Source organism: Sinohyriopsis cumingii, chromosome 3 (genome assembly GCF_028554795.1).
Source record: "Sinohyriopsis cumingii isolate HCF-2022 chromosome 3, ASM2855479v2, whole genome shotgun sequence".
In the NCBI taxonomy this organism is placed as follows: Eukaryota; Metazoa; Mollusca; class Bivalvia; order Unionida; family Unionidae; genus Sinohyriopsis; species Sinohyriopsis cumingii.
Window position 1 is genome coordinate 62,283,468 of NC_142963.1, and position 144,179 is coordinate 62,427,646.

At 37.5% G+C, this 144,179-nt stretch overlaps 1 protein-coding gene and 1 pseudogene across 1 annotated transcript; one reads left to right on the forward strand and one right to left on the reverse strand.

The window, feature by feature from the left end:
- Window positions 1-1,303: 1,303 nt before the first annotated feature.
- On the reverse strand, window positions 1,304-79,147 carry LOC149802970 (ethanolamine-phosphate cytidylyltransferase-like). Its single transcript, XM_089952510.1, has 15 exons — window positions 78,890-79,147; window positions 65,057-65,099; window positions 50,011-50,056; window positions 48,557-48,642; window positions 43,789-43,864; window positions 40,040-40,106; window positions 35,779-35,826; window positions 33,866-33,947; window positions 31,473-31,611; window positions 24,041-24,117; window positions 22,581-22,658; window positions 19,277-19,342; window positions 18,479-18,544; window positions 9,974-10,062; window positions 1,304-7,322 (listed from the first exon to the last, which is right to left on the reverse strand). Exons 1-15 carry the CDS (start codon window positions 78,973-78,975, stop codon window positions 7,220-7,222), a joined length of 1,152 nt encoding a protein of 383 aa, XP_089808636.1. The 5' UTR covers window positions 78,976-79,147; the 3' UTR covers window positions 1,304-7,219.
- On the forward strand, window positions 70,674-71,899 carry LOC149802971 (uncharacterized; annotated as a pseudogene).
- Window positions 79,148-144,179: the final 65,032 nt, after the last annotated feature.

Sequence of the window (144,179 nt, forward strand, 5' to 3'; positions counted from 1 at the left end):
ATATTTGTAGGTGCAGAAATTAATGCTACAAAATATCCATCCATCTATTTAACTCTTCCTATTTATCTCAACAACTTTTAAAATAAAATTCTCAGTTTCAATACACTTGATGTATGTATGAAACAAATCAACATTTCTCAGATTTTTCCAGTTGATTATTCAGTTTCAGTGTACTAAACATAATAAGAATACACACACCACACACAAGGTTTTTCATTGTAGACTCGTTTGCTAACTGGCTAAATTGTACATCAAGAAAATACCTCAGTATACTTTATATAATGGTTTCAGTGTGTGTGTGTATGTTTAGGATTTTTAACATAGCTTTAACAATTTTTCAGTCATATCGCTATGATGTCTGCAGTGGGGCAGTTTTATAGTCATGTCTAGCACGGAGGCATCATGCTGCAGACATGTAGCATGATGTCCCACCCAGTTACATTATCCTGACACCAGACCAACCAGTCCTAATGCTAACCTCTTCATGCTGAGCGCCTAGCAAGGCAGCTGTTAGTACCATTTTTGTAAGTCTTTGGTATGACTCGGCCAGGGGTCGAACCCACAACCTCCTGCTTCCGAGGTGGATGCTCTAACCACTAGGCCACCGGAGTAATATATAATGGATTCAGTGAATAATCTGATGGAAAACATGCATAGATAGTATTCTATCGAACTAGTTTGACATTTGTAACCAGCAAAACAACCATATATCAGAAAACAGAATGAAAGGTGTTGATGTGCAGAAAGTAATCATTTGGTTTACATGAAGAAAAGGGGTCCCGAGTGGTCTAAAGCGCTCACCGTTACGGATCACTGCCATCTCACCTCTGTCTGCGTGGGTTCGAGTCCAAGGCTCGGCTAGCGTGGGTATGTGGGAAAGCCTGCCAGTAGCTTCTCGTGGGTCGGTGGTTCTTCCCTGGGTTTTCCCGGGTTCTTCCTTCTCCATTAATACTGGCCGCCATGTATAGCCTATCGTGTGCTGAAAAATGGCGTTAAACCCTACAACAACAACAACAACCTGAAGAAAAATCTGATACACTGCCAACAACAGCTTAAGTTTTAAATACCAGTGTTTTGTCTAACTCAGCAGAATTGTACGAATCAGAGATCATCACTAGTTACATACTTCTGTACTTTATGTCCATATTTCTATATGAAATACTTGTACATATGAAATACTTTTAAGTTTTTCATTCAAAACTTATATGATTTCTAGTCTGGAATGTATGTAATAAAAATTAATACTAGTCAATATAAAGTGATTCAAGATCATAATTTGAAATAATGAAGACAAAAAGATACATTTAAGATATGGTGGATTTTATTGGTTCCAAAATGATCATTATCAATAATAAAGATTCCTCATAATTTTACCAGAAAAATTCAGATACAGGAGGACAATGATTAAAACAATCAATAAACAGTAAATCCATTGAAATACAATCCAGTGTACAGCTTGCGTGTAAAATTTCAATACCTCAGTCCTTAACTATGCACTGGATTTGACCTGCATTAATCATATAGTCCTTGGTTGTCCAACCTTTTTTGAAAAGGAAGAGGACAAACAAAATGCTTAAGGTCATGGGCCGCATGAGCAAGAACAGTTCCTTATCACTAATTATACACATTTCTGCATTCAGAGCTGTATGATGCAATATGTGAAGGACTGGGCCATATGCAATTGAAACATGCCTGATATAGTCCATCACCAACATGGTTTAGTTACATGCTCAATTTACTCATTTTCATCTCGTGTATGAAATTTACAAGCAACAGCATGTCTACAAAACAGGAGTCACAGTGACTCATTGATTACTGTACCAGGCTTATGAGCAGGCATTGTGTTTACAAATTCTCTATTTGATTGTGTAATCAACTGAAAACTGCCTCACTGTGAAGTTTCTCTAGAGTGCAATATAAGGACAGTACTTTAGTGCTCAGTGCCAAATAACCATCATGTTTCAAAATTTATGTTCATCAGCTGGTTTTTAATCAACACTGAGACATTATAAAAATCTGGACAAGGGTATCAGTTCCAATCCTGTCCAGATCAGGTCCACCTACATGGGGTCTCTGGTCAGGTTACCTCACTTCATAAGTCACTGCATGGTATAACCTTTCATGTGTTGATATGCCACTAAACAATAAACAAACAATCAATTTTCATATACATTCTGGTTTAGTTCTACGTGGAAGCTATGTAACAATATTTACCTATTTTCCTGATATGGCTGACATTAAAACATAAGAGAAATGTTTCAAAGTAACAAATATCCCCACTAAAGAATGACAATATAAACATGACGGTTCAAAAAATGTCTTTGGTCTTATCATAGATTTGCACTTGTTTTCACCAGGATAGTTGCCTTTTATTTCATGACTAGAAGCAGTAGTATGGGAAAACATGTACATTGTTCTATTTTCACGACTTAAGTGGTAAAGATGAAACTTTCAGAAATTAATGGAGTAAAATAATTCATTTTGGCAAGTGCCAAAATTGTGCACATTAAACTCGCAGAATATTCCAAAAGAGCAGCTTGATGAAAATTTATTTGCATAATTGGACCAGCTCCTGCTGGTTTGTGTCTAACTATAAACATCTCCTGTACAAACCAGTGGAATTTCATGTTCTGCTTTAGTACATGTTCTATGTATACAGATAGTTGGGAACACAAATTTTGCATTTAGTGATTGATAACAAATATAAAAATAATAATAATGGATGGTTTGCTGTGTGAAAATGTTTTCTGGAAACTCTTTGGCTCAAACTCCTCCGTCATGCTCCAGCAAATGTCTGCAAATCCCAAAAGTGTATGACCCTACAGAGTAAATTTTTGTATAAAGATTATATAGAAATGATTATGCCACAACTATCTCATGTTTAGCAAGACTGGTTTGCAGCACACAGGTATTACTAATAAGTAACAACTAATGACAGGTGTTAATTAGGTCAATTTATATCGTACATGCAGCCCAACATTTTTATACCAACACAAATACCAAGTAGACAAGATTTGTCTTTCAAAAATTTCATACAATGTAAATCTTAAATACTGATTAAATTTATAGCATGATTTACAAACACTCACAAATGTTATATTCTTCAGATGTACGTGGATTTCACTGCTGATAAAAGATGAATGTTAAAGCATAAATATTGCATACACAATTAAAACAGTATTTATATAATTTGTTGACAAGAAAATGATTACAAGTATTGAGGACTCCGACTAACAATAAATAATAAACATAAGATTTCAACACACAGATACCTATTTACAAGTGAACTGTAAAATTAAAAAGAGTACAGTGATCTGTACTTTCATGCCTCCACAAAGTTTTGAAAAGGTAAATGTAAAACTGAAGTTATTCTGAGAAAATGAAAGAAGGAACATACTGACAGATAATCTATGATCCACCTATTAGTGGGCATGTCAAAAAATAAAAGTGCTGCAGGTCCAATTTTTCACTTTAAAATTTGCTGACATTAAAAAGATTTGGATGTTGCAAGCACGGTTTAATGTTGGGATGTATTAGAGTAACTGTGTACCCTAAAACATTTTGTTCTCGTTTGAATATGGTTCTAAACTATCTCTGGCTTTTAATAAAAGCTGGCATAATTATTCAAAATAAAGGTATTTTAATTCAAGCTCTTTTTATGTATAGCACCAAACTGACAATGAATAACCTATTAAATTTAAATTTAATGGAAGGTGACATTTCAAAATGATAGGTATATAACAGATAAGCTCCTCATGTACAGTAAAACAAGATGGTTTGGGCATACATGTCAAACTCGATGCTGGAACATGTGACCTTGTACCTTGATCAAAAGCTGTAGTGAATGATTTGCATGAGCTTCGTAATAACTCGCTAAAGTATGAACAAAATCCATCAAGGGGTTAAGGACATATATAAGAATAAAAAACTTGAACCAAAACCCAAAAGCTTTTATAACCATGATCCTGACCCCAAGGTCATGGGATCAACTGTGATCATCACCAAATAAAAACCTTGTCTCAGCTTCATACTGATTCACCTAAAGTAGGAAGAAAATCCATCAATATCAGCAAACCTTAGCACAAACTTTCTATGAATGTTACCCTGACCCCAATGTCAATGAGGAAAGTGAGTGCATCTACAATGAATTATCTTGGCTTCATAATTATTAATGCCAAATATGAAGACTCTATCATTGCATTAGGATTTACTAGCAAATGAAAAACTTCAACCAAAACTTTAATGCAAACAGGACTGTAAGAATGTCTCACAGAAGCAAGCGTGTTCACCATTGATTGAATGGTCTTAGCATTATGATTATCCCAAATATGAAGAAAATCTATAAGGGTTTAGGAAATATTATATAAATAAAAAAGCTTTAACCAAAATCTTGATGCATTTTCTCTGACTGGGTTGATGGCAGGAAAGTGGCTAATATGAGCCTGATAACAGAAACAATATTTTCAGCCATATAATTTATATTTGTTCTGCAGGAAGTGATATTTCAATTGTTACTACTGTTAATAGATGCTTCTTTCTGAAAGTGCTGATTGTACTTGACAATAAACAGTGTAGACATAATCCTAGTCCTTGTCGTCTACCAGTTTACAACATGATTCTCAAAAAGTATCGATCCTGAAATTTAAATCTTGCTCATACTGTTCTGCAGGATAGAAGTACATACTGAATTCCAATGTGTGCAACAGGAGACAATTAAGTGGAAATAATGAAGGACAATTAATTTGTTACATTTATGTCATGGAAGGATAAATAAATAAAATGATATGCCAGAATTTACAAAACTTTTGCTGACATCATGAATATAATTCACCAATTATTTCTTAATTCCTAGTTTTACGCTTACGTTCATCCAAAACATAATGGTTTTGTGCCTGGACAAATGTTTGTGATCTTCTTTTACCAATGCAGTGGATTGGTCTGCTCTTCAATGATTTTAAATGGCAGACATTGTACCAATGGATGGAAGATGGCACACAATGTCAGCTGAATGAACATGACTACAGAATTTTATGAGAGGAGAAAATCTGAGAAAACTTGCAGAGAAGATTCAATGTTCACAAGTCTACTGTGAGCCGATCTGAACAACATTTAGTACCAAAAGAAAGCTCATCAATGAAAAGGTAGATTATCTATTCCTGATGCTGAAGGCATCTAATATAAATATAAAGTATTAAATTAAGTGGAACAAGGCAACATCCCATGGTTTAAATATACCGAAATAAAGTAATATCTCAGATTAAACCCAGGTAATTATTGCTGGTGAAAACTATATGTACATAGAAAACCAACCACCTAGGAGTGTAAGGAAATAAGGGAAGGGTACATTCCAAGTTCTGAGGCTGCATTATATATCATGGAATGGATACTACAGTCGAAATTGTTAGGCTTCATCACATATGGAGTAGATACTACAGTCAAAATTGTGAGGCTGCATTACATATCATGGAATGGATACTACAGTCAAAATTGTTAGGCTTCATCACATATGGAGTAGATACTACAGTCGAAATTGTTAGGCTTCATCACATATGGAGTAGATACTACAGTCAAAATTGTGAGGCTGCATTACATATCATGGAGTCAGAATTGTGGTATATATTAAGAGTGACAAGCACAATAATACTTTATGGCCAGTTGTTGCAAAACATCGTACAAATTCACAATACATATTGCAAAATGACAATGCTCTTTGCCGCAATTCGGCAGTCTTATTCCTGGAAACAGTAAAACAATGTTGACAATCTTTAATGGCCATCACAGTCACCTGACCTCAACATAAAGAAAATCAGTGGCATATTCTCAACATCTGACTTGCATGATCTTGGTGTGCAATTCAATCTTGCCAAAATCTAGTGAAGGAGGTGCACGATTTTTGGACATCGTTCACTTCAGATTATGTCAAAGCTTTAAACAGCATCATACTCCTAAAGATTCAAAGATGTTATGAAGTTCAGAGAACATATTACTGAAACCTAAGTTTTCGAGTTATTGTGTTTTAATAATGCAAATTAATTGTTCATGATGTTGATGTCAACTGTGAGTAGTGTCATTTGTGGCACATCAAAGTATATGATTTTAACAATAAAATTAGTGATAAAATATATTTATCAAGGTGCATTTATTCCATGGATAATGTTGACTAAAAAGAACTATTAATTGGGGGAAAATCTGAGCTGGGGTTAATGCAAATTATGTCATTTTCAGATCAATTAAACATCTTGAAACAATTATTACTACCAAATTATATGGTATAAAACATAAAAGGAAACGTGCCACTTGAGACAGAAAAAAAATCACTCATATGGATACATTACAGCACCATAAAGATGGGTGATGAGAACTACTTCATTGGTAACCTTTGGTCTAGTTTGAAGACGATATGAATTATTCCTTAACATACATACCGTACATACTTGCTTAAGAGTCCAACTGCAAAATGCATAGACCCAGATCTGCCATCACATAATGCGCTGGTAGATCGAAATTTATGTAGTTCATTAGGAGCAGTCAGTAGAACAAACAACAAAAACCCTGATCTGCAGGCACATTTTGCGAAGGAAGATCAGTGTCTATGTTGTCTGCAGTTGGCTGAATTTATAATTTGAGTACATACGGTACATATTTTTTTCCATTAAGGAAAGCAAAGATAGAACACAATAAAAAAAAGTGTATCTATCAAGAATTTTGCATAATTAACACTATTGTTTATATATTACTTATAAATACTTAAGTAAACCATAAATAATGCCTGTTTTGGGAAGGTACAACCAAAGTTATTCAATTAGGTAGTACAAGACTCACTGCTTATTTTGGTACACAAATAAAATAACAGTTTGACATGTCTCTCAGTTTACTGCAAACAAAAAAGAATTTTCTATTCCAAAACTTAAAGACTCAATTAAAATCAATGAATTATTTTCCATGCTGTTGCAACCATTTTAAAGTTTATAAAGACTGATGATTATGACAGAAATAATGTCTTTAAATGATTCTTAGCCACATAAAATGTATTAGCATTGCATAATACTGGATTATAAAGTGAATAAAAATTACTTCAAGAATGTTACTTTTAAATGGAAAACAAAATGATGAAAGGCAGTCTTTAAAAAAAAACGTAAAACAGACAAAAGGACAATGAATACTAGAAATAGAATGGTATAATGGCCATAATAATGTGTCAAACATTTATGATACTGTTCTATCCATTCTGTTCTTCTCCACTTTTCTTTTCCTTCTCCATAATTTCAATGATTTTCAGCTCTTTCTCTGTTTTGGCCTTGTTTCTTTTCTCAAATTCAAGTCTGTAAAAGAACAAAATACTGACCTGTAAAATATTTATTGAAAAAAATTCACAGTGATGCAAATAAAGTACAATTTCACTACAGAAATATGACACTTAACTGCAAAAAATAAAAGATCTTACAGATGTATTCAACAAACTGTATAACAGCAAGTGGCACATTTTACAGTATTACTTAATACGTTTCACAAGTGTAGTAAACAAGAGTTGGAAATTCAATGAATCAAGTGACAGCTAAGACAGCATTGCATGACTTAATGCCACATGCTATTGCTAACAAATGTGACATTTGTGATAATCAAGTCGTCATTCCTGACCTTCACCTCTGACCTTTTATTCCGCAAGGTACTTGAGTTATATTTACTCTGATGATCTTATTGGAAAGTCTGGATGACAATTCAATACAGCAACCAGAGACTGCTTCAAAAATGTACATCAGATAGTATGGTCTAACCCTGTGTTATGTATTATATGTATATGAGAAAAAGAAATATATTTTATTTAGAACCAAACATAACAAGAACTGTGTTTGAACTTTTTATGAAATCCCTATGTTGATATCACCATCCATTCTGGAGTGTGACAAGATTTTCAATACGTTCATTGTGGCAGCCATACCAGTTACATTAACACTATTTTCATTCAGGACAATCAAGATATCATAATTAGTCTACTGGTGAAAACCCCATGTCAACATGAAGTTCTATTCAAGATGACTAGCAATAACAAGATTATCAAGATGGCTGCCATAATGGCCATAATGGATGTCAAATTGGTATCCTATTCATTTAGTCCAAACTAGACATAACAGGTCATGAAATCCCAGTGTTGATATAACTTTCTATCTGGAGTAGCAATACTACTTTCAAGATGGCCACTGTTGTGGTCATATCAATATCATATCTGCACCATTTTTATTCAAGACCAACCAAGTCTTTCTGTTAAAAACCCAATGTTAATATGACTCTCCAGTGTTCTCAAAGTAGCAACAAGATTTTCAAGAGGGCGCCATTTCCAACTGGACTTCCCAGGTTGATATGACCATTTAGGGCCAAATGGACTTCCCAGGTTGATATGACCATTTAGGGCCAAATGGACTTCCCATGTTGATATGACCATTTAGGGCCAACTGGATTTCCCATGTTGATATGACCATTTAGGTGGAATAACAAGATTTTCAGGACAATAACTGTGGTTGTCATACTGGCTGTCAGGGCAGAGCCATTTCATTTAAGACCAATTAGACATCATAAGAAAGCTTATGTTTAACACACACATCATTATTACTTTCCATTATGCAGATGTAATAACAAGACTTTTAAGATGGCTGCCATGGTGTCCAAAATGGACATCAGAACAGCACCATTTTCATTTAAAAACAAGTAGACATGCAAAAACAGACTAAAAAATCATATGTTGATATGACCATCCTCTTAGGAGGTACAAGAATGGCAAGATTTTAAACATGACCACTGTGGTGGCCATATAGTATGTCTCAGCAAAGCCATGTACATTTAGGACCAACTAGGCATCATAAAGAGTCTTTAGGTAAAAACCCAATCTCAGTATGACCTTCCAATTGTAATAGCAAGTGATAACATGATTTTCAAGACAGCTGTCTTTGCGACCATACTGAATGTCAGATTAGCATGGTTTTCATTTTTGACCAACTAGCCATGATAAGAAGTGTTTTAGTAATATTGCCAGGCTGATATGTTGATACGACTATCAGAAGGAGTAGTGATAATATTTTCAGAAGGGCTATTTTTGTGGCCATTCTAATTGTCCGAGTAGCATCAATTTTGTTAACAGCCAACTAGACCTTGGGATGAATATGTGTGCAAAGTTTCTTGGCAATCATCCAAACAGTTTAGAAGCAGTTGCAATAACGAACTTGTGCTAACAGACAGAGACCTGGATAACTAACAACAAACCAAAAAGCCAACCCATAAGCTCTTCACTCTTCTGGTCTATTTAAGCACAGTGATTTGTAAACATGGGCATTTTATGATGAAAACCACAACATTTACCAAGTTTCACAGTGATCCACCAAAAACTCCTGGACAAGTGACATTGACAAAATTTTCTCATACAATACAAGGCAAAGAATGCAATATATCTAAAAACAATTAATGTAGAGAACAGTAATCGTGTGCATCTTCAAATGATGACCAAAACAAATGTCATGGTGATTTGGTGTATGGCAATCCATCAAAAACAGTGTAACTAATTGCTCTAATTAGACTGCAGTAGACAGATGAACTAACAGACATGAGGATTCCTATATAGTCTTGCACACCTATAAAGGAAGAGATGTAAAAAAAAGATACTTTTTGTGTGGCTTTTTTCAGCATTAGGAGTGCTAAGACACTGTGCTTACAGAGATGGAAGTCAAATAAGTGTTGTACCCTTTTGGTGTTGACTCCAGTCACCTCCAGTCAAGGGAAAGACCACTCTGCTATGACTTTGAAATAGAACACTGAACACTTTTAATGCTAAAAAACAAGCCAAATGCCATAATATCATTTTTCACATGGGAAGACATATTTCATGATCATGTAATGTAATTGCAGATGAAAACTTAATAATGTTAAAGTACTAGAACTTAAAAATTTTCCACCATATAATGATGCACAACTGTAAGACACTGACCTATTAGTGATGATCCTGTCTATGACCATCTGTGTTGTCAGTTCAGTTTCACTGTCTATTATCTTGAACTTGCCCCGTGACTTGGGTTCCTACAAAAGAAAAAACCAAAGAAAAAACTAACTAATCTGTATGCTAAATATCAACATGTTGCCATTCTGGTGAATTATGTCCCCTGACATAAATTTCATTTTCTGTATCATCAAATAATTTTATTGGGAAAGCAAATTTTGAAAAAGTAATATCTCATAATGTTTGGATCATTGATGTTTAAAAATTACTGTATGGTGCTGACAGCCTTATAAGAGATTATAAGCCAGGCTGTCCAGACAGCTAGTTCTCTTTCCAACCCCCAAATAAAGGGAAGTCTTTATATATCACCATCCATATCTGAACTTTGCATCAATTTGGGAAACAGTTCACTAATAGTAAATGCAACAACACAGTATATCCTCTCTCATACACTGCTTATCTTTTTAAAAAAACTACTTAGAATAAATCTGCACATCCCTAATTTTCATCAGCTGATAAACAGCACCAAATAAGGCTTCAATCCTTTATTAACATGTTTCGACTGGATACCATTACTTACATACAACTTACATAGGAAAACTCGCTGGTAATATATTTTAAAAAATGTTTCGCTCAAACATGTTGACCATTTTTACTGAAGTTAAATCCTCAACCCCCAAAAAATGAAACTTTTTAGTTAAAAAGAATTTCTGCATAAAGCAATCAAATCTAAATATTTTCAATTTTATATGAAGCGTGTGTGTTTTATTTTTATTTTTAACATAGCTTTAACATTTTTTCAGTCCTATCACTATGATGTCTTGCAGAGTGTCAGTTTATAGTTTTACACTGGGGCATCATACCACAGACACATAGCATCATGTCTCACCAAGTTACATTATCCTGACACCAGGTTGACCAGTCCTGACACTAACCTCTTAATGCTGAGCGTTTAGCATGGCAGGTGTTAGTACCATTTTTATATGTCTTTGGTATGACTTGGCTGAGGTCTGAACCTATGACCTCCCACATCCATGGTGGACACTCTAACCACTAGGCCACAGGAGTAGTCTGGATATGAAGTGTTTTAGAAAAGTAGAGAAACCTTAGGTTTAAAAAATAAATTTATGAGTTGTATTCTTTCTTTGCTTCTCAAAGGGATAATAACCATTTATAGATCATGTAAGAACATTGCATACATGAGGAATGTACATCCTATATTTGCTGTTACAGAACAAACAAGAGTCCCTTGAAAGGACTGATGCTCTACTATGCAAAAAGAAATCCAGGAATTCAAGACAAAACCATTTCTTGCTTTTAACTGTGGAGTGTCAAAACCATCTCTGATATTCTTCTGTGATAACAAGATTTTCAAATTAGCTGCTCTACACATATTGAATGTCAGCTTGGCACCAGTTTCATTTGGACAAATTAGACAGCATTAAAAGTCTTTTGGCGAAAAGCCAATGTCGTAATGATCATCTACTCAGTAGAGTAGTGACATCAAGATTTTTAAGACACTCATAAGAACAGCCATAATGACTCCATGACTAGGACCATTTTGATGGAAATACCCCACCATAATGATTATCCATTCAGAAGGAGTACTGCCAACAAGATTTTTAAGAGAGTCATCACAGCAGCCATATTGGTTGTATGACAGGCACCATTTTCCTTTAGGACCAACTAGGTATCACAAAACGTGTATTGGCAAAAACCTCATGTTGATATACTCATCCTTTGGAAAGGAGTTGAGAAAACACTATTTTTTATGATATGCCTTTCCATTCAGGAGTAGCAACAACAAAGATTATTTTCAAGATGGCTGCTGTGGACATAATACTGGATGTCAGATCACTACCATCCTCATTTAAGACAAACTGGACATCATAAAAAGTCTTCCAGTGAAAAGTCCATTTCAATAGGACCTTTTGTTCAAACATAGTTATGATAACAAAATTTTTAAGATGGCTACCATGGCATCATTTTTATTTAGGACCAGCTAGACATAATTTTAAGTATTTTTTTAGTGAAAACCTCGTGTTTTTACAACCACCCATTAAGGAGGAGTACCCATAACAATAATGTCAAGATGGCAGCCATGGAGACCATACCGGAAGTCAAATTGGAACCCTTCCCATTGTGAACAATTACACATCATAAGAAGTCTTTTAGTTTAAAAAAAACAACAACAAAAAACGCTGATTCGACCATCCACTCAGAATGAGTAGCAATAACATGATTTTCAAGATGTCTTTTATGGTTGCCATATTGGACATCAGATTGGTATAACAATCCCTTCTAGTGAAAATCCCATGTTGATATGACCAACCATTCCAGTGGAGTAACAGAAACAAGATTTTTGGAATTTGTTGTTTGTCATCCATTTGTCTGTCTATTAGTTCTAAACTACTTGGAGGATTGTCTTGTTCAGGCATATGCAACCTATGGGCTATGGACCTGAATCAGCCTACAGCCTGGTTTATCTGATTGTATACATCATAGGGTGTGCCTTTAAAAATCGTTTTTTTCTGGCCTGTGCCCTTGAGAAAGTCTAGTTGGTCCTAAATGAAAATATTGCTGCTCACTCATCCAGTATGGCCACCACAGTGGCTATTCCAAAAATCTTGGTTTTTTTTACTTCTCTGGAATGGTTGGTCTTATTTGTAACCAACATTCTTCCTTTATAAAACAAAGATTGTATTAATATAATAAAAACATTGCATTTGTGCTTCCCCCCCACCCCACTGCACGCTGCAATAAAATAGATAAATAAAATGTTGAATTGATAATAAAAAGAAAGAAACTAACCTTGTGTTGTTATCATTTATTCCTTTTTTCAACATGAGCATTTAAGAATAAAATATTTCCACGAAATCCGTAAGCGTAGGATTCCATACTACAGCGTGTATCAATTATGTCCGATACGACACACCACGTTGTTCACATGAACATTGAGAAGCAGTTGTGTGTGGTTGTGCTCCAAAGTTTGAACATGTTATCCGACTGAAAACTGGAGCCAACAAAATCGCATACAAGACGGAAATAGTCAACCGATATTATGAAGATGCCATTCACGCATGACACGGTGTTGGGTGCAAAATAATCAAGACTGAATTATATCCAGGTCTACTGTATGACAGTATGTCGCAAATAAAAATGATTATTTGAAAACACATTCACTTAAGTGTAATTGACAATCTTTTCACCAGCTTGGGTTACAAAATTATCCTTACTATTTACCCGCAGACATCAACGATACTTTGTATTAATTGTAACCACAGATGTCAAACACACAGAACATAGAAGCCCTGGTGGTGAATAAACACGACTGGCAGCAATCAGTTAACTCCTTCTTTGAACCTACCGACAGGACATCAAAGACAAAAGGTGATTTTTATTACAAAGCAAGCCGATCTCAGAAGCCGACTTTGGTTACTTTTTTTTTGGGTAAAGGATATCAATACAAAGGTTATTTTAATGCAAAGCAAGCCGACATCGGAAGCTGACTCGATTTTGTGAAGTGATCCGATTTATATATATATATTTTTTTGTTTAATATACAAAGATGGCCGAGATATGGAAGCAAACTTGGGTTCCTTTTCAATTATATTCACAGGAATTTTGAAAATAAATCGAAACAATGGAACAAATTTTAAAGCAATATAGTGCTTTGTGCACAGATGTCGATGAATTCGCAAATGAGAGGGAAATAATCAGCTGATATATTGAAGACAACTGCCATTCACGCATGGCACGGTGTTAGGTTCAAAATAGCCAAGAATAATTTTTATCCAGGTCTACTGTATGACAGTATCTCGTAAAAAAAATCATTATTTAAAAACACATTCACTTGAGTGCAAGTGAAAATCTTTTCGCCGGCGCTGGTTACAAAAGTATCATTACTATTTATCCGCAGACATCAGTGCACCTTTATAATAATTACTACCGTATATACTTGCATATAAGCCGAAAAATTTAGGAAAGAAATAAGGCCTGGAAGAAGGGGGGTCGACTTATCTGCAGGCCAAAGTCCAAGTCTGAAATTGTTAACGCTTTTTTCCCTCGATTTCCAGCATGTATTGTTTCTGTTGATCGCCTTAGATGAGATCACATGCCTAATGATGCCACATGGCTCATAAGATTTGTGCTGTCGTGAAGTGAAACAAATATTTTTTTTAAAACTTAAGTGGTAGGATAATGAATGAAAAACATGTTTTAAAGTACTTGACGCCTGTCTGACAGCTGTCCATCCACCAGAAAATGCAGCCATACGTGTTATTTGAGCCACGGTGGTATGTGTATTTTCCAAAAGAACCGCCATATTAGTAATCTCCAGTCAAGTATTTAACCCTCAGCTAATCAGTAATCATTAAACTCTACGGTATCGTATGAATGCACACTAGCTTATTTCGGTGTAAATATGAAAAGAATCTACGTAAAAAAATAAAAGAATTATGATACTGAAGGTATATACAACAAACATTTTGATCGAGAGTAGAAATACATGTATGATAGTTTTAAAGGCACAATAGCGAGAGGCTCCATAGGGGTTTGTTGCGCACACGCTTAGGAAGGGTACATAACAGGGCAATATACGAGTCAGCATGAATAATTGTAAAACAATATAATTTGTGGGGTTTCTTTGACAGGTGTTTTAGAAGTAATGGGCAGCCGCAGTTTATATACTACTGTTGTTTAGTTGTTTGTAAAGCAAAGTGGTTTGTTAGCAGGTGAGTGTACAATAGCTACCATATGCTTAATCTGTGGTAAATGCCTCGGGGATAATAGGTTTGTTTTGTTGCACAATGCCAATGACTTCACTAATACATGCCGACTCTCAGATGTATTGTTTAATGAGATATGGTAGTGGACATGGTTTCGTCTCAAAGTTATAAACTGTCACAATACTTGAATAATGTCCACGCTGAAACCAATCATATTTTGATCAATTGAATCACACTACCAGTAGTTTAAAAAAAAAACACAAATAAACAACAATGATAAATAATTATCAAATACAAATTGATAACCAACCACACATGGAAATAATTACAGGATAAGGTATATAAATAGTATACTACCGCTATAAGAAATTATTTCAGTTTAATCTCTCTAGAAGTTTATATTCAATTAAATCAGATAAAATGAACAGTGTTGGAAGTAAACGAAACCGTTCTGCTTATGATGCAGCATTCAAACTTAAAGTTATTGAATATGCAGAAGCAAATAACAACTGAGATGCAGCACGCAAATTTTTTGTGAACGAGAAGCAAGTACGGGAATGGCGGAAAAGCAAAGCAACATTAGAAAAAATGCCAAAATCCAAGAAGGCTCGCCAGACTGGGATTGCCTCTTTCCCTGAATTGGAGAAAGAACTCATTGATTTTGTAAGTGAACATCGACAAAATGGATACATTGTCACATGAACTTCAATTCGTCTACGTGCTATGTAGATGGCGAAAAATGATAAATATCAGTTGGCAGATTCAAAATTTGTTGCATCAGCTGGCTGGTGTTCTCGTTTTATGAACCAGAATGGTTTCTGCCTCAGGCAGCGAACGAAGATAGCACAAAAGCTACCAAAAGACTTGGAAGAAAAAATTGAATCATTTCAGCAGTTCATCATTAAACGCAGAAAGCAGTGCTCATTTGAACTATCACAAATTGGAAATATGGATGAGACGCCTATGACCTTTGACTTACCAAGCAATAAAAGAGTCAATGCTGTTGGTGAGAAAACTATTCTGATAAAAACGACCGGCCATGAAAAAACGCATTTTACGGTTGTATTGGCCTGTTTTGCTGATGGATCAAAGCTGCCTCCTGTCATCATTTTCAAAAGGAAGACGCTGCCGAAAAGCATGAAATTTCCTGCTGGTGTTATCGTTCGTGCACAGCAAAAGGGATGGCTGGACAAAAGTGGAACAATTGAATGGTTGGAGAAAGTATGGAACAAGAGACCAGGTGCAATTCTTCGGAAACCTTCAATGCTTGTATGGGATACGTTTCGTGCACACAAGACCGATGAAGTAAAAAAGGCCGCAAAGAAAACAACACTGGCTGTGATACCAGGAGGTTTAACGTCAGTGTTACAGCCTCTTGATGTCTGCCTTAACAAACCTTTTAAGGACAAGTTACGAAAGATGTGGGCAGAATAGGTTTGTTCAGGGGCTGTGAAGATGACAAAAGGCGGGAATTTAATGAGGCCTGACATCGATTTGGTCGCCAAGTGGGTAAAAGAAGCGTAGGACTCAATTCCATCGGAAATGATTGCAAGATCATTCAGGAAGTGCTGTATCAGCAATGCCATGGATGGAACAGGGGATGATGCTATATTTCAATCCAACAATGATGAGGAGAGCGATAAGGAGAACGACACACTACTGGATGACAATGATGACAAATATGATGAAAGCACGCCCATAACAGAAGCCGAGTTTCGGGAACTGTTTGGCGAGTCTGATACAGAGCCAGATTTTGAAGGATTCTAAAAGTGATAGAACATTTATAATTCATGATTTTAGAATGAGGATTAATTAAATTTCCATTACGACTTAACACTTTCGAACTGTTTTTATTTCAACATAAATTAGCTTTCTTACTTTCATTTTCTTTAATAATATGATTTGCCTAAATAAACGTATTCAGAACTCACTTTGTGCATCATGTGATGTACCAGTAGTCTAGAAGTTATGGGTCGGCTCATACGCGGGTCATGCACTTTATCACAGTTTTACCAATTCAGGTTGGGGGATCAGCTTATACGCGAACAGGCTTATACGCGAGTATATACGGTACAAAAAATGCCAAGCACATAGAAGCCCTGGTGGTAAATAAACACAGCTGGCAGCCAACAGTAAACTTCTTCTTTGAACTTACCGACAGGATATCAAAGACAAAGGTTATTTTTATCACAAAGCAAGACGACGTCAGAAGCCGACTTTGGACTCGGAAGCCGAATTTTTTTTTAAAGGATATCAATACAAAGATTATTTTATTGCAAAGCAAACTGACCTCAGAAGCCGACTTGGATTCTTTTACATGTGCTGATTTTTTATATTTTAGCTTCGAATAAACAAAGACGGCTGAGATATGGAAGCTAACTTGGGTTTCTTTTCACCAGTATTCACGACATTTTTTAAAATAAAGTGAAACAATGGAATAGTTTTTAAAGTTTACAATATAATGCTTCGTGCGCGAACATCGATGACCCAGCATCATCCAGAAGATTTGGAGCAAAATAAAATCACGTGATGAATAGATCATTTCGCCGACAATATGATCATTAACTTGTTTAAAACTCTAGTGTACTTTGATCGTACTCCTGGATGGACTGATTATAAGATGGGCATCAGAAGTGTGAGAATTAGCAAGACTAGTGCAGATTTGAAAACATCTGACTTTTGTCCTTGCAGTTTCTGCTTCAGGTGGTGTCGTCTCTAACATTTTTTCACGGTATGAGAAAGCTAAAAATATATTCATGTACCAAAAGAATAGATCGTACGTGTGCAGGAGAAGGGTTGTGTTGATGAGATGCTGCTGCAGTGTATTGAAGAGTTTTATGTCGAGTATACAGTTTATATTTTTTTAAATAAAATTTCAGTTGGAGTGCAATTTCCGACATGTAATTTTCAAATGATTTAAATGATGTCCCACAATTTACGACTCGAAAAAAACGATGTGTCCTAGAACATACAGTGTACAAAAAAATTACTTTTAAAATTAATTTATGGTGTCCCAACAAATACGGTGTCCCAACATATACGGTAAATATGGTACATGAACAGAAGTGAGAAGGCAGTGATCAGTAAAGGCAAGCACTTTAGACCACTCTGCTACTAGGGTCCATGAACCAGAAGACCTAATCGAAAATTGTCATTATCAACTTAATTGTTGACTATAAAAACACTCTAAGCTTTACAAATTTGTGTACATTCAAAAGTACCTCTAATGATCTTCAAGGGATGCAAGTCCATACACATTAGGTCACATTGTCTATTATATGCAACTTTGCTGACCAAAACACTGCTGTCCATGTTAGGCAGATGTCTGCTATGAACAGGTGTCTGCTGTATGGAAAATCCACTAAATCTGGTTACACTATACATATGGCTGAACCAGACCAAATCAAGCTGCCCCTGCTGCAAACAATGGAGCATACAAATTAAATTAGTAATACTGTTTGGACTATTTGCTCTATAATCTGATCTGCTCCTACTACGTGACACAAGTACTTGGGGCCCCTAAAGGCAGAGTGATCTAAAGTACATGCCTTTACAGACTACACACATCACACCTCTGTCCACATGGGTTCAAGTCTCAACTCAACCAATATTGGTATTTGTCAATGTTTGCCAGAAGCTTCCTGTGGGTTAGTGGATTTTTCTCGAGTCTTCCTGAGTTCACCCTCCGCCAAATATACTGGCCACCATGTATCATGTGCTGATAAATGGTGTTGAACCCCATAAAACCAAACCAAACTCAAGTACTCACAGCATATGGGTCTGAACCATCCACATCTGGCATGACAGGAGTCAGTCCATGGCATACAAGATCCACCTGAAACATACAGTAAAACCGGCATGAAACAGAAAGAGGCCATAAATTGTTCTTTGTACAAGATCACTAGTCCTCTTCTTGATATAATATCCAAGCCAGTCACAATATTTGGTCAAGGTCATGACCTGAAACAAAAGTTCATCCAGACACCAAAAATATATGGATAGATGGACAAGCATCATAGCGTGATACTTTCTGCTTTATATTGGAGGTACACAAATCATTTTGAAAAGAAATTCTGTTAGTACTCATGTCTAAAATGGATTTATTAAAGGTGCATGAGCATATAATTCTGACATTTTTTCAAATAACATATATGTTTGTAATTAAACCCCTTTATTTACTTAACATATGTCCCTACTACCCAAGTGGGTTTCTAACCAGAATCTCTGTGTCAACCCTACCAAGCATTATGACATAACGAAGTTACTGACAGTATCACCAAAATAACAAGTACATGATTTATATTCATCAAGTAAGTCATTTTCACATTTCTGCTCTATTTTAAAAGAAGAATGTTCCTTCAAAACCATAACTTGTAACTCTTAAAACACTGCAAAAAAAAAAAAAAAACATGAAGAAAAAAACTCCAAGCCCTACACTATAGTAAATAGAGTTTTCATAATGTTTAAATGCACACTACAGGCTTATTGCTTTACTTTAATTACAGTTTGTTTTCTATGATAAAAAATGAAGGACTGAATATGCCATTTATTGTCAAGTATTAAATACCTTGAAGTGATCCATAAGCTCCTTTGTTACAGAATAGGGGGCTCCAATCACGACTTCTGATACATACTGCAACAAGAAAATTTCTATTTTTTTTCTCTATCACTTTACTGGGTATCAATTTGAATGGATTCTGTGATTTCTATGGAGCATACATTTAAAATAATTATTTCTTGAACTTAAGAACCTCCTTCACTCACACTTCTACAAACCAAGAAATGTTCCCTTGAAAATTACATTGTTATTAAAACAAAGATGACTGATGCATATGAAAACAGAATACTTCAGAGTACCATTAATACTCGCTTGTAAGTCAGGTCCAACTGCAAACCATGTAGACTAGATCTGCCATCACATAATATGCCAACAGCTCTAGGTCTATGCAGTTTGTTTAGGGGTAATCAGTAGAATAAGCAACACAGACTCTTATCATCAAACACAATATATGACGGTAGATCAGGATCCATACTGTTTGCAGGGGGATCTGACTTGTATGCGATTACAGAGGAGCCTCGTTAATCCGGACACCTTCATTCCCAGTGAATATGTACAGATTAACGAGTTTTCCGGATAACTGAATCATGCACATTTTTATTTAACTATGTCATCATACTATATACATGTACATGCAAGCTGTAAATGTACTATATATTCAATACACCTCTCCCTCGATAACTCGCACACTACGGTGCCCACAAACATAGACCGCACTATAAGCGAGGGTGTGAGTTACCGGTAATGAGGGACTTCCAAAAATTGAAAAAATTCACTTCGACATAGAGAAAACTATGGGGAGGGAGGGTGTCGTTTATTACTGGGTTATTTAATGACTGAATCCTCATTTTGCAATCACATTAATAATAATTTTTAATAACGCGCTTAGTTGTTCGTTATTCTGTTTAAATGACATTTATTTTCAAAATCTCCAAAATGTGAAAGATCATTCCAACTGGTTTCAACAACCGTCACGTGTACGTGAAAATCTGTGTATTACGTCACTGCTTTTTTTTTCTTGATGAGTCTGGTTCCCCGTATTGGGTTTAATAGTAACCTGCCAAATTAAGTCCAAAGAGCAGGGAACTTGACTAACTGTTGATACACCACCAAACAAGATTCCTTTTTTTCAAAAACAAGCGACATTTATTTCATGAGACAACTGTCTGTCGAAACTCAAATTTTCGTATTGTTCAATTAGTACACTATTGATGTCGTGATTTCATCGGAAGTAATAATGAAACTTTTTATCATCCTTGAGGATATCTCTTAAGTTCCAGTTCAAGAATTCTCTGAAACTCACTTGCCCACAATGGTCTGTATCTTATTTTATGAAGTATTCATTTCACTTGGCTGCCTTGCTATCGTTGATCACAGTTATGAAAGAGTCGGTTAATTTAAAGTAGTTTATGTTAGTTACACAATAACATTTATAACAGTGCTCGATTGACCAAATGAATAAAGTTCACCCAACGTACAACCGGGGCCACTAAATTTTAAGTTTGTAGGATTTTTGTGCCTTTTAACTTTTCTTTTATTCCACCTCTTTTATTTGATTCAAAAGACATACTTAACGTGATAATACAAAGGAGGCTAGCTTTTCATTCAGTGCAACAATACAACAAATTCTTCCACAAGTTAGTTATCAAAATGTTTGGCACTTAATTAGGTTCTCAGAGAAATGCTCACGGATATAGCTGTTACGATAGATTGATACATTTTATGTTTAATTGCAAGAGGACACCTTGCATTTACGATGATTACACTTAAAAGGAACTAAAAGATAAAACTAGAATACAAATTTCAATTGATAAAAAATTATTTAATTTGTATCTATTTATTAAAGTACTGCCTCACTGACATTTTCATTGATCGATATTTCCTTACATATCATTAATTGCAGAGTACTAAGAATGTCATTTGGAAAGAAAATGTAAACAATTGTATGACCTACTTTTAAATTTGATATTTAATAATGCTGATTGAAATTTCATGGTCCTATCTACCATTTTCGACGATAAAACGAGTGAGATATCAAAGTTTACATTACCAATTTTGATCGCAATTTTCTTCAAATTCAAGAAATAAGGATCAATTTTTCGGTTATTTTTCTGGCTTTAAAAATGGGATCCACACCTGACCCCATATTATAAGCGGGTTTGTGAGTTATCAGGGCGTGAGTTATCGAGGGAGTGGTGTATATGTTAAAAGTACAAAGAATACAAACTGATATCTCACAGTTAAATGCTTTATGGTAAACTAATAAAATGCAGTCATTTTTATGTCATATTTTACAGCTGTTATAGCTGCTAATGAGCTGATTATTGACATCCCCATTTTATTCTGATATGAAGCCATATACTGTCCACAGCTTAAATCAATCAACTGTATTTGTACAGCCATCAATAAACTTTGATTGTTACATACAATTGGTAAACGACAAAGAGGCTTAAGATTCACTTAATTTATTAACCATATGTTATGTCAAAAAAGCATGGACAATTTGATTCCAGTGTGTTAATTTAATTACTAATACCACCGTTGGTGACTAGCTAAAACAGAATTTGTTTATACAATCGCTGGTTACAATATGGTCATGCTGTTTGGTTTTTCTACACACATGATCACATGACAACTTTAACATACCACTAGCATTTGACCAATCAGAGACTGATACAAAGACACTTCCAGATTTGTGCAGGTGAATCTGTGTTATCTCACTGTATTTTCATATATTATTTTTTACATTTTCTTATTTTTGGACATTATTTCCGGATTATTGAGACAAGATTTATAGTAATTTTACACTTTGGTCCCCATTTTTGATTTCCAGATCCGGAATGCAGATTTCTAGATTAACGGAGTAAATTAATGGTTAGTAATTCCATTCCTGCTGAATTATGTCTGGATAGCGAAGTTTCTGGATATATGGATTCCAGATTACTGAGGCTCCTCTGTATATACAGTAGTTATAATGAGACCTGATTATACAGGAATCTGTGATCAAGTTCATGGCATCTTCAGCAAAGAGTATGGCAATTTCTGTGACAACAATGAAGTTATTTCAAATTACTTATAGTGAACCAATCTGGTCCAATCAAAAACAAATTCTTAATTTTTTTTTCTTAAAAAAGGAATCACCATAAAAGTAGTTGATATTAATGAAATCAGTATATCTAATAAAAAGGTTTATACTGTATAAAACTATATGAACTGATTCTATCTTGTCACTATGTGTAAAGTCAAAATGCAAGAGATAGATTAAATAATCTCTCTTCCCCTCTCTTATCTATAGTGAAAAAAGTTAAATTACCTTGCAAGCCAATACACTGAGAACTCTCTCCTGCAGATTCATTATGGGGAAGTTTGCACCTTTGTATCTATTTACCACCTAGATGAGAAAAAAGCTTATTTATCTTTATCCTAAGCTTGTATTTCATGCTCTCTATTCAAAATTATATTTTAATGAATTATTTCATTAAGCTTTTAAATGAATAAAAAGTATTAATATTTTTCAACATTTCTGATCTAGGGAAAGCAAATCATTTTGATAATACATATATTTAAAATGCATGGCACTCAAGAACAGACACTGACAAGGATAATAATAATTCAGCAAACATCTTGTATGATAAGAACATAATACACATGGGCAGCAAAACAACTGTGAATATGGCAGAATACACACATGAGCATGAGTGCTTGGTCTTCTTCCAAAAACTACATTACCTAATGCAGTTAAGATCCATAAAATTTTCTAATGTTTGAAAATAATTTTAAAAAATATCCACTATGTCTAAGGGCATTGGGACAGAGGTTTCCAATGTCTTAGTAACAAAAATTTGTTGACAAAACCTCTATGTCTCATGCTCTTGTCTATAATAAAAATATTAATCATAAAAAAATCATTAGCAGAAAACATAAACATTTAATATTACAACATCAGGCCTTTTGTTCAGAAAATAAAATAAATGAAACATTTTTATTTCCTGACCCACACTGTAATTTTTTTAAAAAGTTCACACCTTTGATATCGCATTCTGGGTATAATATTGTATATGATCAAGAAATGACAACAGTGATAGGCAGTTGATTTAAATGTATGCAAACTCTAGGTTAAACATTAAATGTACCTTACTTCTTTTGACACACACAGAGGAATCTAAACAATACTGCTCCTGTGCACTCAAGATTCCAATCAATTTAAGTTGCAAATCTCGTCAGTTTTCCCATCTATATACAAAATCTGACACTCTGCACTCCAGTTAAAAGCTCCATCAAGTCTTAAATTATGTTACATTACACATTTCACAGCTTTATTTAACACAATGATGACTGAAAGCAAAAGAATACAAGGAATTAACAATTTTCATGAATTTCATCATCACTGGAAACCTTGAATTTCAAGATCAAATGAACAATAATCCTTTTGAAATAAATATTAATAGGAAAAATCCCTGAATCAACAATTTTAAGTACCAATGAAAATTTTCATATTTTGCAAAACCATAAAACATGATACCATATATATTCACTTATAAGTTGAGTCCAACTGCAAATTCAGACCCAGATCTGCTGTTGCATATTATGCCAGCCAATCTGGGTCTATGCTATTTGTTTCAACTTTTCAGTAAAACAAACAACATGGACCGCTATTTGCTGGCATGTTGTGCAATGGCAGATTATGGTCTATATTGTTTGCAGCTGGACATGATTTATAAGTATACATGGTACACATGAAAATAAAGGACTTCACAGCATTCAATCACTTACTGAGTCTTTGTGGAGTCCAACAATCAGATAGTCTCCCTCCGCAGCTGCCTTCTCTAGGAATGCCAGGTGTCCAACATCTTAAATTTCTGCTAAGAAAACTTTTCTCACATAGCATAAATCCCCATCCAATTAGAGAAATGCTAAAGATGGAGAAGAGAAGACCTCATCACTTACACAATCATAAGCTTTTGTACATCACCATGGAAACCAATTATTTTTAGCAAAATGTTTCTTCAAGAATACTTACCAAATCATAATACCTTAGGAGAACAACTACAGTGCAAATCCAGCCTTCCCAGATAACAATTTTAGCTCAGACTTTTCTAACCACCTAAGCAGCAGTCAGACAGAGTGATCTCCCCTTGGTACAGGGATTCACACCAAATCCTATAAATACTACTGGAATGGAAGGCATGTTCTGTATGTGGATATCACTGTGGCGAAGCTAGGAGTGTGTATGTGTATTATGATTGAGTAACTATTCTCGAAGAAACATATTTAACTAGAAAAAATTGGTTTCTTCTTTAAATACATTACCCAATCATAATACCTTAGGATAATAGGTAAGAGGTGGAAGGAGATATATCCTCTTATCCTCTGATCCCCTAAGGCATATAAACCAGCGTCTAGATAACCCAAATGGAAAGGACTCCATCTGTCAGGAAGCAACTGTGAAAGGGAAACATTTTCCCTCCTGCAAATCAAGCAGAACTCGTGAAGCTGCATCAGTATGACACAGTCAAACAATCTGGAAGATTAATGCCATGGTTAAAGGTTCCTCCAGATTGACTTGAGCCTTTAAGGATGAAATCTCTCTGAGAAAAACCAGAGAAGTGTACTCATATCTGGATCCCACAGCATGAATAATGATAGAGAAAAGTTTAATTTATATGTGATGAATTGTGCTGACTGTCCTAACTTCATGAGCCAATATGATGGGCAAATTACTGATGTGGGTTTAGTCCAATATATAGGACAGATAACCCACTTTATTCAGGAAGAAAATGCCTATGCTAATATATCATCTTTCCACTCTTGAAAGTAAAATGAGGCATGATCTCCTCAATGTAACAACTTGAAACTCCATAAGCACCGCTTCAAAGCATGCACTGGATCCTGTTAATGACCTTGAGATTAAGTATATACAAGAATTATTACCAATATGTAATTCCTCCTTAATGGAAGCCTGTTCTCGATAATGAAAGCAAGGGACTTCATAAGTGATACTGATCTGGCATGGAGGAACTGCAAGCAAGCAGGTAGATCCACCAATAAGAAATATATTGCTTATTTTGCCTGCTTACTGCCAATGTAGTGTGGAAACAGGACTTATAGGTGTACTAAGTAAGCTCCTATGAGCAGTTCAAATGGGGTCTTGTTCTGCCAGGTTAATACATGATAACTTCCACTTGGTCAAGGGTCCAGATCATTGGCTGGGTGGAATCCAAATGAATAGAAGATCAGATAGGTCTTGGTTTGTTAGATATCCTCTCTTCCATGATAATACAGTCTGCCAGTCATCATCAAACAGTAAATTTAATTATGACTGGTACTAACTTCTCATAGGAAGTTAGCTATTGAGATTTGGATCCCTACATTGGTATAAAGTACTCTGCTGAGATTATATTTCAATGCCTTCATATGCCTCTGAAGTGGATAGCCATCTCACTTCAAGATACTCCACTGCTTGTTGTGAAAACTGTTCTTAAATGTCTGTTTCTTCAAATCCCAACATGCAGGTTCAGTAACTCTAGGCTGGGTTGGGTGGAAACACCTGCCACTGTGGTTTTTTAATTCAGATATGGAAAGACCTCAATTATGGTGATTCTGTTGCAATTGATGAGGTTGCTCCAATATTTTCCACTGAGTGTGGTAATCAGGATGAGACACTCAGGTTTGCTGATCCCTGTATCCCCTTCCATATCAGAGGTATTGGAGAAGTACATATATTTGGCCAATACAATCTATAGAAATATAATCGATTATTCAGGCCTTTTGTGTTCAGGACTGGTGAGACAAAGTTGAGGTTCTTGTATTCCACCTTGTCACCCATAGGTCAATCCCATATAGTGTCTACTGAATGAAAACTGAGGAATGAAGAGACCATTCTGTTTATATTATTTCCTTCTTGCAGAACCATGAGTCTGCCAATATATGAACCAGCATAGTAAACATACTTAAAATGGATTGTTGATGAGGACGCCACTTTAGAAAATCTCAAACAAGAATATAAAAGTCAGAGTAGTTGTTCCACATTGCTGTTTGAGATGAGTCACCATGGTGAAGTTATTGGACAGGAAGAGAACTCCATTCCCATATAGATTCTCCAGCCACCAATGAATAATTTTCAAAGCAGTTTCCATCTTGATGATGTTGCTATGTAAAAACTAATCTTGAGGGGGGCCATGCTTCTATAGAAGTCCAAAATGGTAGGATACTTGCTCTCCCAATCCTCTGTGTTCATATCCATAGCGATTGTGATTGACGGAGGTTGTGCTTGCAGAGATATTGATGACTCAAGTCCAAAGTGGTTTCCCTGCCTTCAAGATGCAACCTCATATTGTTGCAGATTATGCAAGTTAGCCCAATGGTCACAGGTTAAGTCTCCACTTGGATTATTGTTACGGGAGCCCAATAAAGTGACCAAGCACTAAGACAGCTGCTACCACATTGAGAATAAGTCGGTGGGCAAAGGAATTCTTAAGCAGATGGATTGCTCCATATACCATATATACCTGCGTATAAGCCAAATAATTTAGGAAACAATAAAGGCCTGGAAGAAGGGGGGTCGGCTTATCCACGGGCTATTGTGTAAACTGGACAGTTTATAGGACTCGTTGTTGCATTCCATCATAAACTTGTGAGCATAACACAGCTGACTGAATACACTTACTGATAAGTGCTGTGGTACTGATAAAGAGCACTGCCCAAAGGCTTTAAAAGGCACTGAACATGATACCTAGTCCCGAGGAAACTTGTTGGGTCCCCATGATGCCATGGTAAATCTTCTCCATGCAGGCAAGAAAGACTGGAACCTTCACCTGCTGGGACCTGCGTTCAGGGTGGGATGGGGGCATGTATGTATGTCACTGAGATAGGGATGGTCTCAAGGAACACTGGTGAAAACAACCTCCCTTGGACTCTGCCACTTAGTTTTAGGATTGTTTCTCAGTGGCATGTGCTTTTGGGACATCCTTGCAACCTTCTTGGTTGCATTACAGATCTCTCTGCTGTAGCTGAGACTGAGAGGGATGGTGGCATGTTGCAAATTTCCATCAACCTAATCATTAAAGAGGAGAATAGATGATGAAGTTGCATGTATATCTTGGGTCAGAATGGTCTGTAAAGAGCACTGCATCTTTTTTCCAACCTGTTGTAAGTTCATAGCTTCTACAGTACGTTGTTTCTCTGTTATGAAGTGGACCATCCTATGAATACACCCCGCTTATTCTGTTGACTGAACACCCTGAATTGATACCGTGACTTATCATGTACATGTTCTGGTTGTGGCCCCTATGATCCTTTATACATGACTTAGTTCAGTTAAAACAGAATGTGGGGAGAATGTCATCCAATTCATTATGTTGGGATGGGCAACAGGGTATTTTATACATATAACCAATCCAGGCATCTCCTGTGCGAGAGGACACTGTTGGTCATTTGCTTAGCTCTTTCCTCTGCTGTTCAGCAATAGATAGAGTCGAACCCTGAGGTGGCAAGGCTTATAGGAATCGCCAATAATAATGACTCCTGTGGTGGTAACCTATAAAAATCCTGACTGTAAAAGAAATTGAAAGTAGAATCTTCTGTAGATAATCCACTTATGTCAGAGCCGTAGACTCGGCAAGTGATGATAATCCATCTATGTCAGAACCATAGACTTGGCAAGTGATGATAATCCACCTATGTCAGAATTGTAGACTCGGCAAGTGATGACAATCCACCTATGTCAGAACCATAGACTTGGCAAGTGATGATAATCCACCTATGTCAGAACTGTAGACTCGGCAAGTGATGATAATCCACCTATGTCAGAACCGTAGACTTGGCAAGTGATGATAATCCACCTATGTCAGAACCGTAGACTCAGCAAGTGATGTAGAGAAAAGAGGATAAGGGGATTGGGCAGGAAACTTCAGTTCAAGCCTGCAAGGCAGAGTTCAGTCATCCAGGTGGGATCTAACAACGAGGGAACTTCAATGCCAGTATCGTTTAAAGACCAAGGTAGTGAAGTAGTAGGAGAACAATGTCAATGATGGTGGCCCACTACACTTGCACCACTGACCCATTACTTCTAATGTATCACTAAGTAGAGTCTCTTGCATGGCAGAGGTTTGAGAACAAGTATAGAAACATTTCTTGAAAACTGAGGCCCCAAGATGGACATCTTATGCCAAAAGTGTTTTGAGGTACTATGCTGGAAAGACTGAGGCATGAAGGTTGTCTATATCAAATGTATGTCTTCCACAGGAAGTGCCTATCAGCACTATGTGGTTAGACCAGAGGTGGGCAAACTTTCCAGTGCAAGTGCCGCATACACAAATTTACACCTTGTCGCGGGCCACATAGTTCATTAAGTAAAATAATTATTATCTGAAATAACAAAAACAAAAGGTTTTTCTAAATAACATCTAATTAATTTTCAGTTGTTAATATGTTGTTAATATTTGAAAACTTAAACTTCAAAAGAAGCACATTGATTTGATAAACAGAGTAACATAAACAGAGTCAGTGCGAATGATGACTTGTTCCTAGGCCACATGAAAACCCTTGGCAGGCTGCATGAAAGCCCTTGGTGGGCCACATGCAGCCCGCGGGCCTTAATTTGCCCACCTCTGGGTTAGACTAATCAAATGTGAGACAAAGAATTGGACAAGTTCATTTTCTGGTGGCTGATACTGTATGATTGATTGTGGTCATGGCCCAATGCAAAAAGAGTTATATGACCAAGTCCAGTCATAAAAGAACATGGTCATCTTGGCTGGCATGATGCTGTCAGGTTGGGACTGTGTATAGGATGTTGACCCGTGTATCTGGTCCATAATTCTGATATGCAAGACTGCAACTGATGCTTGTTGCCGCTCTCTATATCACTATCCAGAAAAGATATGGCTTGAACTCTTGCATGCAAGCTTCATCACCCAAGCAATGATTAACTTCTGTCCATAATATGCAAGTCTGAGATGTATTCAGGGGATGACAACCAGAGAAACAACACATGTCGATTGGTTATCAGACTTGTCTTACTCACTGTCTCAATCTGCAAGACAATACAGAGCAAACCCTATATATATATATTTAGTGTAGTGAGTATCCTGCTTTTGAACTTGTAAGAATCCACACAGGGCTACTAAATATGATAAATATTTGTAGTGGAGTACACTTGACCTGTACAGGTAGAGAACTATTATAGTCTTTACATACTTGCATGGGTAGCCTATCTGACTTAACAATAGTTCTGACTATAGTTTTAATTTATGTGTGTGTACAAGTCTGTAGTGAGCTGTAGAAAACTCTTAACATATGTATAAATTCTGCTACAACCAGATACATAATGGTAAGATGTAGATCAATGCAATCTCAGCATCTGTGCACCAAGCTTCACTGAATTTACCTGTACAGGCCATCAATGAGCCTTCCTACAGGATGTATTGAGAAATGATGCATCATTGCCTCCATTAGGCTATCTGCAAGCAGTAATCCATAGTCATATACATGACACTTTATTGATTTTACCTGTATAGAATGATATTGGGCCTTTTCCCACAGGTAAAATTGTACCATAATGTATATTGTAGCACCTACTTTTTAAATACCAATAATGGTGCTTCAATTTCTTTTTTTATGTGCTGGTTTTGGTATGTAATATAGAAAAATTATTTAAATTACTGTATATCTTTCGCCGTGGTCAGATAATTACAGGTAAGTTTTCTATACATGGTTTACACAGCAGCATCCAGCTCATGCATGTTACTATAAGCGATGTTTGAGTGATATTTATCTGTATCATTGGCCAATCAATAACTGGCCTTCCTATGCGTAAGCTGTTACTAGAAATGATTTATTTGCCTTCATTTAGTACATGTAAGTACTATGAGTGACACTCAAGTTATTCTACCTGCAAAGGCAGTCATAATTCACATGCCAACAGGTTATGTGTGCCTATAATTTATTATTTAGCATCCGCTTTCTGCATATTAATACTGATCCACTGTTACATATATGTGCATCTGGAAAATAATGAATAATGCAACTGGGTGCACTTCCTGGACATGTGTAAATGACGCTTTTGTAGGATCTACTGTGACTATGAAACTATGCAGTGGCATATGAATATGAAACAACACTTCTTTCTAAAATAACATGTCACATCAAAGGTCCTGGTATTGAACATGGTTTTCAATGGTAAACAATGTATATTCAGTAATTGTTTTGTCAGCATCATCAGAAAATCAACCTGGTGTGTAATGTGCAGTACAACAGTTCTTGTCTACATAGCCAATTCCTTGCCATGGCAATTATACGAACTTTAAGAAAAGAATTAGGAAACAAATCCTACTAGAAGTCTAGTTAAGCAGAGAAGTGGAAATATGCAATTTAATTGAAACTGGTAGATTCTGCATGACTGACATTAACATGCATGTTCATTTATATGATTACCCATTTTGTAAATATTTACAGGTCATAAACTAACTAAACCATTTACATGTTAAATGTTGCTGCATTACCCGTCATATCCAAAAGAGTCTCTATCTTGAACGATTTGTAGGAGCTGCTCAACATTCCTCAGTCAAATGCACAACTGGACAGGCTGAATCACAAAATCACCTCTTCTCTGATGGCATAGGAATTGACAGTGTTTGTGTTTGGGAATTTTAACGTAACTTAAAAATTTTTTTAACATCATGTTCCACCCAGTCATGTTATTCCGACACCATGCCAACCAGTCCAAACACTAACCTCTTAATGCTGAGCACCAAATGAGGCAGCTGCAAGTACCATTTTTACAAGTCTTTGACATGACTCTGCTGGGATTCGAACCTGCAACCTCCAGCACCCAAGGCCAACACTATAACCACTTTGGCCACTGGAGTGGTCCTGGAATTGTCAGAAATCTGCACCTAAGAAGCATTACTTCATTGTTCTTACTGATAATATCCAGTCCCTAATACATCCCTTCTCCCTTCTGGACCACACCAAAATTCAAAGTCCATTGTATACATATATAAATGAACCTCAATTTTATTCATAGGCTAAAGTCTCAAACAGACATGCACAAATACACATAGGCGGCAAGTAATCATGACAGGCTGAACAGGGATGGATGTGTGGGCCTTGTCATAACAAGATACACACTGCCTTATAGAAGACATTTAAAGTGTACAGACAAAAATATACCAGCTGATGGTATCCAAATACCATGAAAGGATACGATAAAGATCAAAAGCACCAGCTACATAAATGATTCTGTCCCCTGGCTTGGGTTCTTTCCCTTCAGAAAACTGGATTATTCTCTGGGTGGTGGGCAAAAACTGGGACACCCCTGTCCAAGGACTGTCTTTGTGAGACCCCTATAACAACAAAAAATAGCAGATTCAGAAAACTGGAAATAATACTGATGTCAGTTTGTTGGTTACAGAATGGTTATCTCACTTATAAGAAAAGGTAATTGAAAATTGGCTTCACATACAAGAATTTAAAATGTATCATAAAATTTTGGGAAAAAAGAAATTATTTACAAGAAATCCAAATTAAAGAAACATGTCCATGTGCAGATCTCAGAAGATTCAATTTCTCTCCTATGCCTACATTATAACCACTGTCAATATCCCCAGTTCAAAATCATGTGACATCCTACATATAAAAACAGAAAATAGAGCATCTTCCAAATGTCTGAAAGAATTTGACCCAATAACTTTAAATGATTCATCATATGATCATAACCTCTGACCTTTCATCTTGAATTATGCTCCATATTCATCAGTAAATGCCATGCAATGTCTGACAAGTCATCAATGGAAGAATGAGATAAAGTTGTGTCAAAAAACTACAACCAACTGATCCTTTTAACACTAAGCCATTCAAAAGAAATATCAGATCAAAAAGCTTTAACTTATACTCAAAAAATATTAGAACTTTCACAAATTAGCTCCTGTGATGCTTTCTGTCAAATCTTGTCAAGTTTTGTTTAGCACTATTTAAAGAATAGCTGGTAAAAGGATTTTTTTTTTAAATAGCTGCTATATTGGATGGTGGATATGTATCATTTGCAAAATATAAACTGAAAAGCTTTTAAGCAAGAAACCTATCTAACAGACTTGGCCAAGTTCTGTTATGCATCTTACGAGATGAATTTGTTTCATTTTTCAATAATGGCATGCATATTGAAATGCAGTGTGGAATCAAAAAAGACTTGAGAACTAGAATGTGGTTCTTCTTTTTTTACTTGATATAATAAAAAGATCTTAGCAGTGGTTGTCATGTTAGGTGGTGGATAGATTCTATCTGTAAGCATACTGGACTCTTGACCAGAAGCATGCTGGTTCAAATCAGGGCCCACAATTCTTTTAAAGGATTATACAGAACAACTAAGCTTAAACTCCTTCAAGGTTTCATCAGTGTAAAGCCAAAGTTAAAATCCATCAAGGCTTCAGAAAATTATGCTGCAGAAACCAAAAAAAGGAAAATGGACAGTTAGGGGTCATAACTCCTGGAACACAGAAAGCAAATTCACTCATGCTCTAAAGTCACATGCCAAATTCGACTGATGAAGTTATCTTATAAAAAAACTAATGCAGGAGGATGGGCAATCAGAGTCACGACTCGACTAAACAATACTAAACTTGTATAAGGCCCACTAAGACAATGAGAAAATGTTTGTACTAAGTTACATCAAATATGCTGAATGGATTGTAAGCTATATTACATGCGACATTACATCTGACAAAATTAAATGAATCATCAAATTCCATAACTCTATCCAAAAAGAATTTGTTGAGACAAAACCCATCAAAGGATTATCTAGGAAACAAAACGATGAAAAAACCAATCTAGAGCTGAATCTGTTTAATGGTTCTTGAGCTATTTTGGTTATAAGGACTTGATGTAGCTGAAAATGTAATACTGAAGATGGAGAACAGCTCTGTCAAAACTGGACCTTAAATGAAGAAAACTTGCATACTACATCAAAAAAGACTTACAAATTGATGTACAATGAATCAAGTAATATCTGAAAATGGTACTGAAGTACTTAACTGAAAATGGTACTACTTTAATAATCCAGCATGTCCATTAAAAAAACTGGAACCCAAGTTAAATTTCAAATGTTATAGAGAGATGTTATCATTTATTTCCATGAGCTGATATGGCAATAAAGCTGACATTGCATTTAATTACTGGTTTGGTTTTTGGTCTCTTACAGCACATCAACACAACTAGGCCATTTAGTATCAAGGCAACTGGAGTAAAGTGCCTTGCCCAATGCTACACCATGGTAGTCAACCTTGATTGATCCGTTCATAGGATTCTAACCTGCATTGTTTTTGTTACTAGCCTTGTATGCTAACCACTGAGCCACCAAAGCTCATACCTCAGTAATTGCTATTTTAAGTATATCTGATTCAAGCAGCTGAAGATGCCTACGGTGGGTTGAACAAAGGAAGGTACTTTGTTGTGCATGCAAAGTTGTTTACATTTTGTTCATATATGTCATCTGAGTTTTTCTTAGGTAAACTTTGTCAAGATTAGATTTTAAGAATATGGATTACCAACATGATTATGATATTGGTGACACCTATTTCTGAAAGTAAAGGACAAAATTCTTACCTGTCCAATGGCTCCTACTTGTGTCTTGTCCAATCCATCTTCGTCATCTCTCTTATGGTGAGTCTTAGTTAAAAGCAACATTCTATGTGAAGAAGAAAAGATGAAAGAATAAGTGAATGAAAACAACTGAGACCCTGGATTCCTAATTAGCACTGCATAGGTCTGAGACAGGTTGTGGCCAATGCTCTTGTGCTCCTAAATGCAACTTGACCAAGACAACTCATTCTGACCCAGCCGTAAATGGGTGCGCTATTCATATAAGCATATCACCCACAAGTCCTGCATTTTTACCTGCTGCTAGCCATGGTCACAAAGTCATCTCACTCTTCCATGCTATCAACGCCCAGGAAGGTTTAAAGACCACATCTTTCCTAAATTTCTTTAAGACAAAAACATGAAAACCCAAATCAAGTCTGAACAATGACAATGAAAATAGAGACCAAGAAGGTATGTGCAAGTAATTAATTGAAGCACTTACTTGCACATGAATATCTTTTTGAATGGTGAATAATTTATACCAATTCAAGATATATTCCTATAATAATAATAATAATAATAATAATAATAATAGTTATTATTATTATTATTATCAGTCACTGAATCATCATACTTAAAAAACTATGGTGTTCATTCTGAAAAAAGGACCAAACCACCTTTAACAAAACCTGAACTCACCCACTGCCCTGCATGCTCCATGTTGACACAAGAGTCTGGTGATTATATTCAGATAGTAGAATTTCAACCAAAAGATCATTAACAAATTTCAACACTAACTGGAAAACTTCATATCCTGAAGTGGAAATCACTGGATCCGATGGCAAGTCTTCCATACTGCTAAATTTTGGTTTAGATCTACTTAGTTACCAATGTGTGAGATGGGTGGGTGGAAAATTTCATACAGGACACAATTACAATTTTATTTTTGTTTCATAGTAGTAGTAGCAGTACTCTTATAGTTGTTGCCAGAGTTGTGATAGTTTTGTCGTTCTTGTTATTTTCCAGAACATGAATGAAAAATGCATTTTACCCACAAGCTGTTCTTATATTTACATATTATACTTTGTGTAGTTTTAACAATAAACCTAAACTTAATTTGACACTGCCCCACAACTTTTGCCCATCTATCCAATAAAGAAAATAAGTAATTTTTATCTTCCAATTTTACTAGTTTTGAAAACAATTAAATAAGTGCTATAGCATTCATTCATTTATATATGGAATATTTCTCTAACAACAAACTAGAGTACCCAATGTTCAATTGGAATGTACTTTTAAATTTTAATATGTGTTTTATTTTTATAATGATAATGCACATTTTTTTCAAAACCGCATGTTTGAAAACACACACTACCCTGATGCTATCACAAATTTTCTCCTTTTACAAATTTTCTCCTTTTACATACACTGTGGGAGAAAACAGGCTTCTTTTTTCTTATGATGATGCCATATTCAATGCTTCAGTAATTCTACTATTATTAGCATATAATACAAAGTTCTTATAAAAGAAAATGATATACTGGTTATTTTTAAGTTTCATTTTAATTTAACACTCAAATATTAAACTGTAAAAGATTTGCATTTAATTTTAACCATAAAATACTTTTAAAGCTGAAACAATAACACAAGAATCAGATACCATTTATGCTTCCTTATAAGTCAACCCCAACTGCAAACTGCACAGTACAGGATCTGCAAGCACATGATGCACTGGCAGACCTGGGTCTATGCAGCTTGTTGGAAGAAATCAGCAGAAACAACACAGACTCTGATCTGTTGGTGCATTATATGGCAGGTCAGGGTCTATGTTGGATCCAGTTGGACTCAACTGATAAGTAAGTGTATACGGTACCTGCAACCATAAATATGTCAAAAAAGTCCTGTAAAATTAATTAGCCATGCGTAACTGATTTTACCTTCCTACTAGAGCTGTTGTAGAAACACCCTGGGTCCTTTTGCATTCTCTGCAAAAAAAAAATACCAAGGTAATGTTAGATCCCGACCGCACAAAAATGAGAAGAAATGGTTTTTGTCAAATTCATTCCCAAAATCTTAAGTTACTATTAATGCAATTTTTCTCATACTGTAAAATTGCAGAAAGAAAACCATCCATAGATTAAGGTTACATGAAAGTACAACAAAATCAGCTAGCTATAACAAACCAAATACTAGCATGAATGATATAGTAATGAAGACATTTCTTCAAACATTAATGAACTTTATCATTCTTCCTTCTTAAAATAAAGTAAAAAAATTCCCCAATATAACCAGAAACCTAACATTTTAAAATATTTATTTTCCTGTGATTTACATAAAACAAAACCCAGCTAGTATTTTAATTTTAAATTTTCTTTGTGCATTAATATTTCACAAGTACTTTGATCATAATTTAACTACATACCATGTTTTCTGTAGTGATAAATATAGTTCAATTACAACATTCCTACTTATTTTCAATTGGTCAATAGCACCTGTTTAGCTTAACACTGCCAATGATATCTGCATCTCTATCTCAGTGCATTTGACATGAATGTCTTAAAATGTAGATAAAATTGTTTTGCACAAGAATTATTTTAAAATCATTCACATCAAATTACAATGCAACACCAACCATTATATACATGTTAAAATAGTTTCTGATCACAAATTCTTCAATGCAGCCTGACCTGTTTAAGAGTTGATTATTTCTAAATGAGTTTTCGTATTTTATATTCTGCTACCATCTGTCATAATGCAATTTGCCTCCCTTGTAATTTCTTTGTGTGTGTGTGTGTGTGTGTTTGTGCTTTGGATTTTTAATGTAGCTTTAACAATTTTTCAGTCATATCGCTATGATGTCTGCAGTGTGACAGTTTATAGTGATGTCTAGCAGAGGGTCATCATGCTGCAGACATGTAGCATGATGTCCCACCCAGTCACATTACACTGACACCAGGCTGACCAGTCCTAACACTAACCTCTTAATGTTGGGCGCCAAGCGAGGCAGCTGTTAGTACCTTTTTTGTAAGTCTTTGGTATGACCAGGCTGGGGATGAAACCCGTGACCTCTCGCATCCGAGGCGGACACTCTAACTACACGGCCACCAGAGCGGTCCTAATTTCTTGGTTGTTGCATCCCTATACATGTAACTAAATTAGGTCAGTTGATGTACTTCTCACAGATATGTGCTTTTTTTGTTAAATTAAATTTTTTATTTTATTACTCATCTGACACATCATATCACAAACATGTTTATTTATGATATGGCTAGGTAGAAATTTAAAACAGTTCAAAGAAAACGAGATTATGCATGTGCATGTTTACCTGTGGCACATGGTATCTTCCAAAACCCACTAACCCTGTATTGAAAATGGACTCTTCCAAAATACCAGGACCAGCATGACAGATTACATGTACAAAGATCACTCTTTCAGGATATACTGAACATGTAATGATTCAGCAGGACTGGTTAATACAAATGGCGTTGAACTTTAGTGTGTGAAACAAATTCAGTTATTTTATTTATATTTTGAGATGCTCACATGAAAATTCACCTAACCTAAAGATGTAGCATGGGTAGACACATTCTGATGCCACTGATGTCCCTGGGCAACCAGCTTTGATCAAACTTCAAAGCCCTGGTCAAATTCTGATTGGTGCTTTTTGAGATATTATTTGTTGGGTTTTTTTCTACCTTTGGTAATGGCAACCACATCTGGTGGTGAATCAGCATAATTTGTATAACTGTAAACGACCTTGATGCCACAATACATTTGATCAAATTTGGTAGAATTCTGCAGATTAGAGATTTTTTTGTTTATAATTATGGCAGTTACCTGTTTGCAGATTGGCATCAGCTGTACAAATCCATACAAAGCCCCTTATGCCAATATGCTTTCTGACAAATTTGTTCAAATTCTGTTCAGTGGTTTTTCTGTTTTTGGTAATGGCAGTCATATCTGATGATGGACTGGCATTATTTGCACAAATATGAAAGCCCTCAGTGCCAGGATGCTTTCTTTAAAATTAGGTCAAATTCTTTTGAGTGTTTTTGAGAAGATTTATATGTTTTTGTATTTAATAATAGTAGCCATATTTGAAGGAGGATGTGCAAAAAAACCTTGTTGTCAGGATACATTCAATCAAATTTAGTCATTTTCTGTACAGCTGCTTTTGACTTTTAGCTGTTTTATTCTTGCTATATTTAGTAATGGCCACCATAATTAATGTCAGATTCCCATCATTTGCACAAAAAGCTCTTTATGACAATATGCTTGCTATCTAATTTGGTCAAATTCTGTAGAGTTGTTTTTCAGAAAATGTTTAATGGTGGCCATATTTGATGGCAGATCAGCAATGTTTCCATATATTTGAAAACCTTTAAGGCCTGGAAAACTTCTCTTCAAATTCATCTGAATCCTGTTGAGTGGTTTTTGAGAAGTCACTTAAAATAAATACTACCTTTAGTAACAGCAGACATACTGGATGGTAAATAGGTATCATTTGTATAAATTTGAGAGAGACCAAAACCACAATGCCACTTGTAAATTTTGGTTGAATTCTATTCAGCTATTTTGGAAAAGAAAATTAACTGCTGATAGATAACACACGGATGCACAACTGAGAGAGGATCATACTATCTCACTCTGCCTTAGACCAGGTGAATTAAAAAGCTGACAATTTTAAAATCTGCTTCAGAAGTTATTATCAATGTCCAACAATGGAAGTCAGATTCTGGGTGGAAATCACAGGTTTTTAGTAAACTTGGAGTGACCATTATTATTACAAGTATAGTTCAGATGTCCGTAATTACCTCGAGTAGCCTTTAGAACTGAAGTCTCACATGAAATACACAGTCTAATCTTCAAACACTTATTTATTCACAATACAGTTAACCCATTGAGGGTAACCTATCACAACATACAATGTATGGTCATTATTATGGAAAGCAAGTTTTTTATAGTAAATTATGTTCTCCTAAAATACTTACCTGACCACATTAATGCTGGGAATATTAGCCCTACTACCTACCGAATTCAGTCCCTCCAATGACAAAAATTCATAATAATGCTACCAGGAAAGTTTTTTTAAATGAAATGAGCCTTAGTGAGGTCCTGGCTAAAGGATCAAACTTGTTTGAATTCAGCCAAGTTAGTGGGAAACAAGCTGAGTGACTTGGCCTATGTAAGTCAAAGTTGGACAACAAATTGGAGATGTCTTAGTCATGACCAAGATCTTCCCTGCTATGGGTGACTGAAATAGAATGGTAGCCCATAACTGTAATCGGAGACAACTTTTTCTCTTCAAACAGCCAAAGAAAAAAGTCAGCTACTTAACCCTTTACCTCATGCAAGCGTCTTTGGACGCCTCTACACCATTCGCATGGAGGTGCCTTTTGACGCCTCTACTCAAGTTGCATGCAAGCGCCTTTTGACGTCGGCTGTAAACAGCCATTTTAAGCCAGTTTTCGTAGCGCCACTTTTGGGGAAAAACCTCTATTAGACACTACATTCATTTCTGCGAATGACAATTATGTCAGATCACGTGGTCATTGTTTATGTATTGGTCGATATCTGCTATTTAAAGTAACTGGGTCGTAATCTCCACTCTCCAAAATGGCAGTCGTGGATTTAATTCAGTACTTACAAAGTTTTCACGATTAGAATCACAACTATGAAAGATTCAATAACCTAGGTAAAGGCTCTGATATTTATGTAGGCAGCAATTAGTTTTTATAAATTATCAAATTCAGATGACTTAGTGATGTACATGCAGATGAAAAACTTTTAAATTTTGAGGTTGAGAATTGGCAGCTACGGTTGGTCACGTGGCCTCACTGACATGACGGTGAATGAGCTCTCTCAAGATTTTAAAGCACATAACAAATTCTTCCGTGAAAAATAATTACACAGCTATAACAATCGGACTTTACTCTTAAATTTTTCCACACATAATAGATGTGTACCAAAAATGTAAAATGGTTCAAATTGCTGTTAAATGTAACATACACTACATTGCTTAACAGTTAACAGGCAGGCCTATGTGTATGGAGTCGAATAGGTAACAGGTGTTCTATTTATAGCACGCTGCACTGGGTAACTTTGCTCTATGAGGTAAAGGGTTAACACATTATCATGTAACATGTGGAAGAAAGAAATACTGCTTTTTTTAATACTCCATGCAAGTATATTCATTACCTGTATCGCTTAGCTGTCTTGACAAGATGATAAGTGTCTGTTCCATCAACAGTTGTGGTAATGTCATCTGTACAAAAATATTATATAGATAAGCTTTTTTTAAATAAAAAAATTATAATTTATTATTTATTACTAGTATGTTTATATTAAACACCTGAAAAGAATATCTCCAGAATCAGAATAATTACATACATATCTTCCTGATTATAACACTGTCCATGGTGCCATAGCAACATTATGGTGAGCCTAATATTGAGACCACCTTATAATGAAGTTATTAATACATACAAGTTAAATACCACTTTATAAAATTCTATACCTGTCTATACCTGCCTTAGAACAGGAACTGAAGGGCCTTGTAGTGAGCGAATAATATACCTGAAATCTGATTTTTGTACATGTACTAATTTATTTATGCATCTACAAATAATTTTAAATAAAAAGTTAAATCACAATTTTCAGCTGATTTTTTAAGCACATGTATATGAGAAATTTTACTGTCTCTACTTGCTTACAAGTCGAGTCCAACTGCAAACTGCATAATGCTCCAGCAGAGTTGGGTCTATGCCTTATTTTAGGAGTAATCTGTATAGCAAACTTAATGGGTACAATTACAGATAACACATTACTGGTAACCAATTTCCTCAATGACTCTAGACAATGATCTAAAGAGGATCAAAATAAAAGTATCTTGTTTATTAAGATTTTAATGTTTACATCTTAAAAATTGGACACTTATGAATTCTTTGTTGAATAATTAAGGTGTTATAGATGAACAAAGTAATGGCATCTTATGGAACAAGAATATATAATAATCATATCTAATTTCATTATTGCATGGAATAACAGACAGATACATAGATATATATACAAGGGGTGAAACAAATCATTGATATATCAATGCATCGATACTTCTGCTGTAACGATACACATACTGATGCAAGAGACAGAGAATCAATACAAAACGATACATACCATGTGCAAGTTATTTTAGTCTTCAGCAGTCACGAATAATTATTAGTTTGCCATGTTATTCTGTAACATTATAATTCATATGAAACAACATTTGCAGTCACAGGCACTCATTTGTATTAGCAAAAATGAAAAAGACCACTGAGAATACTCTATCACCATCTACATATTAACAAAAAGTGACATGGTTCATAATCTTCCATCCACATTTCATGCTAATTATCTTAACCCAGAAGTATGTTCAGCATATACTTCCAAATATATACTTGTATAATGAAGTACTTGACGCATCATTTAATAACCACATTTATTTGAAGTTTCTGCAATGAATTGTATCTTGTCTACTTTGGTCAATTTGAAAGCTACACCACTGGTGTGCTTCATGGTGAAATATGTTACACTGAATTTTCATTGGAGGTTATTGCTTTTTCTGGTTCAGGTTAATAAATAACCACCAAAATTAATGTAGCTTATTTCTTCTATGACAAATGTGAAGTATTGGCAAAGCAACAGGGAGACTTTGTGCAAAAGTAATTAAGTGATATGTAAAGTACTTAAAGAGAGATGCAATTGCGTGAATCGTGCAAAATTTGTACCAATTCACACACTTGGAGAACAGTGATGTGCAAGAACTTGTGCAAATTAGTTGAAAATGTGCTCAATGAAGTAGTATAATTTTTATTTAACCATTCTAGATGTGACATCTTTTTTTTCGGGTAGGCAACTGTTTATGTATCCGGGTTCTTCAAGCATTACATGAATGGTTCTAAACTAAGTCTGACTGGCATACTGTGATCTGGAATAAGCATTATGGCATAGTTTGAACCATTCATGAAGGAAGCTTTACATATGCATGTTTAAAATACGGACTACATAAAAAATCAGAATGTCTGATTCACCACATGGTTCATTATGATTTCAATCGGAAAATAATGGCTGATGATAGTGATGATGACAATAATTTTAAAAGTTATGAAGTGTATTGGATTACTGGAGCTGGGAAAGAGTTAATGGAGATACCAGTGAGTGATTTTAAGCCCGAAAATAGTGTTATACACAAGTCAGATATACATGATGGATGAACAAAAATAGACCACATGATGGTCAATCTTGCTTTCAGTGGTATTTCTAAATTAAGTGTAGAAAGGGCAGAATACTGAGCCTAGCTAAAATACAGACGAGTTTAAAATATAATGCAATTTTCTTTTTCTTTTAATCAATCATTTTTGCCGTGCAGATCATATACTACAAAACCATATATCCATATCAGGATTAAGATAAACTGAGCAAATAAGGGTAAAAAGAGGACATTAAGAAATAAATTAAGAAGATATTTATTTTAATACCTCTGAACAAGCAGACTATGGCAATGATGGACTAAAAACCTTAAAGCATTATGGAACACTGGCATAGTAGTAAGTAAACTACTGATTCAACAAAGGAGATCTATGTTAGTGAAAAATCCTATTTTGAAGGAGATGTATCCAAAAGACAATATCTGTGAGCCAAGGAAAATTGTACATAACAGTCATAAAGGCCAGTTACCCAACATATTCACAATGACAAAGCTATGTATATACCCCATCAGAAGGAAGCACAGAACAATATTCATACACAGATAAGGAACAGAGTATGCTCAGAAATAATTAACAGATTAATGCTTATATAACTTGAGGTTACATCATTTAAAGATATTAATTTTAGTAGAGCTCTAAGAAAGTGTAGTAGGAAGAGAGAGATCGATATTAAAGTTTAGGTAACTATGGCCAAATTTGTGGAATCTCTCTTTTTATGAAGAAATGTTTAACCAGTAAATGAAGGTGCCAATGGAACAAATTATATTACAAAGAATCAGCAATGGAGCAGATTGCAAACTGCTCAAGTGTAAGTTTAAACAAAATATTATAGAATAGGACTGGGTTTTGTCAACAGTTTTCCTTCTTCACTAACAAATACAAGGACCTGTGGTCACAGCAGTCTTTTGCTTCTGCAGGAAGTACAGTGTAATAGATTTTGTTGATATTCATCTTCATTCCCATGCCTGGATTTGTTCTAGATGAGATTTTCTTTGCATGAGGAAATTGCATTATTTCTTCTGTTTTGAAGACAACATCATAATAACTTCCAAGTTTAAGTGAGACATGAAACTAGTAATAAGATGTTTTCAAAGCATTCATGCCGTGCAAAACAAAGGGCCTGTTGGCCAAAGTGAGTTAAATCGAGCCACCATTAAATGGCTTAAAACGCTGAATAAAGCTTACTGACAACCAACAGGTAGACTGTTTGAAAGTCTTTTTGCTATCTTCTCATTGATGAGAATTGCATACAAAAATAAGATAGCTATATGTCTATCTGTAATCTGCATACTGGAAATACAACCACTGTGTCAACATGCATAAAAGGGCACCACTTATCTTTCAAAGATAGAAAGACCATCAAGTTCATATGTGTATTGATATGTATTGTATCACAGACCATGTATCATAAATCATATTGATACATGGCACAGATGTATCATTTCACCCCTAATATATACAGATATATTTCTAAGTATATCTCAAATTCCATTTAAAATTATCCACAATCATATCAACAGCATGCCACATTTGGATGTTCAATGCAGGCTCAACTACAAAAATAATCCAATCTATCACTTTTCATTCTATCATGATTTTTAGCTCATGATACTGATCCTGCCCTGCTAGTGCAATAGTAATTCTGTATCTATGAAGTTTATCCTTGACATGTATTAAGCACAGATACATAGGCAAGCTTACCTCCATGCACACAGTAATCACAATCATATTTGTCCAGGGTCTCAATAGTTGTCACATAGGGAGCATTTTCAACAATCTAGAGATTATAAAATAGAGATAAATTGTTAGGAAATGCATTAAAACAAGAGCCCCTTGAAGGGACTGATGCTCTACAGGGTGAAAGGAATTTCCAGGAATTCAAGATAAAACCATTTATTCCTTTTAACCATCAGTTGTTAAAACTATCTCTGATATTCTTCAGCAGTAAAAAGATTTTGAAATGTGCATCAGTCTCAAGGTGATAAGATATAGATATTTTTACAAGATAAGCTTACAAAATACAAAAAACTGAGATGAACTGCACACTTATCAGGATTTTCACCAGTCTATTAATGAAAAGCATGCATCTCTCACCAAAATCATGTGATGATGAAAATGGCATTAAAATATGAAAACAATCCATTAAAAACTGAAAAACAAGAAATACAAATATCCATTACTGTTTTAAGCTAAAGAAGGGATCAAACTATCAAAAACAAAAAGTATGAGTCTTGCTTTGGAAATAGTTATTTCTTGTGTCCTAAGACTTGTTTGCACATAAAAACATTTTCAGTGTCCCAACATTAACAGACTCAAAAAATGCCATATGTCACACAGCAGTGACTAGCCCTTGTTCATTTACCATGTCAATAAACTGTTATAAACTACTGTGATTGTTTTCAATTATTTATTTAGCATATGCATATTTTCTGATTATTCCAACAAGAAATAAAATGAAGGCCACTTAGACTTTACCGGGAGACCTGCAATATAGTGACGAGTACTTACTCAGTACATTTTGTGATATCTTTGTTTATATATATAAACAAATTTTTTAACAAAATCTCATTCTTCTAGATTGCATTTTAGCTATACATCCATTGACGTTTCATCCAATTAAGATTTACTGTTTTTCAGTGATATAAGCAATCCTACAAAGTGATTTAATCTATGTGAAAGGACACACATTCAATGCTTATTTAAAAATATCTAAGGTACATAACTAGTATTTATTCACTGAAGAATGACTATAATATTGGCTAAATTTCAGACTGCTAAAATCATCGTCAATCAATTGTAGTCTTTGTTTTTATTCAAGTTTTGATTTTGGCATGCTGGTTGTTTAGACAGATTTTTATTATTATTACTACTTGATTTGTCCTTTGTTTTCTGACAGAAACCAAAGCCTGTTATTTGTTTAAACCCTGAAACTTGGAAAAAGAGGGACTTTTGTCCGAAGGCAATGCCAGTTCTACCACATTAATTCTTTTATTGCTTTTGACTGCATAATCGTCTTTTAGTACATAGTATTAGCACAATTACTGTAGCTGAGAAAACATGTACTTATCCAAAGTTTGCTAACGTCAAAGGAAAATACCACTGCATTATTCCTAAAAAAAAATTTCATTGCATAATTTCTGTGACTTCAATATTGTATTGTATTTTTGAGTCATTATTAAAGTTGATGACATTGGTTAAAAATCATTTATGTACTTCATTCAGTGCAATCAAAAATCTTCAATGTCCATGCAGTAATGCCATGATGTTGTTTAATACTGATACCACATTTTAACAAGTTAGGTATTTAAACTTTCATGTCAGAAAATTTAATTACTTGTGACTTTTGACAATATTAATGACAGTATAATGCATAAAGAGAAAGTCGTAAACTAGAGCAAACAAGGGAAATGTTACTGTTAAAAAGGTTACACATTGTGCTAATGCTCAATACTTGTCATTTCTTGATGAAATTAAAAGTATCTGAAATAGGTAGAAATGATAAGAAAACAGGAAAACTTAATATATGTATTTTTAACTTTCCCAAATTTGTAAAAAATAAATTTATAACATTTCCAATACAATGACTGTGTCCCATAACAACCACAAAAGTCTTTTTTTCAAAAATTAAAAATATTATGTTTTGGTTAAAAAAAAGTTATGTGATCAGCTGTAAAAACCTAAATATTTCTATGGTGTCCCAAACTTATAGCACATGAAAAAATGGCTACAATTTCCTGATCCAACTTGTATAAGTCAAAAATTAATTAAAGGTGCCCCAAGACTTCCTGTCATTATAGTAGTACCAATGAGAAATGTGACAGAATGTGGATCAAAGTCTTGCTTTGAAGATATGATGTTAATGGAAGCATTTTATTGCTACAAAGCTATATTATCACCAATGTAAACCTCAATCTAAAGCAGTAAAACCACATTAATGTTTTCATATCCTCATATGCATACAGGTTATGAATACATTAACTTGTTCTGGGTGCTTAAATCATTGCAATTTTCATAGCATAAGGACATCAGATTTCATGACACCTGATGGGTCAAGCATGATCTGATAACCTTCAGCAAACCAATCAATATATGATACATGCACCTATCAGCCACAAGGTAAGTAGCCTTACCTGGAGTACAATCATTATAATCTAACACAATACTGTTATCCTCTAAATCTATTAGGAGTTCAATCATTATAATCTAACACAATACTGATATCCTCTAAATCTACTAGGAGTTCAATCATTATAATCAAACACAATACTGATATCCTCTAAATCTACTAGGAGTTCAATCATTATAATCTAACACAATACTGATATCCTCTAAATCTATTAGGAGTTCAATCATTATAATCAAACACAATACTGATATCCTCTAAATCTACTAGGAGTTCAATCATTATAATCAAACACAATACTGATATCCTCTAAATCTACTAGGAGTTCAATCATTATAATCAAACACAATACTGATATCCTCTAAATCTACTAGGAGTTCAATCATTATAATCTAACACAATACTGATATCCTCTAAATCTATTAGGAGTACAATCATTATAATCTAACACAATACTGATATCCTCTAAATCTATTAGGAGTACAATCATTATAATCAAACACAATACTGTTATCCTCTAAATCTATTAGGAGTTCAATCATTATAATCTAACACAATACTGATATCCTCTAAATCTATTAGGAGTTCAATCATTATAATCTAACACAATACTGATATCCTCTAAATCTATTAGGAGTTCAATCATTATAATCTAACACAATACTGATATCCTCTAAATCTACTAGGAGTTCAATCATTATAATCTAACACAATACTGATATCCTCTAAATCTACTAGGAGTTCAATCATTATAATCAAACACAATACTGATATCCTCTAAATCTACTAGGAGTTCAATCATTATAATCTAACACAATACTGATATCCTCTAAATCTACTAGGAGTTCAATCATTATAATCAAACACAATACTGATATCCTCTAAATCTACTAGGAGTTCAATCATTATAATCTAACACAATACTGATATCCTCTAAATCTATTAGGAGTTCAATCATTATAATCAAACACAATACTGATATCCTCTAAATCTACTAGGAGTTCAATCATTATAATCAAACACAATACTGATATCCTCTAAATCTACTAGGAGTTCAATCATTATAATCAAACACAATACTGATATCCTCTAAATCTACTAGGAGTTCAATCATTATAATCAAACACAATACTGATATCCTCTAAATCTATTAGGAGTACAATCATTATAATCTAACACAATACTGATATCCTCTAAATCTATTAGGAGTACAATCATTATAATCAAACACAATACTGTTATCCTCTAAATCTATTAGGAGTTCAATCATTATAATCTAACACAATACTGATATCCTCTAAATCTATTAGGAGTTCAATCATTATAATCTAACACAATACTGATATCCTCTAAATCTATTAGGAGTTCAATCATTATAATCTAACACAATACTGATATCCTCTAAATCTACTAGGAGTTCAATCATTATAATCTAACACAATACTGATATCCTCTAAATCTACTAGGAGTTCAATCATTATAATCAAACACAATACTGATATCCTCTAAATCTATTAGGAGTACAATCATTATAATCTAACACAATACTGATATCCTCTAAATCTATTAGGAGTACAATCATTATAATCAAACACAATACTGTTATCCTCTAAATCTATTAGGAGTTCAATCATTATAATCTAACACAATACTGATATCCTCTAAATCTACTAGGAGTTCAATCATTATAATCAAACACAATACTGATATCCTCTAAATCTACTAGGAGTTCAATCATTATAATCTAACACAATACTGATATCCTCTAAATCTACTAGGAGTTCAATCATTATAATCAAACACAATACTGATATCCTCTAAATCTACTAGGAGTTCAATCATTATAATCAAACACAATACTGATATCCTCTAAATCTACTAGGAGTTCAATCATTATAATCTAACACAATACTGATATCCTCCAAATCTGTGCTATCTTAATATAAATTTTTCCATAATCTTTTTTTGGGACAGTTGTAATATTTGATTCAGAGGTTGATTTTTAACAAATCCAAATTTAACACTTAAACTCTTTATTTTATACATTAAGGTAAGAAATCCTATTATTCTGTTGAAAGAAAATAAAAAGAGTTTAAGAATTTCTTAAATCTGACAACTTGAAAATTTTATTAGAATAAATGAGACTCAGCTTATAACTTCCAAAGGATATTTTTTACTACCACACTAAGTATCTGCTGAATGTCTGGTGCAAATTTTCAACAGCAAAAACAAAGATTGAAGATAATGACAAAATCTCAGTATAAGAAAGAAAATCTGAGATGACTGGTAGAACCTGGCAACTGCTTTTCTGATTTAACCAAGGCAAAGACAATGCACACAACTTACTTCATCCACCCATTTGATTGCTCTGACCATCCTATAACGTTCTTGTTCATTGAACACTGGTGGCCCCTTGTGCTTAGCGATCTCCTCTACAAGAATAAAACAATTTGAATTGACAGTCTGGTAAAAATTATATATTAAAAATTAAACTTCAAACATTGCAGAGGCATTTCCTTAAAAATTCAAAAAAGATAGTACAGGAGCGATGATACTTCAAAATGGATTATACAACATTAAATATTTGACATCTTCTTTGAATAGTATTCATTACAGCATGTTTCCTCACTTATGGGGCCACATCTTTCACAATAAAGAGGTGGGCATGTATAAGGGGTGGCCTTCTGAGAAAGGAACCTTAATCTCGGAAATCAACTGTGTGTGTATGTGTGCAATGTGTGCATACATACATACATACATCCATACATACATGCATGTATGAATACATACATACATACATACACACACACACACATACATAGATACATACATAATGAATAATTTCAGTAGGTGCAAAGCAAGTTGTACAATTACTTTTTAATCCATGCACACAAAAGATAACTTTTCATGACAACTTTTCATGACAATGTAACTTGTATCTATATAATTTATAACTGGTACAGCTTATTACTGGAATAATGTACACCATCAAATGATTGTAATGCTACTTTCCAGGTAATCAGGGGTGAATAAAATGTTTGATTTAAAATTCACTGAGTCATTTTATTGCATTGATCAAAAATCACTTCACATAAGGACAGAATGCATAAATGCAGAAATTCTGAACCATCAAGTCAATAAACTTTAAAAAGCTTAAATTTGTGCACCAATATTTTATACACCCTAGTAAAACTTGAAATACAACTTCCCAATAGCAATCCCCTCTGTAATCTATTATACTCAAAAAACTGTCCACATATTTTTATCTCAAGTGAACTATTTTTGAGATACCATATGTACTCACTTATAAGTCAAGTCCAACTGCAAACTACACAGACCCTGATATGTTGTCTCATAATGTGCCAGTAGATCAACGTCTGTGCTGTTGGTTAAGAGTAATCAGTAGAACAAACAACACAGACCCTGATCTGTTGTCTCGTAATGTGCCAGCAGATCAATGTCTGTGCTGTTGGTTAAGAGTAATCAGTAGAACAAACAACACAGACCCTGATCTGTTGTCTCGTAATGTGCCAGCAGATCAATGTCTGTGCTGTTGGTTAAGAGTAATCTTTAGAACAAAAAACATAGACCCTGATTGCTGGCACATTATGCAACAATAGATCATGATCTATGTTGTCTGCAGTTGGACTTTCTTCTAAGTCAGTATACACAGTAATAAAACCCCCATAAACTGACCATCTCAAGTGTCCATTCAGGATAATTTAGCAATATATAAATTTGAAAAATGTGATTAACAAACAGTGAGACAACAAAATTTATCACTAGATACCATTACTTACCATCGGAATGTACTCCAACAATTAGGTATTCTCCCATCTGTTTACCCTATTCAAAGTGAAAGAAAACAATCAATTAAATCTACTCAAACAACTCATTTAATCTCAAATCATTGATGAAGTGCACAATATAGTAGCGTATTATCTTCTATCAGGTCTAACTAAATTGTAATTTTCTCATCAAACATCCAAGCTAACACTTCTTTCCTAAATCAGATTTTCTGTTTTGGGTGTCTATAACATGGCAAGTGTTGCAAATGGGGGCTGAAATGAATACAGACTCTCAGTTAGAATTTAAGTTTTATTTACTACTAGCATTTTTGGAAAGCAGAGAAATAATCAATTTGCAAGATCCTATTTCACCTGGCAATTTTATTATTCTCAGTTTTGTTTTGTAACATATACTTTTTTTCAGGAGTCTGCAAAGCAATTACGACACCTTCTAACTGCTTCAAATATAATTTTTATCATTCTGAATATTATAAATCTTGTACAGTTGATATGTTTTTCTTGTTTATAACAGAAATATGACTGATACACGTGTTCAAGTTTGTGCTATGGGATCTTGCAAGTTCATGAACAAAGAAGTGCCTCAAGAACAAATTAGGAAAATCAATTAGAAGGATGATCAGCATGATGCAACATGTGACACAAAAAAACTGGGATCGGCCAATCTAACTAAATACTATCAATGCAAATCATCAGTGAAATAGTAACAGAGTTTGCTTAAATGAGCACACTATTGGATAAATATTCTTACTTGTGAAAAAATTCACTGGTTGTGAAAGATATACAGTGTGACCCCGGCATAACACAGTAGCTGGGAGCAATAGAACCCAACCGTGTTATACATCGAACTGTATTATAAGCAACCAGGTCAGTTAGCTGAAGAAAATGATGCATGTACCCAAAAAAATTTGCAGGGGGGGCTAGGTAATAAATGCAGGCACAAAAATACATGCTTTATTGGCACAGTTACCATCTTAAATCAATGCATATTAAATGAAAAATACACCTGTAGTGAAAACAGAGAAGGCATATATAATATTTTACTTTATTCTGAGAACCACTCATTGGTACTACATACAAGTGTATACTGTTTATATATACATGTCTAATGTATAGCATGAATAGTATCAACACCGTGTACTCACCCATGAATCTCTTCACATACATTGAATCCACAACTAATTCCATCAACAATATGCACACACAGCAAAAATATGTAAAATCTGAATATACTAGATCCTGGACAAAAGATGATGGGATTAAAAATATATATTTTGCCAAATATGGTTATAAAATGGTAAATACAGCACTTATTTTCCAACATTTTAACATCGTTTAAAAGAAAAAGAACAACAATTACAACAAGAAGAAGATTTAATTGCTGAATTGCTTAGAGAGATGCAAAGATCAGGTCCAAAAACCGGAAGTGGTTTAGGAACTTGTCCTGACAGTGTTCTTTCTGATGCTGAACGATTAGAAATTCTGATCGGAGGAAAGCAAGCAGGAAATAATTCTCCAGAAATTATTATTGAAATATCTGATAATTGCCAAAGATTATTTACAGGTGGCGTTATGGGTATTAATGTTGATCTATCTCTCATTAACGAAATTGCTGATGATTACTACAGCAATTGATACTTGTAATTAATCAACTTGTAATTTAATAAAATGATTGTACATAATGCTCAAAATGGACCTGTAATGGTCAGATAATAAATTCGCAATTATCAACGTACAAAGCGATTTACGGAGATGGACTTGGTGATGTTGTTTAAGGTTCATTTAATAGCTCCAAATGCAACACTGATTGCAAAACAATTAGGAATGAAAGCTATGTACGCCATTCACGAGAAAGGTATTAGTGCTGTTGGTAATGTTGCCGGTAAAGCATTTTCTACAATCAAAGAAAGATTAGCTTGATTAGTACAAAGAAAACCACAGCCAGTAAAATTACTCAGCATTGAAGTTATGCCTGCAAATATCAGTAAAATAATAAATATATAACTCAGAAAAAATATAACAGTAAGTTTAGTTGGTGGAAGTGGTCTTCATGTGAGACGATAATAATTATAATAAAATGTTCAAGCATATATCTGATCCAGCATTTGATATGGATGCACCAATTCTTACAGATGAATCTGTTCGTGATTATCAGTATTATTCTTATGACGCACAACAACCAAATCAGCGTGGATGAATTGAATTACAAGTTCAAGATAAAAGCAGATATTTCTTACCTGCTGAAGCGTTTATTGAAATAGAAGGCAAAATTATAAAAGAAGATATTACTGAATATGGAGTTAATGATAGTTTTAGTTTTGTTAACAATGGTATTATGGCGTTGTTTGACAGTGCTACGTACATGATTGACAGAAGAAATATTGAAACAATTCAAAAAGACGTTGCCACAACCAAATTAAATCTAGCAAGATATTCAGATGATTATACAAGATCAGCTGGCCCATCAATGATGCTTGTCAAGGATAATTCTGATCATCCTGATTATATAAATGTGACTATGAATGCAAATTGCATCAATGAACGCAAATTTCAACTTAGGATTCAATGTACGTTGATCAGTATTAAAAGGTGGAAATAGAAGATTTTCATGCACAATTCCACTGTCACATATCTTTAGATTTTGTAGAAATATTAGAAAAGTATCTTTGGGGCGAAACATACAGTTGTACTTGTAAGAAAAGCTACTGATCATAATGCAATCTGGCAATCTTTTGCTGATGCTGGTAAAGTATTACTGTGGATGCCAGTAATGACTCCATCGATTGCTGAAGAAAAATTAATTACTTTTATGAATTCAGGTGGAAAATTATTGTTATCGTAGTTGACAATGACCACAGATAGCATTCAAAGTACTGTTCATGGTTTATTTACATGGTATATTGCATCGCAACAAGGCATTTCTGCACCAAGACATATATTTATTGCTTTACAAAATGCTAATCGACTTAACTCACAAACACTATAATCATATGATATTTAATAAATTTAATGTTAGTGAAGTTTCCTTAATGATAAACAGGCATCAAGAACCATCTGAAGATATATTGTTAAATTTATATCTGAATCATGTAGCTCGTGCATATCATCGTTTAATGACATTTATGGTATGTGATCAAAATACAGATACTAGTTTGCAAATATCACAGAGTTAACAACACTGTATCCAAACTATTACTTTTTACTGGAACATATAGACTTATTTAAACAATCTGTTGTTAATATTCATTTTTGAGCTCATGTAAACCTAGATACTGGTGTTAATTACAGAGCAATTGCAATTATATTCAGCGATAAAGCAATGTTACTTGAAGGTACTGGTGGACGAATGAGTGCTACTGACGCTCCAGTAGAAAATAAGTAATTAAATCACGATATTTATGTCATATCATCATGTTAGTGTCAGTCTGAGTCCTGGTCAGATTAAAAAACTTCAATCAAAATCAGTAAAAAAAACTGTGGAATAAAAATATCACTAAAAAAAGATCAGATCACAGGTGGTCAAAATAAACTATCATTGTCAGACTTAATCTTTCTGCTGGTGCAGTTAAGGACTCAATTATAACGGGTGGTATATTTCCACTTCTTGCAGCTATACCAGCGTTAATAGCTGCTGCAGCCCCAGCTGTTGCAAAAGCAGCTGCACTTGGTGCTCTTGGACGTGCTGCTAGAATGGCATTAAAGAAAGCAACAGGACAAGGAATAAAAACTTCTAACAAAAAAGGGAAGGGGTCTAAGATTACCAGGAACCCCTCATTGGTAAGGAAAAGGTCTGAGACTTCCATGGACACTTTGCTGATTCTTCTGTCCAATTTCAATTTACTTGATGCTGCTAAAAAAATATATAAAATTTCAGGTGTTTTTATGTGTGACCAATTACCAAAACAACCAAACAATACTGAAACTGGTCTTATTAATCTTGATAAAAGTTCTGGTCCAGGTAATAATTGGGTGGCATACCCGATTGAGCAAAGTGGAATTATTTATTGCGATTCATATGCGTTGGCTCCACCAAATTTTAAAAAAAATTAAATAAACACAATAAAATCTCCAGTCTGGTATTCAACAGTACCAACACTGACAATAACAGATCTGCCAATATGCGTCCGTGAAGTAATTTCTGTACTCAATGCTATATCAAAATCTTCCGATGCACTCATAAAGTTGTGCATGAGTATACATGCAGATGCGTTGTTTTAAACAGATCTTAAAGTATAATAGTTGATATTTATGGAAGATATTTATGGAAGATCTTCTAAACAAAAACAAAAACCTGATGGAATAACCCATGAAAATATAAGTAAATATATTAGCGATGAAATATCTGAATTATTAAAGAGTATGAGAATCCAACATGCTACTACTGCGCTCTGTTCCAGCCATACTGATATATATTTCAGAAATTATTATAAAGTTACCTATGCTGGATTCTTACAAATGATCATTATAATAACCACGGCATGGATTTATTTTCCATTTTCCTGAACACACCATATTAAACGAATCATATATTGTATATAATTCTGCCTTTGACTAAGTCAGGTTTAAAATACATATATTTCTGTATAACAGACTGATCTAAAAATAACTACTGCATTACAAAGTGGGCGTTTGATTTTGTCAAGGGAAACAAAATTAGAAGCTGTAAATATCCTTCCACTAATCTGAACCATTACAAAATTATATTACTTAACTGATAACAATTATCACAAAGATGGTTAAATTATTGTACATTTGTATATAATTAGTTAATTAGACAAAAATATAATGCGGTCAATTATGCAGTAACAAGCAAGATAACTACTTAATTACTCTACCGGAGAGAGCTTAGCTTGACAGTTATCTCTCTTCAAAAATAATAAAATTATTTTTTTGTTTATCTTTTTTCAAAAACACATATTTGTATATCTTATCTGCGACATGTACTGAACAGGAGCAGATATAAAATATTTGCCAGCTGCATTCATTGACTGAAAAATTGTTTCTGTACTTACAGATTTAACCACCTTTTTTGCAACTGTTTGCTATCGGTATTACCAAATTTGCAATTCTGACTCTGTGTACTTACTCGTAAATTATTCAAGAAGTTACTAAGTTTTTGGCCATTAATATGATCAATCACAAGACTGTCTTTGATTACCCCACCCCCGAAAACATTCGTAGACAAACCTATGACAAAATTATATTTGTGCCCAGCAGTAAATTTGAGACAACCAGTATTAACAGCACTGACTTAGTTTTTTAGTCAACAGTGCCTGATTAAACCATCATGAAACGTCTCGTAATCCTTGATGATAGGATGTTTTACAAATTAATTTTGTTCCATTTTATAAAATAATATTATTTGTCAGAATGATTATTTTGAAAATCTGACGAGATAACCAGGAATGCTGACTGGTATTGACAAGCCGTATTATGAAAGAGCACATCCTGTAACTGCAGTTATTTATGCAAAATATCCACTGAATGATAAACCCAACATTCATGATCTAAAACTGATGAAGTTGTCAAGGCTAAATTGTGTAGCCGAATGAGTAACAGAAATTTTACAATTTCCACTCATGGAAATGTTCTTGTTGTTGTTGTTGTTGTTGTAGGGTTTAACGCCATTTTTCAGCACACGATAGGCTATACATGGCAGCCAGTATTAATGGTGGAGGAAGAACCCGGGAAAACCATGGAAAGAACCACTGATCCATGAGAAGCTACTGGTAAGCTTTCTCACATACCCACATTGGCTGATTCTGAGACTCGAACCCACGCAGACAGAGGTGAGATGACAGTGATCCGTAACGCACAGCGCTTTAGACCACTCTGCCACTTGGGGCCCCCTCACGGAAATGGTGTAATGGATAAAAGATGTAAAATAATAAATGATTGGGCAGAAATAGTTAAATATACTGGAGCATCTATCAAAGACATTGCTGAGCTAGGAAAGAAATTAAAATTTCCAATAATGGTAAAAACCGGAAAGATTTTGTATGAATCAAATTATAAATCGAAAGGAGGTTAGATTGAAATTATCGATCATAATGCGCATGCCTGGACTAATGCAGTAATAATATTTCCATGAAATCGAGTTGTTAAATTTTACCAAGGTGATATATTTGATTTTATGAAAGAAATAAGAACGATCCTGTATCAGTATGGTTATTTCAGAGTTCCAGTGATAGAAACTATGATCAGTTTGTACGACCTAATGGAGATATTTATCGCACAGAATCTCTCCACGAAGAAATGAAAGATATTGCATCAAAATACACCTGTGATGATGTCATGCATGAAAAGTTTCTCAATAATTGTTTTACATTATATATATTGTTTTACTTCCTGATAGTGTTACTGAGAGCGCATTATTTATGAAAAAAACTTTATGGACACTAGGATATGCAATGATGATTCATTCATCACAAGGATTAACCATCTCTGACACAAATGTTTGGATCGTTGATTGTATCGAAGGGTCAAACTTAGTTTATGTTGCAGTGTCTCAAGTCAGAAGAATATCTCTGCTGTGGAGGGTTATCATAAATTTTACACCTCAGGAAGAAGGCAATAACGATAATGATGTAGTAAGAAAAAAATAGTTATAAACAGTGTGAACAACAACAAAAAAACTTGACTATAATCTCAATATTGAATTTATCATGAAAAATAATCATTGTGCAAGCTGCAACATAGTAATGTTATGGCAGTATTGAAATAATAATCGAAGACAATTTATCTTAGACAGAATTAATAGTAATTTTTGACATTCACACGAAAATGTGATGCTGACCGGTTCTGAATGTAATTGACGTCAAGGTGCTAGTTCACAGAAGTGAATGTGGTGGTAATTGTCTTCAGAAATTGCTTATAATTGCTCGTGTGCAAATCCACGTTGAGGAGCAGTTGAATCTAATCTGTAGACTGCAGGTCTACGCATAGATCTTACCATGCTGGAAATTTAATGTGTCGCAATACTACAAATAGAACTAGCTGCGTTTTTTTTTACCATCTTCAAGTTCACCAGGTTCATTTAAATATATTACAGTCACATTAACTAGTTCTGGTTGTTTTGAAAAATCATGTCGTATTGGTATATGTTTTTCTTGTAATTGCATTAATGGGTTTCATAGAATGAGCAAGAGTAATTTCATTATTCAATGCAGCTATCACACTTCGTAATCTTGCAACCCATTTGCTAGATCTGATATCTTTCTGAATTATTTCCACTGCATATTGATATCCAAACAATTGCTCAGCAAGTGTTCAATTAAATTGTTCAACAATTGCCTGATCATGATGAATTGCAGTATGTCCTCGTCTAATTTTGACAAGTTTTTTCATCAGAGATGATACAGCACCAAGAAGTTCCTTGCCAGGATCAACTTGTAGTAACTGTGGCCATTGCAAGGGTCCTTGTTGATAAATTCATTCAAAACCAGATACAACTTCAGCTGCTGTTTTAGTTTATGGTGGTTCTGCTTCTTTATATCTACTTACAACATCAACGTGTATTTGTAGATACGTGATTGACGTCTACCATTTTAATAGTAGCATGTGGTAAAAATAAAATATCTGTTTGATGAACTTCATTAGGATTGCTGACATCAAAATGTGCATGCCATGCTGAATTTGTTCAGGTGGTGGTAGATTTGCCATATTGCCTGTCGTGCTAACCAATTTGCAGCAACAGAACATATAATATTTGCTGCATCAGCAAGTTTACTAATCGCTGCTCTACCTCTCTGATATCCTCTTGGGCTATAATAAATCAATTCCATTATTTTAATAATCAGTTGATTGTTGATTAATTACCGGCTCCTAATACATGCACTAGTTTACCTTTCATCGCAGATTTTACTAGGAAGCTAGCAAGTTTTTCTCTGAAAGATTTATTTTTCATGGAATTTAACAAATGAATCACCTTCACATCTGCAATATGTCATTGTTGTAAATCTTTACTTTTATAAGCTATATCATGAACGTGACATGCTTGATCAATTGCGTTTACTGGATACTCTCCAGGTCTTGGTTGATCTCACTTGTCAAGTCGGATATCAAGTTGGGTTCCAGGACCACAATAATTATATCCTGGAAGATGTTTTTCTCCTGGGTATTTAGCCCATGGAGCTCCTGGTAATTTTCCTAATGAAGTAGCAATATCACCACCTGTCTTCATAAGAGATTAAATAAATTGTACCACATTTCACACATTTACCTGTAAGTGCATGCTTTTTATTATTTATTATTGTTGATGTTAATCCACTTGTGGGGGTGGATGCTCTGCATGGAACACAATATAAATCCATATTATTTATTATATTTGTATAACATGGATGTCGTTGATTTCTCAACAACACGAAAGCAAGAGCCAGTAAAACATCATCCAGTGCTACCAAATTCTATCAGAGCAATTATCATAGATCCATCTGGGTCTGGTAAAACGCATTTATTACTTAATCTGATAATGAGATGGCTTAAGTGGGACAAGTTGCATTTATTAGCTCCATCAGCTGATGATCAACAATGATACGAGGTACTTAAAGATTTTTAATGAAAATGCAAAATTGTTGGACGAGGACAGCAATGATATTCTTGACTTTATCACCAATGTTGATGAAGCCTCATCTGTAGATGACCTTGATGGATTTATTAATAATCTCATATTATATGATGATGTAATGCTGGACAAACAATAAAATCAAGCTAGAATATCTTCTCGAGGCAGGCATAAAAAACACAGATTTATAACAATAAATTTACATGATCCTCGATCGCAATACCATATAGGTTTTGATAAAATATTTGGTTAAGAGACTGATATAATAATGATTTAATTACTCACACATTTACAGCAGCAGACAGGGTGCAACCACAAATGAGTGTCACAGTGGGTAAACAAAAACATTATACAAATTTTCTAAAACACAAACAAAAAAGATGGAGTAAAAAAAAAATTAAAAAATTAAAGAAACTCTTGGGTTTAGTTAGAGGCTTCGGTTTTGTGTTATCGATCTTTTATTTTCATTTTTTGTAGAAAGTGATATGATTTGGATTTTTTACGTAGCTTTAACAATTGTTCAGTCATATTGCTACGATGTCTGCAATATGGCAATTTATAGTGATGTCTAGCATTGAGGCATCATGCTGCAGACATGTAGCATGATGTCCCACCCAGTTACATTATTCTGACACCAGGCCAACCAGTCCTAACACTAACCTCTTAATGCTGAGCGCTAAGCAAGGCAGCTGTGTGTACCATTTTTGTAAGTCTTTGGTATGACTCTGTCGAGGATCAAACCCACAACCTCCCGTATCCGAGGCAGATGCTCTAACCATTAGGCCATAGGAGCAGTTTTGTAGAAAGCTTTATTTTTCAAAAATAGACCTTCCAGCAAGTGGTCTGTTCACTCTCTCTGCTGCTTGTTCGATGACAGGGATTACTACAGAAAATGTTAGTGTTCTGAAGGATTTAATTCTGAGTGAAAAGAGGAATTTAACTTACCGTCCACATACAAATGTCAGTCTATGTAAATATGTTAATTACTAGCGAGCAACCAAAAATCTGACTAAAAATAGATTATGAGATAATGCCTTGTCCAGTTGATCTTTGTGGAGTTTTATTAATGAATTGTTTATATAACTGGAAAATTTAGCACTTACTAAAAAATGCAAGAGCTTGAAATTTATACTCATATTTTCCACAATTAACTCGCATTTTGTGGATATTTAAGTGAAATGATTCATCATTGTTTCAGTGCATTGATACTTTTGCTGTACAATACACATATCAATACAGGTGGTAGAAATCAATACAAAACAATACTTATGGTATGCATGTTATTTTGATCTTCAGCAGTCATCAAAAAGTATTACTTATTTGTCTTGCTGCCTTGTTATTCTTTAAACTGAAAAGTCATCTAAGACTGCTGTTGCAGGCACATGCACCCATTTTTGTTAGTTAAAATGAAAAGGACATGACAACACTCACTCGCCATCAACAAATATCACCAAGTGACTTAGTTCACTATAGTGCCCCCCCCACCTCACTCCCCACCCTGCTGATTCTACGGTAATTATTTTATTGCAAGAGCTTGTTTGGCATAAAGTAGTCAGAGATTCCTCTGAACCTTGCCACCCCATTTTTGATATTTGGTCATTTATGATGAGGTGTATGGTCAGAGCCTATTGCCTTTCAAAAAGTTGGAATTTGCCCACACCATTCCCATTGGGTGCCTGCTTACTAGCCAGACTAGCAAACTTGAACACCCTTAAATTAGGCCTTATCTGCATAAAATTGATAGGAACACCATTTATCTTCTCAGAAATTGCGAGTAAAACATTCTTTATGTCTTTAATCTGTCAACTACAGCACTGATGAAATTTTACCTGGAACTCACCATCTGCATTGCTAATCACATGATATAAATAGTTGTTAAACCAAAACTGATTGGCACATTGTGCCCGGGACAAACATTATGTAGTAATTTGAATTTACATGAAGGAAGTTTTACAAATGCATGTTTAAAATACGCGCTACCCAGAAAACCCAGAATGTCCGATTCACTGCATGGTTCGTCTTCAGATGAGGATTTCATCTGGCAAATACAGGCTGATGATAGTTATGATGGCAATTATTTTTATTAAATTATTAAGTACAGTAGATTATTGGAGCTCGGAAAAGTGTTAATGGAGATACTAGCAGGTAATTTTGAGCCCAAAAGTTGTGTTAGATATGAGTCTGATATGTATGCTAGATGGACCAAAAATAGACTGCATGCTGGTCAATCACCCTTGCAGCAAATGTAGAAAGACAGAATACCAAGCCAAACTGAAATAAATTCAATTTAAAAGTAGACTGCAAATTTCATTTCTTTTCACAGATAATTTAGCCATGCAGGGAAAATGTGCTACAAAACTATATTTCCCATCAGTGTTCATCTTCACTAGCCAAGGTTCTGATATGTTAACCCTATCTACAGCTTTATGGATTGAGCAGATAATTTAGTGCTTTGTCCAAGCAATATCTATTGGATTTCATGAGTTGCCTCCCTTAGTATGTAATGTCAACTAACCAATAGCATGTAACAGCAGTGCATTGTACATCTGCTGAAAATGGTCGAGGCAATTGACATCAATTTGTAAGTTTAGCATTGAAAGTATGACTATGCACCTAAGAGAAGTTATTACAGGTGTATTTGAGTGAAAGGTATTTGGACAAACACAGACTGACAAAGGAAAATTTCTTATTTATTAGTCCATTCATGATGTGTGCCCCTTTTTTCTTGATTCTGTAGGAACAGTGTTCAAATTTGAACATTTAATTTTGAGCAAGCCACCGCATCCAATGAAATTCACAGACCCAAAACACAGAAACATCTGCTCGATCCATCAACATGTAAATAGGAACCTTGGCTAGTGGAGATGATTGGAGTTAAGATAAAATGAATAAATAAGAATGAAAAATATGAAATTAGGATGAAAAGATATTTTCATCAAAATACCTCGGTCTGGTGGCTAAATTGATTCCTGCATATGATCAGATGGAGCAGCATTATACGGTCTAAAATGTTGAATACAAAATCACTGACAACTAGCAGGTAGTTTGTTTTAAAGTATTTTTAGTGTCTTGTCATGCAAGAGAATGGCATATAAATAGGTGCTAAGTCTATGTCTATCTGCATACTGGAAGTAAAAATTGTAAATCACATAAAATAACATCACCTACCACTGACAGACCCATTAAAGATTTAAAGACCATCAAGTTACCTGGTAATACTGTATAATGTGTCATACCATAGGTGGTGTAATGTGAATCATGTTAATAATCGGCACAGGTGTATCGTTTCACCCCTATATGCAAGCATTAAACTTGTTCCCTGGAAAGCACAACCATACATGTACCAGTTCTGAGTTGAGTGAAAGAAATTATTTTAAACTATGTTTTTATCTCAATTCTTTTCTGTTGAAGGCAGGGTTAATGGGATCCTGCCCATAATTTCACACATAATAACTCTTAACACAAGTCCTGATATGGACTTGAAACCTTCAGATATAACTGGCGATGGTCAGTGGATATACAAAATATTTTAGAACTCTGACCCATCCCCTGGAGAGTGGGGTCAGTCTGTAGCAACATATAGTCACTGAACCATATACACTCATTTATAAGTCAAATCCAATTGCAACCAGCACAGCCCTAAATCTGCCATCACATAATGTGCTGGCAGATCTGGGTTTATGCACTTTGTTAGGAGTAAACAGTAGAAAAAAAACATACAGGTGCATTATGCTATGGCAGATCAGGATCTTCGCTGCTTGCAGTTTGACTTGACTTACAAACATGTATATATGGTATATAATGTGTAAGGAGTTTTGACCATCACAACTTCTCCGACAATGCTCAAGCTTTGAAATCTTGTGATACGATTACAGGTATTCTGCAGACATGCGCTAAAAAACATATTTATCTCCAGGTCATGATGATGTGGCCATTTTTTCACAATTAAGAAATGACTTGAGATTCCCACCTGCATTAAAATCAAAGTCTCACTCTCACCTTGCATTGTAATCATCAAACAAATGTATTAAGCTGGATTTCAGTGCACTCCACTTGTTATAGAGAGGATATTTGCTTGAAATGAGAATAATGGATATATTTCATCTCATGGGTGAAAAATACTAGTTTTTCTTTTTAACTTTAATTTTTCACTGTATTCTTCACAATAATGTCAGCGGTCTACCAGTTATGTTCTCCTGTGTTTTGTGTATATTCAAACCAAAAATATCAGTAGTAACAATTCTCCTTCCTAATTAAAGTCAAAACAGCACATAAAAAATGAAGAAACTGTATATGCACATTATTGATTTTAATAATGGTTTGCTTGCATACAAGCTAACCATACTAACAAGTGCAACTTTAACGCATCTAAATATAGCTCAGATTTCTTGTTTATGATGTGATCAATGCATCAGTGAAAATATTCAACATATTTCACTCCTGTGAATTATCATTTATTTCACTTGCAAAATTCAGTATTTCCATGTCCTAGCATAAAATCAAAGATTATAATTTTGAGTGTATTTGCAACTGTATATGCATCAGCATATATCATTTTTGCAAAGTGTACCATATCTTTTCATTTACAAAACACAGCTAATATTTAATTATGTATATGCAGGTTTAATAGCACATCAGCACCATTCTGTCAATATAGAATTGAGTAAATGTTGAGCAATAATAACAGGAGTGTCATGTTCAGCACATTATAGCCATCATGTGTTTATAAGTCTCTAAACAGATACCATTTTTCTTCTTTCAGTTTGTGACCCTGACCTTTGACCTTTTGTTCATAAAATACATAGTCTTCTTCTTTAAAGTAAGTGCAAGCCATCCACAAAGTCTGGTCCATAATTGTGATGTAGAACTAATGTTACTGTGTGGAAACTATTATTATTTGTTCAGTCACAAAGACCTTGACCTTTTACCTTTTGAATCCAAAACTAAAGGAACCCTTCCTTACGCAAGTGCAAACCATCCAAACTAATATTATATGGAAACTATTTTTTATTTTTTCAGTCACAATGTTCTTAACCTCTGACCCTGAAACCCCTAAATTAATAGGGTTTTATCCCAACCCAACATGCAAGCCATCACAAAAATGTGGTAGCTGTAGATGGTGAAGAAGTAAGTTATTGTGTGAAAACAGTTTTTCTTCTTTCAGTCAGTGACCTTGGGTAATGACCTTTTGCACCCAAAATCTTTAGGATTCTTACTTACTCAAGTGCAAGCTACAAATCTGGTCAATGTATATGGTGGAGAACTCCAGCCATTGAGTAGAAACTATATTTCTTCTGGCAATCATAGTGATCCTGACTTTCGAGCTTTTGATCCAAATGGCAATATGGTTCTTCTTCCACCAAGTATAAGCCAATCACTGATGTGGAAATAAGAAGGTGGACAACTTGAGTTATTGTGTGGAAACTAACCTGGTAATACATGGGCAGACAGGCTTCATAAATCAATTGCAGTGTATAAAAATGAAGGCAAAAAAAACTTACAATCTTGAGGAAGATCAACCACTCCTATGTAAACAAATTTATACGTATAATGTAAAAGATGAAGTTTAAAAAAAGGGTAAAACTTTTTATATAGACCACATCCTTTCACAAAATTCAAGATTTTCCCCATCCAAAAACTTCATTAAGCTGATCTAAAAACTTGTCTCACACAGGGTGAAGTCAGTACAGTCAAAAGAATGTGTTCCAATTGAGGATAAAGCACTTATCCTGGTCAAGGTTTAACCTTCAGGTTGTTGGCATTGATCAGGCACATGTGTCCTACAAGTTAGAGAAACCTTCATTCCTCATGCTTCAGTATTGGTCAGGTATATGTGTCCTATAAGTAAATGACACCTTCTTCTCTCCATTATGTTCTAAATAAAGGATGTCACTGTACAATAAAATAATGGGTTTTAATTCAGAAGCTCTTTTGTGTAATTTTCATTCCACATGTTTTATCAAATAGATAAACAGGCTGATTAATACCTAAAACTCACGATAAGGAATTTTCCATTTAGAAATGGGTGACGGTAGGGCAGCTTTGGGTGTTTTATCTGTCATTTCATTACCCGTAATACCAATATCACTAGGCTGCCAACAGTACAGAATACTTGATCCAGTTTTTTTATAGTTCAACCCAGGATCGATCAATTGTTTCTGTATGACTAAATATCAAGTGATTTTGAATTTAAGGTTTTGCAAGACTTTCAGTCTGGAAAGGAAGTCAAAAAAATAATAAAATTAAGTTCAACAATAGATGCAAGTCTGTAGCAAAACTGTGAACATCATTCTAAGTGGTATCATATAATCAGTGGACAGATTAAAATATATTCTGATTGTTCTATTTATTATTTCAAGCAAACACTGTACACCATGATCTGCCAACAGAATGGGAAATCTTCATCTACGATGTTCCCTGCAGGGTACCAATATGTATGAAAACTAAATACCAGTACTATATGAAGACTCAACTCACCTGTCTCAAGGCATTGGCATGACCAAAGTGCACCATGTCAAAGCTGAAAATGGAGGAAATTTTTTTTCTTGATAAACATATATAATAAATATCAAACTTAAATAATATTTTAAAAAATTGAACAAATTCTTGACATATGTCCTTTTCCCCAAAAGAGGAAATTTTCATGTTTTATATGATCAAAAGATCTTGAGCTCAGACAGTTAATTTTATTCCCATGGAAGAGTATGCTAAAATAAAATGTTGGCCCAGTGAATGGAGTTAATACATAAATGCTGGAAAGTCAAACCATAGTGCCTTGCAAAAATTCCTGAAATACAGTTCAGCTGCCATGCAGCTTTGATAAACAGTACTGTTTGATGGGACAGTCTTTGTATCAAGGATCTCAGTAGAAAAGATCAGATCCCACAGAAAATCCTCCTACTGTATATACTCATTTATAAGTCAAGTCCAACTACAAATAACAAAGACCCTGATCTACCAGCACATTATGTAATGGCAGATCAAGGTTTACGTTGTTTGTTGTACTGATTACTCCTAACCAACCGCACAGATGTGGGTCTGTGTAGTGCGCAGTCTGACTCAATTTAAAAGCAAGTACATGTATATACGGTATCTTCAACTTGTAAATACATGAAGGAAAGGCGTACATTTAAACATTATTTCTGAGGTTCATATACTATGGTGTCAACTTGATGTTCTAGAAACTCACATACTTCAGGAAGAAATCAATTGAGACAAATGTTTGCAGTATAATGTGGTTTCTTGAAAAACAAATGCTGTAATAATGGGAAAAAAAATATACCAGTGATGTGTGAATTATAAAACAACATAGATTTGTCACATTTCATAACATTTTCATTAAGTAAAAATAATATATTGAAGCAAAATTGTTTTAATTAACAGTAAATGCAAAATGTGAATTTGTCCTTATTCTGTACAGTTTTCAGAAACTGGACATTTAGAGAAAATATCAATTTCATTTGAAATATATTTATGCTTGAATTTGTCACTATCTGTCAGCAGCAACAGATACAACAAAACAAGATATATTCCAAATTATCAAAGAACAGGGGCCGAAGTTGCCGAGTGGTCTAAAGCACTCTCCGTTACGGATCACTGCCATCTCACCTCTGTCTGCGTGGGTTTTAGTCTTGGATTCGGCCAATGTGGGTATGTGAGAAAGCTTGCCAGAAGCTTCTCAAGGGTCGGTGGTTCTTTCCAGGGCTTTCCCAGATTCTTCCTCCACCATTAATACTGGCCGCCATGTATAGCCTATCATGTGCTGAAAAATGGCATTAAACCCTACAACAACAACATCAAAGAACAAAGTTTTACCCACTTACCATCAATTATACAAACAATATGCAACATAAGGTTACAAACAACGTCAATTGCTTATGGAAATTCAAGCAAATGACTTTATCAAATTATTAACAATTTATGTCTTATAATATTTTCTTAATTCACATAAATTTCAGAAACGCATTTATTTCTTAAGTTGATATGTAAATTTCTATGGATGGTTACTGGAGGCAAAGAAAATCATATAGAGCTGACTCAACAGAAGGAATACCGACATCAAAACTTTTTGTCCGCTGTTTAATGTCTCGTTTGGACCTCATTCAAAACACGCAGCTAGTGTTTGGAGTCCCTTTAATTTGAAGGACACTGAGACAATAAAAAAAATGTATTAAACAAATTCTGAAAGACAACAAAAATTAAAACTAGCTTAAGATACACAAGATTAAGACCTGACATGATTGACGTGTGTCACTGCGACTTTACTCTGCCTCTACTACACAAAATTTATGGAGGAGGATTACTGCCATAATTCTATCCAGGTATTTTCTAATCTTCCTTGATACAATATTGTAAATGGCTGCTTGCAAGTGCTACTTTCATAATTCTATCCATGTATATTGTATTCTTCATTGATGTAGAATGTACATGGCAGTTTGCAAGTGCTAGTTTCCTTCTGCATTATTGTAAATAGCTGCTTGCAAGTGCTACATTCATAATTCTAGTCATGAACTTTCTATTCTTCACTGATGCAAGATGTAAATGGCTGCTTGCAAGTGCTTAGATTTACTTTCCTTCTGTGTCATTGTATCTTGCAGTTTGCCAACCACTGACTTGATTCTGTAGTTTGTAAATGGCTGCTTGCAAGTGCTACTTTCATAATTCTATCGGGGCCCTGAGTGGCCGAGTGGTCTAAAGCGCTCACCGTTACAGATCACTGCCGTCTCACCTCTGTCTGCGTGAGTTCGAGTCTCATGCTCGGCTAACGTTGGTACGTGAGAAAGCCTGCCAGTAGCTTCTCGTGGGTTGGTGGTTCTTCCCTGGGTTTTCCAGGGTTCTTCTTCCACCAATTATACTGGTCGCCATGTATAGCCTATCTTGTGCTGAGAAAAAAAATGGCATTAAACCCTACAACAACTACAACATAATTCTATCCATGTATACTGTATTCTTTGTTGATGCAGATTGTACATGGCAGTCTGCAAGTGCTACTTTTCTTCTGCATTATTGTAAATGGCTGCTAGCAAGTGCTACATTCATAAAAAACAGAAATGGAATTTTTTCAGTGCAAGTTATTTCCCATTACTAACAACAAAATGTATAATCATTTCTTCATGATCAGTATATCATTAGCTATTCTCATGGTATTTTGAAATATGCATTTTCATGGAATAACGTTTTGGGATTTACTGGGGTCTCATTATTACATATTTATATTTTTTTACCCTCAGATATTACACCAGGAGCTGACCAAATGTTTAAAACTAAAAGAGAATCAAGTAAAATTTCTGAAGGTACAAAATCAGCAGTTTTCCCATCAACAAAGGGGAATTTGCAAACACATAAAAAAAAATATATAGTACCTTAAACTTTATACATTTTCTAATATTCCTACATTACTTTAAGTAAATAAAAAAAGACTGTGAAAAATGTATCCCCATGTTTTTCCAATCTACAGTAATTTAGGGTAAATCATCCCCAATTGTAATTAGAATTCACCATACTGTGATTTATTCCAAAATAAAAATGCAATCTGGGCAAGTCAAAGAATGAAAATGCATGTTACTAATAGATTCGTTTTTTCAACTGCATGCATTCCTGTACCTGAAAACTGACTAGTAAATTAAAGTCAAGACAATACTTACCAACACTCCCCCAGAATACATAAGGGTTTATCTGTGTTTATAAGTCTATAGGTTGGCACTAACAATTGACAAAAGAGCAATCCAGTAGTTTCTACCTCTTAAGCTGGTGATCAGACCTAATAAAATTACATATACGGTACATATTTGAAAAGTTATAAAATGATTATATGGTGTGCTGATTTTGGTCCAAAAGTTGACATACTATTGCAATGTAACATTTTTGAGCAATAAGAATGATGTTACCTACTTTAAAAAGGTTCATGATAATGTTCTTTACAAAATGCACACGTTGACTGATTATTTGGCCGATTAAGAGGATCCAATGCAATCTGAACATTTCCTTGTACATTTACTAACCTAAAATGCACTATAATTATAAAAAGGCCAGATGCAAAAGATTTGGAGTCTTTGCATTAGCCACCCCAACCCACACACAAAAATGTGTTTCCAGTCAGGTGACCAAACATTTTTATTGCCAGCCCTATCTCTTTTTTTCCCCCAGGGTAAAAACAAAAATTCCCAAAATTAATTTGTGCATCTAACAGTCAGTTTTGCCTAATATTTGAAGAGCTTAGTACATTAACCACATATATACTAATCATTATAATATATATAATGTTTAAAAAAAAAGAAAACAAAAAAACCTATTTAACCTAACTATAAAACCAGTGCAATAGGAAATGCACATATTATTTTTGCCTTACATAAATACCAGTAATTTCATGCAAGTTAACATGCGAGTACAAGGTATGGTGCAAAACGACACCTGTTGTAGACTTCAGGTCCAATGTTTTTATCCAAACGCAGCTTTGAGTGACCCCCTACCAACTTCCCTGAGCATAGTTAGTATCACTGGGGCTTATTACAAAGAAAATTAAGACTGTCAATGCATAGAGGGTTGTGGGGTCCAGCCTATAACAATGTAACACTAAGGAAGACACGAGTCCACAACCCTCTGTATTTCCATCCCTGCTAGTTTGTCCTATTTTTTTTCTCCTAATGTACAATTTATGCCAGCAGTAATCAAAAACAGATTAATTTTCAAAATGCCTCAGCAGATATTGTTTAATTTATGACCTACTGGAGTCATGACACTTGTTCACCATCTCAAAGACTCAATGAATACTGACCTGGAAGCTGTGTTATGTAATGTGATGTGATCTGGATTTTTAACGTAGCTTTAAAAAAATTTTAGTCATATCGCTATGATGTCTTCAATGTGGCAGTTTATAGTGATGTCTAGCACTGGGTCATCATGCTGCAGACATGTAGCATGATGTCCCACCCAGTCACATTATCCTGACACCAGGCCAACCAGTCCTAACACTAACTTCTTAATGCTGAGCACCTATTTACAGCTTTTGGGTGTATATATTGGTGTAGAGCCAGATAATATGATTTGAAAATGTTTTAATAATAAGCGAAACAAAATTTGATTTAATCAATTTTGAATATTATTTACTTTTTACCAATTTCTGGCAAAATTTATGTAATGACATAACTAGGTTATACTTGACTTTATTGGACAGGCATGGTAAATCATGGCTCGGTCAGAACTTAAAATACAGAAGTGAGATTATGAATGTGAGAAAGTTTACTTACATATGTTTGGTGGAAATATATACTTATTCATTTTAAAGCAAATAAAGACATAACTGACATTTGAAAATGAGGTAAAAGCTGCTCAATCAAGTATGACCAAGTAAATTTGATTAATAATTCCTTTATCAATCATTAAAATCACATTTTATTTTGCTTTTTTTTAATCAATATTCAAACACATACAAATTATAATGCATTTAACTTCATGAGCATTATGCATAATATTATGCATTTCATTGCATATTTATTTCGGTTTTTGAGTGTATTTCAGTGTTTTTAGTAAACCTATTGAATATCTTTAACATCTGGATAATAATCATACTTTTCTGAACAGGGTACATTCAAATTATCCAGTTCTTTGCTTTATATCATCTACCTTTCTGCCAATAGGTTGGTTTGGCATGACTTCGCAAGCTTAGCGACCTACTTTCTGCCATATTGAGGTGAAAACAATTGCTTAGTAACAATACATTAGCATTAGTTATGTTCGATACTGCAAACCATTTTAGTTTACCTATATTTTGTTTATTATTTCCGTTTTCTGTTCAGAAGTGCTGCATAGTCTTCTGTATAAGCAGGATATAAAACCATGAATGTATGTCTGTCAAATATTTTTTATAGCTGTAAAATATTATAGGTGGATAAGGGTGGCAGTGGTGTGTATTTGTCACATACAAGACAACATATGCCAATTAGTGTCAAGGCAGTTTGAAGGCTGTGTTTGTTATACACTTTGTATACTGTACACATTTCATTCATAAAATGACGAATATAAATGCAAGGATGATGAGATCAGTTGGCCATTCTTGCAATGTCTTATGGTTACAAAGAGAAGTTAATGCACGATATTTACAGAAACTTAAAAGTTGTGTAAAGTAATGAAAGTCCTTATAAATTTCCAGCAGATAAATAACCCAACAAAATGGCCTGAAGAGACATGGCCTGATGTTTGCAACTAGCTTACAGATACACCTGGTAAGCTTGGTTCTTAACAAAATATTTTGTTGAAGTAATTGTACACCTTTTTCTTAAGCCTATTTTTCTTTAATTAAACTATATCAAAATCTGAAATTTTCAGTCAGTATTACCCGTGGTCCCAATTATTTTCTAGAGTGCTCATTCATTCATAATTTTTCATTATTATCATTCATTAATTGTCTTATTACACCTTGATTAATAAGCACTAAAAGTTGTGTATTTTTCAACCTATGTACATTTACCCACAGTGCATTTATAATAATTTTTTTCTTTTGTTTTGCTAGGAGTGTACACCAGAGAGTCAATGAAAAACTACATAAGTCTTGAGGCACACAACTTTTTACTATCAGGATGGGTGCAAACAGTATATTATATGCAGCCTGAGAAAAGCACCAATTTTGTGTTGAAGGCTGATGTCAAGCCATCATGGAGAGTGACAGGTGAACCTCATCATCCATGGGTCGCTGTTACCAATGAAGGAAGGGTCATTACAGCACACTGTGATTGCATGGCAGGGTAAGCATTTTTTCAAAATGTTATATAAAATTAGAATAGTCATATTCTAGTTGGGTAATACTTGTGTAGTAATCAAACTGATAGCCATTAAACTATTATTTTAATCCCTTTATTTTTTTTTGTTTAAAACTTTAATGCTTTGTAAATATTTACACTGCAGCTTTCTCATCATTACACAAAAACAAGAGAGGTATATATATTCTGCTTTGCTACTGAATCATGGTATGATACAATCTATGGGTTTTGTTAAATTTTACAGGCTGGGAGAGTCATGTTCTTGTGTTGGTGCCCTTCTTTTCAAAATAGAAGCTGCAGTTCACTATGGATACACGTCTAACATGTACAGAGAAACCATTCAAATGGAATAAGTGTTTTGTTAAGTCTAACACCAGCACCAATAACATCAGTTAAATTTTACAAGGATGAAGCAAAGAATAGGCTAAGTTAAAGTAATCGCACACAAAAGCCACCCCCTCCAACACCAATAGTTTCAGAACAGCTGGGATTCATTCAGAGCTTAGACAGCTGCCTAAACAAAACTAAGCACATTCAAAGAAACGGCTCATTACATTGCAAGTAAAGACAAACAAATGTCAGTAAGATGCTTGCCAATGCCCCTGATATCTTTATATGACCCAGGCTGCATTAATCTTACAAAAGAAGAATTAGTGGAAAAGTGTAAACAAGTATTGTCAACTGTGTCAGTCAGTGCCATTGAAAAGGAGTACTTAATGTAGTGCACCAAAAATCAGCCAAATTCATTGGTATGGCACGAGCAAAGAACTGGTAGAATAACAGCATCTGTGGCATATAGTGTACTGCACACCAATATGGACCATCCTGCTCCTACACTAATTAAAAATATCTGCAATCCTGTACAGCAAAAACTGAAAAGTAAGCCAGTCCAATGGGGGCACTTGCATGTAGCTATCTGCTCTTCAACACTACACAGCTGTTATATCTACACAAAATCAAGATCTGAAAATTACAAGGACAGGATTAGGTTTGTGTATGGATAAAGGGTTTATTGGTGCTTCTCCAGATGCTCTATTTTCATGTTCATGTTGTGGCAATGCTGTTGTGAACATAAAATGTCCATATACACCACTCCCTCGATAACTCGCGCCCGGATAACTCGCGATCCCGCTTATAACGCGGTGTCCGTCTTGGCTCCCGATTTTTTCCAGACAAAATGTATTTAAAATATCTTTAAAATATGCTGAACATGAAAAAATTACGATAAGAACTGATAAATTAAACCTTGATACATTGCTCGTTTTATCATCGAAAATGGTGATTAATGCCCGTAAAAATATAATCCATAGAGAAGAATTAATTTCAGAGATCTCGAAAACGCTTAATTATGCGTATTTGGACGCCAATTTTTGATCTTGGACGCAGAAAATCACTGAGGCTGGAGTCTTCCGTACGCATGTAATAGGTGCGCGGGAAATTTCAAAGATTTGCCGGTCCTGTTTCAGCCACCTGCTTTGTGGGAAAAGGTGTTGATCAGTTTACTGTGCTGATATTTACAATGACAGAATTCAGTGACTGAAAGACTCTTTGATGTACTGTTGCTATTTCATAAGAGTACATTAAAAAAAAAAAAGAACATGATGCAACAACTAGGCGGCTAGTTCAAATGCTTTGACTTGGCGGCCGAGTGAGAAAATATACTGATATTTAGTGATTGAATTCTGAGGCAGAAAGACCCAGTTTTAAAATCCTAGCGAGACCTCTGTTTAAAGATATCATATATTATGTAAGTTTTTAGGATAAATAGTTGTCATTATACTGTAAATAAACAGTCTGGTGAAATAGCGATCAATGAAAACTTATGGTAAATGTTAACAGGTGGCAACAGAGAATGAAATAAACACCAATTAAACGACTTCCTGTGTGAAAGTCACATTCTAATCCTTTAATTCCGTTTCAGTGTAAACATTATAATCACAACATAGTCTGTTCATTGAAAACATGAAAAGAGTCAATCGACCGTCACATCGAAACCCGTGAGTACTTCTGTGCGAACCTAATTACATGTACATGCCGGCTTTGTTTTGATCAACAACTTGGGGAAGTGTTTGTTGCATTAAAAAAAAAAATCGATTACAAGAGACCTCGGGTGCTGGATTAAGGGTCTTGGAGCTGCCTTTGACGTAATGCAAAACAGTAACAGAGACAACGACGACGATTAGTACAGACTCATGGTCCTGAGTTGGGCGTTTCTCTTGGTGGAGGAGTGGATTTGTGCTGACAATGATTGCCCTACAGCCGAATACAAGTCAGATGAAACTATAATTATTTCTATAGCGAACAAATTTGCAGCAGAAGACGATTCTAACTGGAGTAACACAAGTGTTGAAAGTGATGCAGACACAGATGTTGCACCCCCGCCCCTCTGCACAGGAAGCAAATATTTTGATATTGCCATAAGGTGGCTGGATACACAAAATGTTGACCACGTAAAGCTCATGCAGTTGAGAAATCAGAGGGATTTTGCTCGGCGGCAGAGAAACCAAGGAGTAACACACACAAAAAAAATTAACTGATTTTTTCAAAAAGTGAATTGATATTTGTCAAGCGTGGCACAAACGGCAAGTATTAACTTGTTCTAATTTACGTTGTTTTAAATTTGTAGACCAATTAAATATGTCAGTACTGATTAACTCTTGTTTTTTTTTTTTGTTTTTTTTCCATTTTACTTCTATCGCATTCAAATCTATCTATCTATCGTTCGATCGACACTGTTTCTCGAAAAGAGTCGATCTTTTGTGTATAAAAAACTTCTAATTTGGCTCAAACAATAAAACTAGAATGCATACAATTCAACATAAAACTTAGTGACGTAGTACACAATGTGTGAAGTGGTACACATGTTCAGCGAACGGAAACCACGTGGAATAATGTTTTCGATGATCGCCTCAATATACTGTAATTTATCCTGAAATTTTTAATGTTCTATGAGAAAATAATAAAGTACACCGTTATGAAGAGATATTTATTAACAGTTAATCTCAGAACGATTATAAAGTGAGTATTCAACAGTATAATCTGTCTACCCCTCCCCCCTTATTTTTCCGTTATATCGTCAATCACTTTATTGGTTTTGGGCTTATTTTATAGGTCCCTCGATAATTCGCCCCTCGCTTATAGTGCGGTCGATGTTTCTGGACCCCGATGTGCGCGAGTTATCGAGGGAGTGGTGTACATTAAAGGATGCCAATGTAGATGAAACCACCAGTGCTACTAACTACTGTCTTGCGTCAAACTTTGAATTGAAGAAAGACCATAACTACTATGCACAGGTCCAGCTTCAAATGTACGTGTTCCAGAACACATTCTGCCACTTTGTTGTGTGGACCAATAAAGCATGTGTTATCACTGTGGTTAACAAAGACCAACATTTCATTGATAACACGGTGAACAAACTTGAAGTTTTCTGGACTGAACACTGCCTGCCAGAACTGACCTTATGCCAGAAGGTAGATCGCTCCGCCTACCGAACATGTGACTTGACGTCTTAACCTCCGACAAACATTCTGTGAAAATGGCGTGCGTGATAACAATAATATATGAAACAACATTGAGACACAGACAGAAAGCGAGAGCATTTATCCATCGCTTGCACTTCTCTAAGTTACGTCGGTATGCGGAGAACTTGCCGCCACGTATCTGGAGAAGTCGCCCCAGAGTGGTTGGAGAAGTCGCCCCAATTGGTTGGAGAAGTCATCCCAAAACTTGTCACCCAAATAACCTTTTAATAACACAATTAAGTCATCTTTCACGTGATTGATTGATATATATATATATATATATATATATATGCGATCACAAAAGAGATATTAACTAAATTAAAGCAATATCATAGTAATATTTATAAGGACGAAATTAAGTCTGTATATAATCTAATGAATGACGACAGTATAGTGATTAAAAAGGATGATAAGTCAAACACTATTATTATTGTGAATCAAGATGATTATGTCAAAGAAGTTGAACGTTAATTAGAAATTAAATACAAAATTTCAACATGCATTAATGAGACTGCTAAAAATAATAATTCCGTATGTGAGGAATTTGATACTTTCCCTCTTAACATACGTACACCTCAAAAATAATAATTCCGTATATGAGGAATTTGATACTTTCCCTCTTAACATACGTACACCTCAAAAATAATAATTCCGTATATGAGGAATTTGATACTTTCCCTCATAACATACGTACATCTCAATTCTACATATTACCCAAAACTCCTAAAAATCCTGACCATAATTTACCTTTAAATTTTCCAGGTTGTAATTCATATACTGAAAATCTATCCAAATTAATTGACAGTGTTTTACAACCTTTAATGAAATCACTTCCTTCATACATTAAAGATACAACTACTTTCATTAAAAGGTCGAAACCTATTCCACATCTATCTGATAATTTAAATCCTAGTATCATTAGATGTAACATCACTATTGAAGCGTGCAAATATTTTCTTGATAACATTCCTAATAATAGCACACTATCTAGCCAAGATATTTGTAAAATAATATAAACTTATCTTGGAAAATAATTATTTTCAATTTAATAATACGAATTACGATTTTTAGATGACATTTATGATCTGGAAGCATTCAACTGAAGAACTGAAAAAATGATTGATCGCCTAAATCATTTTCACCCGATGATTAAATTTATTTATACTGCATCTAGTACGCATGTTTCATTTTTAGATGTAAATGTAATAAAAGATATTGATAACACTATCTCTACAAATATTATTAAAATACATATAATGATTTGAAGAGCAGAGCAAAAGGGACATATAACACTTATTTTTCGTTAAGTACAGAAGCGGAGTTGATCAAATGGAAAAGTTGAAAAATTGCAAATTTTATAAATTTAATAAGTTATTAAGTTGAAAAAAAACAACAATAAATAAAGCCTTAACCATGTGGCTATATCTCAGAGTTACTATATATGATCCTTGGGGCGACTTCTCCAGGCGAAGTGGGGCGACTTACCGTTGCAAAATTTGTAAATATATATAACAGCCGAGTCGATATCCACAGAAGCAGCTTGTCGGAGGAAAATGACGGACATAAACAGTGTCTGGAGGTGTGTATAATAGCACGCGCTGATTGGTCAATCGAGCAGAATGATTGACAACTGGCGATAGGTCAATTTCTGACACAAAGACAGAGGAAGCTGAAACCACAGCACAGGCAACATCAGCCAGTACTTCTGAGGAAAATGGAGTCTTCTGCTACTGTCAAAAAACCTGGAATACAGGTAATGGAGATGACATGATAGGGTGTGATGGGGCCAATTTAAAGTTTAAGTGGGTGCATCTCACTTGTGCAAAGATTAAATGCCCTCCCAAAGGAACTTGGTACTTCAATGATCGCAAAAGGAGAAAAGGAAAAAATTGAATTTTTATGATTTAATGAAACAAATGTTTTATTTGTCATCTTTATGTCATACTATAATGCATTTATATAATAACCATTCAAATGTATGTGGAAAAAAATCTATGTATAAAAGTCACTTTTCATGACTGCAATTAGGCATTTTTAACAAAGTAGCTAAGTTTGACCATTTAAATATATCATTCTGTACATGAAAATTGAAACTTATTCTGCATACTAAAATAAAATTGTGACATTGCCTCAAAAAATTAATAAGAATTTCAAATGACTACATAATGTGCATCAGAAGAACAATCCCATCACCTAGATTTGTAAGAATGGCACATGTTCTGACAAAATTATCAATACCTGAAATCATATCTTTATGTGCTTCTGACTTAACTGAATTAACAGAGTCCCTTGTAAAATTGAAAATCTTGACTTCATGAGTCCCATCACTCTCTCTATGTGAATTCTAACTGATGATAGTTTTCTAAATTGTTCCACTTCACGGGCAGAAAGCTGTTTTTTTTCCACCTTCTAAATGCTGGCAAGATCAACTCTGCAGAACATTCAGTTGCCATATCTTCTTGAAGAGTAAAACCCCTGTCTGCCAAAATCTAATCCCCAGGGTAATGAAATGCGCTGCTGATATATCCTGATTTGCATGATATTTCAATATCTGAAACACATCCTCCTTAGGCCTTGCCATCATAGCCTTAACACCTGAATCATTTAGCCTCAAACTTTCCCCATTCTCCTCTTTTTCTTCATATTCAATCTTGCGCCTTTTTGAAACATTGCTGTCCTCCACTAAACCAAATCTCCTCTTCTGTGCCAAGTTGTATCGATTCACAAACGCTTGGCTCCCTTTAATAATGAGTATGTGCTCCTCATATAAATGATGGGGATATGGTCCAGATGATCTGGATCAGAAATGAGTTTCCTTAAAAAAAATTTAAAAAGGTTATTTAGGAATATTAACCATTTAAGATAACTATTTAACTAGTTCTACATGTTATCAGATAATGTTCAAACTGTAATATCTTCATGAAGATTTAATAAAAAAAATTTTTTTCTTTCTTACTAAATTCATATTAAACACCACATGTGAAAAGAATTAGATACTTTATGCTACATTCAATGACCCTGACATGAACAGTTACTAACTTACATTGAGGATAAAACTGGTGATGACGTGATACAAAATAAATAACGAACAATGTATTCCCATCATTTTAATTAAGGGTATTTGACATTAATATAAGCACTAAACACACATCATTCTTTCAACTCTCGTTTGCCATTCGAGTTTAATATACCTGAGACAAAGTGCTGACTACATATGTAGTCATATTTTGCTGTTGGAATCCATTCAGATCCATCGGGATTCTGGTGGCCGCACACACATACCCTGCAAGCCCTTCTCTCTGGATTCTTTGCTGCATCAGGAAACTTGATTCCTAACCCAACCTATGGTGTTATCCAAGACTAACTGAATTGTTACAGCAATTTCCTGACTAGTACAAGTTGATTCTTTAAAAGTAGCCAACAAGTGTCAATTTTCTTCAATATGTCAATAACTGAATGAAATTTTGATCATGGCTGGCATAAACAGTACATTAGATGAAAATTAGACAAACAACGGTTCATTCAAAACGGAATCATGAATTTTATATCTGTAACTCTGTAAATTTCTGGTCAGTATCATTAAATGTAGCCAAAAGTACTTAATTCAATTAAAATAAGTAGTGTGAAACTATGTTCTTTCAACTACATTTAATGACGCTGGCGCAGAGTTGTAAATACCGAGGGGTGCGAACTCGTCTTCCCTTGTGTTATACTGTTACAGGCCTAACTCTTCAACCCTCTATCCAATGACAAATACTCGTAATTATCTTTGTAAAGAGCCATGTGGCTAGTACCATGTCCCACCCGCATTTACTGTCATGATGACAAATAGCCCTTAACCTTACCCGAGATTGGCACCCTTGTCAATCAGTTTTATTATTGATCTTGACAAGTATGAATTTGTTTTTACTCGTTCTCGACTTTAGTAAACCTTATCCTATATTTCCACTGCATGCCCAAAGTACATGATCATCGCATGACACTGGGAATGGGGTCTATGATGGGGCAAAGTTAATGGCCTTCTCTGGCATTACCATCCATCCATCCATACTCGAGCCTTTCTCTCCTTTTTATGATCGCTCGAGTCATCTGTAGTCTCTTCGCTAGCTCTTTTTGACATCTCCAGCTTGCAAAATCACAGGTACAAAACGCCTTTCGAAGTTGTCGACTTCGGCCGGTCTGCCAACAGTGTCTTGCAGTGCACATCCGCGAGAAGAACCGGAAGTCCACAGCTAGAACCACTGCCAAACATCCACGCTGAGAACCAATTCAAGAGTAATTTCCCTTTATTAGCAATTGTACGAAGAAGAAGAACTAGAACAAAAAAGATCATGTGTGAGTGTGTGTAAATAGGATTCTTAACAACAAAAGAGATAATAAATGTGTTACCTCTGTCTCTTCAAGTAAAGTGAAATAACAGTATTTCTTCGTGCACGGAGTACTGTAATAAAGCGAAGGCATATGAAAACACACATCTCTCTCTCTCTCTCTCTCTCTCTCATATTTGATATTTCAATTCAACATGACTAAGTCACCACATATATTTCTTACGTTTACAAAGAACATTTCTTTCCAAAATATTAACCTCAAAACTTATTTCTGCTACTAAATATGACATCATCAGTAACTCTCTCTCTCTCTCTCTCTCTCTCTCACACACACACACACACACGTCACACAGAGCAACAGTGAATCTCACAAATTTCTCTCTCTCTCTCTCTCTCTCTCTCTCTCATTTAGATACACTCGCGATATGAATTAAATAAGCGCACGAGCTACCGCACCTTAACAAAATTCAGGTGAAATTAAGGGACCTTTTGGAATCCTCGATTAATATGGGTAAATCCTGACAACGAACAAACGATTCGTAGTACAATGGACGTAATTATAAATCGTATTGCAGTCTCCCTTACACCATCCTCACCTCGAACTAGCCCCACTTCTTTCAGAATGTTTAAATTTCTTGATAAGTCTCGCATACAGATCTCAAAAGAAATGTCAAAGTTTCAGATCTCTATATCACTGAACAAATTCAGAACATTTTTTTTTTTTTGGCTGGGGGGTTGTATTTTTTAAATCCTGTAACCATTAAATTGTGGAATACGAGCATTTACATCAGCGATCATAACATTTTCACCAGTAACCCAAACAATTAAAGGCATTTTCTAGCAATACTCAAAATCATTCCTAAGTTTATTCAAATTCTGTGTCCAATAATCAATCTAGTCAATCTAGGAACTTCACGAAGCGCTTTTGCTCTGTCATGTAGCGCCTACTAATATGGGGTATGTAATACCACTCAAATATTTGCATCCGTACTTTAAACCAGCCACTAGATTCGTGTTTCTCTACAACACAATAATAAATATAGTCTATTCTGCAAATGTACAGAAATCAACGAATATCATGGAATTCTATTGTTTCGTGTTCCTGAGAAGATATATGGACATGTGCTATGAAGTACCATATGAATTATAGCACCAGTATAAACAACCAACTTATTCATCTGTGTTTGTATGTGTATAAGTAAAATGTACTGGGCTTCCTTCACATCAACCTAACATTTCAATTTTAGCATACCTGGTCAGAACCAACTTGTGTATTTCTCTACGAAAATGACTAATATATATTGAGTTTCTTTCTCATTTGTAGACGTAAATTGATCTCCACGTAGAATAACGACATTCACATCATGAATGATAAAATCCCCACTGGGAACCAAAACAGCTTCACGTATGTTTTATCATATTAGTTAGCACATCTGAAATTCTGCGTGCTGAATAAATCAACAAATTTCATAATGTTGGTGATTTTCATGTTATTTCACTTACATCAAAGCACCAGATCTAAGATGTGACGTATCAAATTTTGCATCCGTGCTAAGAACCAATTTAAATATTTCTCTTTCTAAAAGCCTGAGTCGTGTATATTTCGTTTCTTACACATCTGCACACGTCACATTATTTAACAATTTGATGCCTTATGGAAACTAATCAGCAGTAAATGAATGGACTATTCCTTATTTTAGAAACAAAACATCGTACCACGAGGGTATGTAGTGTAACAATCGACCAAAGTCTACTCTTGACTGCATGTTCCATTATAACATCCGTGCCTAGAACCAACAATTCATCGTAAAAAGCAAATTACACAAAAGTACAATTCCGATATTCATACGTCTTTCAGAACAAAGGACAAAATGAATAAGATATTTACAGTCGCATATAAATTCAAGTCCTTTTCCCAATCATGTGCCGATAACATGTCGAATACGGGCATTTACTTAGTCGATGATAATATCACCGCTGGGAACCAAAACAACTTCATATATGAAATACCATGCTCTAAGTAACATCTTTAACAGCATATTTAAAAATATGTGTCCTGTATAAATCAAATAACTTCACACTCTTCGTGCTTTTCATATTATTTCAATTACAGAAATGATTCATGCATCTGACCTATAAAGTACCGTATCAATTTTTGCATCCGTGCTCAGAACCAATTTATATATTTCTTTTTGTCAAAGCATGAGTCATGTATATTTCGTTTCTTACACATCTGCACACGTCACATTATCTCCATGTTTATCATCTAACATCTCTTCGTCGTTAGGTATTATAATTTAGCAGCTTCATTCTTAAATAATTGACCACAAGAAGTGATTCCTATGCAAGGTTCCTACACTCGTTTCTTTGAAGCGATGCATCTGCGCTCAGAACCACGTCCTTCTTACCACTGCCTGTCACAGCACAAGTTGATGCCTAAATAAACATCAGTAATATTATTGTCTCCAATAACCATCTGATACTAATCAGCAGTAAATGAAAGGACTATTCCTTATTTTAGAAACAAAACATCGTACCACGAGGGTATGTAGTGTAACAATCGACCAAAGTCTACTCTTGACTGCATGTTCCATTATAACATCCGTGCCTAGAACCAACAATTCATCGTAAAAAGCAAATTACACAAAAGTACAATTCCGATATTCATACGTCTTTCAGAACAAAGGACAAAATGAATAAGATATTTACAGTCGCATATAAATTCAAGTCCTTTTCCCAATCATGTGCCGATAACATGTCGAATACGGGCATTTACTTAGTCGATGATAACATCACCGCTGGGAACCAAAACAACTTCATATATGAAATACCATGCTCTAAGTAACATCTTTAACAGCATATTTAAAAATATGTGTCCTGTATAAATCAAATAACTTCACACTCTTCGTGCTTTTCATATTATTTCAATTACAGCAATGATTCATGCATCTGACCTATAAAGTACCGTATCAATTTTTGCATCCGTGCTCAGAACCAATTTATATATTTCTTTTTGTCAAAGCATGAGTCATGTATATTTCGTTTCTTACACATCTGCACACGTCACATTATCTCCATGTTTATCATCTAACATCTCTTCGTCGTTAGGTATTATAATTTAGCAGCTTCATTCTTAAATAATTGACCACAAGAAGTGATTCCTATGCAAGGTTCCTACACTCGTTTCTTTGAAGCGATGCATCTGCGCTCAGAACCACGTCCTTCTTACCACTGCCTGTCACAGCACAAGTTGATGCCTAAATAAACATCAGTAATATTATTGTCTCCAATAACCATCTGATACTAATCAGCAGTAAATGAAAGGACTATTCCTTATTTTAGAAACAAAACATCGTACCACGAGGGTATGTAGTGTAACAATCGACCAAAGTCTACTCTTGACTGCATGTTCCATTATAACACCCGTGCCTAGAACCAACAATTCATCGTAAAAAGCAAATTACACAAAAGTACAATTCCGATATTCATACGTCTTTCAGAACAAAGGACAAAATGAATAAGATATTTACAGTCGCATATAAATTCAAGTCCTTTTCCCAATCATGTGCCGATAACATGTTGAATACGGGCATTTACTTCATCGATGATAACATCCCCTCTGGGAACCAAAACAACTTCATATATGAAATACCATGCTCTAAGTAACATCTTTAATAGCATATTTAAAAATATGTGTCCTGTATAAATCAAATAACTTCACACTCTTCGTGCTTTTCATATTATTTCAATTACAGCAATGATTCATGCATCTGACCTATAAAGTACCGTATCAATTTTTGCATCCGTGCTCAGAACCAATTTTGTATATTTCTCATTGTAAAAGCCCGAGTCATATACATTTCGTTTCTGACACAACTGCAAACGTCACATTATCTCCATGTATATTATCTAACATCTGTTCATCTTTAGGTATTATAATTTAGCAGCTTCATTCTTAAATCATTGACCACAAGAAGTGATTCCTATGCAAGGTTCCTACACTCGTTTCTTTGAAGCGATGCATCTGCGCTCAGAACCACGTCCTTCTTACCACTGCCTGTCACAGCACAAGTTGATGCCTAAATAAACATCAATAATACAATTGTTTCCAATAACCAGCTGATACTAATCGCCAGTAAATGAAAGGACTATTCCTTATTTTAGAAACAAAACATCGTTTCACGAGGATATATAGTGTAACAATCGACCAAAGTCTGTTCAATGCTGCAAGTTCACATATAACCACCGTGCTTAGAACCAAGATTTCCTGGTGAAATTAAATTACGCAAAAGTAGAGTTCCGATACTCATACATCTTTCTAAACAAATGACAAAATGAATAAGATGTTTACTGCCGCATGTAAATTCACATACTTGTCCCAGTCATATGCCGATAACATGTTGAATACGGGCATTGACTTCATCGATGATAAGATCCCCTCTGGGAACCAAAACAACTTCATATATGCAATAGCATGCTCTAGGTAACATTTATAATAGCATATTTGAAATTCTGTGTACTGGATAAATTAGGAAATTTCATTCTGTTCCTGATTATCATGTTCTCTAACTTACATCAAATATTCATGCATCTGAGCAATACTATAACGTATCAATGTTTGCATCCGTGCTCAGAGCCAATGCATGTATTTCTCTTTGTAAAAGCCTGGGTCATGAGAATTATCATAATAGTGAACATCTTTGCTTGCATATTTAAAGTTCAGTGTTCTATAGACAACTACAAATTTCTTATAGTTCGTTCTTTTCATGTTGTTTTACTTACACCAATGATTCATGCACCTGAGCTTTGAAGTACCGTATAAATGTTTGCATCCGTTCTTACACGTATATTTGAAGATATGCATCCGCGCTCAGAACCTCGACATTCTAAGCAATGCTTATCACTACCTAAGTCGATAGCCAAAATACATATCTGTATATTATGATATTTTACACTATGCACCAGTAAATTAAATAAGCACTAGTCCTTGTTTTAGACAGAGAGGATATAACGTTAGTATTTATAGACGTGTAACAATCCACCTAAGTCTATCCATGAGCACAAGTTTCGAATGGCATCCGCGCCCAGAACCAAAACCTCTTCTTGAAAGAGAATTATAATTATTACATATTCGTCTCCTATACATCTATCAGAACAAATGACAAAGGAACAAGAGCTTGAATGCTCCATACAACGTAACGTCCATTTTCCAATAATGTGCTGGTAATATGTGGAATACGGATATTTACGTCATCGGTGATAGCATCCTCGTTAGCGTCTTCGATGACAACATTCCCGCTGAGAACCAAACCGACTTCAAATATGTATTATCATGCCATAGCATCTTTAATAGGATATTTTAAATTCAGTGTGCTGTATAAATCATCAAATTTCACAAATTTCTTTCTTCTTCTTTCTTTGTTTTTGTTTCAATTACATCAAACATTCCAGGACGTGTTTGTTTCTCGACGAGTTAATGTTGACACAATCAATGGGTCATGACGACTGCAAATTAAACATAACAGAGTCATATTTTGTTTTACTGCAGGGACGATACTTTCTTACAACTACAGAAAAGGAAGAAAGTCATGGATCATTAAAAATATAACTATTTGGTCTTACAGTGTTGACATGTCACAGACCCAAATCACATGGGTCGAGAAGAAGATAGAGATCAAATGTGTGAACATTGTAATTCATGCTCTGTTATCCTATCCATATCAAACAGATTTCACACTGCTGCCAATCTAAACAGGGAACTCAACCAATCTGTAACAAGATGCCTCAACACCATATGATGATCAAACGTTTATGTGAAATCATTCTAATGAGAGAGAGAGAGAGGAGTTTATGACGAGGAAGGTAACTTGGTACTAATAATAATTTTGCAAAAAGCAATATATGATTAGCGAATAACATACTTAAAAACATAAGAATCTTTAGTTATGAGCGCATCATACAGACATTGATAAACAGCAATGGCCTATTTAGGTAGTCTACCTTCTTGTATAGGAAAAACCCAAAGAGATATTAAACAACATATTTGTTGAGACCACTTTTCCTTTAACGAGAAAGAGCTCAATCCAAACAGTTTTAGCATGAACTGTAATCTGGCGTGTGGATGAATGGATGGACACAAGACACGTACACCGACACCATAATGACCAATAAAATAGATCATGTTCCTGCCAAAACAGGTATGACAAAAAGGACCTGCCATAAACCTGATGAATATTAGTTTATGTTCTTATTTTAGAGAATACTTCGGAATAGAAACAGACGAATTTGAATCTGGAAACATAACCAATAATGAAGAATAATTTTAATGCATAAACATTATTTATTCAGAGAACATGAAAGTAGTTAAGTGGGATACCCAAGCGACAATGTAAATTAGCATTACAGACCCCCTTGGGACAATCTGGCGACAATGGAAAATTAACATGGAGAAAAATCGTGGGACAATCTGGCGACAAGGGAAATTAACATGGAGAAAAAATCGTGGGACTGTTGAGCGACAAGGGAAATTAACATGGAGAAAAATCGTGAGACTGTTGAGCTACAAGGGAAATTAACACACACCACAAGGATTGTTTTTGTAAATCTTGCACAGAAGAACTGGGTGAAGGAGTGGTCGACGTAGCTGCGTCTGTGTGAAAGGGCATGACGGTCACTTCTTTTTATAGTCGATGACTTGCGAAGCGTCGATCCAAGAATCAAAACTGGGTGGATATCCTTTCCAACGTACTTTGACTTCTTTGACAAGTCGTTTGCCCACTTTACGGGTTCTGCGTTCAAGAATGCTTTCGATGTCGTACACGTCGTCTTCTTTTTTGGTGACACGTTGTAACTCGGGCAAATAAAACGTTCCTTTGAGCACTTCTCCGTTCATGTCTTCCAATTTATAGACGGTAGGATCACGGCCATGCACTCGTCCAGTGACGCGAAACAATTCGGTCGTCCAGTTAGGTAAGTAACCTTTGTCAAAAGTGCGTTTGGTTTTGCCAATGCGCACCCAATCTCCTACTGTCAGCTCTCCACTTTTCTTGGGGACAGCCCTCGTCGGGGACGTACCAAACAGACGCTCAAACACCAGCACTTCGTTGTCGGGAGTCACTTCTTGCGGGGCACGTCCGATGCTTCGATGGTAAGATTGGTTGTACGCTTGCACCAGGTGCGGTAAGATGTCGATGTACTTCAGAGTGTGGTGATGAGTAAAATATTTCCACATGCGTTCTTTCAAAGTGCGTTGAAAACGTTCCACGATGCTGGCTTTGGTTTCGGGATTTTCGGTGGTAAAAAAATGAATGTCACGTTTCTTTAATTCTTTTTGGAAAGCTTGGTTCAGAAATTCGGTGCCTTTGTCCGTTTGCCATCGAAGAGGGTGACGACCGCTTTATTTCAACACCCGTTGCAGGGCTCGCACTAACTCGCTGCTCGATATGGAAGTCAAGGGCACGACCCAGGCAAATTTGGAAAAGACGTCGATGACACAAAACAAATATTTGAAGCCACGATTGTAGCTGGCCAAATGAGAGACATCGGCTAAATCGGCTTGCCATTGATGATCGATGCCTTCCACTCGGGTGCGACTTCTGGCAAACTTGCGTCGAATGGGTTTATGTAAAGTGTAGGTAGCTTGTTCTTGTAACCATCGTTGCACTTGAGGTAAACGGAGACTTTTCAGTCGACTTTTGGCAGCACGATACAATTTTTGAACTCCTACGTAACCTGCAGGATGGGAGGGATCGTAGTAAATGCTGGCTAAGACTTTTTCCATTTTTTTGTGTTTGTGTGTTAATAAGACACCCACTCTTGGAGGATGCTACACTTTTTCTCTTGGGGTACTTTCTTGGATTGCAATGCTTTGCGTGTGCGACCGGAAATAGGTGTTGAAGAGGAGGATGTCTGAGCGGGGGATATCGGTTCTTGTTTCACTTCTGTCTTCACTTTCTTTTTCTCTTGTGATGAAGAAGGGGTGACCATCATCTTTTTAATCCATCCAATTCTGGAGGTAGGTGGTGTTGTTAACTTGCGTACTTTTTCTGGTGGAGTTTGAAACCCTTCTTCTTCTTCTCCTTTTTCTGTCTTGGTCACTGGTACTGGTACTGGTACTGGTACTGGTGATGGTGCTGGACTTTTCGTCAAGGTCTTAAAATCTTTCAGAGTGGGTAGAGCTCTTTCGTCTAAAGCTTTTTGGTGAAAGAGTTGCAGTCGTTGCAAGAGTTGACCGTACTTTTGCGATTTTTCTGTTTCGGACAAATCTTGGCGATCCATCAAGGACTGCAGTTCGTGTTGTAACTGGGACATCTCGCTCAAATTGGGATTGGGAGGTAAATGCGGGGTGCGTTGTTCTTGCCACCGATGGTATTCCATCCATCGTTTGTAAGGCACTAAAGCTAGGTTTCGTCCTTCCATGGGGTTGTCAGGGGTCGATTCTGAGATCTTGGGATTTCCGAGGGTCTTTTTATCTTGCTCCCACCAGCCCTCCCAACATGGTTCCCAAGACTCCTTTCAGCAAGGGACCTAACAAGAGGGGTAAAATGCCTTCACGTTGGACCAACATCTTCTTCTTTTGACGAATGAGAATTTTCTTTCGAACCATTTGGCGAAGAACGTGACGATGTTTGCTTAAGCATTGTTTCTGGTGTTTGGACAAAGGGATCGTGCCTTTCAAGACGTTCAAACAACATTCGCACACGGTATCGATGACCTCTTTGGAGGCCGATTGAATGAGTTTTTTTCGTAGAGGTGGAGAAGATTTGGACAGGACAGATAACATGTCCCCATGTTTGACTAACGTGGTGATAGTCCTTTCCTTTTCTTTCCTTGGGGTTTTCTGGAGGGTGACATCTTTGAGTCTTCAGGAGCACCAAAAAACACTGATACCCCCGACTTTTTTATACTGGAACGCGTCGCCACTGATTGTCTTGACGTCGTATTAGTTTGAGGACAGGCATGACACGTCGTGGAGGGGTTCGCAACGGACTAAATCGAGCCAGTTCTTGCTTGGACAAATCCAGTAAACTTTGTAACATGCCCGATCTTTCTTGGACTTTGATTTTGGGAGAAGGTACTTTGTGAGCAGCAGCCACTGCCACTAAATTGGAGGGTCCTGCCACTGGGGAAGTTCTTTTGGGGGTCATCAACGGAGAAGTTCTTGGTGTGATCAACGTCTCCAAGTACTCTTCAGTTCTTCAGTTCTTGGTGTCATCAACGGAGAAGTGGATGAACGTGAGGCTGCCGGAGACGCTGTCACCGCCGTGGCAGGTCGTGGTTTGCGAGTGTAAGGTTGCGTCCTGGCCGAAGAAGAAGTGCCTCTCTTGCGACTAGTTTTCTTCTGTGACCTTTTCTTTTTCTGGAGACTTTTTCTCTGTTTCTTTTTTTGGGGGCTTCTTTTCTTTTTCCGGGGTGGCGTCTGGTAAGAGGAGGGTTTCGCCACTGGAGAAGTTCTCCTTGGGGACCTGGTCTTTTTCTTCTTCTTCTTGGAGTTTCTTTTGACTTTTTTCTTAGGGAGAACTTTGGGGGCATTACGGTCTCATCTTAAGAGAGAGCGAATGATGACCCCTCCTAGAGTACCGCTCCCTCCAGGTTTCAAAATGATTTGTTTTTTGGTTTGTGTGTCGATGCGGGGATCGGCCAGTTTTGTCAAAGAAACTTTGTTTCGATCGAAAAAGCGTTTGGTTTGATGAGGAATCTGAATGATTCCTTGGAGTATTTGACGTGCCGTCACCGTGAACCATCGTAAGACTTCTTTGAGACTAGCTTCAAAGACACGAGCTCGTATTTGTGGATTTTTTTCTCGACTGATGCCATACAAGGCACGAATCAATTTGACGGGAAGATGCGACTGAAGGGACGTCATGTTCAAAATGTGTGTGAGACAGACGAAAAGGGTCTGAGGTTTTCATAGATTTTTTTGTGGAGTGAAATTAAGTCGAGGACGGAGACGTGTACAGGACAGGCCCTCCGTCTTGACACCAGTGGTGAAACAAGTGGGTACGAAATCGCAAATCCTCGGGGGTCGTAGGTTTCAAATCGACGAGTAAATAGGCGTGTGGCGTTTGAGTGGCAGCCCAAAATGTTCTCTTGTAAAGTATCCATAAGTATATACACTGTTTTTGGAATCCTTGGGTGGTGGCCAATAGCCTCGTTTACCTTTGTGTCTGATGTAATATCCACTCATAATCAGTCTTCTTATAATTTGAAACAGAGCATAATTTAAAAACGGTTGAATAACTTTGCGTTTGCGTTTCACTTGTATTTTGATCAGTTCTCGGTAAATGCGTTCTCTCAACTCCACAGGCAAAGCACAAATGTTCTCTAGCAACGTATCCATGAATAGGTCATACTAAATCCTCTTTTGTCTGACACAAGAAATGTATTGTTTGCACAGACATGGTTTTACTTCAGTGTCGAATTTAAATCGTTTAGTTACTAATTTACACGTTACAATTCGTTCAGAAGTTTCCTGTTTCACTAAGTTGACATTGTGAACAAGATGTTGGTAATTCGTTAACTCTTCCTCTGGAATTCGATGCAGTAAGTTTACAATGTAGTAGATAGAATCATCAATAGCAAACCAATCCTTTTTAAAACTAGGGGATCGTTGATCAATGTCTGTCCAATGGAACACTTTCAACTGAATCAGTCCTTTTATAGCATTCAGGTACCAGTGGTTCAAACACCGGTGACGTAACGGATGCAATTGTTCTTTACGTTTCACTTGTATTTTGACCAGTTCTCGGTAAATGCGTTCTCTCAACTCCACAGGCAAAGCACGAATGTTCTCGTGTAAAGTATCCATGAACAGATTATGGTAAGTTACTTCAATGTCTCGGTCCCACCAAGGGTAAGTAATGACAATTCGGTGACTATCGAGCATGTTCTACGTAGGCCGAATCTTGCGGTTCCCAGTGGTGAAGTGACACATCGCAACTGAAGCACTTGACTTTATCTCCTTCGCCCAAGTAGAAAAATCCGGCTTTGGCTAATTCTTCGGGGGTCGGTCCTCCCAGATGCTTAGGCCATTTTCCTTTGAACGATTGAAGACGATTTTCAAAGTCGCAGTATTCCGACAAACGCACAGGCAACGAATATTCGTCTTTCACAGGTTCGTTTCGATGAGGGTTGGGTGACATGAACAGGAGTTTGCTCAGGGCTGGATGACATCCGTAGGGGGGTAGACGTGAAGGTGAACATTCCCCTTTAAAACGAAACCCAGTAAAATGTCCAAGAGGACGAGCGGATCGCTTTCGCATCCTTCAGGTTTGACACGCACAGCATCACTTTCCATAATAGGGTAGTGACACTAAAGTTCCCATGATGCTTTACGGCATCGCTAAGGTCACAACGTACAGCATCGTACCCATCGCAAGGCTCACAATCACATTCCACTTCAGAAGCCCCACACTTGAATTGTGCCTTTCTAAATAACTTGTTTTGTGTTTCTCTGAAAGTATTCATCTTGTTCGCTCGGTCTTGGTAGTTACAATGAACTATCGATCTTGCCTAGGGTTCCTTTTTATATACAGACCAATACCGACGTGTCCATACGGTAAGGTGAAATGATTGGGAAGTCGCAATCGCTTCTGGTACACGATTTGATAGACTTTTTCCAAGGGTCGACTGACGATGTGGTGAGTGGGTAAACGTACAATCTTGTTCGGTTGATAGGTAGTCACTTTAAAGTGTTGATCTTTTCCAGACTGCAAGGCTTCTTTCAGTACCCCAAAGTTGACCAAAGTTGGTACGATAATTCAGAGTGATGGATGTAAATGCAACTGTCCGTGTCAAAGTACAGGACGCGTTCCCCTAACAGTTCTAAAGCTTCGTACAATTTTAAGCGAGCATGAGCTGTCACGTAAGCCGCAATGATGACATTTCCAAAAGGGTCGTCTTGTACAAAGTCCAGATCTTCTTCGTAATTGACCAAGATCAAATCCTCGCGAACGACGTCCACGTGTTTCATGTATTTGGTTTTGTCGTGAATCATCTGGAAATAGCGGGAAGGTTCTGTCAAATATTCCGTCTTGGGTAAACACGGTCGTTGTGCCATTTTACCCCACAAGCAATTTAACATCACTTTGGCAAACGATCGCCTGCCTTCGTTTTTCTCGATGTGCTCTAAAGAGATGCCTTCTTGTTCATAGTATTTCTCTTTGAATTGTATTTGGTCTTCGGGAGTGTGACACCAGGACGGATAGCAGCTGGCTTCTTGCTTCAGTTTCAAAAAGGCATCCACGTAGTCGGCGAAAATGCCTTTCTGAGTGGGTTCACCCTTGTGGTATTGTTGTGTCTTGGGAAAGTGGCAAATTTCGTACACTTCTAACAGTTGGTATCCCATGTCCAGAGCTTTGAACAATTCTATGCTGACCCAGGTTCCCGTCAAGGCCCGTTCTTCCTGGCTGTGCTGACAAGGTTGGTCTTGGTTGCACGTTTCGGCACAAGTACGGCACAATGGAGACATCAGTTTGCCTTGACAATGTTGAGGTAACACGGGATGGTATAGGTTCGTGGGAGGCAAAACTTTACACTTGATCAAGCCTTCGTATTGTCGAATGTTTTTCAGGTCGATGTGTTCCGTGAACAATTGCGGGTGCCCTACAGGAAAGCGACAATATTTGCACACGTAGGGATACAGCGAACACACGTCCAAGTATTTGATTTCTTCTCCTTTCTCTTCGTCGGCTTGGTACAGCAAACAGGTGGCATTGGTCCTTCCTCCGTACAAACTATCCCTTGGGTTCAGCGGGTCCATGAACTGGTAACTTTCCACGAGGCGTTTAAACTCGGGATCGGTTTTCAAACGGTGATCGTACTCGTGTTCCCACATTTCCACCACTTGGTATCCTTGCTGTTCTAACTTTAGGCGTCGCTGACAAGTGGCCTGGTACAAGTCTTCCATGGTTCGTTGCAAAAACTGATTTTTAGTGCTACGGTCAGGGTAACAGACGGGACATCCGTGAAATAAGCAACCGTTAAACTCGTACACGATCTTGGGGTTTTCTAAGTCCCAGCCATCTACCGAATACGTTCCGATGGTCTTTTCACCCCCTCCGTTGCGAGCATGCTGAATCCACTTGTCTTCCTTGTCGCACAAGTAATGTAACCAACGTAGGGCTTTGACCGAGTATTGACGTTTGACATAGTTGGTCGTTTGAGGACTGATGACAGCTACGGTGTTTTTAGGCATGAATCGTTGCCGGTACACTAAGGAACACGCTTTGGCAATGGTGCAAGCTTCTTTTAAAGGATCGACCCCTCCGTGTTCCATGAACAGTTCTCGAAATTTTCCACAGCAACGTCATAAAATGTCCACGTCGGAACGACAATACTTTAGCATTTCTTCCTGAAAGTCGAAAGGGTCCGAGGCGTGAGCTTCCTTTTGTCGTTGTATAAATTTCTCCAATTCTTCTTTCTGTCTCTGTTTAAAATTCTCCACTTGCGGCAATGAAGAAGGTAACGAAGGTCCCGGAACAAATTCTTGCGAGGTAAGAAAATCCACAAAATCCCAATTTACCTCTTCTGAAAGTAAGTCCGGGTTCCCTTGGGCGGTCTCCCCTGCTGGTGCACCCCAATGGATCGTTTTCTGAGTTTCCGTCATGTTGAATCACTGTCGCATAGATTGACTGCACACAGGCGCTAACGAATCTATATAGACCACGTGACGTCACAAACTGCTCTCTTCGGATTGGATGCGGGCTGACTGAATTTTGTAACGCGTGTTCGGATTGGTGAATGAACTCAATCCGTTTCAATCCTTCCTCTACCTATAAATAAGCGCAGTTCACTGCATTGATTCACCTGTTCTCGTCGCCTCAAGATGTGGACCACAGTTGAATTATCCACCCTTGTGTCTTCAGTGATGTTTAGGACGGACATGCTCATGTATGTCCGGTCCAAGTGGACTGTTGTTGATAGGACAGATACTAGTCTATGGATGAGAAGAGTTTACATAGAAAGACAAGGATGTCTCAAGAGGGTACTTGTGTATGGACCTGCAGTTAGAAGGAGTTTAAGAAGAAGAAGAAGATGTGACAGATGCCATCTATGTTAATATTAATATTAACATAAACCCAAAGGCCCTTTTCAGGGCCACTCATAGGTCTCGAAAAGAGAATGACTTTTGATTGCCTACCCCTTTTTTATTTATTTTTAAAAAAAAAAAAAAAAAAAAAAATCCCATGTTCAATTTCCCTTGTCGCTAAACAGTCCCACGATTTTTCTCCATGTTAATTTCCCTTGTCGCTCAACAGTCCCACGATTTTTCTCCATGTTAATTTCCCTTGTCGCTCAACAGTCCCACGATTTTTTCTCCATGTTAATTTCCCTTGTAGCCAGATTGTCCCACGATTTTTCTCCATGTTAATTTTCCATTGTCGCCAGATTGTCCCAAGGGGGTCTGTAATGCTAATTTACATTGTCGCTAGGGTATCCCACTTAACTACTCGTGAATATCGAAAGAAAATTAAACAAACACTCTAGCAATCCATTCTAACCAATAATAATATCATTCTGCATTCCAAGAATTGTGACCTATAAATGCATTTGGTGACAAAAATACGAAAAAAGGAAACCACAAATAGAATACATCTAGAAAGGCTTATGAATTTCTCATTTACTCGCAACATATACACGCAAACTCATTTATACTAACAGAGTATATCTTTGAAAGCATTATGAAATTTGTTTTAAAGACAGAAATAAAGAAAGCACTTGAAAAATTACACACAACCTGACAACAATGAAAAACAGACCTTGGTATTGATGTGTTTCAGATCATAGTTTGTAAGGAAGAACTATATAAATTTGTTCTGAGAACGGATATAAGAATATCTACGGTACTTTATAGCTCCGGTGCATGCATCCTTAATGCAAGTGTAAGAACATGAAAATCAGGAACAGTATGACATTTATTCATATATACCGAACACAGGTTTTCAAATATGCTATCAATTGGTTCTGAGCACGGATGCAAAAATTGATACGGTACTTTATAGGTCAGATGCATGAATCGTTGCTGTAATTGAAATAATATGAAAAGCACGAAGAGTGTGAAGTTATTTGACTTATACAGGACACATATTTTTAAATATGCTATTAAAGATGTTACTTAGAGCATGGTATTTCATATATGAAGTTGTTTTGGTTCCCAGCGAGGATGTTATTATCGACGAAGTAAATGCCCGTATTCAACATGTTATCGGCACATGATTGGGAAAAGGACTTGCATTTATATGCGACTGTAAATATCTTATTCATTTTGTCCTTTGTTCTGAAAGACGTATGAATATCGGAATTGTACTTTTGTGTAATTTGCTTTTTACGATGAATTGTTGGTTCTAGGCACGGATGTTATAATGGAACATGCAGTCAAGAGTAGACTTTGGTCGATTGTTACACTACATACCCTCGTGGTACGATGTTTTGTTTCTAAAATACGGAATAGTCCTTTTATTTACTGGTGATTAGTATCAGATGGTTATTGGAGACAATAGTATTACTGATGTTTATTTAGGCATCAACTTGTGCTGTGACAGGCAGTGGTAAGAAGGACGTGGTTCTGAGAGCAGATGCATCGCTTCAAAGAAACGCGTGTAGGAACCTTGCATAGGAATCACTTCTTGTGGTCAATTATTTAAGAATGAAGCTGCTAAATTATAATACCTAACGACGAAGAGATGTTAGATGGTAAACATGGAGATAATGTGACGTGTGCAGATGTGTAAGAAACGAAATATACATGACTAATGCTTTTACAAAGAGAAATAAGTAAATTGGTTCTGAGCACGGATGCAAAAATTGATACGGTACTTTATAGGTCAGATGCATGAATCACTGCTGTAATTGAAATAATATGAAAAGAACGAAGAGTGTGAAGTTGGTTGATTTATACAGGACACATATTTTTAAATATGCTGTTAAAGATGTTACTTAGAGCATGGTATTTCATATATGAAGTTGTTTTGGTTCCCAGCGGGGATGTTATCATCGACGGAGTAAATGCCCATATTCAACATGTTATCGGCACATGATTGGGAAAAGGACTTGAATTTATATGCGACTGTAAATATCTTATTCATTTTGTCCTTTGTTCTGAAAGACGTATGAATATCGGAATTGTACTTTTGTGTAATTTGCTTTTTACGATGAATTGTTGGTTCTAGGCACGGATGTTATAATGGAACATGCAGTCAAGAGTAGACTTTGGTCGATTGTTACACTACATACCCTCGTGGTACGATGTTTTGTTTCTAAAATAAGGAATAGTCCTTTCATTTACTGGTGATTAGTATCAGATGGTTATTGGAGACAATAGTATTACTGATGTTTATTTAGGCATCAACTTGTGCTGTGACAGGCAGTGGTAAGAAGATCGTGGTTCTGAGCGCAGATGCATCGCTTCAAATAAATGAGTGAAGGTACCTCGCATAGGAATCACTTCTTGTGGTCAAAGAATGAAGCTGCTAAATTATAATACCTAAAGATGAACAGATGTTAGATGATATACATGGAGATAATGTGACGTGTGCAGATGTGTCAGAAAAGAAATGTATATGACTCAGGCTTTTACAAAGAGAAATATATAAATTGGTTCTGAGCACGGATGCAAAAATTGATACGGTACTTTATAGGTCAAATGCATGAATCATTGCTGTAATTGAAATAATATGACAAGCACGAGGAGTGTGAAGTAAGTTGATTTATACAAGACACATATTTTAAATATGCTCTTAAAGATGTTATCAAGAGCATGGTATTTCATATATGAAGTTGTTTTGGTTCCCAGCGGGGATGTTATCATCGATGAAGTAAATGCCTGTATTCAATATGTTATCGGCACTTGATTGGGACAAGTATGTGAATTTACATGCGGCAGTAAAGATCTTATTCATTTTGTCATTTGATTTGAAAGATGTATGAGCATCGGAACTCTGCTTTTGCGTAATTTAATTTCACAGGAAATCTTGGTTCTAGGCACGGATGTTATATGTGAACTTGCAGTATTGAACAGACTTTGGTCGATTGTTACACTATAGATCCTTGTGATACGATTTTCGTCTAAAATAAGGAATAGTCCTTTCATTTACTGGCGATTAGTATCAGATGGTTATTGGAAACAATAGTATTACTGATGTTTATTTAGGCATCAACTTGTGCTGTGACAGGCAGTGGTAAGAAGATTGTGGTTCTGAGCGCAGATGCATCGCTTCAAAGAAACGAGTGAAGGTACCTCGCATAGGAATCAGTTCTTGTGGTCAAGGAATGAAGCTGCTAAATTATAATACCTGAAGATGAACAGATGTTAGATGATATACATGGAGATAATGTGACGTTTGCAGTTGTGTCAGAAACGAAATGTATATGACTCAGGCTTTTACAATGAGAAATATACAAAATTGGTTCTGAGCACGGATGCAAAAATTAATACGGTACTTTATAGGTCAGATGCATGAATCATTGATGTAATTGAAATAATATGAAAAGCACGAACATTGTGAAGTTATTTGATTTATACAGGACACATATTTTTAAATATGCTATTAAAGATGTTACTTAGAGCATGGTATTTCATATATGAAGTTGTTTTGGTTCCCAGCGGTGATGTTATCATCGACGAAGTAAATGCCCGTATTCAATATGTTATCGGCATTTGATTGGGGAAAGGACGTGAATGTATATGCGACTGTAAATATCTTATTCATTTTATCATTTGTTCTGAAAGACGTATGAATATTTACTTTTGTGTACTTTTATTTCACTAGGAAATCTTGGTTCTAGGCACGGATGTTAGAAGTGAACTTGCAGTAATGAAGAGACTTTGGTCGATTGTTACACTATATATCCTCGTGATACAATTTTTGTCCAAAATAAATAATAATCTTTTCATTTACTGGTGGTTAGTATTAGATGGTTATTGTAAAAAATAGTTATGCTGATGTTTATTTAGACATCAACTTGTGCTGTGACAGGCAGTGGTAAGAAGATCGTGGTTCTGAGCGCAGATGCATCGCTTCAAAGAAACGAGTGAAGGTACCTCGCATAGGAATTACTTCGTGTCGTCAAAGAATGAAGCTGCTAAATTATAATAACTAAAGATGAACAGATGTTAGATGATATACATGGAGATAATGTGACGTGTACAGATGTGTAAGAAACGAAATATATATGACTCGGGCTTTTGCAAAGTGAAAAATTTGCATTGGTTCTGAGCACGGATGCAAAAATTCATACGATACTTTATAGGTCAGATGCATGAATCTTTGATGTAAATGAAAGAACATGAAAAGCATGAAGAGTGTGAAGTTGGTTGATTTATACAGGACACAGGATTTCAAATATGCTATTAAAGATGCTACCTAGAGCATGGTATTAAATCTATAAATTTGTTTTGGTTCCCAGCGGAGATGTTATTATCGATTAAGTAAATGGCCGTATTCTACATGTTATCGGCACATGATTGGGAAAAGGACGTGAATTTATATGCGGTAATAAAGATCTTATTCATTTTGTCATTTGCTCTGAAAGATGTATGAGTATGGAACTCTATCTTTTTGCAATTTTCTTTCTACAGGAAATCTTGGTTCTAGGCACGGATGCTACAAGAGAACTTGTAGTAATGAACAAACCTTTGTCGATTGTTACACTATATATCCTCGTGATAAATTTTTTTCTAAAATAAGGAATAGTCCTTTCATTTACTGGTGATTAGTAACAGATATTTATTGTAAGAAATATTTTTGCTCATGTTTATTTTGGCATCAACATGTGCTGTGGCAGGTAGTGGTGATAAAGTCGTGGTTCGGAGGTCAGATGCATCCCCTGAAAGAAGCGAGTTTAGATACCTTATATAGGAAACTGGTCTTGTGAGCAACGATTGAGGAATAAAGCTGCTGAATTGCAATACCTAAAGCTGAAGAAATGTGACATAATATACATGGAGATAATGTGACGTGTACAAATGTGAACAAAACGAAATATACATGACTCAGGCTTTTATAAGAAAAATATATAAATTGGTTCTGAGCACGGATGCAAAATTTGATACGGTACTTTATAGCTCCAGGGCATGTCACTTTGATGTAAGCTTAACAACATGAAAAGCACAAAGAGTATGAAATTTGTTGATGTATACAGCACACATAATTGCAAATGATTTGTAATGCTGGTTCCAGGCGCAAATGATATGAGGAAACTTGAAGTAATAAATATACTTAGGTAGACTGTCACGTGCGGTTGTGAATACGATTTACATTTTATGTACGTGTATGTATACAGATTAATGTACGAGTTCATAGCCAATGAATCTAACATAATTTTGTGGAAGCAAATGTACTGAATATAAAGAGGTAACTTGTGTGTATATTTCATTTCTAGTGCGTATGTACTTAAATGAGAGAGAGAGAGAGAGAGAGATGGAGGGCAGGGAGGACGCAAATGCTATTGTCAGTAGGAATGAAATGGTCAAGCGCGAGACATGTAGCATGGAGGACGCAGACTTTGCTTTACCTTAAGTCAAAGTTTACAAAATTTCGTTACAATTATTTGTTTTTAGAAAATAAAATGGTCTCTAATTAGGAATTGTGTTAGGATATCTTTGAGTACGGATGTCGTAGTTCTGAGTGATGATGGACATCTTCAAATATACGTGTATAGGTACCTTACATAGAAAGCCCGTGTTTGTGCGCAATGACTAAGTAATAAGGATGTTAGATTATATTACGTACGGAACATGGGATGCTAAACGATTTACATGCAGATAATTTAACTTGTACCAATGTGCTGGAAGGACAAGATATTTTAATCAGACATTTACAAGCAAATGTATAAGCTGGTTCTGAGCAAGGATGCTAAAAGTGATACGGTATTTTATAGCGCAGGTCCAGTAATCTTTGATGTAATAATTGAAACAACATGAAAAGAACGAACAGTGTGAAACTTCTCGATTTATAATGCACAATCAATTTCACATCTCCTAGGAAAGATGTTAACTTTGGCATGGTAATTCATACATGAAATTGTGTTGGGTATGTTTTCATCGGTGATCTTAATGACCGTATTGTACGTGTTATCGGTTCATGATTGTGAAATTCTCTGTGGCAATGAAGATATTTGTTTTTCCTTTGTCATTTGTTCTAATAGCCGTATAGGGGTCGGACCTCTACTACATGTATTTGCAATTTGCTTTCAGAAAGGAATGTTGGTTCCCGGCACGGATGCTGTAAGGAAACTTGCAGTAATGAATAGGCTTTGGTCGATTGTTACACTATATACTCTAATGATAATCTTTTCTTCTAAAGTAAAAAAAGAAAAAAAGTACTTACTTTAATTTACTGGTGGTTACTGTGAGAGGATTAATGCCAAAATAATAAAATTCTTATTTTTTGTGTGCATCAACTTGTGCTTTAACAGGCAGTGGTAATAAGGTCGTGGGTCTGAGCGAAGATGCATCGCTTGAAGGGAATGAGTATAGGAACCTTACCTGGGAGCCAGCTCTTGTGAGCAATGACGTAAGAATAAAGCGGCTAAATTGCAATAGCTAAGGATCAAGATATATATTCCCGAGGCATTTATAATGAAGAATGTTTAAGCTGGTTCTGAGCACGGATGCTATAATTGATACGACACTATATCAGAGGTCCAGGAATCTATCATGCAAGTTAAACACGGAAAGAACGAATAGTATGAAATATGTTGATTTATACTGAATTTAAAATATCCTAGTTCAGATGTTAACTATAGTATGATTAAACATCTATGAAGTTGTTATCATTCATGACATTAATGCCCGTATTCTACATGTTGCGGCACGTCATTGGGAGTAGGACATGAATTTCAATGTAACAATAGAGATGTAGTTTTTCCTTTGTCATTTGTTCTGATAGCTGTATGGGAGTCTGATCTGCAATATTTCTAGTATTCTTTCAACAAGCAATGTTGGTTACAGGCACGGATGCTATATGGAAACTTGGAGTAATGAATCGGCTTTGGTCGCAAGTCACACTGTATACACTGAATACACTCTCGTGATAACCGTTTCGTCACAAATAAGGAATAGTACTTACTTAAATTTACTGGTGGTTAGTGTCAAATGGTTAGTGTAAAAAAACATAATATACTTATTTTTATTTTGGCATCAGCTCGTGATACAAAGCTAAATGTTAAATAACTGGAAGAAGGAGTTGTTAGGAAACAACAAGAAGCTTAAACTTATAATGCCTCGAGAACTCAGTGAAAGTTTTGCTTGAAGCGTTTAATTGCATTACACACTTGAATCGTTAAGCGTTTAATTCAAAATAATTTCTTGCAGGAATATTATGATATTGGATAAGATTATATTATTTGAATAACGTAGTAGCAATATCTCAGGGTACTACTTCAATCGAACACTTTGTGATTCTAAATGTTGAGAGATGATTAAGTGAAGACTTGTTGTTCAAGTTTGCTTTCGCTAGTCATTATTAAGAAAAAGGCAAAGCGTCATTGGAATGAGATTATGGTACTAAGATTATGAACGAAACAATAATAGGAAGGTAACATTTGAGACTCCAAATGAAGAAATAATAGTAAAATTGTAAGTAATTAGGAATAAAACAATTCTTTTATAACTGAGTTGTAAAATATCACATCTAAGTTTTGCTTTATCACCATTATGTAATGTAGAACTTCTTATCTTATCACATGATCATGAATTACCCTGATAACATGGATGACTCTGATTTTCTGTATCATAGTTACCCATAGCTTTGTGAGTATATTCTTGAATGTAAAGTTTTGCAAATGATAGTTCCAATCGGATACATGCATCTACTAATCGGTAAGAAAGAACAGTGCTAAAAGTATTTATTGTTAATACTTTCATTACAAAACAAAAATTATAGGCACTGTGTTCAGCATCATTTTGTTTTAAAAATTCTTGTATTATATAATATTTTATAAATTATGTTCAGGACAAAATAATAAGATCTTACATTTACTAGCTATATAATTTAAAAATAACATGGGCGTACCTAAAGTATTTGGCACACAGAGCAGATAATCCTTTGCCACCCCCCACCCCATTTTAAAATGTAAACACACAAAAAAATATTATGTTTGTAAGTAGATTTTTAAACAAAACAGTGCTGTCATAAGCAAATTGGAAATAACGTTTACTTTGGCGAAGTTTTCATTTCGTTTGAAAACTTGTACTGATTGGAACTTTCCCGATAGCCAACTCCACTTTCTGGCTGTGACCCGGCGGACCCCCACCCACACCCCCCGCACCAACCTTTAGTACGCCACTGAAAATAAACATTTTTTTTTTTTTGACTTGCGAACTTTTCGATTGAAAAGTTAAACCGAAGCACTAAATACTAATACAAATTAAAGTAGTGGGTTCAACAACAGGACGGTGGGGGAGAGGGCCAGTTGCAGCTTGAACTAGCACACTTTGTAATGTAAAACTTAACTACGAAAATCATAAGAAAAGAACATTTCGCGAAACTGAATCCCACAGAGAGAATTCCGAGTCAGTCCATGAGAAATACAAACATTACTAATACTGCTGTTTATACTAATGATATTATTTGCTGTAGTTTTCTTCCAATCTACAGCTTTTATTTCTTCAACTTTTAAGACGTTCAGTACTCTTATCCAAAAAATGAATCCAATTAAAACCTTGAAGTAATTTGTAGATTTTGACAAATATCACTTTACTCAGAGTTATAAGTATAAGCACTTTACTTATAACAACTGCAGTACGCATATAGAGATCAGAATTAGGAAACTAAAGCATTAAAATACTGGATCAAATGAGACATAAATTATCTCATATAAATGCCAACCCAGCCACCAGTCTTGTAAAGGATTTATATGGAGAATAAACAAAAAAATAAAATATACATGAAGACACAGCATGAAGTAATAAATTACTGCCATATTGGGTTTTGTTGTTGCTATTGTTGTTGTTGCTGCTGCTGTTATTGTTATTGTTGTTGTTGTTATTAATGATGATGATGATGATATTCTGATATATTGTGAAAAGCGAGAAGATGAAATACATTGTAAATTTAAAAGTAATGCGAAATGAAAACATTATAAATCTACAAGGTTGTCGTCAGTATGAATTAAATTATACATTCACTTCTCATTCAGGTAATTAGTAGATTTTCTGTCAGTTTTACCCAGATTTTGAACTAATTGGGCTGATGTAAGTTTATCAGAAAATTTTCAATTTCATTAAGGCAAATCAGTAAAGAAGTAAAGGGTATTTTCTTAAATGTTAAATATGATATCTTTAAATATGATTAAAGGGCCTACATCAATAACAAGCTACCAATAGTTCTGCTATATCAATCAGCAGTGTGGTAATGAGCAATAATAATAATCATAATAATAAGGAAAACTGTCATAAGTACCGGACTCAATATTGCTTTGAAGCGCGTTTTAAGTATGGCTATTGGTTCCCAGCGCAGATGTTAAGTCGTTCTGAGCAGAGATATTTTGGTTCCTATTGCGGATGTGAGCTACAGAACCCTACTCCGGTCTGCAACTTCCCGGAAGTGCCGCTGCTAAGCCGGTTTAGCATTTCACTCTGTCGCTCATAATGTTCGTGCAGGACGAAGACCAACTGTCAAGTCTAGATCCGGACATAAAAATTTAACTACCGTATTATTATTATTATTATTATTCACTACATTTGACGATACACGTGATGTAAAGTAATAGTAATATATAAATTTTCTTTTGTGTTGGATTTTAAAAAAAATTTAAAAATCTTGGCAGAGTAATTTGCATTGCTACTTGCACTTAGGATCCCAAAGGCAGGAGATACTGTGCCCATCACTCTCAAAATATGGGAGACATACAACATTTTAAGGGACAAAAAGAAAACTGAGGTACATGATGTACTACCAGTGCTAAAAGAAAGGTGATCTTGAATTCTTTGACAGTTTTGCCACTCTCACTTTTTTGTCTGCATTGAACAATATTTTCGTTGGACACCTACGCTTTTGCAATAGATGCCTCCCAATAAGCAGCAGGGGGGGGGGCGAATCGGACATTTTGTCCAATCGTTATTTTGCTTAATTATTACTTTCTGCACTCAACGATCTAGTGTCGTCAGCGCCTGGTAAAAAAAAAACGACGTCGGTCCATCTTACACGATGGTGACGTCATTTGGTTTAATTAACACCTTCTGCGCGTCGATCCCCAGCGTCGTCAGCGTCCGGTAAGCACATCGACGACCGCGTCGATGTCATCGCCCCCCCCTGCTGCTATGATCTTACAAACAGAGTGATCACCAACTCCTCCTCTTGTAGGTCAATTAGGTTATTTGACTGATCGGTAATTCTAAAATTAATTCTCGTTAAAAACCGATTATGGCATCTCATATAGACCGGATTAATCGGATTCTCAACGATTAAAAATCCCGGAGGGGCTGTTGGTGAAAATGAATAAAGGATATATCCCTGTTGAGCTTGATTTGATTGATTGGTATCTACCTGGTAACTCCCTTCGATAACATCACACACTAGATTAATCGCTATCACCGATGCAATATTTACGTTGTATGGAGCAATATGCATACCATCATCCCCGTTATCGTGTCTGAGGATATAAGTTGATGGACTGAGAAAATCATTAAGAGACTTTCTTAGTTCTGGCGCGTTGTATCCTGGAAACTTGAAATCGGGTAAATCGGCTTCTGTGATATTATACCCGGTTAGGAATTTTTGTTTATTATCATCGCTGCTATCGGATATTGTCTTAACGATTCGCTCATTAATATATTCCATGTCTGATATAAGTTGATTTAACACCTCAACGTGTTTTCGTGCTTTTGTTTTCCGTAGCTGTTCTAGTTGTGATTGGTAATTACGATTAATCTCGGCAAACGCACCAGTGATATCATCTAAACGAACTGTGACCTTGGCTGACAATTCAGGAGTTTTCTTATACGGAAAAAACCATTGCATGGTATTCCTGTCTTGAAATATAAACTCGCTGGGTAATAACGTGTTTCTTATAATAGACAAATCATTCAGATAACTGGGATTAATCTCATGATACGATTGCACATTTGTGTGCAAATCCGCGGGTGGATTCTTAGGCCATCCTAGTATGGTTCTTATTGAACTGTTATAAATATCAACCATATACCCCGGTGTGCTTATTTCAATCGTCGACGATAACGTCGGTTCATGAACCGTAATAGCGATTTTTGATTCCTTTCCTGTGATCGATTTTATTCTGCGTTGAAATTCTTTATTGATTTGCTCTATTTGGTATGACTCAGTTGGTATTGTAACCTCCTCCCAGTCTGGGGTCCCATCGGGTTTATTTTTCCGTGCAAAAACCAGCGAGTTATTAGGTTGTTGTCCGTTAAATGCGTCCGCTCGAATATTAGGCCAACTGTGATATACTCGCAATTTTGCCAGCGCTATTTCCTTCACTGGAACCGGCGACGGGAAGTTCACACTGAATTCGGGTTTCGTTGACGTTATTGATATCATATTTGTTTGTACCGGAGTGGTGTTCTCCGCGATCCGCTGAAGTAATTGAAACCCTTCGGGGTTCAGCGACATTATTATTATTTGTTGTCTTTAGTGTCTAATTTCAACAACCAGGTGGTTCCGGCTTCCAGTTGAAAATCCTCGATTTTTGACATCGCGGAGCTATACAACTGGACCATCGTGGAGAATTCAACATCGGATACGAACAAATTATCAATTGACAACGAGATCAACCCGGATAATTTCGAGTACGCGTCGGATACTATTTGATGTTTTACTGTATACTCGTTGAGTTTTTTCTGAAAACACGATGATATCTTCCTAGTGATTGCGTTGGCGACTCCAGCAATTGTTGTCATCGCGGAGACAGCGATTGGAACAGCGATCGGGGCTATCGTGGTTACCGTGGATAAAATAACACCGGCGCCAGCTACTATACCCGACACCGAGTACACGACCGCGTCGATGGCGGTTATTTTTCTGCGGTATTTTTTTATTTTTGCACGGTATTGTTCGGAAAGCGTTTTCAAGTTCGCGGAGAATTCTTTTGCGGTATCGAATCGATATTGATGTGACGTCGGTGATACCTCTGATTCAATTTCCTTGGTGGTCATTTTTATTTTAAAAGAACTAGTGTTTTTAATTACTTAGATTCGCTACAAATTCCACATACCATGTAATGTTTGCCCCGGCTAGATTTCTATCAACGGCATAAATTGTAAACTTTTCAGTTGCGTTCTTGTCTATAATTGTTGATATTCTATTGTTAAACCCGGATGAACTCGACGATAATATATTAAACTGCATCATTGAAATCAGTGTCAATCGATAAATGCCCTTAACAGTTGCGGTGATATTTACTGTATTCTGTGTAGGAGTCCAATCGAATGATCCATGCCGAATTGTGTATACTGTGTTGATGATGTTCTCATGAGGGATTTTTATTTTTTCAAATTGCTCTGCTACTCTCGGTAGCCCGTCTTTAATCGCTTCAACATCAGTTCTGATTATTCCTACATCCTGCCAATGCGCGTCTATATTATTCTTGTTCGCTGCAACATTAGTTTTGATTGTTTCTATTTCCCGTGTATTCTCGGTCATACTTTTTTTGTTTGCTGCAACATCAAGTTTGATTGTTCCTATTTCATATGTATGCACGTCTATACCTTTTTTGTTCGCTGCAACATCAGTTTTGATTAATCCTATTCCCCGCCAATACGCGTCTACATTTTTTTTGTTCGCTTCGACATCAGTTTTGATTGTTCCTATTTCCTGTGTATGCGCGTCCACACCCTTTTTGTTCGCTTCAATATCAGTTTTGATTGTTCCTATTTCCTGTGTATGCGCGTCCATATTATTTATGATCGTTGTAACATCAGTTTTGATTGTTTCTATTTTCCGTCCATGCGAGTCTACATTATTTATGATCGTTGCAACATTAGCGCCGATTATTTCTATTTCCCGTTCATGCGCGTCTACACTCCTTTTGTTTGTTGCAACATCAGTTTTGATTGTTTTTATTTCCTGTCCATACGCAGTGATATCATTTATAGTTATTGTAATCTCATCCAGCTTGGTATTTTTTTTACCAAAGAATTTATCAAAGTTGTCATCGATCCTGTTAACATTTTTTCGCAACGGGGATAAATTGGCCGACATCTCCATAAGATCCGAAATAGTATTTTTTATTATTACAAGATTTGGTTCGTCTGCCGTCGGGGGTCCCCGAAAAAAACTATTGACAATGTCTCGCATTTCGCTGACGTGCGTTATCATCGACCTGAACTGTTCTCCATGAAAGTTAAATTCACCACGTAAACCCTTTAACGAATTTGACATGGTTATATAATTGTCGCCAAGTGTACTTATTTTTCCATTTATTGTCAAGATGGATTCACCCGGTTTGAGTCGTCCGTCGCCGGTATGCAACGCGATAGTGCCCTCGGCGGCATCACGCTGTCGTATTAAAACGTCATTCAGCGACACATTACTGGATTTCAATTTACCCTGGCGGTCTTGAAATACAACTATTTCATCTGGGTCAACACTGGTTAAGTTCAACGTATCAGCGATTTCATCCTCAATTAGTTTTTTTATGTCATCGGTGGCGGGCGTTTCCGTGGGCTTTTTCAGCGCCGAAACCGGTCGTCCCCAGATATCAATCATCGTTATTGTAAAAAAAACCAGCGTTTCTAATTAACCCGCCGGGCCTCTACGACCCCACTAGTATATTCGTTTACAACCACATGAGGTGGTTTCCGCGATGATGAAATCGCCCGAGTACGTTCAATACCTCACGGCCACATATCGGCGGGTCACTCAATTGCTGTGTTGGCAGCGTGGAATAAAAAACCCGGGCTGAACACGCCCGGGCTGAACACGCCCGGATATACCGCATAAACTCTTTCGGCGGAGCTAACCCGTATGAATCAAAATAGACGATCGCACGCGGATCAATCGCGTATGCAACCCAATGAGTTCCCGCTCCGGAGGACCCATCGAGGTTAATTATACCGGTTTCAATATTCCTTGGTTTTGTCGGTAATTGATCCCTCATAAAAACACCTCTGAAGTTTTTTATCGCTAACGCGTTTGCGGCGTCTATTAAATCAAAATTAGACATTGGAGTTAATAAACGGTTCCCGGTAGTCTTAGACCCTTTCCCGAGTACCATGAATACGGGGTTCCCGGTAGTCTTAGACCCTTTCCGGCCACGGGTCGTTTTTTTTTGTAGCCTTTCCCGGTTGCCTTCTTCAATGCCATTCCCGCCGCGGTACCAACGGCTCCTAACGCCGCCGCCTTAGCCACTGCTGGTGCGGCCGCGGCAATCAATGCCGGAATCGCAGCTAACAGCGGAAATATCCCACCGGTCTTTTCCATGTTTTTAATTGCTGCGGCTGAAAAATCTATTTGAACACCTTTGTTATTCTTCATCGCGTCATTGAAATGTTTTATTTGACGCGCCGTCAACGATATCTTATGATTACCACCCGCCATCTGCGACGGCTTCAGCGTTATTGTGATCCCGCATTGTTTAGCCGACTTTGATCGTAATTTCTTGACTTGACCATCAGTCAACTCTACACTGACGACACTATACATTTTATTGTAAACGCGTTTTGTGCTTTCAATTACATGTTTTCCACTGGCGCATCAACGATTCTCATTCGTCCACCAACACCTTCTAGCAGCATTGATTTATCGCTGAGAATGACAGCGACCGCTCTGTAATTAACACCAGCTGGGGCTATACGAGCTCGGAAGTGTATATCAACGACGGATTGTCTCGTTAAATCAAGATGTTCCAACGAAAAGTAATAAATCGGATACAGGTTTTTAAAATCAAGTTGTGATATTTGCAAACCAGTGTCAACGTTTTGATCACGACCCATATATGACAGCAATCGATGATACACACGTGCGATATGGTTGTCGCCGTAATTAAGCTGTATATCCTCGGATGGTTCCTGTTGTCCATTTATTCTCAGCGAAACCTCCATGACTCCTAATCGATCAAATATCATATGGCTGCGTTCTTGACTGCCCAATCGTTCCCTATTCTGTAGCGCTATGAATATATGACGCGGGGCTGAAACACCCTGTTTTGATGCCAAGTGCCATGTAAACGTATCGGCGACGTTATCCTCTTTAGCATCAGTTGTTACCGCTAGCCAACTCAACAACGATTTCCCCTCCTGTTCCATAAATGCTAACAATCGTGCTTCCGTGGTAACTGATGGAGTCAGCACCGGCATCCACAATGCCATTTTAGTTAAAATGACTTTACCGGCAGCGACGCCAGCAGCATGCCATATTGCATTGTTATCATCGCCCCTTCGCGTCAGCGCGATTGTATGCTTAGCCCCATAGACAACTTTTCTAACATTTCTGCAGAATCCAAATATGTGATGGAGTGGAATCGCGCATGAAAACTTTCGGCGTGGTCCTTGCAACATTCCTATTCGTGTTGCAAACCCTAGATTAAAATTATCGTTAGTACTTTTTATGATATTGAACTCAGCACCCGGTCTTGTTCTGCGGTCTGGGTTGGCTGCTTCAGCTTGATTAGGAACTGAAGTATCTCTTTCCACCAGCACGTTAACGTACTGAAGATGGTCAGCGTTATCGGTGGAGTCCTTTGCGAACATTATAGATGGGCCCGCCGATCTTGTATAATCATCCGAGTATCTCGCCAACCCAATTATCGTCGTTGCAACATCAACCTCGCGTTCTATTGATTCAATTTCTCGCCCGTCAATAAGATATCTGGCGCTCTCAAATAACGCCATGATACCGTTGTTGACGAAGCCAACTCGAACACGATGGTCATCTGCGTATGGTGCATTATCGGCTGCATTTGTCACGAGTTCTCCCTCGATTTCGATAAACGCTTCACACGGCAAAAAATATTTACTGGTATCTTGGACTTGAAGTTCAATTCGCGATCGTAGGTCAGGTTGCGCTGCATAATAAGAATAATATTGATAATCACGGACAGAATCATCCCTGCGTACTGGGGCGTCCATATCAAACGCGGGATCAGCGGTACGCGCAAACATTCTATTATTTATCATGTTGATGTTTTCAATTGCGATTTTTTCGTCGTAAATTCTTTGAATTTAAACCACTCCCCGCTATCGCGTTCATGAGCGCGTTGGTTGCCGCATCGGCGGATGGCGAAGTCGTCGCCAACGACTCTAATTTTTCTTCCACGGCGTTATTTATTACTTTACTGACATTTGCAGGCATCACTGTCGTTGATGGCATTACCGGTGGTTTCTGTTTTCTTTTTGAAAATCCCCTAGATTTCACCAACGACATTAGTTTGTCCCGCGCGGCTGAAAGCGCCTTTCCGGCAACATCTCCAATGGCACTAATACCCTTATCACGAATAACATCAATAGCCTTCATTCCTAATTGTTTGGCTAACGGCGCTACTTTTGGAGCCATTCTTGTAAATAACCCCGCAATGGTGCTACCGAGACCATCTCCATAGTACGCGCGGTAAACAGGCAATCGCGAGTTTACCACGTAGACGAGTACTGGTTTATCATGGTTGTAGTGTATGATCATCATTATTAAAAACACCAGTTTTCCAATTAATCATCCACGAGTTCGTCTATGAGCGTTCGATATACATTAATGTCCATAATACCGCCTGCAAATAACCGCTTGCAAATATCAGCGGCCTCATTGATTATTTCCGTAGAGTTATTTCCGGCTCGTTTTCCTCCAATTAGTACTTCCAGCCGTGATATATCACTGAGAACACTATTAGGGCAGGTAACGCCGTAGGATTCTTTACCAACAGAGTATCCTTTTCCTTTTTTTGGTGTTCTACTCTTAACTTCCTTGTGGAATTCATCGTAATCGGGATCACCACGATGTAGTAATGCGTCTCTATGTTTACTCGCTAAATACACTATTCTTGCCCAGTCCTTTAACGACTTTATATTTTTCTCGTAACCGCTATTGATATGCTTCTTATCTCGTATGCTCTTAGCAAAATTGTTGGCAGCAAAATTAATTAATTCTTCCCTGCTGCTGAAGCCTCTAATTTGATCTATTGTGCTCTTCTTGAGTATAATACGGGGTATATTCTCCTCTTTTTCTTCCGGTTCTCTTGCGGTGGCGCCTAGTTCTTCTTCCGGTATTTCTTCTTCTGGTTCTCTTGCGGTGGCGCCTAGTTCTTCTTCATCGGCCATTGTAACATAGGGTTCTTGTGGTTCGGTTATAGCGAGTGGTGGTGGCCTCCGTGTTGTAGCAGCCGCTATTTTCGCAGGGAGTGTTTCTAAAGACCTTTTTGTTTGTTCGGTCTGAGCCGCTATCTTTTCAAGCGCATCGAGGACGGGCACAGTTGCCGCCATAACATCTTTGGTCGCTTTAGTTACCGGGGCAAAGAGTTGTTCGCTTCCAACAGTAAAATCGGTTTGTAGTTGCTGCCGCGTTTGAAGTTGTTCTCGGACCCTGTCTCGTAACGGTATAAACTTTTTAAGCGCTGCTAGCCGCTCTCTGGCTAGCCGAGTAGTAAGTGATTCACCTACCATTATTGTAAATTGATCCGCAATTTTCTAATTTTCCGCCGAGTGTACCATCGGGGGCTCCACGGAGTTTTCGTCTATAATCCTTCTAATGTTTTTGATCTTACTAGAAATCTCCCGGCGTCGTTCATAAACACGTCCGAGTTTTTTTCGTATTATTTCAACGGCAGTGAATAGTCCAATGAATGCATTTGCGTCATTGTGGTACAGGTTCTCATTAATCGTATGTTGTAATCGTTTTATAAAAAAGTACTCGCGGGCCAGGGTAAAACGCCCCCGTTTCGACTGTTCGTTAATAATCTCATAATCGGATAATATTTTTTCACTGTCGAGACCATCAGATAATTCAATTCCTTGATTTTTTAATTTTGAAATCTCAGTTAATATATTATTGATGTCTTCGATATTCATTATTCTTATAAAACATCTTATTTCTAATATCAAAAATTTTAATAAAATTTAAGTTAAAATTTAATAAAATTATTGGGGGTCATTTTTGACCCCGTTTTTTGTATGGACAGTACAATGCCGTAAATCTCCACTCGAGTGTTGTGGCAGATTACAGGCATACATGGACGGTACAATGCCGTAAATCTCCACTCGAGTGTTGTGGCAGATTACAGGCATATACATATACTTAATTAAGGACATTCACATCTTGGAACCCCAAAGCATACATCTCCGGGAGGGAGGCCTAGGGTGACAAACGTCATCGTAGACCGCCCAGAAGATATGCTTGGGGGACATCACTACATGTACTTAATTAAGGATAGATATATTTACAATGAAATGATTGATGGATGATGGGACGGCACAAGACAGCACAAACATAAAACGGCGGGGCGGAACTCTACGGCCAATTCAACCAATCAAAAGCAACCCAATTAAATTAACCCGGTTGCATGATTGTGAACAAAAGACAACTACACGCCCGGGTCAAGAGCGTGGGTTAGTTTTGAATAGTTGAATTGGCTTTCGAAAGCCCCAGGCTTATAACGAGTCATCTTATATATAAAGTGACTAATACAGCGGCGTCAGTCACAAGGTGTGTGTTAATTTGAATTCCCTTGAATCGTTAAACCCTTAAATACTTATTAATGGTGTTTCACGGCATTTAAATGAAACCAAATACTCAAATAAAACATTAAAAAAAAGAATACAGCTGTTAGATAACAGTGTGTATTTCATTAGTTTTCATCGTAAAATGATTAATTAATCGCAACATTAATTGGACTTCAAGGGACATAACTCTTGTCATGCGACGCTATCACAAAACGAGTTATCTCCCTTTGATGTTATATATGAAAATCGAATTCTGTGACCCGTCTTTTTTGAGATCGCTGTTTTAGTTATATTCTCCGCAACATCTCGAACTGATTTACTACAAATATCGAAGTATTTACCAGCCGCATTCATAGAGCGAAATATTTTTTCTTCGTGCGTTATTGTATCAAATGACTTTACGGGTTTTGCCTTTCTCGTCCCTCCTGTTTTTCCAAATTTGGAATTTTGACTCGGTGTAACAGCTCTTAGATTACACAGTCTGTTATTTTGAGGACATCCATCAATGTGATCAATAACGAGACCGTCGTTGATCAGTCCGTTAAACGCTTCATACACCATCCTGTGAACATAATACTTCTTCTTTCCGGCACCAAATTGCAAATACCCGTGATTATTTTTCCATCCAACCGGCTTCTTCAGTCTACAATTTCTAACAATACCGTCGCGAGATGCCTCGTAATTAACGAGCACAGGATGCGGCTGAAATTCTTGGTCCATTTGTATAATAATACTACTTGTCTAATTCATTATTTGGTTTAATTATAAACCTTTCAATGTAGTCTTGGGGGGTTTTGATGACGAAGTCGGCGGTGGGGTCAATGACGGCGTTTTTAATTCGTTTGTCATAATAGCGTTTTAACTCTCTGTATCGCTTTTCGCCACAATTAATACACAACTGTGATTTTCCTCTTACACCAACGTGGCAAACCAAGCACGGGAGGGGGCCAAGAGAACCATTACGAACGCTTTGTAAATGATACCCGCAGAATTCACCTCTACATGATTTATTGCACGGGGTTATCGACCCAATCATCAACCATTTGCATTTGTTCATTATACTATATTCTTTTATTTAAATACTTGTTTTAATTATATGGATGAGTTCGAGAGATTGGCAGCAATTAAGCCCTGGAAAAATATTAAGTTCAATCTCGATAGAGTCCTCAAGGACACACCAAAAGCGTTAATAAACGATAAAACCCTGTTGAGTAAAATACGCGATTGTATCAATGAATTCAAACGTGATGGTGCATCTCATAGTTGGTCAACATTTCGAATTGATGGTGTTGTTGATGCTACCATGAACGACAACCGCGCAGCAATGATAATATCACAACTTGACGGTAAAAAGTATTTCTTCAGAGTAAAATTTATTGTCCGGGTGGAATCAGGCGATTGGATCATACGTGATAAATTTGAACCAGTTTTCAGCGACAAGAAAACAGTCACTGTCAGCCGCGACTCCAAGCCGGGGTTGTTAACCGGAATTGACAGACCATACTATGAACGAGCGTATCCTGAAACAGCAGTTGTTTATGGAATATACCCGTTAAATAAGAAACCTGATATCGGAAAACTGAAACCGGTGAAACAGTCAACGGGGATAAATTGTGTAGCAGAACGAATAATAGAGCATTTTACAAATGCATGTCGAGGAAACAAATTGACTGATTTACGACGTAGCAAAATCAACCAGTGGGAACTAACCGTAAAAGAGCGTGGAGCAACCATCAGCGACATAGCGAGATTAGAAACGTCGCTGAGATTTCCAATAACCGTTACAACGATAACCGGTGAAGTATTATACGAATCGAAGTATAAATCGAAGGGAGCCCCAATCAAAATTATTGATCATAACGAACACGCATGGACGCCCGCGATCACAATATTTCCACGGGATAGAACAGTAAAGTATATACCCGAAGAATTTTTAGGAGAACAATTCTCCAAGGATGGTTTTCTCGCGGAGAGGAAACTATTTGATGCTATTGCCTACTTGTGTAAAAACGACCCTGTATCAGTGTGGTTACTTCGCAGCGCTGAAAACGATGCGGATACCTTTGATCAGTTTGTAAGACCAAACGGCGAATTATATCGCACTGAAGCATTTCACAACAGGATGAAAAAAACCGCCATGGAATTTGAAGAGCATGATGAACAACTGCTAACAAATTGTTTTACGATTCCATCGGTTGTAGCTCATGTTGCAGCAAGGAAAAATGCGTGGAGACCAACGCGCAAGGAATTTCTGCCGGATGTACAATCCAGTTGTTTGGAGTATTATCACGGTGGATTATGGAACACTGAATACAACCGCGACGCTATGATCTCGGTTGATATGGTTGCCTGTTATCCAGCGAGTTTTCTCGGGTATGGATCCGCCGCCGAGTACTTTAGACGATTTGGACACCCCAGTCATGAAATGACTCGTGTTGCTATTAATGGACCACTGCCTGATTTTGATTTAACCGGATTCGCTCGCATAGTATCATTTGAATTCGCGGCAGGACTCCATCGCTGTTGCTATATTTGGATCGGTAGACACATGGCTGAAAAGAAGTGGTTGCCAATAGCGCTGCTACGGTATATGATTGATTGTAGCATGCTAGTTTCGTTGATTGTCAGTGACGCGATTATATCATACCGGGCGCAGACTGAAGTCTGGTTACCAGAACCGGAGCGTCTAGATAGCATAATTGACGAGTCCAGAAAAAACATTGATGCCGACGAGGAATATATCATCGAATGGTCCAGGAGGATATTTAACCAACGAAACCGCGAGGCAAAAGATCTCGGTAGAAGAATAATCGGTAAGTTCACACAAGGTGGAAAAAACCACGACTACAAACGATATTGCTCACGGCTGATTATAGATGACGCAGAATATGATTTCGTAATCAAGGACGCAGTGGCAAAAAATAGATACGTGAACTGCAAAACAGCTTTCTTGTCCAATGGAACAAGGTTGGGTACAGTTGTTACCTACAGCGATGGAGACAGCCCAGCATACCCGCATTTGAGGGCGTCTATGCTGGGTTACGCCGCTATTAATTTATTCTCGATGATAAATAAATTTCCCGACACCGCGGTTAGAGTAGCCGTTGATTCGTTTGATGTTGACGTAGCGTATAAGGAAAACGTAGCCGAGTTTACTAGTCCGGACGAGAGTTGGGGTACATGGAGAATTAAAAATGAAATACGACGCGATTATTCCCCGTCAGCAGATGTCACCGTTGAGAACAACTACTTACGCGGTGATAAATTGTCAGAATGGTCTAATGCACCATCGTGTTCTGATCCAATTTGTAGACACAAGACGGTTTATTTAAGCGGCTGTGGCGGATCGGGAAAGACGACTCGGGCAATTGAATTATTTCGAACGCGGGCAAGTATAATCGTGCTTACACCGACCCATAGACTAGCGCGAGAGATAAAACAACGAAATGTTGACGCCGTTACTTATCACAGCTTTTCTCGATACAGCGGCGGTGAGTGGACTCCTGATCGAATGGGTGAAAAATTTATTCCCGACATTATCATCTGGGACAAAATATGTACTGTTTCGTTAGATACTTTACAAATGTTTCTTGATTGGTTGCTGCGCGCGAATACAGCGGTGATCATGTGTGGCGACCATGGTCAACCGCCACCATTTGTCGGCGAGGGTCCACATGATTGGTTAAAGGGTTTTGTGGACTATTATGAAGAAACCGATACTGATTACCGAGCACTTGATGAACAACTGCGCGAGGTTAAAAAATTAATCAGATTACAGCCGGATAGAATTCAGTGTGAAATAATTCGCGAGGTGATTCCGGAAACGCCGTTGAATGAATTCTGGGAAACATGGAGACCAAACGATTTGATTGTAGCGAGTAGAAAGATAGTCAGAGACACACTTCAGCGGAAGTTGTTTACGTTGCATAAGGAAAAGTTTCCAACGCGCCCAGTGCCGTTATGTTATAGACCCGCGGACACACGGCGGCAGAACATTGAAGTTGAAATCCCGGGCCCGACAGCGTCAGGGACAAAAAAACAAATTCTTGTGCTGAATGATATTGTGCTCGTTGATATCAGCGTCGTCGAGGACGCGCTACGTGCTAATAAATCCCCGTGGACGTTAGGATACGCAACAACAATACATTCCTCGCAGGGACTAACCATCACGGACACAATTGTTTGGATGGTTGATAATCGCATCGAATGGTCAAATCTAGTCTATCTTGCAGTGTCCAGAGTACGGAGAATAAATCAGCTTCGAAGAATTGTTGTTGACGAAGTCAGTGACGGAGTCACCAACGACAACGACATTATCGATGCAAGCGTCATTGATAGAAAACTCTCGGGTTACCGCCAACAGGATAAAAAAAAACAGCGGCGTTTTGATATTGATGCCGAATTAATAATTGCGTTACGACAACAACAGAATAATCACTGCGCGAGTTGTAATTGTGTAATGAGTTGGCGCTATTCGGATAAAGACGCTCGCCAATTTACCGTGGACAGGATCGATAACAGTCTCGGTCATGTCAAAAACAATGTGAGGTTGACTTGTCTTGAGTGCAATAGACGCAACGGCGCTAGTTAAGACCACGCGGGGGTAATTGAGTATCGTCAGGTATCACTTGTAGTTGCTCGCGAGTAAATCCGCGCTGAGGAGCAGTTGAATCCAGTCTATAGATCGGTGGTCTACCAGTTGATCGTGTTATCGTTGATATGTTATGTGTGGTAACACTCCAAATAGGATCAGTAGCTCTTTTTTTACCGCCTTCAAGCTCTCCTGGTTCATATAGATATCTAACAGTGACATCGCCAAGAATCGGCTTGGAAACGCTATTTATTTTTGATTTTCCGGGTATATACTCGTATTTAATCGCGTCGCTGGGCTTCATGTTGATTACTCGGGTAATCTCGTTATTTAACGCTGCAATTACGCCTGGCAACCTTTTAACCCATTCACGAGATCGTTTTTCTTGGATGAATTCCTTCGCGTATTGATATCCAAATAACCGTTCAGCGAGAGTCCGATTGAATCGTTCAACAATTGCCTGATCACGATGTAGCGCAGTATGACCTCGTCGTATCGCGACGCTATGATGTTTCAGCGTTGATAAAACAGCGCCGCGAAATTCACTACCGGGATCAACTTGTAATAGATTTGGCCAGCGCAGAGGGCCTCTTCGATAAATTCTTTCAAACGCAGCGGCTACTTCAGTTGCCGACTTTGTTTTTAACGGCTCCGCTTGTTTGTATCGACTCGCAACATCAACTACGGTTAGCGCGTATTTGTAACCGTTGTCATGCGGCAGAAATAATATATCAGCCTGATGAACTTCATTAGGTACGCTGACATCAAAGCGCGAGAAGTTGATTTGTTTAGGCGGTGGTAGATAGATTTGCCATATAGCCTGTTTGGATAACCAATTAGCCGCAGTGGTCTTTGTTACCTTTGCAGCGCTTGCAAGCTTACCAATTGCGGCCTTCCCCTTCCAGTATCCTCTCGGAGAATAATAGATGGATTCCATATTATTATTAATTACCAGCGCCCATCATTAATTTACCTTTCATAGCCGATTTTACCAACCATGAGGCCAATTTTTCTTTGACGGATTTATCAGGAATAGCATTTAATGCGTGAATTAATTTTACATCCGCGATATGACGCTGTTGCAGATCGCTACTTTTGTAAGCAACATCATGAGCATGACACGCCTTATCGATAGCGTTTATTGGATACTCACCGGGTTTGGGCTGATTTTGATCATCGAGTCTAATATCTAATCGTGTTCCGGGGCCACAGTAGCTATATCCTGGGAGGTGCTTTTCTCCTGGATACTTTGCCCACGGTGTTCCGGGGAGTTTTGATAACCTGGCTGCAATATCACCTCCTCGCTTTTTTTTAAAACATCCCCGGGTTTAATAGAAATAAATCTAAATTTCTTTGTACCGCATTGTACACACTTACCAGTAAGCGCCGATCTGTTATTTCTTGTTGTAGCGGTTGTCATATCATTTGTGCCAGTACGTACTCTACACTTCACACAATATAGATCCATAATTTATGTATAGAAATATGAATATAATTGATTTTTCGGCGACTAAAACAAGAGAACCAGTTAAGCATGTTGCAGCGTTACCAAACTCGATCCGGATGATTATCATCGGACCATCTGGATCCGGCAAGACGCAATTGTTACTCAATTTAATAATGAGATGGATGAAGTGGGATAAGTTGTATTTGGTTGCTCCTAGCGTAGATGATCAACGATGCTACGAGGTGTTGAAAGATTTCAACGAGAATACATCAGCGATCGCTAAAAAAAATGTCATCGAGTTTATTACAGATATCAATGATGCACCGGGTATTGATGATATTGATGGCGACGTTAACAATCTAGTCGTGTACGATGATGTTATGTTAGACAATCAAAAAAACCCAGCTAGGATATTTTCCAGAGGCAGGCATAAAAACACCGACGTGATATATGTCACTCAACGATACACTCAGATTCCAAAAGTAATTAGAGACAACTGTAATATTCTTGCTGTGTTCAACGGCGTTGATACACACACGCTACGAAATATTTGGCAGACATGGTGCGGCGGTGACATGGACTTTAATGTTTCTCGAAACTTTTTTAGTCATGCTCAGTCGACCCCACATGGATTCGTAACGATAAATTTACATGATCCTCGCACACGATATCGTATCGGACTTGACCAAATATTCGGTTAGTTGTAAATAACCACTTAGCAGCAGGGGGGGGGGGCGATGACATCGACGCGGTCGTCGATGTGCTTACCGGACGCTGACGACGCTGGGGATCGACGCGCAGAAGGTGTTAATTAAACCAAATGACGTCACCATCGTGTAAGATGGACCGACGTCGTTTTTTTTTTACCAGGCGCTGACGACACTAGATCGTTGAGTGCAGAAAGTAATAATTAAGCAAAATAACGATTGGACAAAATGTCCGATTCGCCCCCCCCCCCCCCTGCTGCTCAATAAGGTCACTAGCAGATGATGTTCTGCCCATTTTACCTGGATGATGGGCAACCGAGCAATTTCTCCTATATGAGACCATCAAAATTGACCATTCTGAACAAGGCATACTTTGGAAAAATCAACTTATACATTACAAATATAGATACAAACAGAAAGCCTGATTTGCATTCTGTTTGTGTATGTATATTTTATAACAGTATCTTGAGATTCAACGAATTTATTTCAACTTCCGAACACCAAACAAACTCAACGGTAAATCTGCTACAAATATGGTTGCTGATATTGTCCTTCAGGAACTATCTATATATGCTTATCTGATGTGCTCAAGTAACATAAGAAAACATTCATATGAGTAGTAAATGGGGATAGATTAGCGACAATGGGAATTAGCATTACAGAGACCCCTGGGTCAGATTAGCGACAATGGAAATTTAACATGGCGAAAAATCGTGGGTCAGATTAGCGACAAGGGAAATTAACATGGGAATAAATCGTGGGTCACTCTAGCGACAAGGGGAATTTAACATGGAACTATAGTGTGGGTCTGTCTAGCGACAAGGGGAAATTAACATGGGGAATAGAGTTCGGGCTTTTGGGATTTTTTTTTTAAAATTTAAATTTAAATTTAAATTTAAATTTAAAAAAGGGGTAGGCAATGGAAAGGCTATCTCTTTTCGAGAAATATGGCTGGCCCTGAAAAGGGCCTTTGGGTTTATGTTAATGTATTCATTAACATAAATGGTACCGCATTGGTCTTCTTCTTGTCCTTAGGCTACGTCTCACTGTTGGTCCGTAAATCAGCACTCTTTTCAGGCATCCTTGTCTTTCAACGTAGATCCTACGTATCCACAGGCTGGTGTTTGTCCTGTGGACAATGGTCCACTTGGATCGGACATACATGAGCATGTCCGTCCTAAACATCATGGAAGACAAAAGCGTAGAAGATTGCACATCGGTCCACATCTTGAAGCGACGAGAACAAGTGAATCAATGCAGTGAACTGCGCTTATTTATAGGTACAGGAAGGATTGAAACGGATTGAATTCATTCACCAATCCGAACACGCGTTACAAAATTCAGTCAGCTCGCATCCAATCCGAAGAGAGCAGTCTGTGACGTCACGTGGTCTATATAGATTCGTTAGCGCTTGTGTGCAGTCAATCTATGCGACAGTGATTCAACATGACGGAAACTCAGAAAACGATCCATTGGGGTGCACCAGCAGGGGAGACTGCCCAAGGGAACCCGGACTTACTTTCAGAAGAGGTACATTGGGATTTTGTGGATTTTCTTACCTCGCAAGAATTTGTTCCGGAACCTTCGTTACCTTCTTCATTACCGCAAGTGGAGAATTTTAGACAGAGACAGAAAGAAGAACTGGAGAAATTTATGCAACGACAAAAGGAAGCGGAACAAGCTTTTCTCCTACAGCAACAGCAACAGCAACAAGAAGAGGTAAGAAAAAAACAACAGCAACAACAGCAAGAAGAAGTAGCAGCAAAGAAACAAGAGGGTGAAAATCAAACGGCTGCGGTACTGTTGGACATTTTAGCGGAGTTAAGAAGTCTGAAACAAATGTATCAGACTTCTTTATCACGACCGAAGAGAATACGACCTTCCCGAGCTAAACACGCCAACCCTGTGACTAAGCCTGTCGTACCACCCTTAGTGATTTCAACCCAATCATCAGAAGTAGGCCTTGGCCGTGGCAAAGGCTTAAGGCAGTTAAAGTTGATTGGTTAAACTCACTCCTACACCATAAAGAAAAAAGGCCCTTTTCAGGGCCACCCACATTTCTCGAAAAGAAATACAATTTCAATTTGCCAATAACTCAAAAATAAACCCCACCCATTTTACCCTTATAGTACGTGTCTGTGTATGAGTGCTTGAGTGTAGCTTCTTATTTTAAAATCAAAACTCAAAGACACTTACCTTATATCATTCATGTATTCTTTTATCCATTTTTTACAATCCAATTCACAATTCACCACAGAACACTTTAAAAAGTTCTTACACTTCTTCTTTCTCCTTATTTAGTCTCTCTGTTTTTTCAATTTCTTCACCGTTTTTTCCTCATTTTCTTCCTTTCTTCTTTTCTTCTCCTGTTTCTTTTCCTCTTTTAAATAGAATTGTCTTCTTTCTTCCTCTTCTTCCTCTGAAGAATCCCTCTCTTCTTTCGAAGAATCCCTCTCTTCTTCTGAAGAATCCTTCTTTTCTTCTGACTCCTCTTGTTTCTTTTTTGGGCAATCTGGAGACCAATGTCCTTTTTCTTTACAATAATAACAGGTATCTTGATTTTTGTCTTTTCTAGCCCCTGTTTTTTTTTTTGACGGTCTGGACACTCTGAAGACCAATGCCCTTTCTTCTGACAGATATAGCAAGTATCTTGACTTTTATCTCGAAAGGAAGGAGAGTAGTCCGTCGGCTGGTCTGAAGAGAATTTTCTAATGACCCCTCGCAAAGCTCTGACGAAACGTTCCATCTGGGTAGTCTCTTCCATCGTTGTGCTCGGCTTGAGAGTGAAATGAATAGTGAAAGGACAAGACACACACCCTTTTTATATACGCTGGTTTGCCAAGACTATAAATTAGTCTATGGTGTTTAAACTTGAGTCATTTGACGTTTTGCACTCAAGATGAAACGATCCCATTCATTCGAGAAGAAAGAAGAAGAAGAAGAAAGTAAGAGGCAGAAACGTGATCTATCGCCTCGTACCAGGGCTGAAATCTTGGCACAAATTCATGCCAGTGATTTTGAAGAGGACATGAGTGAACCAGAATCCGAACCCTCTAAACCAAGTTCACCACCCTTAGTCAACCCTGAAAAGTACTATTCCATTCGAGAGACGGAAAAGCGCTCCTCTAGAAAATTTAGAACCACGGCTTACACCTACACGGTGAAGTTTAAAGATTTCAAGGCCGACGTACCCTTGGAGAAAGCAGAAGGGTTCATCACCGAGATGTGGGATTCTTTGCTCACCGCACTCAAGCGACAATGTCAAGCCAAAGAAGACGATCGCTTGACACTATCCATAGATCACGACGGTTTGAAATCCCCTGTTTGGATCGAGTTTAGCAGACCCGCAGAACTGACCCCTTCCAAAGTCATGGACAAGATACAACAGGTGCAACAATCTAATGACCAGTTTGACATCACCGATGGTAAAGCCACACTGAAAATGGCCCACGTCTCTCCTCCTCAAGGAACTGGATGCAAAAAGATGTTATTGGTGGACGACCTTCGCAACACCAAAAAGAGTCTCGTCCGAATTAACAACCCTCAAGACCAGATGTGTTTAGCCCGTGCCATCGTGGTGGGACGAACCTATGCCAACAAGAACGACACGGTAGAATGGAAAAGAACCTGGAAAACTATTCAACGATGCGATCGAGCCAAACAACGAAACGAAGCAGAACTCCTGTTACAACAAGCCGGACTGTCCAAAGACACACCCTGTGGCATTCCTGAGATGCAAAAATTGCAAGATGCCCTAGCTCCACGCTACACCTTGAAAGTGCACCCTCAAGAAATGCGTGGAACTCTGTTGTTTCGAGGCCAAGATTTTAAGGACGGAAAATACATTCATGTCTATCATCACGATGACCATTTCGATACCATTACCAGTATCACTGGATTCCTGGGATACGGTTATTATTGTGAGAAATGTGACTATGGTTATAACAATCGAGAGCAACACAAGCATTGTGGAATAAAATGTCCAGGATGTTTGGCCTCTCCACCCTGTCTGAGCGAAGGACCAGTGCCTTGTTCCACTTGTTTGCGCACGTTTGTCAGTCCTACCTGTTACCAACAACATCTGAAGACGCAAGGTTCACAGCAGAAATGTGCTTGTCAACTCTTGAGATTGTGCCCTACGTGTAGACAAGGCATACGTACCAATAGTACCAAGGCACACGTATGTTCAGGAAAAAAAAAATGTCACATTTGTCACCGCATCGTGGACTTGGAACACCAATGCTACGTGCAAAAATACCAACCCCCACCAGAGAAAGAGGACGGTCACAAGAAGAAAGGCAATTTCATCTTTTTCGATTTCGAATGTATGCAAGAGACCGGCATTCACATTCCTAATTTCTGCGTGGCTCATCGAGCGTGCGAGAAGTGCATTCAAGAACCTATCTTCAGTCATTGCCCTCACTGCAGCAAGATTCCCGGAGGGCGTGAAAAAATCTTTCGGGGACCAAACACGTTAGCCGATTTTGCCCAATGGGTCTTAGACCCCATCGACAAGACGTGGAGCCAAGAGGACATCGAACGTTACGGAGATTGTCATCGTCATGCCACGGTGATGGCTCACAATTTCTCCGGATACGATGGACAGTTTCTTTTGAGGTACTATGCGGAACAAGGCACCGAGCGTCCTAAAGTCACTTTGAACGGAGCCAAAATCATTTTCATGCAAGTGGGACAAGTACAGTTTAAAGATTCGATGAGTTACTTGGCCATGCCTTTGAGTCGAATGCCTAAAACGTTTGGAATGACAGAAATGGCTAAAGGGTACTTTCCACACTTTTTCAATACGGAAGCCAATCAACATGCCGTTCTACCCCATTTGCCTGAGGCTCACTATTACGACCCCGACAACATGCGTACCGAACAACGAGAAGCTTTCTACGCTTGGTACCAGGCTCATGCCTCCGACCCTTTCGACTTTCAGGAAGAAATGCTAAAGTATTGTCGTTCCGACGTGGACATTTTACGACGTTGCTGTGGAAAATTTCGAGAACTGTTCATGGAACACGGAGGGGTCGATCCTTTGAAAGAAGCTTGCGCCATTGCCAAAGCGTGTTCCTTAGTGTACCGCCAACGATTCATGCCTGAAAACACCGTGGCTGTCATCAGTCCTCAAACGACCCACTATGTCAAGCGTCAATACTCTGTCCAAGCCCTACGTTGGTTACATTACTTGTGCGACAAGGAAGACAAATGGATTCAGCATGCCCGCAACGGAGGAGGCGAAAAGACCATCGGAACGTATTCGGTAGATGGCTGGGACTTAGAAAACCCCAAGATCGTGTACGAGTTTAACGGTTGCTTATTTCACGGATGTCCCGTCTGTTACCCTGACCGTGACACTAAAAATCAGTTTTTGCAACGAACCATGGAAGACTTGTACCAGGACACTTGTCAGCGACGCCTAAAGTTAGAACAGCAAGGATACCAAGTGGTGGAAATGTGGGAACACGAGTACGATCACCGTTTGAAAACCGATCCCGAGTTTAAACGCCTCGTGGAAAGTTACCAGTTCATGGACCCGCTGAACCCGAGGGATAGTTTGTACGGAGGAAGGACCAATGCCACCTGTTTGCTGTACCAAGCCGACGAAGAGAAAGGAGAAGAAATCAAATACTTGGACGTGTGTTCGCTGTATCCCTACGTGTGCAAATATTGTCGCTTTCCTGTAGGGCACCCGCAATTGTTGACGGAACACATTGACCTGAAAAACATTCGACAATACGAAGGCTTGATCAAGTGTAAAGTTTTGCCTCCCACGAACCTATACCATCCCGTCTTACCTCACCATTGTCAAGGCAAACTGATGTTTCCCTTGTGCCGTACTTGTGCCGAAACGTGCAACCAGGACCAACCTTGCCATCACAGCCAGGAAGAACGTGCCTTGACGGGAACCTGGGTCAGCGTGGAATTGTTCAAAGCTCTGGACATGGGATACCAACTGTTAGAAGTGTACGAAATTTGCCACTTTCCCAAGACACAACAGTACCACAAGGGTGACCCTACTCAGAAAGGCATTTTCGCCGACTACGTGGATGCCTTTTTGAAACTGAAACAAGAAGCCAGCGGCTATCCTTCCTGGTGTCACACTCCCGAAGACCAAATACAATTCAAAGAGAAATACTACGCACAAGAAGGCATCTCTTTAGACCACATCGAAAAAAACGAAGGCAGGCGATCGTTTGCCAAAGTGATGTTAAATTGCTTGTGGGGTAAAATGGCACAACGACCGTGTTTACCCAAGACGGAATATTTGACAGAACCTTCCCGCTACTTCCAGATGATTCACGACAAAACCAAATACATGAAACACGTGGACGTCGTTCGAGAGGATTTGATCTTGATCAATTATGAAGAAGATCTGGACTTTGTACAAGACGACCCTTTTGGAAATGTCATCATTGCGGCTTACGTGACAGCTCATGCTCGCTTAAAATTGTACGAAGCTTTAGAACTGTTAGAAGAACGCGTCCTGTACTTTGACACGGACAGTTGCATTTACATCCATCACCCGATTCAACAGCACCCTGACATCGAAGGAGACCGTTTAGGAGCCTGGACAGACGAGCATCCCGACGACAAGATTCTAAGTTTCGTCAGTGGTGGTCCCAAAAATTACGGCTACGAATACCGGACAAACAAGGAGAAGTGCACACGACGTGCAAAGTGAAAGGACTGACTCTGAATCATCGTACCAGTCGAGTGGTCAACTTTGGGGTATTGAAAGAAGCCTTGCAATCGGGAGAGGATGGAAACTTTAAAGTGACCACCTATCAACCGAACAAGATTGTACGTTTACCCACTCACCACATCGTCAGTCGACCCTTGGAAAAAGTCTATCAAATTGTATACCAGAAGCGAGTGCGACTTCCCAATCACTTCACCTTACCGTACGGTCACGTCGGTATTGGTCTGTATATGAAAAGGAACCCTAGGCATGATCGATAGTTCATTGTTCATTGAAGTAACTTACCATGTCGTTGACGAAGAAGAAACCAGATCGGTTAGGAGTCAAATGTTGGACATCACCGAGACCAGGGTTTTGAGGCTTGGACACAAGAGGTGGCCTAGTATGCACGAGAGTTATTCAAGGAAAAAAGTTACTTTTCAACCTGTGTTAGTGACGGTGCCAGAAGAACCCGTCACCCAGGACAGGACTGTCGTGGACAGGCCTGAAAGACCCTTTCGGGAGGACAATTGTGTGACCTTACCCCTACTATAGAACTGGTTAAAACATTACCCAAAACATGTGGTTGTTGTACAGACACTTGTGTTTATTCCACGTTTATAGTTATCATGTGCCTTTTATTCTTGTACTTAAGCCTTTGGCTTTTATGTATTTTTGTCTTTCGTGTTCATGTTTGAAAAAAAACATTCAATAAACGTGTTCTGAAAAAGTATATAAACTCTTGTCTTGTTTGTTTTTTCGTGTCACAAGTGACATTTCTCGTACCATGGCTACCTCTGCTGTCTCTGCTCCCTCTTCCTCTACTGTCAAAGTCATCGACGAACACTTAGATCGTGCCAGTTGGGAGGCTTTGTATCCTCGCCATCCCTTTAACATGCTCATTGCTGGACCTAGCGGTTCAGGCAAAACCGAATTCGTCAAACGTTTGATCGAACATAAACATCATTTGATCGATCGGCCCCCTCAACGGATCGTGTGGTGTTACAAAGAGTGGCAATCGGCGTACAACCTCTTGCGAGAAAGTCAAGGCGATTCCATCGTGTTTGTGGAAGGCATTCCTAAAGAAGACGATGGCATCGTCTCTGACTCCCGTCTAACCCATTTGGTCATTTTCGACGACATGTTAGGAGAAGACGAAGAAGAAATTAAATTGTGGTTTACGCGCAAAGGGCATCACCGTAATGCCAGTGTCGTTTACATCACCCAAAATTTGTTTCAACAAAGTAAAGCCCATCGCACCATCAGTCTCAATGCGCATTACGTAGTCTTGTTTAAAAGCCCTCGAGATAAATCGCAAGTACAAGTCTTAGCCAAACAGTTAGGAACGCCTTGGCTGACTCAGGCGTACGACGATGCCACTCAAACGCCACACGCCTATTTACTCGTCGATTTGAAACCTACGACTCCCGAGGATTTGCGATTTCGTACCCACTTGTTTCACCACTGGTGCCAAGACGGAGGGCCTGTCCTGTACACGTCTCCGTCCTCGACTTCATTTCACTCCCCATGAAAAAAAATCTATAAAAACCTCAGACCCTTTTTCGTCTGTCTCACTCACAGTGTGAACATGACGTCCCTTCAGTCGCATCTTCCCGTCAAATTGATTCGTGCCTTGTATGGCATCAGCCGAGAAAAAGATCCACAAACACGAGCCCGTGTCTTAGAAGCTAGTCTCAAAGAAGTCTTACGATGGTTCACGGTGACGGCACGTCAATTACTCCAAGGAATCATTCAGATTCCTCATCAAACCCAACGCTTTTTCGATCGAAACAAAGTCGCTTTGGTCCAACTGGCCGATCCCCGCATCGACACTCAAACCAAAAAACAAATCATTTTGAAACCTGGAGGGAGCGGTACTCTAGGAGGGGTCATCATTCGCTCACTCTTAAGATGGGATCCTAATGCCCCCAAAGTTATCCCCAAGACAAAAGTCCAACGAAGCCCCAAGAAGAAAAAGAAAAAGACCAGGTCCCCAAGAAGAATAACTTCTCCAGTGGCAGGACCCTCCTCTTACCAGACACCACCACCATCACCCCGGAAAAAGAAAAGAAGCCCCCAGAAAAAGAAACAGAGAAAAAGTCCTCAAAAAAAGAAAAGTCCACAGAAGAAGAAAACTAGTCGCAAGAGAGGCACTTCGGCCAGGACGCAACCTTACACTCGCAAGCCACGACCTGCCACAACGTCTCCGGCAGCCTCACGTTTGTCCACTTCTCCGTTGATGTCACCAGGAACTGAAGAGTACTTGGAGACGTTGATCACACCAAGAACTTCTCCGTTGATGACCCCCAAAAGAGCTTCCCCAGTGGCAGGACCTTCCCATTTAGCAGCAGTGGCTGCTGCTCACAAAGTACCTTCTCCCAAAATCAAAGTTCAAGAAAGATCGGGCATGTTACAAAGTTTACTGGATTTGTCCAAGCAAGAACTGGCTCGATTTAGTCCGTTACGTACCCCTGCACGACGTGTCATGCCTGTCCTCAAACTGATAAAACGTAAAGACAATCAGTGGCGACGCGTTCCAGTATAAAAAAGGCCTGTGACCAAGTAGGGTATCAGTGTTTTTTAGGTGCTCCTAAAGACTCAAAGATGTCACCCTCCAGAAAACCCCAAGGAAAGAAAAGAAAAGGACTGCCACCACGTTTAGCCAAACATGGGGACCTGTTATCTGTCCTGTCCAAAGCTTCTCCACCCCTACGAAAAAAACTCATTCAAACAGCCTCCAAAGAGGTCATCGATACCGTGTGCGAATGTTGTTTGAACGTTTTGAAAGGCACGATCCCTTTGTCCAAACACCAGAAACAATGCTTAGGCAAACATCGTCACGTTCTTCGAAAAATGGTTCAAAAGAAAGTTCCCATTCGTCAGAAAAAGAAGATGTTGGTCCAACGTGGAGGCATTTTACCTCTCTTGTTAGGCCCCATACTGAAAGGAGTCTTGGGAACCATGTTGGGAGGACTGATGGGAGCAAGATAAAAAGGCCTTCGGAAGTCCCAAGATCTCAGAATTCACCCCTGACAACCCCATGGAAGGACGAAAACTAGCTTTAGTGCCTTACAAACGATGGATGGAATACCATCGGTGGCAAGAACAACGCACCCCGCATTTACCTCCCAATCCCAATTTGAGCGAGATGTCCCAGTTACAACACGAATTGCAGTCCTTGCTGGATCGCCAAGATTTGTCCGAAACAGAAAAATCGCAAAAGTACGGTCAACTCTTGCAACGACTGCAACTCTTTCACCAGAAAGCTTTAGACGAAACAGCTCTACCCACTTTGAAAGATTTTAAGACCTTGATGAAAAGTCCAGCACCATCACCAGTACCAGTACCAGTACCACCAGTACCCGTGACCAAGACAGAAAAAGGAGAAGAAGAGGAAGGGTTTCAAACTCCACCAGAAAAAGTACGCAAGTTAACAACACCACCTACCTCCAGAATTGGATGGATTAAAAAGATGATGGCCACCCCTTCTTCCTCACAAGAGAAAAAGAAAGTGAAGACAGAAGTGAAGACAGAAGTGAAACAAGAACCGATATCCCCCGCTCAGACATCCTTCTCCTCTTCGACACCTATTGCTGGCCGCACACGCAAAGCATTGCAATCCAAGAAAATACCCCAAGAGAAAAAGAGTAGCATCCTCCAAGAGTGGGTGTCTTATTAACACACCAACCAACACAAAAAAATGGAAAAAGTCTTAGCCAGCATTTACTACGATCCCTCCCATCCTGCAGGTTACGCAGGAGTTCAAAAATTGTATCGTGCTGCCAAAACGCAACTGAAAAGTCTCCGTTTACCTCAAGTGCAACGATGGTTACAAGAACAAGCTACCTACACTTTACACAAACCCATTCGACGCAAGTTTGCCAGAAGTCGCACCCGAGTGGAAGGCATCGATCATCAATGGCAAGCCGATTTAGCCGATGTCTCTCATTTGGCCAGCTACAATCGTGGCTACAAATATTTGTTTTGTGTCATCGACGTCTTTTCCAAATTTGCCTGGGTCGTGCCCTTGACTTCCAAATCGAGCAGCGAGTTAGTGCGAGCCCTGCAACGGGTGTTGAAACAAAGCGGTCGTCACCCTCTTCGATGGCAAACGGACAAAGGCACCGAATTTCTGAACCAAGCTTTCCAAAAAGAATTAAAGAAACGTGACATTCATTTTTTTACCACCGAGAATCCCGAAACCAAAGCCAGCATCGTGGAACGTTTTCAACGCACTTTGAAAGAACGCATGTGGAAATATTTTACGCATCACCACACTCTGAAGTACATCGACATCTTACCGCACCTGGTGCAAGCGTACAACCAATCTTACCATCGAAGCATCGGACGTGCCCCGCAAGACGTGACTCCCGACAACGAAGTGTTGGTGTTTGAGCACCTGTTTGGTACGTCCCCGACGAGGGCTGTCCCCAAGAAAAGTGGAGAGTTGGCCGTAGGAGATTGGGTGCGCATTGGCAAAACCAAACGCACTTTCGACAAAGGTTACTTACCTAACTGGACGACCGAACTGTTTCGCGTCACTGGACGAGTGCATGGCCGTCATCCTGCCGTCTATAAATTGGAAGACATGAACGGAGAAGTGCTCAAAGGAACGTTTTATTTGCCCGAGTTACAACGTGTCACCAAAAAAGAAGACGACGTGTACGACATCGAAAGCATTCTCGAACGCAGAACCCGTAAAGTGGGCAAACGACGTGTCAAAGAAGTCAAAGTACGTTGGAAAGGATATCCACCCAGTTTTGATTCTTGGATCGACGCTTCGCAAGTCATCGACTATAAAAAGAAGTGACCATCATGCCCTTTCACACACCAGACGCAGCTACGTCGACCACTCCTCCTTCACCTAGTTCTTCTGTGCAAGATTTACAAAAACAACCCTTGTGGGTGTGGTGTGGAGAACGTGTGCCTAAAACGCAAATCGTCTTTTTCTGCCAAATCTTCGTGGTGTATTGTGTCATCGGGGCAGCCATCGCCAATTTGAGTTTGCAACAAGGAGACAAACAATTGTGGACCATTTTATTGAGCAGTTGCATCGGTTACCTGCTTCCTAATCCCTCCCTGAAATTCACCTCGAACGGGAACCCCGGGAACCTTGTGTCCAGTGCCAGTGCCAGTCACCACTTCAATCACAACCAGAACACCATTTTAGACGGAGACACGCCTCTGACGTCCAGTAACCCCTCGGACAGCCACAGAACTCTGGAATTATGAGTCACCAAAACCAATTTTACTTAACCTTACCCAGTGACAGTTCCATGGAGGTGTTTCCCAAGAACACGTTGTGCTGTTACACGGCCAAATTACCTCAAGCCATCCAGTTAGATCACGAAGCCCATTGGGAAGTGGCTTTAGTAGAAATGATTCACCCGACCCAAGTCCTCAATGTCCTTCCCAATCAAAATTTTTTTGATGTGGAAGTTCATGACGAGCAAATGCAACAGTGGATGGATAGCAATGTCAAGTATGACAAGAAAACCCGTACACAAAAGTACACCACCTATCACTTGTTCATTCCCCCAGGCTATTATTTTAGTGGTCAACATTTGGTCAGCACCATAACCTCCAGGTTTAATGTCGTGTTTCTGAAAGCTTTGGAGCATGTCAACAAAAATGTCACCATGGAGTACCACAAAGCAGCTCGTCGCTTCTTGATGAAATTTGAACGGAGTAAAATCCTGTCCATTTTATTTTGTCCTGAATTGTTTGACATGTTGGGCGGAGACATGGACATGAGAAAGACCATGATCAAGAAAAACGAATTACCCATCGTTTACGACAACGAGTCTTTTAGCAAGTTATTTCGTGCCCCGGTAGAACTGAACCAAGGACTGAATTTGATGTTCGTGTATTCCGATGTGGTGGAGTACAACGTGGTGGGACACACCTCCGTACCGTTACTGCGTGTCATTCCTTTCAAAGTGGATTCTGCCACGAACACTGACGAGGAAGGTGGAAACACTTACCACGTCCACCGCGAATTTGTCCATCCTCACTATTTGCCTGTCAGTAAGTCGTATTTGGACACGGTCAACATTGCTATAAAAGGAGATCTGGGACAAAATATTCCATTCACCAAAGGAAAAGTCACGGTGAAACTCCATTTTCGAAAACGGTTCTCTCACGACTCTTAAGTCATGTATCCAGTGTACCGAGGGGTTGCTCGACAGCGAGGACACGGCTTAGGAGATATGTTAAAATCGGCCTTTCGTTCGGTGGCCCCGGTGTTGAAACCGATGGTGACACGCGGATTGCACGCCTTGAAAGATGCGGCACTGACACAAGGCAAAGAATTTCTCCAAAATGTCATCATCGACAAACAAAACCCTAAAGAAGCCTTCATGAGGGCAGGCAAAAATGTCTTGCTGCAAACGGGCAAAGACATTTTGGGCCGACAAGACACACCTATAAATGCCCTGCACGCTACCGAGTCAGGCATTCAGCAAGGACAAGGCAGAAAGAGACGACGAAGAAAACACCCTTTCACCAGACTTCAAGCGAGAAAGGCCAAGAAAAGAAGAACCATTCGAGACTTAGACGTTTTCGATTATTGAGAAAAGAGACAAAAAAATGATGCACCGAGAATCTTGCGCTTGTTCCAAGACGGAACTGGATCTGTTTGCCATGCCCCCCACGATGATGACGATGCAAGAATCCCAGTGGGTGGAATTTCACCCCGTCTCCTCACTGACCGATTCCGCTCCCATCGAGTTTGAAATCAAAGGACAGCCCGAAGATTACATCGATCTGAATAGCAGTTACTTGTACCTGAAAGTCAAAATTCTAGATAAGACTGGAGGTGCTATAGACGATGAAGCAGTAGCTCCCGTCAACAATTTCATGCATTCCTTGTTCAGTGGAGTGGACTTGTATTTGAATAACAAACTGGTCAGTAGCAGCATGGATACTTACCCTTATCGTGCCTACCTGGAAAATCTCTTGACGTACGGAATAGATGCCAAGAACACTCATCTCAATGCCTGTGTGGTATGGGAAGCTGACGAACCTACCAAGTTTGAAATATTGGAAACTGATGAAAAGAAAGACAACAATGATGGATTTGTAGAACGAAGAAAGAGAATCACGGGAGCCGACACAAGTTTAGAACTGATGGATCGTTTGCATTTGGACATGTGGTTGCAAGAAAAGTATTTGCTGAACGGGGTGGATGTCCGCCTGAGACTGAATCGTAGCAGTGCCGCTTTCCATTTGATGGCTGATAGTGAGGGTTACAAAACCAAAATCCTAGAAGCCAGACTCTACGTACGCCGTGTGGAAGTGTTACCTAAAGTGGGAAACGACATCAGTCAGACGTTGAGCAGAACGACCGCCAAGTATCCCATACGACGCGTGGAAGTGAAAACCTTCACCATTCCCAAGGGACAGCGATCCATGATCGAAGATCATCTGTTCCAAGGACAGTTACCCAAACGTTTGATCGTTGGTATCGTCGAGAATACAGCCTTCAACGGAGCTGCCGAAAAAAATCCTTTCTACTTTCAACACTTTGGTGTGTCCAAAATCGAAGTCAGTCGCGATGGCAAGACCTTGTGTACCCGACCTTTCGAACCTGACTTTAAAAAGAAGAATTACTTGAGATCGTACTTGTCCTTGTACGAAGCCACCGGACAGTTAGGAACCAATACCAGTCACGGTATTACGTACGAGGATTATGCAGGAGGCTACGCTTTGTGGGCTTTCGATTTCACTCCAGACCAAGGCAGCGACGAGGGACATTTCCACCCTATAAAATCCGGCCAGATTCGTGTGGAAATTCAGTTTAAAGACCGAGACCCTGATGAAACGGTGAACGTCATCCTGTATGCAGAATTCGATAATACCATAGAAATCAACAGTTTGAGAGAAGTCATCCTAGATTACTAGAAACCATGGAAGACTGTTATCCCTCTTTACCTAGTGGAGAAACTTTTAGTGTTGCATTGTTGTTAAAAAATGTTAGAGTTGTTGTTGTTTAGTGTTAAGTGATTTTTGAATAAAAAATGTTGTGTTTTGAAAAAATTGTTTGATGTTATATTGTTGGATTATTGTTAAAAATGTTAGAGTTGTTGTTTAGTGTTAAGTGATTTTTGAATAAAAAATGTTATGTTTTGAAAAAAATGCCTTTGTCTTTTGTTTAGCTATAAGAATGTTGGATTGATGCTCTTTCATTTCTTACTATCCCTCTCATGATACTCACTGAACGTTGCGACTCAAAAACCGTGTGGGGGATGTTTTCCTTCACGTCCGCGCTTTGACTTTAAGAACCGGGGCAGTTTCCAGTCTAACCATCCATTGTCGACTCATCCTCCTAAGAAGATGTGCTCCAAACTAGCTAAACTCAACGAAGCCTACGTGAATTTGCATAGGGTCAGACACAGTCTGATACCGAAGCCAGAAGAAATAGAGAATGTGAGAATGTTAAAAATCACTGAAGACCTGATAGAAGAGCTCTTCAGAGAAGAAATGAACAGGGAAAAAGAAGAATGGACAGAGAAGTACAGACTTCAGAGACAGCAGCAACAACAACAACAAGAGCAGCAGCAGCAACCTGAAGCTGACAGAGGCTTTGTCGATTGTCGTATCGACACCAAAGAGTTCTTCTTCTCTTTCCGAAGAAGCAGACCTATCGCCAGAAAGTCTATCCTCAGAGGACATCGCATTCTTAGAAACTAAAAAGAATGCCATAGCAAACAAAAAAAAACAGCCCTTTTCAGGGCTACCCAATACTCTAGAAAAGAAATAACAATCGATTTGCCAATGTGTGTAGGTAGAGTAGTGTGAAAATAAACACTAACTCTTTTTTAAAAAAATGTGAGGGTATGTGTTTGTGTGTTTGTGTTTGTAAGTGGTTAAGTAAGTTGGTATGGATAGTAGATTAAAATGATGTCTTTTTTTTTTTTGGTGTTTGAGGTGTAAATTTGGGGTTAGATTGGATTGCTTTGCGTATGTGGATAGTCTATTGAAGTGATTTATAAAAAAATTTAAAATAGTGATGGGTAGCATAAAAAGTGAGTGTTTCTTTTAGGTCCGCGCGTTGTTTTATGGTCATGATGTAGGTAAGATCAATTTTATGTTTTTAGGGGATGTTTTCGTTCACGTCCGCGCTTTCACTATAAATTGAAACTCGTTCGGCAGTCCAGCTACCCTTGTTGATTGATCAACACCAAAAATGAACACGAGACTGGAGAAACTGTTGGAACTTCATGTGCATCTGGAATATGCCAGGCGCATATTAAATGAACTGGCCGCGGAAGCCATTGTGGAGGAGGGAAGGATAAGAGAGGAGGAGGAAAGAAGAAACAAAGAAGAGGAGGAGAGAAGATATAAAGAAGAGGAAAGAAGATACAAAGAGGAGGAGAGAAGATGCAAAGAAGAGGAGGAGGAGGAAAAGGAGAGAAGAAGAAGAAATTTCAGAATCCCAGAGAGCGAAAATTGGGATTCTGAAGCGACATATCCTGCCTCTGCTCTCTCCCCTCAAAAGGTAAAAAGTAATTGGGGGATAAGATGTGTATGCGGCGCCAGGCCTGGAAGGTGCCACCATTAACCAGGTGTCCATGAAGTTCCAAACAAAAAAAAACAGCCCTATTCAGGGCTACCCAATACTCTAGAAAAGAAATAACGATCGATTTGCCAATGTGTGTAGGTAGAGTAGTGTGATTATAAACACTAACTCTTTTTTAAGATAGTGTGAGGGTATGTGTTTGTGTGTTGGTGCTTGTAAGAGCTCAGGTATGTTTGTGGGAATAGTAGATTATGGGTTTCTTTATTGTTTCTTAGCGTAGGTGAAGAGTATAGTTAGGGTTCTGTAAGCGCTCACGTACGATTGTGTGGATAGTAGATTATGGATTAGTTTATTGTTCTTAGCGTATGTGTTTGTGTGTTTGTGTTTGTGTTTGTACCCGCTCACGTACGATTGTGTGAATAGTAGATTATGGATTTGTTTATTGTTCTTAGCGTATGTGAAGAGTATAGTTTGGGTTTTGTAAGCGCTCACGTAAGATTGTGTGGATAGTAGATTATGGATTTTGTTTATTGTTTCTTAGCGTATGTGGAGAGTATAGTTTGGGTTTTTATTATATGAAATGAAAAAGTATAGTTTGGGTTTTATTATATGAAATGAAAAAGTAGGGGGATGTTTTCCTTCACGTTCGCGCGTTGTTTGGTCATGATCTAGGTAAGATCAATTTTACGTTTTAGGGGGATGTTTTCCTTCACGTACGCGCTTTAAGTATAAGAACCCATAGTATTCGTCGTTCAAACCATTCTGCAAAGAATAAAAAAAGAAGATGGCTTCTAACCAAATGGACAAAATACAAACATTACAAGACGTTTTAGACAACTTAGGAATGATGGAGCAGATGTTGACAAGACTGGTTGAAGACCATTATTCCTATAGTCCCCATCGTGTAAAGATGGAAATTAATAACTTAAAAAAGGTAAAGGACAAGATTAGTGGTGTCATGAAAGAGATAAAGGAGGAGAAGGAGGATGAAGAGGAAAGAATAAGAATAAGCAAATGGAACGAAAAGATTGAAAAAGAAGAAGAAAATGAGAAGAGGAAGAAAGAAGAGGAGGAAGAGAAGAAGAAGAAAGAAGAGCAGGAGAAAAAGAAAGAGAAGAAGAGAAAGAGTGTTGGAGATAAAATAAGAACTTGGTGGAGAAAAAGAAGAAATTAGAAGCAGAAGAAGAAAACCCAAAGGCCCTTTTCAGGGCCAGCCATATTTCTCGAAAAGAGATAGCCTTTCCATTGCCTACCCCTTTTTTAAATTTAAATTTAAATTTAAAAAAAAAAATCCCAAAAGCCCGAACTCTATTCCCCATGTTAATTTCCCCTTGTCGCTAGACAGACCCACACTATAGTTCCATGTTAAATTCCCCTTGTCGCTAGAGTGACCCACGATTTATTCCCATGTTAATTTCCCTTGTCGCTAATCTGACCCACGATTTTTCGCCATGTTAAATTTCCATTGTCGCTAATCTGACCCAGGGGTCTCTGTAATGCTAATTCCCATTGTCGCTAATCTATCCCCATTTACTACTCATATGTCTGAATATCTAGTTAACCAGAAATGAACTGCACCATGGAAGTTTCCTTTAACAGATTATTCTCTCATTTAATTTCAGCCTTTGCTCATTATCGATGCAGGCAATTATAATCATAAATATTGATGTTGTCTGCAATACTTTTCTTCTTGTAATGGTGCAAAATTTTGTAGATGTTTTGTCACAGCACATATTTGTTGTGGTCAGCGTGACATATAAACATTAAGGCTGATGTATGGGCAAGGCTCGCAATAAACTGGTAGCATGTGAGGTTAATATCTCTTGTTTGGAGGATATGAGTGAAATTTAATTAAGAGTCCATTCAGATAATGGTGAGACAGAAAAGAGCAATGTCAATGTAAGGTCAAGAGTAGTATAAGGGGTGAGATTAGCGACAATGGGAATTAGCATTAAAAACACCCCCTGGGTAAGATTAGCGACAATGGAAATTTAACATTAACCACCCTGGGTAAGATTAGCGACAATGGAAATTTAACATGGGCAAAAAACCCTGGGTAAGATTAGCGACAATGGAATTTAACATTGGAGAAAGGAAAAAAAGGAAATATTGAGATTAGCGACAAAGGCATTCGAACAATGGAAAAAAAATATCGATTCTAGGGACAAAGGCAATTGAACATGGGGAATAGAGTTTGGGTCTGTCTAGGGACAAGGGGAATTGAACATGGGAATAGAGTGGGTTTGTCTAGGGACAAAGGGGAATTGAACATGTTAGAAAAAAAACTACTTTAGGTACAAGGGGAATTGAACATGGGATTTTTTTAAAAATTTTTTTTAAAATTTAAATTTAAATTTAAATTTAAAAAGGGGTAGGCAATTGAAAAGTCATTCTCTTTTCGAGAAATATGGGTGGCCCTGAAAAGGGCCTTTGGTTTTTCTTCTTCTTCTTCTGCTTCTAATTTCTTCTTTTTCTCCACCAACTTCTTATTTTCTCTCCTACACTCTTTTTCTTCTTTTTTTTCTCCTCCTCTTCTTTCTTCTTCTCTTCCTCCTCTTCTTTCTTCCTCTTCTCATTTTCTTCTTCTTTTTTAATTTTTTCATTCCATTTTCGTATTCTTATCCTTTCCTCTTCATCCTCCTTCTCCTCCTTTATCTCTTTCATGACATCACTTATTATGTCCTTTACTTTTCTTAAGTTATTAATTTCCATCTTTAGTCGATGGGGACTATAGGAATAGTGGTCTTCATTGAGTCTCACTAACATCTGCTCCATTATTCCTAAATTGTCTAAAACGTCTTGTAATTTTTGCATTTTGTCAAGGTGGTTCGAAGCCATCTTCTTTGTAGAATGGTTTGAACGACGAATACTGTGGGTTCTTATACGAAAAGCGCGGACGTGAAGGAAAACATCCCCCGACATAAAATTGATCTTACCTAGATCATGACCAAACAACGCGCGAACGTGAAGGAAAACATCCCCTACTTTTCTCATTTCATATAATATACTATCCACATAAGTGAAGCAACAATAAACAAACCCCAAATCTACTATTTACACACGCAAATCATTAAAACCAAATCCATAATCTACTATCCACACAATCGTACGTGAGCGGTTACAAAACTCAGACTATACTCTCCACATACGCTAAGAAACAATAAACAAAATCCATAATCTACTATCCACACAATCGTACGTGAGCGGTTACAGAACTCAAACTATACTCTCCCCATACGCTAAGAAACAATAAACAAAATCCATAATCTACTATTCACACAATCGTACGTGAGCGGTTACAAAACCCAAACTATATTCTCCACATACGCTAAGAAACAATAAACAAAATCCATAATCTACTATCCACACAATCGTACGTGAGCGGTTACAAAACCCAATCTATACTCTCCACATACGCTAAGAAACAATAAACAAAATCCATAATCTACTATCCACACAATCGTACGTGAGCGGTTACAAAACCCAAACTATACTCTTCACATACGCTAAGAAACAATAAAGAAACCCATAATCTACCATTCACACAAACTTACGTGAGCAGTTACAAACACAAACACACAAACACATACACTCGCACTATGAAAAAAGAGTTAGTGTTTATATTCACACTACTCTACCTACACACACACACACACACACACACACACACACACACACACACATACACACATTGGCAAATTGATGGTTATTTCTTTTCTAGAGTATTGGGTAGCCCTGAAAAGGGCTGGTTTTTTTTGGGAACTTCATGGACACCTGGTTAATGGTGGCACCTTCCAGGCCTGGCGCTACATACACATCTTGTTCCCCAGTTGCTTTTTACTTTTTGGGGGAGAGAGCAGAGGCAGGATATGTGGCTTCAGAATCCCAATTTTCGGTTTCTGGGATTCTGAAATTTCTTCTTCTTTTCTCCTTTTCCTCCTCCTCTTCTTTGTATCTTCTCTCCTCCTCTTCTTTGTATCTTCTCTCCTCTTCTTTGTATCTTCTTTCCTCCTCTTCTTTGTATCTTCTCTCCTGCTCTTCTTTATTTCTTCTTTCCTCCTCCTCCTCTCTCATCCTTCCTTCTTCCACGATGGCCTCCGCGGCCAGTTCGTTCAACAGGCGCCTGGCATATTCCAGATGCACATGAAGTTCCAACAGTTTCGCCAGTCTCGTGTTCGTTCTGGTGTTGATCAATCAACAAGGGTAGCTGGACTGCCGAACGAGTTTCAATTTATACTAAAACTGCGGACGTGAAGGAAAACATCCCCCTAAAAAACATAAAATTGATCTTACCTAGATCATGACCAAAAAACAACGCGCGGACCTAAAAGAAACACTCACTCACTTTTTTATACTACCCATTCCTATTCTAAAATTTTTTTTTCATGAATCACTCCAATATACTATTCACATACGTAAAGCAATCCAATCAAACCCCCCAAATCTACTCTCCCCACACCTCAAACAGCCAAAACAAACATGATCTTAATCTACTATCCACACCAACGTACGTGAGATGTTACAAACACAAACACACAAACACATACCCTCACACTACAAAAAAGAGTTAGTGTTTATATTCACACCACTCTACCTACACACATTGGCAAATTGATGGTTGTTTCTTTTCTAGAGTATTGGGGTAGCCCTGAAAAGGGCTGTTTTTGTTTTGTTTTTTTGGGGGTTTTTTGTGGTTTTTTTTTTTTTTTTTTTTTTTTTTTTGTTTGCTATGGCAATCTTTTAGTTTCTAAGGATGTGATGTCCTCTGAGGATAGACTTTCTGACGATAGGTCTGCTTCTTCGGAAAGAGAAGAAGAACTCTTTGGTGTCGATACGACAATCGACAAAGCCTCTCTCAGGTTCAGGTTCCTGCTGCTGTTGCTGCTGCTGTTGTTGTTGTTGCTGCTGCTGTCTCTGAAGTCTGTACCTCTCTGTCCATTCTTCTTTCTCCCTGTTCACTTCTTCTCTGAAGAGCTCTTCTATCAGGTCTTCAGTAACTTTTAACATTCTCACATTCTCTATCTCTTCTGGCTTCGGTATCAGACTGTGTCTGACCCTATGCAAATTCACGTAGGCTTCGTTTAGCTTAGCTAGTTTGGAGCACATCTTCGTAGGAGGATGAGTCGACAATGGATGGTTAGACTGGAAACAACCCGGTTCTTAAAGTCAAAGCGCGGACGTGAAGGAAAACATCCCTCCACGGTTTTCGAGCCGCAACGTTCAATGAGTGTCAAGAGAGGGATAGTAAGAAGTCAAGGAGCATAAATCAACATTCTTATAGCCAAACAAACCACAAAGGCATTTTTTTCAAAACACAACATTTTTTATTCAAAATCACTTAACATTAACCAACAACTCTAACATTTTTTAACAATAATCCAACAATATAACATCAAACATTTTTTTCAAATGACAAACATTTTTTTTTCAATTTACACTCTACTTTAAACAGGGTTGGCAACGTTGTGAATGAAATTGTGATTTCCACTGTTGCAAGTCATTGAGTCATGGATGGACACTACGTTTCCTAGCTGAAGACAACAAAATAAGCATACTAGTCACAAAATCAACGATTTACTTTCTCATCGTTTCTAGAAAAATCACGATCAAAATAAGTCACTAAATGTTCTTTTGCTGATAATAAGTGATCAATTTCGATCTCGACTTTCTCTTTGAACTTGTCAAAGAGGGCTTTGATGTAATGGATGTCTCGAGTCGTTAATGGAGGACAGAAATGTTTAAGCAAGTCTCTATACCACCAACGTAACACATCTTTTTTTAAACAGACTCCAAGCTTTGTCCAGATATTCGTTGAATTTTTCTTCTTGACTGATGTTTTGACATCCATAGTAATCATGCTTCATCCATATCGTAATTGTGTCTGCCAGGTATGTAGTACAGTAGGAGACCAATTGCTGTTCTTGTTCTGGACATCTCGACTTGATCACGATGTCCTTTTCGTCTTTGTGTTGGGATTCTCCTTCCACGGTCTCCTCACATTCCATCTTCAAAGCTTCTCCACTAGGTAAAGAGGGAGAACAGTCTTCCATAGCTTCTAATAGTCTAGAATGACTTCTCTCAAACTGTTGATTTCTATGGTATTATCGAATTCTGCATACAGGATGACGTTCACTGTCTCGTCCAGTGGCTTTGCAAACTGAAGTTCCACACGAATCTGACCAGATTTTATAGGGTGGAAATGTCCCTCGTCGCTGCCTTGGTCTGGAGTGAAATCGAAAGCCCACAAAGCGTAGCCTCCTGCATAATCCTCGTACGCAATGCCGTGACTGGTGTTGGTTCCTAACTGTCCCGTGGCTTCGTACAGCGACAAGTACGACCTCAAGTAATTCTTCTTGTCAAAGTTAGGTTCGAAAGGTCGGGTACACAAGGTCTTGCCATCGCGACTGACTTCGATCTTGGACACGTCAAAGTGTTGAAAGTAGAAAGGATTTTTAGCGATAGCTCCGTTGAAGGCTGTATTCTCGACCATACCAACAATCAAACGTTTGGGTAACTGTCCTTGGAACAGATGATCTTCAATCATGGATCGCTGTCCCCTAGGAATGGTGAAGGTTTTCACTTCTACGCGTCGGATCGGATACTTGGCGGTCGTTCTGCTCAACGTCTGACTGATGTCGTTTCCCACTTTAGGTAACACTTCCACACGGCGTACGTAGAGTCTGGCTTCTTGGATTTTGGTTTTGTAATTATCGTCACTATCAGCTATTGAATGGAAAGCGGCACTGCTGAGATTCAGTCTCAGGCGGACATCCACCCCGTTCAGCAAATACTTTTCTTGCAACCACATGTCCAAATGCAAACGATCCATCAGTTCTAAACTGTGTCCGTCTTTGATTCTGTCTCTTCGTTCTACAAATCCCGCATTGTGGTCTTTGGCTGTATCAGTTTTGAATGTTTCAAATTCGCCTGCATCGTCAGCTTCCCATACCACACAGGCATTGAGATGAGTGTTCTTGGCGTCTATTCCGTACGTCAAGAGATTTTCCAGGTACGCTCGATAAGGGTAAGTATCCATGCTCCTACTGACTAGTTTGTTATTCAAGTACAGGTCCACTCCGCTAAACAAGGAATGCATGAAATTGTTGACGGGAGCTACTGGCTCAGTGTCTATAGCATTTCCATCCTTATCTTGAACTTTGACTTTCAAGTACAAGTAACTGCTATTCAAATCGATGTAATCTTCGGGCTGTCCTTTGATTTCAAACTCGATGGGAGCGGAATCGGTCAATGAGGAGACGGGATGAAATTCCACCCATTGGGATTCTTGCATGGTCATCATGGTGGGTGGCATGGCAAACAGATCCAGTTCCGTCTTGGAACAGGCGCAAGACTCTCGGTGCATCATTTTTTTTGTTGCTGTGTCTCAATAATCGAAAACGTCTAAGTCTCGAACGGTTCTTCTTTTCCTTGCCTTTCTAGCTTGATGTCTGGTGAAAGGGTGTTTTCTTCGTCGTCTCTTTCTGCCTTGTCCTTGCTGAATGCCTGACTCGGTAGCGTGCAGGGCATTTATAGGTGTTTCGCGTCGGCCCAAAAGGTCTTTGCCTGTTTGCAGCAAGACATTTTTGCCTGCCCTCATGAAGGATTCTTTAGGGTTTTGTTTGTCGATGATGACATTTTGGAGAAATTCTTTGCCTTGCGTCAGTGCTGAATCTTTCAAGGCGTGCAATCCGCGTGTCACCATCGGTTTCAAGACTGGTGCCACCGAACGAAAGGCCGATTTTAACATATCTCCTAAACCGTGTCCTCGCTGTCGAGCAACCCCTCGATACACTGGATACATGACTTACGAGTCGTGAGAGAACCGTTTTCGAAAATGGAGTTTCACCGTGACTTTTCCTTTGGTGAATGGAATATTTTGTCCCAAATCTCCTTTTATAGCAATGTTGACCGTGTCCAAATACGACTTGCTGACAGGCAAATAATGAGGATGCACAAATTCCCGGTGGACGTGATAGGTGTTTCCACCTTCCTGGTCACTGGTCGTGGTACTATTCACTTTGAAAGGAATGACACGCAGTAACGGCACAGAGGTGTGTCCCACCACGTTATACTCCACCACATCGGAGTACACGAACATTAAATTCAGTCCTTGGTTCAGTTCTACAGGGAATCGAAAAAACTTGTAAAATTCCGTATTGCAGTTGATCTTCGGTTTAAAATTTGGAGCCATCTTTGTGTCTCCACCTAAAATATCAAACAAGTCACGATTAAAACTGATGGACAACGTTTGGGTATCCTGAAATTTCATCAGTAAGCGACGAGCCACTTTATGGTACTCCAGGGTGACACTTTTTTTGACTCTGTTCAGGGCTTTGCCAAAGGCTAACTCGAACCTGGAAGTAATGGTGTCCACCAAATGTTGACCACTAAAATAAAACCCTGCCGGAATTTTCAAGGTGTAGATATTGAAGGGTGAATTGTTGGATGGTCTTGTGTCCCCTGAAAACCCGATGTCATTCATGGCTTCTTGTAATTGTTGGTTCAGGATTTCGACCTGAAAAGTGTTTTGCTTTTCGGTGATGTTTTGGATTTGTGTAGGGTGAATCATTTCTACTAAAGCCACTTCCCAATGGGCTTCGTGATCTAACTGGATGGCTTGAGGTAATTTAGCCGTGTAACAGCACAACGTGTTGTGGGGAAACACCTCCATGGAACTGTCACTGGGTAAGGTTAAGTAAAATTGGTTTTCGTGACTCATAATTCCAGAGTTCTGTGGCTGTCCGAGGGGTTAGTGGATGTCAGAGGCGTGTCTCCGCCCAAAATTGGGTTCTGGTTGTGATTGTTGTTGGAGTGGTGACTGGCTATGGCACTGGACACAAGGTTCCCGTGGTTCCCGTTCGAGGAGAATTTCAGGGAGGGATTGGGAAGCAGGTAACCGATGCAACTGCTCAATAAAATGGTCCACAATTGTTTGTCTCCTTGTTGCAAACTCAAATTGGCAATGGCTGCCCCGATGACACAATACACCACGAAGATTTGGCAGAAAAAGACGATTTGCGTTTTAGGCACACGTTCTCCACACCACACCCACAAGGGTTGTTTTTGTAAATCTTGCAGAGAAGAACTAGGTGAAGGAGGAGTGGTTGACGTAGCTGCGTCTGTGTGAAAGGGCATGATGGTCACTTCTTTTTATAGTCGATGACTTGCGAAGCGTCGATCCAAGAATCAAAACTGGGTGGATATCCTTTCCAACGTACTTTGACTTCTTTAACACGTCGTTTGCCCACTTTACGGGTTCTGCGTTCGAGAATGCTTCGATGTCGTACACGTCGTCTTCTTTTTTGGTGACACGTTGTAACTCGGGCAAATAAAACGTTCCTTTGAGCACTTCTCCATTCATGTCTTCCAATTTATAGACGGCAGGATGACGACCATGCACTCGTCCAGTGACGCGAAACAATTCGGTGGTCCAGTTAGGTAAGT

Excerpts from the sequence above, each read along its gene's own strand:
- LOC149802970 (XM_089952510.1), bottom strand. The coding sequence starts at position 78,975 with ATGTCAAAAAGAGCTAGCGAAGAGACTACAGATGACTCGAGCGATCAT. Across the intron at positions 48,643-50,010 it reads TGTTGGAGTACATTCCGATG|AGGAGATCGCTAAGCACAAG; the intron begins GTAAGTAATGGT and ends TTATTCTTGTAG. Across the intron at positions 22,659-24,040 it reads TTGGACTCCACAAAGACTCA|GTGGTAAATAGATACAAAGG; the intron begins GTAAGTGATTGA and ends TTTCTCATCTAG.